Source organism: Larimichthys crocea, unplaced genomic scaffold, assembly GCF_000972845.2.
Source record: "Larimichthys crocea isolate SSNF unplaced genomic scaffold, L_crocea_2.0 scaffold97, whole genome shotgun sequence".
Taxonomy (NCBI): domain Eukaryota; kingdom Metazoa; phylum Chordata; class Actinopteri; family Sciaenidae; genus Larimichthys; species Larimichthys crocea.
The window spans coordinates 372,480-511,966 of record NW_020861315.1 but is presented as its reverse complement, the minus strand read 5'-3'; the positions used below and the strand labels follow the sequence as shown (position 1 = coordinate 511,966).

At 42.0% G+C, this 139,487-nt stretch overlaps 5 protein-coding genes across 9 annotated transcripts; 3 read left to right on the top strand and 2 right to left on the bottom strand.

Moving 5' to 3' along the window:
* Window positions 1-16,425: 16,425 nt before the first annotated feature.
* wnt7ab (wingless-type MMTV integration site family, member 7Ab) lies at window positions 16,426-24,318 on the bottom strand. Its single transcript, XM_010756774.3, has 4 exons — window positions 23,885-24,318; window positions 23,013-23,239; window positions 20,116-20,387; window positions 16,426-18,083 (listed from the first exon to the last, which is right to left on the bottom strand). The coding sequence occupies exons 1-4, from the start codon at window positions 24,076-24,078 to the stop codon at window positions 17,601-17,603; spliced, it is 1,176 nt and encodes a 391-aa protein (XP_010755076.1). The 5' UTR covers window positions 24,079-24,318; the 3' UTR covers window positions 16,426-17,600.
* A 691-nt stretch (window positions 24,319-25,009) lies between these two features.
* On the top strand, window positions 25,010-29,020 carry fbxw12 (F-box and WD repeat domain containing 12). The gene is made up of 10 exons (XM_010756775.3): window positions 25,010-25,187; window positions 25,303-25,340; window positions 25,760-25,926; window positions 26,014-26,138; window positions 26,546-26,752; window positions 26,841-27,005; window positions 27,174-27,384; window positions 27,969-28,150; window positions 28,258-28,388; window positions 28,501-29,020. The coding sequence occupies exons 1-10, from the start codon at window positions 25,089-25,091 to the stop codon at window positions 28,598-28,600; spliced, it is 1,425 nt and encodes a 474-aa protein (XP_010755077.1). The 5' UTR covers window positions 25,010-25,088; the 3' UTR covers window positions 28,601-29,020.
* Window positions 29,021-29,085: 65 nt separating this feature from the next.
* Window positions 29,086-33,609, bottom strand: ptpdc1b (protein tyrosine phosphatase domain containing 1b). The gene is made up of 11 exons (XM_010756804.3): window positions 33,564-33,609; window positions 32,796-32,918; window positions 32,226-32,309; window positions 31,633-31,798; window positions 31,442-31,522; window positions 31,216-31,334; window positions 31,002-31,139; window positions 29,872-30,893; window positions 29,553-29,735; window positions 29,327-29,437; window positions 29,086-29,220 (listed from the first exon to the last, which is right to left on the bottom strand). The coding sequence occupies exons 3-11, from the start codon at window positions 32,299-32,301 to the stop codon at window positions 29,086-29,088; spliced, it is 2,031 nt and encodes a 676-aa protein (XP_010755106.2). The 5' UTR covers window positions 32,302-32,309; window positions 32,796-32,918; window positions 33,564-33,609.
* A 3,042-nt stretch (window positions 33,610-36,651) lies between these two features.
* LOC104940228 (protein bicaudal D homolog 2) lies at window positions 36,652-78,584 on the top strand. Of its 4 annotated transcripts, XM_019271311.2 has the most exons (12): window positions 36,652-37,248; window positions 53,857-54,069; window positions 62,941-63,093; window positions 63,912-64,126; window positions 64,223-64,469; window positions 65,939-66,196; window positions 66,285-66,488; window positions 66,591-67,133; window positions 67,678-67,829; window positions 72,552-72,786; window positions 74,479-74,570; window positions 76,203-78,584. In XM_019271311.2, exons 1-11 carry the CDS (start codon window positions 37,009-37,011, stop codon window positions 74,524-74,526), a joined length of 2,508 nt encoding a protein of 835 aa, XP_019126856.1. In that variant the 5' UTR covers window positions 36,652-37,008; the 3' UTR covers window positions 74,527-74,570; window positions 76,203-78,584. The 4 variants fall into 4 exon arrangements, with proteins under 4 accessions (XP_019126856.1, XP_010755080.2, XP_019126855.1 ...); XM_010756778.3 differs by lacking the exon at window positions 74,479-74,570; XM_019271310.2 differs by having other exon boundaries at window positions 74,479-78,580.
* Window positions 78,585-83,863: 5,279 nt separating this feature from the next.
* fgd (faciogenital dysplasia) lies at window positions 83,864-136,122 on the top strand. 2 transcript variants are annotated; one of them, XM_010756779.3, is made up of 19 exons: window positions 83,864-84,196; window positions 114,707-114,877; window positions 117,663-117,864; window positions 118,153-118,768; window positions 121,847-121,936; window positions 124,047-124,183; window positions 125,721-125,877; window positions 126,049-126,187; window positions 126,889-126,947; window positions 127,469-127,615; window positions 127,706-127,798; window positions 127,914-127,993; window positions 128,873-128,903; window positions 129,667-129,771; window positions 130,258-130,311; window positions 132,030-132,131; window positions 132,321-132,434; window positions 133,369-133,509; window positions 134,496-136,122. In XM_010756779.3, the coding sequence occupies exons 1-19, from the start codon at window positions 84,175-84,177 to the stop codon at window positions 134,739-134,741; spliced, it is 2,706 nt and encodes a 901-aa protein (XP_010755081.1). In that variant the 5' UTR covers window positions 83,864-84,174; the 3' UTR covers window positions 134,742-136,122. The 2 variants fall into 2 exon arrangements, with proteins under 2 accessions (XP_010755081.1, XP_019126893.1); XM_019271348.2 differs by lacking the exon at window positions 83,864-84,196 and adding an exon at window positions 111,992-112,211.
* The last annotated feature ends 3,365 nt before the right edge of the window (window positions 136,123-139,487 follow it).

Below are 139,487 nucleotides of genomic sequence, written 5' to 3'. Positions count from 1 at the left end.
TTTATTAAGTATTAAATCCAGTGGTCATGTGTTATAGTTATTATCTGTATTGCATTCCTCCTCTGCAGCTGACTAGTTGTTTTTAATTTGTTCTTTACCCTGTTTTTGACTTATGTTGAAAAAATAATTAAAAGAACCTACACTTTTCTTGAAAATATTTATCATTTCAAAAGTTTAACTGCTGGACACAAGATGTCTCACTGATTGATCTAATTTTTAATGTATATGCACTGCAGGCCTCACACATCACATTTGTGTAAATCGCATCCTGGACCGTGATTGGCTTTCAAGGTAGTTGTGATGTCACAAGCACAAGCCTAGATAAAGGTTCCCTCTTCATTATATTAATGTAAAAACAAACTCTGCATAGTGTAGAACATCCAAATAGAGAAACAACAAGAATTTGGAGAAGACATTTTGGAGTGGAGGTAAACTTTAACACACAAAAAAGGTAAATCTACTGCACAATTCTCAAATATAACCTGCACCTTATTAGAGAGAATGAGGTCAGGCTTTCTTGAACAAAGCTTTCTAACAAAGACCCACTTTGGATAAGGTGGACACATTACGTTATGAAAAAAGAAAGAAAGAAAGAAAGAAAGAAAGAAAGAAAGAAAGAAAGAAAGAAAGAAAGAAAGAAAGAAAGAAAGAAAGAAAGAAAGAAAGAAAAAAACTCACCAAATTCCTCAGATAAAAGTGGAAGAAAATGACATCTCATGAATGTGATCATTGTTTCCTTTCCTTTGGTGTTTCACATCATAAACCTCCCGGAATGCAGCTGCATCAGCGTTTGAGCTTTGACTAAATCCATTCAGACTCTTTGTTGTGCAGTCACTCAGATCACACAGGCACACACACGCATGCACACACTCTCACACACACACACTTACACAACACCACACCTTGGTTATCAGTCATCTACTATGGCTCTGATAACCACGATCAACACAGAGCCATGCAAACTACACCTCCATTCACTGTCAGTGTCTGTGGTGAATTCTTTCTCTCTTGCTTTTCCCTCTACTTTCTCTGTAATTTCCCACAATGCACTATCAGCCACAATTGATCTACAAGCTATCAGATGCCCACACTGTACCATTTCACACCCTTGCTAGAAGATATAACCGTGACTCTGTGAAACACACTGCGGGCAACATTACTGTACCACATCTAGCTCTGTGAGTTTTGTTGACTCCTTCTGCCTTTTTGAGAGAAAAATGGAGGCCAGTATACAAAGCAAGTGTGCTCAAAGGAATAATTCAGCTGTGTTTATGGAAAGAGCCCGGAGAACATTGGAGACGCGGCGTCTTCTTTGAATCTGATGAGGACTTTAGATCAGACCTCCAGCTATGGTACGGCAAAGAAGCGCTGTTAGTCTGATCAAACAGCTGCCAATATGAAAAGGACTGCCATATCCTCTCAGCACCCGGGGCTGTGTGAAATGAATACAGCTTCTCTGGTTTCCCTCTCACAGGCACCTCTTGGGTTGGAAACATTTTTTCATAATTGCATTTAATTCTATGTTAGGTGTCCCCACAGTGCCACTATTAAGGTTAAGGCTAAGCTGAAGAAGCTTTTCAACCTTTGTCATCGGGGCTTTTGCTCATTTAGAGGCAGTATCATTGATCCGACACTAAGAACTCAAAAAAACACACAACATATTAAGTTGTATCCCTGTTTTTTTTTTCAAAATTCCAATTATTCCCATGAACACAGTGTGTTTTAATTGACTATGTGTGTGATTTTGTGAAATCCCCCTTTGGTTGGGTATATTTTTGGAGCTGATGAATCAGGTGGCTTGGGAAATGGATCTTAGTTAAGTGTCTTTAATGAGAGAGGGTATTCCCAATTTGAAAAACCGTAGTCATTGTTTCATTAAGGTAGTCTTTCATTAGATTTTTTTTCCTTTACTCTGGAAAAGTTTAAAGTGTGAGGGCTCATTAAAGCTGTGACAGTGCTGGGAAGGTTGCGTGCCTCTTCTGTCTCTCTTACAGCTTTTTGCAAGAGCATCTATTGAACTGTGAATCTTTTAGTCTGAGTCTGGGCTACATAAATATTATTGATATAACTTGTGGGCACCTTCTTGATATGTTAGGATATTGTTGTTAATGCAGAAAGTAAATCACATAGAAAGAGCACAGCAGTAGAAAAGTTGGTGAAAGTGTACAGACACACTCATGCCTCCACTTGCATGCATGTGTTTTCTCTCTCTCTCTCTCTCTCTCTCTCTCTCTCACACACACACACACACACACACACACACACACACACACACACACACACACACACACAACAAGGGAATGACAGTACATCTTTTGACTTTAAAATTAAAGGACAGATTCATTATAGGATTATAAAGTCAGCTCTGGGAAAAAAGAATCAGTATTTTGTGAGATTAGTATCAAATCTCCATAGAGAATAACTAATTATGGGGTAATTTATGACAATAGCATTACAGCAATGGCAAAGTAAATTAAAATTCAAGTATCTTGTTCCTCTTAACCTAATTTTTTATACATTTACAGACGTAAGACAAAGTAGTTAAAAAGACAATAAGAACAATCTGATTATGGTGCATCTTGCTCAGTCTACCTTTTTAATAGCACATTTCAAGTGTCACTTTTGTTAACCATTTGTACATTATATGATAAAAATATGCATTCAGATTTATAGGAGAACTTGGAAGTGAGCCCAAATAGCAGTTTAAGATACAGTTGTATGTATGTGGGAGCCCCCAGTGTGTGCTATTAGTCTGTACTCCAAAAAACATGTTTGGTGCAGGCTAAGGCCCCAAGGCGGTGAGAGTAAATGTGCATTCCTTTCTGCCTGATTTAAAAGAGAACTCATCTTTTTTATGCACTTACTCGATCAGAGATGAGCAGGAGGCATTCCTTGATCAAAATCAGAAGTCATGTGACCATTCTGAAATGTACCTTTAATGCTGATTTCTTGAAGTTGTAGATGCTCGAGGAAAAGCATCCTAGTATTAAAGAAAATAGCTGATTTCAGGTGTAGTTTAGGACCCAGCTCAAACTAGGTCATTTTTGTTGTTGTTTTTTTAATCACATATTTGCATAGAAGAAAGAACCTGGCAAAACATCATGTACTTGGCACTGTGTATTAAGTCTTGGTGCAGGTAAGCACACAAAGAACCCAACACACATGCATAGACTCATGCACAAGCACAGGTATGCACACAGAGGGCAGCTCTGAGCCAACAATTCAGTGGTAATGAAGCCCTGCACGCTGGCCAGAGTCTGCAGATGCATATCTGCTCAGAACCCTGAAAACACCTGACTGTACTCATATTCAAATTCTGAACATAGCAATTGACCAAACAACAGATGGGCTGCACAAGCAAAAACACACAGGAATGTTTATACTCAAGCTTTGAGTCAATGTTAAATTTAATAATTTTAAGTTCTTTGAATGTTTTGGTGTGCCTATAAAGTACTTTATGAAGTTTGTTAGGAAAGACCAAAAGCACAATTAGTCAGGAGCCTCAGACTCCTTGGCATTCCCTAAACATATTAGAGTCTTGTGTGTCAAAGTGTGAGTTTGTGCAGTTTGAGCTTACAATAGAGCCCAACAAAAGGAAACAGTCTCACTGATGCAAGACATGCGAAACAAGCCAGGCTCAGCCAGTATCATCCAGATTCAGACCTGCAGTGCCACTCAAACCTGTGTCACCTTAGATAAGCAAAATCAGAGGAGCTGCAGTTCTCTGCCACCTGCAGGTAAAGTATGTTACAGCTGTAGTTTTGCTGTAGTTTTCTTTCTTTACATGTAGTTTACTGGGTGTATATTTACCATTCAGACATTAAAGTCATTTTAAACTTCTTATCTAACTCTTGGCAAGAAAACGAACAAGCATATTTCCCAAAATGTGGAACTCTTCCTTTAATTGTTTGCATTTGGATGGTGACGTCATACATCTAGAGCTCTAAACTGCTGCTGATGTTACTTTCCTTGACTAAAGGTGGTGCTGACTGTCATCTGTACAACTGATCTGATGAAGACTGAATAGTTCCCCCTTGTAGAAAATCAGCGACCCACTTAGTGTGGTTGAGTGACTTTGTGAGTTTGTGAGTGAGTTATAATCCAGTTATGTGGGGTGCTTTGTATCCGAAAAAAACAAACAAAACAATGACGGAGTCTTATTTGCTTTGACTTGGTGCTTATCTAACTTGATGACATATGTTTGAAACACACAGTTGGGTGGCCCCTGAGAGTTAAAACCTGAATATACAACTGTGACTATCTACTGTATGTCTCACTTAGGCATTGAAATTCCAGCTCAGGAAACATTTTATTTATTATCTTATGTTAGTCCTCGCTATTCAAATCAAGTGATCTTGTTATTGTCGTGTGAGGTAAATTCATGATAGGAATCGATATTTCTCTAACAGTGAGATATATCAACCCTGACAAGTTCTGCTTGGTCTGAATGACGAAATATCATTGTGTATCTTTCATCTTAGAAAACTCATGCCTGACCTGATGACTAACTTGTGTTCCAGGTGCGATGACAATGACAATGCAGTAAAATGATGCATATGCATTTTCTATCTGTTCTGTTGACATCTAACAACGTGGCCTTTTCCCTTTTTGCATGGCAGTCTATTCAACCAGTTTTCAAGCTTCCTCTTCACATAAGTATTTTTACCTGCAGGGCTGTGTTTTCTGTGTTTTCGCTCTAGTCTGCCTCATTGACTTTAATATGGGCTTCCTGAATGGGTTATCTTCAGACTTGTTCCCACAGGAGCTGATGACTCAAAATGATTTCAAAGATGCCTGATGAGAATGCAAATCTTTGTGGTCTGAAACAACTGGATTTGTTGTGATTTATTCTACAGACCTTAATCAAAACTTCAAAGACAGCTAAATGTAGCAAACATGGAACCACAGAGGTCTACAGAAAATGGCAGGACAGCTGCCATTTCCTTCTTCTGTACTTTGTGCAGATAAGAAGCCCTGAGGTCCCGAGGCAAGTGCGTTACCCAGTCCACACCCTGTGATGTTCCCACCTCATCAGATCAGTTATGCAAACAATAAAAGCGTCTGAAGATAACTGATTTAGTTTGCAAATTAAAAAGAAAGTTACTCCAGGGCAAAAATAGCTAGTGATATCAGTATAGAGTATATTAATATAGGCTGTGATATAGCAGAGACATGAACTGAGGCTGAAGCTTATGGTCAAGAAAGCCAAGAAAGGGGGTCATAGCTACATAAATGAATGCTGTCTTTAATCATGCTGGCAGCGTGGATGGGATTCCAATGTCATTCTGTTAGTTGGTCCAGCACTTTGGTTTGGATTTCGACAACTATGGGATGAACTGTCACAAAATTTTATCGATAAAAAAATGTTTTCCTCTAGTGCACCATGTTGTTGATATTGTGGTGAAATTTAAACCCCTTAACCAGGACCCTTAGGTGTACTGCATGTCTATGTTCATCCAAATGTGTGCATTATATACACAGCACGCACGATAGACATTTTCCAGGATGGGCGACAATTATTTTAGTGCTTAGCACGTTTCAACACAATGAATACTATGAAGTCATTTTTTTGTTGCAGGATACTTTACAGATCTCCTGGAACCTCCTCTTCTGCATGACAGCTAACTGTTCTGTCAGAAAGAACATTGGCTAGCAGCAGCCTTGATAAAGACACTGTCAAATAAACAAACAGATGAATCAGCATTGAATTGATCTGTTTATGTATTTATATTGCATTAGGTAATAACAAGTGGGACAGAACATGATAAACATCTATGTAAATAATATAAACATGCAGAATATGAAATATATATATTTTAACATGTCGTAAAAACCAGGACATTTAGTAGCTCACCTGGTGGGGCATGTGCTCCATGTACATTGGCTCAGTCCTTACCTCAGCAATTCAGGTTTGAATTCTCTCTCCCTACCCCCTTTCCGGTCTCTCAAGCTGTCTCTATTCAATAAGGTCTAAAAGACTAACAAATAATTGAAGTGTTTTACACCCAGACTGAAACGGGAACAATCCTGGACAAACATGGACATCTGGTCATTGAATCCCAAAAGTATGAACTTTGATCTCAAACCAAGAGTCAAAAATGTAATTTGTGCAATATGTTGACCGACTAAAACTAATGACATTCCTGTAAGCCTCAGTAGTACTTTGTGTTCCACCTTAATTAGCTCATGTTAGAACACTGTAAACATTTTACTCACTTAACATCAGAATGTTAATGTCAGTGATGTCAGCATTTAGCTCACAGTGCACTGCTGTACAGGTGGAGATGTGAGACTTTTAGTGTCACAATATCCATCAAATGAACATGTTATCATTTTGTCTTAAAAATCTACACCAATGAATCATCTGAAATAATCTATCTATGGTCAAAAACACAGGAGGTGTGGCTTCATACCTAACATCGTATCGGCTGGCACATGGCATTCCTCACAAAGTGCTTTTCTCTCACAGCCAACCAGCTATTGTCTGCTGTCTACTCAACGCGGATTTGAGCGAGGGTAATAAATTTTCTGTAGGTGAGCAATGGGCAGAGTTGTATAATGATGAAGAGTTGAGGCTTGCCTTGGAAGAAACAATGTCACCCAAGTAATGAGCTGGCTTCAAGTGTTTGTTATTTCAAAAGGCATTTTTCCTCTTCAAGGTGCAATCGTCATACAGTTGTGGACTGTGCTGTGGCATGTTGTTCTCAAAAGAAAATGTCGAAAGGGATTTGTTACTGGTATTCTCAAAAATACTCTAATGTGATCTGAGAGATTAGCTTCAGACATATGTGAAAATATCTAGGATATTTAACTGATTGCATGAAAAAAAAAAAAAACATACTCTATCGTGTCTTGTTCTGTTTCTTTGCTTGAATCAGATGCATTGTTTTAAATCACTAACCCTTTTAAAATTAAAATGTTCCAGCACACAAGAACGGGCAGGAATCACCACATGCGGTGAAGTTATGACATGCACATGACAACAGGTATGCCTTAAACAAACTTGCAAACTCGGCTGTTTTCATGAGCGAGAAGAGGATAAACAATGATAAATAAACAAAAAGTGTTTACCACATTTTAATTAGCAGCTGTGAATGTAATGAGCAGCTGCCAAATCTGTCTTTTAGTCTCCCACAGTGTGCAGGAGCACTTATCCGTCCCATAAAACGGAGCACAAGTCAACTTACCTAAAGACCCGGGGCTATCGAAAGCACACTGCTGCATTGTGGCACGTTCCCTCCACTATATGCATGTTGACTGCTGCCACTTGATTAGTTGATTATAGCATGAGACTTTATGACTGTTTGTACAATCAGATACGTGTAAAACAACACACGTTTTCTTACCGTAAGACGCTCTGTTTACCTAGGCTAGAAAGTCATCAGACAGTGTGTTGACTGTTTCCTTTGCTTTTACCAGCAGCAAGCATCTAGAGTTTTGATGTTTAATCATTGTGTTCCTGGGTGTTAATGTAGGAGGATTAACCTGCCATCATGGCAACCCTTTTTACTGCCGTTTTCCTACACATGAAAAGAAGCTTCCATGTGCAAATACAGTTATGCAGGTTGGCACAGAACTCTAGAGGAATGTGCTTCTCTTCTTTTTATTGAATGCATAAATTCAGGAAGTCCAAACATTGGTCGACAGTGCTCACTACCCGGGAGAATTCTCAGAATGCATGTTACCAAATATAAATGTGTGCACTCAGTCAATCCCACTCATCCATGCCGGGATGGTACCTCTGTCAGTGTGGCCCTCTCAGATGGAATTACTGTCATAGTTGGCAGGATGACTCTCTTCAGGTGATAAAAGAGGTGTTGATACAGAAGCATCTGGCAGGCCTCTGAGCTCCAGACAGATTCTGCTCTCACCCAAATCTATCAAACCTGAGACAACATCTGTTTGGGCTGTAGATTAGCCTAGTTAGTCGATATTGTGAGTTTCAATTAGCTTGTTTCTTGTGCACAACAAAATATTGATTGTGTTGACATAACTTCATCATAAATTCTCCCTAGAAAGAAGAGTTCGTACTCGTCTAAGTCATCTTCAACATCTCCCCCACAGCCCTGAGACAGCAGGGTTTTTCCTGAATATGTTGCCCAAGGCTTGTTTTCGAAAGGTTTTGATTGATTACCAGGATTTAGGGAGGAATCTCACACAATTAGCAATTTTTCTCGCACAAGGATGCTTGATGCCCGTGGCATTTAGAGTTTTAGTTTGAAACACACTGCAAACAGCACGGCTGGTCTTCTTCTTCATGTTGACAGATCTGTTAATTGAGATTTGACTGATGTCGATTTATAAACTGTACTGACTGCTGCTGTATATCAAAGAAAAGCTGGGAGCCAATTTGATTGCCATGTCAGATTTAACTTATTAATTGCTTTCCAGCGCTGGTATCAAACAGACAGGCAACAAATGAGAGATGACCTATCACAAACCCCTCACTGCCTTGTCTGTGTTTCCCCTTTCTCAAACACACACACACACCTTCACACACACACATAAGCATGCAAAGACACTTCTTCTATCTCTCAGATGTGGCCAAAACCCCGGAGGGACTAAAGCCATTTTTCATGTAATTACAGAAAACCTGCCTGACTGGCTTTGAGGCAGCTTGTGAAAGGAGGGACCAAGTCTTTCTTACTTTGTACAGTACATCTAACCAGTTACTATTAGCGAAAGGTAATTTCACTTGTTTCACTTTCAGCCATTGGTACAATTTTATTAGCACATCGAAGATCTATAGAAGATGTGTCACAGTAAACTGGCATGAAATGTGAACCGCCAATATAAATCACTGATACTGCTATCTTATATGAAGCATAATTCATGCTCTAAAATGAAAAGAGTAAAGAGTTTACCAGGAGCTCTTTATTTGGAGGACAAATATCTCTAATGATCCACCAAGCAGATTTTACCCGAGCTTGTCTGCTCTCCATCTTTATCCTACACGTGTCTCCAAGTTTGAGCTTTCAGCTTTGCTGCTCATGCATGTGTTCACGATAGTGGAATTTTTCCATTGTAGAAACACACAAATATATCATCATATGACCCAACGCTGACAACTACAGTCTGCTGCAGAGAGGGACAGTAGTAGAAAGGAATTTCCCCCAGGACAGATCAGTACAGACTCGGTGAACTGATGCTGTCTTTGGGGTGTGCGGCAAGTCTACAGCAGCACTGGAGGAGGTAGCTCTGAGGTAATGTTTGTCTCTGTCTCTCTTCAAGATAAACCTGTCATTAAAGCACTGACGAACCTGTCACGTTGTGACTCTGTTTTCCTTTTTTATTTCTGCTCGGAGTAATAGTGCATAACTTAGAAGTATATTGTAATCCAACGTGCAGTCATCAGGAGAGGAGAGTCTTTTCTTTACAGGTCTCTCACTGTAGACTGTTTGTGATCTCTTATTATACATACTTCTTCTCTTATATTATCAATGCTGACATCAGTTAAGTGAAAACTAAAATCAGCAATAAATACACTTTTTTTTTTTTTTTAATCTGCCTCATGCATAAACTGTCCATAGTGGCCTATTTAGCATGTCTTTACTTTTTAATGTGCACATGGTTAAAAAGCTTGAGAAACACTGCTATAAGCCATATTTTCCTGTGATGAATTGCTAAATAACTGAGTGATGATTGTTTTAGTATGTTTGTACATCTGCTCCTTAGCATTAAGAGTTATAATACTCATCAGTGTTACAGATTTTGAATGTAAGACGTGATAATGGTGTTCATATGTCTGGACCTTGCTGACACTGTGGGTGCTCATGCTTTTACAATGGCAGCATGCAGCCTCCCTTTATGCTTCAGCACAGTTGTTTGATGTCTTAACATGTCTCCTACTGTTTGCCACCTGCAGCAAGCTTCCACCTGTTATTGGCTGCTCTGGTGTGGACGTCTCCAGCTATCTCCTGCCAAGCTTCATCTTTTAAGAGTTGTAGCTCTCCAATTTTTTTGTCATCAGTCTCAGCATTGGCATTCTTTTGTTAATGTTTTCTTATATTTTTTATATTTCTGTATTTTTATTTATTCTTATTCACAATGGATCACATAACTGCAGAGCTTTTTTGCCTATCCGGCTTGATGTTTTGGTTTTATGGCCCACAAATGTACTGTTTTGGTTCACTCTTGCTGCTCTCAATGCATCATGTCATGCCACAGCAGCTGCCTAGGTACATGCTACCTGGTTAGCGCCAAACAGGAGACAAAGTCAGCGATTGGCTAGCAGCTGGTTGGTGAAGACAATAACAAATTAATACTGGAATTACATTTTAACTCAGAAGAATGGCAGTGTTGCGTCTTATTTGCTGGATGTCAAAGTGAGTGACAGTTTGCGAGCAGCTCACCGCTTCAGCTTAAAGGGCGATAATCAACGATGTCTCAGCCATGTTTCTAATTTTCGGCAATGGCCATTCACGGTATTGCAATGAAATATTCCCCAAAAGGCACTTTTTTTTATTGTGACATTTTAATCTATGGAAATTTTATGCTTGTGAAGTGTGTTTTGGTGTATGGGCCAGGTGAGCAGTTCTCATTGGACTAAATAAGCCTCAGTTTTGGGTCCAGTATCTGTTCTGTCCAGTTCTAATAATAAATCGCTGGTAATATGTCCTGTCAAGTTTACAGCTTGTCTCCACTGCCCCCAAGTGGCCAAAAACAACGTTATTGGGTTATTGGGATGATTGATGCATTTGGGCATCCTACAAAAATTTGTTTCTAAATTATTACACATTAACAATAAACCATATTGCTGGTCAGCAGCATAATACAAAGAGGAGAGACTTATCCTAAAATTTCTAAACAAATCCTATCAGCATTCACTATTGTTTACATTTCCTTTTCAGCCTCTGATAATATCAGGCTGCCTTGTGATGAAGAAAACTCGCTTGACACAGTTTTTCTAAAAAGGCCTTTATTGGAATGCTTTTTCATTCACGCCGTGTCCCCTCAGTAGAAACTATTAGCTCAGGTGCTATGAGGAACTGCTTCCGCTTCATGTGAGTTTCTGTCACAGCCGACAACGCTTTGTTCATCCTACTCGTCCTGTCACCAGACACCGATCCTTTTGAAGAGTGGTGATTTATGATGGAAGTGATCACTGTGGTATCTGTGCCAACTGACAATGCTCCAACTGCTTTTGTTCCCTCTTCATGAGTCGCAGGTGACATCAGATCATAGTCCGGCTCATGTTTATACACTTAGCCTTATGGCGACTGTAGGCGCTACACATCTATGATCCTCATAATGCAGTTTTTCTCTCCACATGTCCCACTAATAACACTGTCAGTGCATGGCAAGTTCATTTATTTGGCTGCAAAAGAGCAAAGAATCTAAAGACTTCTTGCCAGGAACCCTTTAAGGTGTTTGTCACTGTCTGGCACAGTATCAGGAGTCACTGCCCATCAGGCTTTCATTCTGGATTTAACTAGGCCAAGAGGAGACACTCACTAATGAATGGCCAGCCCAAAAAAAAAAAAAAAAAAGAAGCCATTTGTATTGCCTGCGCTCAGTGTTGTAAAGACAACAACAGCAATATAACATTACAAAAACCATAAATCAACAGACTGTAGGTATAAAGCCTCTGTAAAATCATTAAAGGCAAGTGAAAGTGACATTCTCTCCCCTTCATCACTCTCTTTATCCTGTTTCTCTTTTGTCCTATTCTTTATCTCATTACCATCACTGAAGCTGACCTCAGAGCAGAGCATCCAGCTGTGTTCCCCTGCCCTACAGACAAACCTCTGACCCTGTGCTGAACTGTAGGATCATCTACCACTGTCACAGCCTCATCTAGCACTGTCACCGAATGACCTACACAACTCTGAGGTCATTCGGTGCACCGTGCATGCTTGTTTCAATTCAGTTTTTTTTTTTTAAAGTGAAGCGGGATCTTGATAATTATTGTGCCTCTATTGTGGGGGAATAAGACACGAATGGAAAAAATGAAATATGCTTAGAGGAATGAGGAGAATGACCGGAGATACCACTCGTCAGACATCGCCGCAGAGGCCTTTACCTTGTTTACAGCCAACACTAGCTATTATTTACAGGGAGCGAGAGACGTAAAACTTCTTCCAAGTGGTTATTAGAGTTCATGACATCAGTGACATGAAAAGTGTACACACTGCACAACCACATGCAAAGGCCACTTTGTGACCCACACACACAACTTTTAATTGGGCAGAAATGTTTTTGGATGTCTGTTCTGGGATATGCATTTCAGTCCAGCAGCAGGGAAATGAAATGAAGATAACATGATTGAAAAGGTCTGTGGCACTGACTTCAAAACACTTTTGTCACCAGCATTGTGGGATACATATCAAAAGAAGTACTTTCAGGTATCTCTTTACCTCTTTTGGGTTGAAGGTGAGGGTGTTTCCGTATCTTGGCAAAGCATGAGTGGAGAGAGGGAGAAGATTAATGATATAATAGCTCTGACCACACGGTTTAGTTATTTAAACTGGCAGCATCAGCTCAAATTGTTTCATAGCTTTCTGCAATGATACATTTAGGAGCGTGTCTGGACAGGTTACAAGATGCTAGAGGAGCGAATTCATTGCAACTCCCTCTGAACTGTTCAGCCAAGAGACAGGAGCTTGGAAGCTATGACACCATCAGTAAAGTACACAGAGAATGTTTACGTCTTAGCAACTTGTTTGCGCACTTTCCATTGTTGACAGTCGAGGAAATTAAAAATTGAGACACAAGCAACCTTGACTGCTTAATTGATTGCCTAATACACAGATGGAAAAGATCACACCTTGCTGTTTCCACTTTTATTTCAGTAGTGTTTCGATTCTTGTTTAAAAGTTATGTCTTGGTGAGGTGAGCACATGTAAAGAAGAAAAAGTTTCATAATCAGTGGGCGACTGAGGATTGAAGCCTCATCAGTGAGTCACTGTGATTTATAATGAACCTGCTGTCTTTTCAAACCAACAAAAAGCAATCAAATCGAGGAGAGAAGATGCCAGTTAAGTAAGGGCAGGGAAGGGCTGTCATGCTAAGAATCTGGCTGGCAGGATGACTGACATGACACTGGATGAAGATCAGTGATATTTTCTAAGCGCCTCCGAGTCTTACGGGGTTGTAGTGAGTTTTGTGTTTTTGTTCAAAACATCCCGTGTCAGGACGCCCGAGACGTCGGAGGATTACTGTAAGCTTAGCTCAGGTGACGTCTTCTGGAAGGTGGGGGTGTGGGAGGGAGGGGAGGGGGGGTTGTGCACGTATGAGGGCCCTCCATAACCCTGTTCCAAACCACTCCAAAAGCCAGGAAAAGTATCATATGGGGTGCTCAGATCATTGGAAGATACAACACTACACACCATCAAAGGCAGCTTTTAACATACTCACTCAAAGTTCTCATTACCCCATTTCTCAGATGCATTACTGTTCCATGATTACATATTTCAAAAGCTTTCAAAGGCAGGTTAAGCGGGCTGGTATGTTCACTCAAATCATTGTAAATGGCTCCTTCAAAATCCCCCCAAAGAGCCTGTGTTCTTACCTTAATGCCGCTGACAATAGCTTGGAGCTATTTGACCACTGTGTTTACCTGTAAAATCAGATAGACCATGGGAAGTCAGATAGACTCTGTGAGGGCCAAACAGTTGTGGATCTCTCTTGTGGGGAGTGGATATTGTCGGCTATCTCTGGCTTCCATCACAGAGTCTCAAACAGCTTGCTGTTAAGAGAGTGCATGAATGAGCTCTGCGCTCATACAGTATCTCTGGAATCACATAAAGACAACCTTGTGCTCTGCAATTTACTGTGCAGCGCTCAGGTGCTTGTGCATGTCTCAACCAGAGGAAAAACAAAAGTATGACTGACATAATCATGTGTCAGAAGATTTATGGTCAGAGAGAGCGAAGGGGAGAGAAAAACTGGAGAGCACATTTTCTCGCTCCTCCTCCTCCTTCAAATTATTGTCTTTAGTGCTGTCCACTTGTTTGAGTGAAACGTTGGGAGCTGTTGAAACGGAATAGTTCACACAGACGCACACACACGCACACAGAGCCTTCTGTTAATGAAGGCCCTGTAAAATGTATGATTTAACAACTCTTTTACTGTGAAATTGTACTGAGTCATTTCCTTCGTCATTGGTGGCACATTTGCAGTCATCACAGGATTCTTTTGGAAAAGTAACGCAACTTTATTTCTGGGAAGAGCTCTCATTTAGACAAAAACTTAATATGGTTTTAATATGAATCGGAAAGGAATCCTGAATTCTATCACCGCTTTCAACAACGATCTGTATCATCGGCTAAGTTTAATTTCAGCCATAAATCTGATTGCTGCTGCAGTCAAAGCCGATCTAATGATAAAACAGAAAGCAGGATGGATCTTGCTTCAGTATGTTTTAAAAGACTCATTGTTGGCTGTGACGGCTTTAATTGCTGGCTGGAGGACACCGCTGGGCCGCCCTGATGTAACAGGTCATGGGAGCAGATAGGGAAGCTGTGGCAGGTCTCCAGCAATAACACAGGGAGTGAGCCAGACTACCAACCATAAATCTGCAGCCACCACCAATTTCCAACTACTGCAGGTGACGGGTGAGTGCGTGTGTTTGTGTGGCAGTGTGTGTGTGTGTGTGTGTATGTGTGTTTTTATAAACAAAACTCCAAAGGGTAAGGCAACCCCACTTCAGAGCAACATGGATATTACACCCCAGAACATCTTGGCATGGACCCGGTCCTGTTTATGGAGAAACACAGCTAAGAGTATAATTAGCATTTCAGTGATCCTGCAGGGTGTCTGACTTAGGCTGTGATATCAAAGAAGGTGGTGTTTTGTGCTTGTGACTCAATAGGGATGAAGTGACTGTGGCCTCTGTGCGGTGGTTTTTTACACCTGACTGTAAAACACTGCAGGTGGATTATCTGGAACAGTAGCTGAACGACAATGTTTTCTTGTTTTGTTTTGTTTAAAAAGAAAAAGTCACGTCATGCCGTAAATTACAGCATCAAATGTTTGATGGTGTAAATCATCAGGATTAATCTGCATTAGTGGAACCAAAAGGCACCTTGGAACCTTAGTGCACCATATTCAAAGGGTCCACACAAACCTGGGATTTTGCCCTCGTTGATTACTGCAACGAAAGTAAATAAATGACACATATAAAGGACCCTGAGATGTTTTGTTCATGAGATAATGTGATGTGTGTCTTCCACACAAAAAAAACCCTAGTTTAAGTTTAACCAGAGCTTTTTCAGCAGCTACCTTTTCTTATGCGTGAGCCTTTTGTATCAATATTATGAAAGCTCCCTGAAGCTTTTGTCAGACAGAGACAAGCCTCTGTTATTATCCCCTTCACGCCCTTTTCTCTTTATTCTGGGCAGATTATCACTGCCAATGACACATGATACGGCTAATCTACTGTAAATTAAACCTGAATTCTCATGTGTCTAGGCTTTTTAAATAGGGATGGGAAAAAAAGAGGGGGGATTTTACAATGAAAATGCCCACGTGGAAATGTTCTAAAATACAGCGCAGGTGAAAACTTTATAGGCTACATTTGTCAATCCCAGGAGATTATTGGGAGCAGGTTTTCCGTCAGCACCTTGGGCCTGTCTCCCCACTCCACTTCCAGGCCGATGAGAGTGGAATCTGTAACGACTGTGGGCTTTAGCATCGTTAACATTTCCCTGACACGTCGGCCGGCCTCTCTTGGAGACTGCCCTGCATTTTCTCTGCTGCGCTGAAGTTGTTGTAGCAACTAGTGGCCCAGTAGTGAATGAAGCAGATGTGCGAGTCATCTATCACCTGACAGCTCCCACTCCCCCGACTGAGCAAGTCATCTCCGTGACAGTCTGCCCAACCAGTCTCATCAATTACACTGGTACCCTACCATTAGAGCACAAACACTTTTCTCCTCTGACACATTCAACTGCTTCCCAGTCTGCAAGATGGGCCCTCAATTAAGCCTGAATAACTTTCCCCTCTCAAAGGACGTCTCTCTTTCTGCGGCTGAGTATTTCACACATTGGGCTTGTAGGATAAGCTCTTTGAAAACTGATTTACCTCCATGGTGGCCATATATGTGAGAATTTGTGTTCCTATTTTATGACTTTATGATTGCCTGATGAAGATGCAAACCACAATAAAGGAACCATTATTTAAGATTTACTTCTTTATGTTCCCTTGAAAGTATAAGTAATGAATCTAATGGTGAACTGATGATGAGTAAGTAAGGTAATTTATGTCATTAAAAAGCTTAACACCTCCACTGCTCTGTTGGTTTAGGGCATGTCATTTTCTTTAATTTGCATTGATTGTATGTTATGATATCTAGAGATTTATAGCACATTTGAACTGCCTAGTATATTTTATCACTGCAAAAACATTTTCCCGTTTGTTCTTCTGTCACGATCAGAGTAAGATTAAATGAACGAGGAAGCAATAATACAAATCATGTCTTGTTAGTGTTATTCTGTTCCTGTATTTCAGTAGTAGTCACGAAACGCTGCAAACACAGACGTTTGAACAGAGACACAAATGAACAGTTTCTATCACTTACAATATACAACTATGGCAGTGACAGCAGTGGCCAACTTACATATATCAGCTTTTTTTTCACAAGGATTTAAAAACAGGTGCCAGGGTCAGAAGTTGACATTGAATATGCAAAAGATATAAATAAGACATTCATATAAAAATAGGCTTTTACAAAATATACTCTATTAACCAATATTTACCAAAAGTGGAAAATGTGCCTGTGTTTTTGATCAGTGAATAAGTCCTTTATAAGCTAAATCGGCTTGAAGTAAGCAATGCCACTGAAGACAGTCAGTAGAGCGTACGGCCTTCTACCTCAACAAGTAGGGTTCTCTAGACTAGCAGCAAACAGAGGGAAGACAAACTCATGAGAGGGTCAGAAGGTCAATGTGAGTAGCCTACAGCAGTTTCATCTGCAACAACATTATTCTAAAACACAACACATTATTCCAGGCAGATTCAAATCCAGTGTGTTAACTGTGGACAAGTTTTTGATTGCTTTTAATACACTAAAACCTCCCAACATTTAGTTATTTTTGGTCCACAATGGACAAAATCAGTAGTTTGTTTATAGAATAAATTAATATTAATTATTTTCATTCTCTAAATACAGTATGTTAAATATTCCAAATGGCTGTGTCATTTTGTCTGTGCACAGAGTGAGAACTGCAGCAGTGTCCTGCCCAGCAATCACATCCACCATAATTCATTTGCAGTGGCAAAGTCCATTTTCTAAATGTCAGAACATGTCCATATAGTCTTGACATATTGCTTCACTGACTCATACTGTGGTCACCCAGTCCCACATGCCAGGGTATCCAGGGTTTCCCTTAACGGTATTAAGTCACACTGTTTCGACATTGCATCCGAACAAACACAACAGTCCAAGAAGAGGGTTGAAGAGCTTTGTGTGCAAAAGAATCATGACACCCCATCTTCAGTTCACTGTATACACAGTACAGTAGTTCCTCGTGATGTGTTAAAAGACTGTAATATCAGCCTTCTTGTAGAGTTTCGTCCATGAAAACACAAAGACATGAACCCACACGTTCACATACATCATCACACACACCATACACACATACAACGTCCAATAAATATTCTCATTTGCATGTGTACACCTCTGTCCTCTCACTGCAGGTGTTGCATTTAACGTAGCAGCACCACAGGAACTTGCAGTTACACTGCCAGACGCGGGAGTACTGGTGTGTGTTGTATCCCCGGCCGCAGCACATCAAATCACAGCCGCTGATGTGCTGCATCATAGTCTTGTTACACACCCTGCCCTGTGTTCCCAAGCTCCCTGTCACAGGGTCCGCCTCACAATAGTTAGGCGACCTGTCTATGTAGACCAGATCTGTATCCATGGGCTTTCGGTAAGAGTAAGGCTTCTTGATCTTGAGGAATTTAGGACGCTTGTTGCGGCTGGCTTTGACTGGTTCCACGTGCACCGCATGGGCATACTTCTCCTTGAGAATGTAGCCGAGCTCGCGGAACTTGGGAAGTGTAGTCCAGCAGGTTTTGGTAGTGCAGGAGCCAGAGACACCATGACACTTGCATTCCAGTCGCATGTTCTTCTCCAGGATCTAGACACACAAAAACAACTTAGTAACGTAGTAACAACTGTAAAAACACTCGAGTGATGAGTGATAGTTACGCTGTCATGATAGGTTAATAACAGCCATACTAGATTATTAAAAACCAATTATCATGCAGTTTACAAGAATAATGATTTCACAGTTTAATCTGCTAAATAAATATGGTTGTGTTATAGTTATATTTTTCACGTGCCATGTCTACATATTATAAAACTCTGGTGTATTTCAGACTGTCTCAATTCACATTCCAACTCTTGCACTTCAAGGCAAGTGGCAAACGTGCAACTTAATAACAATGTGACTGAAAAAATACACTACAGTTGAGGATTAAATACAGGCCTACCACATAGCTGTGTGATACCATATACACAGAAGCCAAAATAATGTATCAGATTTCAGGTTCTGTGTGTGTAGTTACCACACACAACACACAAATGTCAAGAGTGACTGTACAAGGCGCCGAGTGACTAGGATTACCGCTAAACCCTGAACCGATGACAATGAGAAGTGCCATTGACTGAAACTGGAATTTTCTTAAGCAGCAAGGTCAATTACAATTTCCTTTTGCTCAAATGCTAGGAGGTTGGTATGCGATATGGTCTTCTAAAGCCATTGACAAAATATTTATGTCTCTGTGTTTTTGGCAAGTAGACTGTAACTATAAAACCTAAATCCAGACATGTGAACAAGAACTAAAAAAAAACAACTTTTCCCTCAGCAAACCACTTCATAAAACCCTTGGCTTCAACTCCCTAATCCATCAGTTGTTCTGTGACCAACACTTGTGACAGCCTTTGTCTACATGTCTTCGACCCAGGAGCTGTGAACGGCGCTCCTGCTCAGTGTCACTGCTTTTGATTAGCATAAATAAAGGAGGAGGTGGGGGTAACAATCAAAACAGAGAGGCCATTTATTAGCAGAAAGAAGAGGAACGAAGGAAAACCGTGCAAAGTTTGAATCCACAAGTGCAGTCTTTTCCCTGGGAGGCAATTTAGCTGTCCAGATAAGCCAATTTAAATTCATGGTCCTGAAACGCACGTAGAAAATGATCTACTAGGTACAATTGTGTGTGAGGAGGCTTTTCAGCCAGTGTGAGGATGGACGTGTTGGTTGTGTGAATCAGGCTATTTTGGCACAGTAAGACAGAGGGAAAGGATATGAGTTAACTTAGGCAAAGCTGCTTCTTTATTCTCCACTAACTCCTACCTCACTTTAGCTATTTGGCACATCATTCCACCCAATCTCTATCCTCTAGACTTACTGGAGTCTCTTTGTCACTCTGCAGTATGCTGCAGTCACGCATGCACAAAAGCCATCAACTGAAAATCATGGAAACCATCCTTTCCTGCTAAATATATCTTATTGTACCACGTGGTGTGATTGTTGTCTCTAGTTCTAGTTCTTTTGTGACTTTTTCTTAAACTAAAAATAGGAATGGCTTGGTGAAGATCCAATCTGGATCCCGTTGAATTAAAACTGTTGATGAGAGTTGGTATGCAGGTGGAGTGCATTTAAGTACACTCTATACAGCAACAGAGACACATGTTCAAATCTAGTAACCAAACAGCAAACACCCCTGTGGTGCAGGTACAAGCACATTGCACCTGATGTGGGTTTATGATGTTGGAGAAATTGCGGGTGGGGATTGTCATAAAGGTAACTGTATACTGTCCCAATGGTGCAAAGCATGGGGGAGACTGGGCTAATGCCTTTTTGTACAGTGTCAATCTGATTTCAGTGCAAAGATCTGGGTTGTAATCAAACACTGCCACTTAGACAGCCCTTCCCCTAAAAGCAGCCTTTTATTCTGTTGCTTGTTCAATCTTGGCCCTACTGCCCAGATCTTTGGCAAGGTTCACCCACACCACATTGTGGCAGACTGTTCACAGTTACTCAGGCCAGCCTTAGATGGGTTCACCATCACCTACATTTCCTGTGCTTTGAAAGAATGTAAATGTGGAGATGTGAACATTATAGTTTGGAATAAAAAAAGACATAAATCCTATTGCTAATCACTTACCTTGCGTCCCACCTCATTATTATGGAGGTTCATGAGTGTCCTCGCGTTCTGTTTGACCTCCCGAGCGTCGATAAATACTTTGGAGAAGCCCAAGCCATAGCTGATGTCTGCCGAGCAGCCTCCCCATTTCCAGCCTTGGTTTTTACTGTAGAAACCTTGCTTCTCCTTGTCACAGCTACAGTCACTCAGGTTACCCTGCGTACAGGCGGCTGTAATGGCGTGAGCCACCCCTGCTGCAATGATGGCATAGGTGAAGGCAGCTTCTTTACTACCTAGCAGAGCAGGGAGAAAAAAAAAGATTATGAATAAAATGTTGCATGTATGTATTATTTTATTTATTTAAGTAAGAATGTGACGTTTCTCCTTCAGTTTAAGGGAAATACAATAAGTATGTAACAGGATTTTAAAAACTAGATGAATTATTAACAGTAGGTGTGATTACATCACAGTCTTGCTGACATATCACTCAAGAGGTGCACTGTTTTGAAACTTGACCTGAAAACTGTCCTGCCCGTGAACCAAAATGGCTGCTGGCGGTATAGTCAACAAAGCAGTATGAATAAGAGGGCTGTCGGTAAGGAAGGGCTATTGATCCATTCAGAAACTGTCACATTCTGTGTAAACTCATAAGGCACTGACATCAGAATCTTCATCCTGCCGTTATCTCGCCCAAGTCCAGCTAACAAATCATTTACACGCACACGGAAATATCGACAAATAACTAAAGGTTAATCAGACAGGACTTATAGAGAGAGATCCTGACGCTAAGTTCTCGAGTCACGAAAAGGAGACTCCAAAGAGAAAGTCAAACACAGCTTATTCAAAAGCCTTATGCAAAGAAAGCGATGTGTTTACCTCTTATACAATGTAAAACAGTCCATAAGATACCGCAATGAACATACAGACTAATAAATATCATCAACAAGTGGTATGTTTTAATTTTCAGATCTGTGATTCACTATCATACAAGCAGGAAACGTGGTTCTAACAGTCATATCTGTGTGTAAATAAACTCCGCTTGTCTCTGTTTGTTCAAAACAAACATACTTCTCTTGGCGCTTCCTTCTGCCACCAGGTTCAACTCAGCAAAGCTGGCATGTTTCTGATAAACATCTTAGTTGTGTGCCCTTGCCATTGAAAAAAAAGAAAAGAAAAGAAAAACTCATATTGAGGCATCAATTATGTGGACGTTTTTATAGACTTGATGGGCTCTGAGCCAAAAAAGAAGGTGTGTCAGTGCAGTCAGCCAGTTCTGACTGCACCGTTGTTAATTTTTCCCCTGCAGTTCTGAGTGCATGGGTTCACCACAAGAGATGGTATGAATTCTTCATAACCTTGTAATGAGCGGTGGAAGATATTAAAAAAGGAGCGGGATTAAAAAAAAAAAAAAAACCTGTATAAGTTGAACTTGAAGTGCCAGTTCACTGTTCTTCTGCCATATTTGTTTCTCTTTCATCTCCGCAGAGTCATGCACCTTTCGATATCCAGCCTCTTTATGTGCACCTCATCTCGCACAGCTTAGCGCAACTTAAAAAGATCAAGTGCAAACAGAGCTGACGCCTTAAATAGCTCGAAGCTGATGCACCTTGCGTTACCCTATGAGCATTATGTCAGTTCACTGGTCATTCTTCCTTTGCTTTCAGAACAATTGCGAGCTGCACAGCTCCCACTCAGTCTGGGCATCAACAATGGCATTCATTTACAGCCATTGCCCTTGTACGCTAATCTGATCAGTGAAACCAATCTATTTGGTATGGCTGTCCAAGCCATAGACTTAAACTCCTGTCTTGGAAACACAGACCTAAGACTCACGATGAGCTAAAACCACTCATTCATAAAGGAACAGATTGTCAAACAGCACTGTTTTCATTTCAACAGCATGAAGAGATAATCCTTTCCAACAAGCAGCAGGCAAAGATGGCCTCAAACAGCTGGTCCAAGCCTCTGACCATTGTGTTTATTTCAATAGTTTTGGTCAGGGCCAGAACTAAAATGAATTAAATATTATATCAAAATAGTTTTACAAAGCCACCTCTGTTCCTCACTGATTGTATCGCCATAAAGGCATCATTAGACAAAATATTATTAGGCTTCATTAAACCTTGTTAGGTCTTCCTGGTATTGATATCCTCAATATGAAACCACTTTTAATCCACCTTATCAGTTCAACAGACAAGACATAAACCAGTAGGAACATTAATTTGAACTAATTTGTTTTTCTAATTTAGTACTTTTAGGTTTTTCTTTCCTCTTGGCTTTGCCCCACTGTAACTTATACCCGTGGTAAGAGCTACGTCCTCACAGTGAGAGCCACAGCACCCATCACCAGACAGGATAAAGACCAGTGAGAATGTGTCTCCAGAGACTCTGCCCGGGATGAAAAGAAAGGCTGCAAACATTCACAAGAGCTTTGTTACAGTGCTGGCTTCAGATACCTTTTATACATGCTCAGAAAAGCCCCACTTAATGACAAGTCTAGAGCAAAACTAGGCCTGATGTAGGCCTAAATGACACTGGCTCCTTACGGGATGCTGAAGTGCAGATGATCATCTATGTGCAGAGGAAACTATAGTTTGTAAGTTTGTGGAAAAAGGATGCTTGACTTAACAAACTCAACAAGAAGGTGCATCTTCCTTTTTTTGATCTCCTTCTTGCTAAGCCTAAATCTTGCAGTTTACTTTATGAGTGTTTATCACTGTGACACGGACCACTTTTTGAGGGAAATAACAAATAAAAAAATTAAAAAAAAAAAAAGCAAAAAAGTGCCACATAAAGACTGTGCGCACATCTATACAACAAATACACAGATGCGATGAGACTGGTAAATTGTGTTTACTGCTGGGAAAAGAAAAAGACGTTTTTAAGTTGTAACCAAACGTTAACAGACAGCAACATACCCACTTTCAACTCTTTTCCGAAGACTGTCCTCTCTCCAAGCGCAGAGCAGTTCCAGCGCCCGTTTTTGAACTGAAACTGACACTCGTTGATGCCCATTTGGGCTCCCTCTCCGATGACGATAATGGCATCGGGGCGACTCTGGCAGATAATCCGTTGTCTGGGGGCCAAACCGGGGATCTTGTTACAGATTATGCTCGCACCTAGGGCCACCACCGACGAGAAGCCACTGTGAATGCAAGATGGACATGACTGAGAAAAAGTAGCCATCAGCCATTTAATTATTTATTTTTGTTCATTCAAGATTTTGGGTTGTTAAGTTTATTCTGAGCATTTTTTTTATAACTTAAAAAAAAAATCTAACGTATTGCATTCTCTGGTTTCTTAAATAGCATTTGATGGTCATAATGTAAATATTTAAGAAATCCATGTGGAAAAATACAAACTTTTACTGGGATAATTAACAGCAGAAATTATCACCCAATTTATTTCGTACACTTTAGAGGAGATTATATGACATATCTAGGCTAATGTATACTAGTTTTGTAAGTTAAAGTCCCCATTAGACACTTTAAATGATCACACCGGACTTTTACCAACCTTTAAAGGTATAATGAAATGTCATTAAGTGATAAGGACGCAGTTGCCACGAATCTAACTGAGACAAGTTTACGCTCTTTCCTTTCATGTTTCATTTCTCGTTTATAAAAAATCAACTACCTGCTTTTGAGCAATTATTGGATATATCCTAGAGTGTGCGCTTTTGTAGTACTAAGAAAATACGCGTCTCACTGTCATTCCTCAGTTATTCAAGTCTTCTGTGTTTGAGAATAACCCACAGACTGTAATGAGGAGTCAAATAAGCGCAGCTCACCCAATTTTCAAATAAACAATTCCTAAACAAAGTAAAACTCTTAAAATCCAGCGTCGTGTTCTCCGACTCATTGCGGCCCCGCTCTCAGTTTCATGCAACGATTTGTAGCTGATGAATAACTCGGTTCGCTTATTCTCCGATCGATCACAGCACAGGTAACTCCAGGGGAACTCCAAACTGAGCGAGAAAAGCATAAAAAACAACAAAAGTACACGCTCGGGAACTTTTACAGATTGCCGGCTAGGGTATCATCCAAACTCCTTTTACGTGGCCCCCTTTCGCTGGGCCCTCTTGTCATTGCGAGGGTGTCACAGGTAACCCTTGGGGTGAGCAAGTGCGATTATCTGTTTCTCACAGTTCCTCTGCTACCCGCAGGTCTTGGCTTATATATCTGGTTCATCTATCTGGGGCGTGTTCACATGGGGCTCTGCTGAAGAATCCCGCCAGGGCTGAATCTCAACACACTAATACACACACACACTCTCTCTCTCACACACACACACTCTCTCTCTCTCTCTCTCACACACACACACACACACACACACACACACACAGACACACACTCACACACAGAGACGCACACACTCCTCTGCTGTGAATTCACCTTGACTGATTGAAATGGCTTTTTATTTGGTTATTAAGTGAGTTAGAGTTCACGCACATGTTACAAGTTTTCTTTCACTGAAATTAACATTTAAAAAAAAAAAAAAAAATATATAATATATATATATATATATATATATATATATATATTCGCACCCTTTCTAAAAAAGAAGCAACACAACAAGCTTGATAAACAATATTAAAACAAAGACAAGTAGGATGCATTGATTTACTCATTCCGATTGAATGACAACCTCTTTATTCTAAGGCATCAGGTGATAAAATCACACATTCATGAGTTTCAGTACATGCATTCGTGTCCTTTGCTTTTCTATTGGTTTGTTTGAATCCACTTCTTGCTTTTTATAATTCATCCTGCGCACTGCGCCTCCATCCTGGACGTTTACCTGCATCACCAACCTTTTATAATGGCGACATCTGGTGGCCAAGTGAAGACATTGCAGGCTAAAGATCTAAACAAACCAACAGGCTTATTGTCCCTGTATCCTTTCCGTAGTTTGCCCAAACTTGGAGCTGCCGTTGTTTTGACATATAGGAAGGATATATCTGGTGAGGGGCTGCGAGATTATCCCATGTCAGCATGGACGTTCATCACCCGCACTTGATCAGTGACTGCCTCATTCATATTTTCACATTCCTGACCGAGGAAGATTTAATCAGTGCCTGCAGTGTGAGTAAGGTAAGGAGCGTCCAACTTGCGGAAGTAGCTCTTGTGCAATAAAAGCAAGCATATTAGAAATCCTATAAGAGCGTCCGATCTGTGTCTTGTTTCTTTTACCTAAATATTTTTTTAGGATTGGCGTGAAGCTGCGGAGACTCCTTGGTTATGGAGGTGAGCTTTGTCTGTACTTTCCAACATTGCACTTCATGTTTTTTTGATTTGGTAAAGGGAAAGGCAAGATGACATAATGCACACACCCATTCGATATGTTTATATAGAACCCTTTAACATGTTCAAAACCTGAATATATGCACATGTGCATTAAGGCGTTAAAGGCAATAATTCTTGTGGGTTCATAACTGAGTCCCCAAGAAACATCCGTCTTCACTCCATGTATATCCTTCCACATATATAGTTTGAACACATCTGCAGACATCTAAACTCCCCCACACACCCATGTGTTTTCAACCTACTTATCTAAGTGTACTTACTGTAAATGTGCCTGCAGTTTTCATCTTCATCTTTTTAACATAATGTCCATCTTACATTCTTTACACATTAAAAAGTAACTGTTCTGTGTCGCTCCTCAGGAGGATGTGTCTGCAGCGCTGGAGTTTCTGTAACTTTGCTGTCTTGGGGAGTGAACATGTGAATCACTCATGGAAGAGATACTTCCTACGACGTTGCCACTTAGAGATGAAGATGACCAAAGGCCAATCAGGAGGTTACACCTGTAAAAGCCTCAGAGGACACACAGGTATTCTGTCTCTCTCTGGCACGTCCTTTGCATGCCTTCATCATGTCTGTCATCTTGTTTTTTTTAATATGGATGTTGTCCATGCAGGCAGGGTGGTGGGGCTTGTGTACCTGCAGGGGAATTCAGCTGAGCTTCCTCACCTCTGGAACAGCAGTGCCACAGTCTGCAGTGCCTCTGCTGATGGTACAGTCCGAGCATGGAATATCCAAAACGTCAGTGCAACCCCTTCAGCCTATCATCTTGTGTTCTCAGTATAATCATGTTAACGTATTTGTAGCAATGCAAAAATGTTGTCTTGGTTATAGTTTGATTAAGTATTCACCTATTTAATCCAGACTATTGTGTCTGAAACCAATTCTGTGACTTTTATACAGTATTTACAGACAATTTCTCAAAAAACTCAACATCAAGTGTCATATGCTGTGAGTCCTTGTCAGCCCATATCTAAGACTTAATGTACATCTCCAAGTGATCCAACCAGTGATCTGTACTACATGTGGAAGCCAAGTGTATGCTGGCTTCATTCCAGCCATGACTGAAACAGATTTTCCTCCATGGTTGAGAGCTGAAAAGCCACTCACAGAGGCATTTATCTGATGTTGTACCCTTTTCCTCTCAGGGTGAACTCCTGTGGTGCAGTCCCGTGCAGAGTCCTTTAACAGGGATTGTAAGTGATGAACAGCGTGAAGTTGTGATCACAGCAGACTCCACAGGCCTCATCAAAACCTGGCAGGGTCAGACTGGCCAGGAGGTGGCCTCCTTTTCTACTGGATCTCCACACTCTACATTACTGCAGTACAATGTCGACAATAATTGGTTTCTGACTGTAAGTGACATCAGACTTCCTGGCTTTATACATTTGAAAATAGTTTTGTTTTCTACTAAAATAAGATTATCATTATATTATCTTTCAGATTGGAACCAGTCAGGGATCTGTGTGTACACTCGCTGATTCAGCTTTGACTAAAAAGTCCAGTATAATGGTGTGCGACAGCTTTAGTGTTAACATACTCCTAGTTTCACCTGACAAGAAATGGATTATGGCTGGAACCAAGGACAATGATGACTTAAGTCCAAAGGTATTTCTTGTTGTCTTTGCAGCCTGTCTTTATGTTTGGATTTCCTGTTCTGGTCTGTTCTCTGTGCAAATGACACCGTGGGAAAAGTAGTTGTTCATAAATGAGAACAATCAATCAGTAATATGCAATAATATAAATACAGGTTTCTGTTGTTTGGTTCATTGGCAGGTGATTTACACTGAGAGTTTGACCTCTCCCGCTGAGGACGAAGATCCTCTGTGCCAGTCTGTGCCAGTCATTGGGTGCCAGGCTGCCGTCTTCATACCCACCCAGCCTGCCAGACTGGCCATCATCCACCACAATGAGCACCCAAACAACAAAGTCCTCTCTGTCTTCGATGTCAGCATTAAAAAGACTAAGTACAAGTTGGAGATCCAGGGTGAGGACTGAGATATCTGCATGATTGGCTTTAATATGCTTTAAATGCAACATTGGCTTTTGTGCTGCACTAGCGATGAGAAAATTGCAGTCATTTGGGGAATCATTCTAGCAGATATTCTGCAGTTCTTTTTAAACCGCGGGTACAGATTCTGATAAATTTGATCCATTTGTCATTGTTTTTAATGCTTATTCCTGTGGATGTCAGACATGCCAAGACATATCTAATAGGGCTGCAGTGGAATTTAATATTAGAAAAATGTTCACCTATCTTAGATATCAGTTTTAGTGCCAGCTCCTCAAAATTAGAGAGGAATGGCTTGCTTCAGTGGTATTCAAAACAGGAAAGAAATACCAATTTTCCCACTGACAGCAGCCTCAGTAGACTCAATATGCAGTGCACCCACAAGATGTGTTTGTAACAAGAGTTTTTCAACTGAAAAACTTACGTTACACTTACTTGCAAAGTGGGTCTTGCCAAAAATGCATGACAGCTCACCATCTCCAGAATAAATGCTGAAATCTACAACAGTTTAAAAGTTTTTTTTTTTTACTGGTATAATTTTGAATCTTTTCTTCTCTTAGTCCAGCAGGTGGAGTCCTTCGTTTTGAAACTGCACACCAGGTTCTCACACATCCATCTCCAGGCCAAAGACAGCAACTGCTTAGTGTTGGCATCTGACCAGACGCTATGGGTCTACTCTCTGAAAGGGGCCCTGCTTGCCAGCTTTGAACAACATACTATGCCCATTTCTTCTATATGTGTGGTAGGCTAATTCAAATAAATATCCCCCTGACCTGTTTAAATTCTTAGTTTTATTCAGTACGGTATACCCTCTGTATGAAAAGAGCCATGTTGTGTTCACATTTACAGGATAGCTTTCGCGTGGTGACAGCATCTCGGGACCTCTCCTTACGAGTGTTCACATGGAGAAATGACAGAGACCACGGCTTGACCCTAGTTAGTCGATACCACTTACTGGGAGGCTCTCACACAATGTCCAGGTACAGTATGCTGTATGCTTTAGTATGGGTTTGCTGTATCAAACAGCCAAGTTGCCTGCCTGAAAGTCATCACCTAATCTTGTTACTTTATTATTTGTGCCCTGTGTTCTAGAGGGTTCACTCACGTCGCTTGTGACTACTCCAGCATTGTTGCCTCAACAGAAGGGAACGATGGGAAAGACGTCTTAAAAGCGTATTCTTTCACTTCCTGAGCATCACTGCTCCACTAAAAGGTGCACAACCCACTGGAAGGAGGAATGTTTGCTTTTATTATGAACTGTTAAACATATGCGCTTAAATTAGGATGTTCTTTTGTAAGTCTATGTTTACAGAAAGTAAAACGTAACACTTAATACAGATGAGAAATGCTATGTTATAGGAAAGGAATTGGAACAACACACTGCTAACAAAAAATAAGTATGTACAAGTATAAAGATGTTCTGTAACGATGCTTTTGGAGGCATGTCAGTGTTGTATGTGACCAGTGTTAAGGCATAATGTATTGCAAAATATATTTTGGTCACCTGTTCTTCAATAAATTACCTCCCCTCACTACTGAGGTAAGAAAATACTGAGGTGTGTTAGTTATGCATTAGTGAATATAATCTACATACCATAAATGTTTATATTAAGCCAACATTGACAAGAATTTTGTTACAAGGCACAATAGCATTCTCACCGTACACATGACTGGTATCTATTTTATATAGCAGGGAGAGATGGGTGTCTCATCAGTCTCTATGACCATTGACCTCATCTCATCAAGGACACACTGTAGGACTGCAGTCATGGACTTGTACACTATGAGTCCATCGTCTGATTTGTTATCCACCTGTTCAAAGGCAAACAAGACTGAAGTTGTTGAAACAAAACCAATGATGAGGAGGAATTAAATTCTTGAACTTAATCTCAAACAATTGGTGTGTTGGTTTTCTTACCCAGGTGAAAGCTTTGATGGTACGTTTCAGGAATGCATTTTCAACCTCTTCTGGTATCCACAGCATATGAGCCATACAATCTAGTATGCATGTTAATGTTTTTTTAGTGGCCTGGGAAGAGATGGGAAAAAAAAAAGGTTGAACAAACAAAAATACATACGTTTACTTTAGAGTTTCATTGTCCAGGCAATTTATTGTAGTGCACTGAGACTGAGTATGCTCTGACCTGGTCAAGCGCGTTAAGTACAGTTTGAGGATCAGCGTTGTTAGGGTTCAGGGCTTTGGCTTCCTGGACGGAGATGACTGGCTCTTTAAGCTGCTCTAACCATGCCCACATGAGCCCAGTGAGGATGAAGGGATCTCGCTCCATACACAGCCTTTCCCAGCCACCGCCTAGGTTTAGTTCTGCCTGCACACATTTGGGCAGACTTGTTAAAACCATTGACTGTAATCAAATTAAAGTGTTACTACATGGATTTTTATGCATTTTTAGATGCATGCCCTTCCGGTACAAGTACCACCGCATCATGTTATGGGTCATTTACCTGCCAGGCCAAGACTCTGCTCTTGTGCTCTTTTTCCCCATCAAGAAAAAGGTCCACTGCCAGGGCCTGTGCCACGAGCAACCTCCTGGCGTCCAGGGACAACTCTGACTGCAAGGTGATGAAGGGCACGTTTGACTTCTCTGATTGGTCCTCTTTGCAATCTTGAGACTGTATCCCATTCATTGCCAAATTATCCCTCTGCTCTGCCTTCCATCTGTACAACATGCTACCCTTTTTGGTAGGTTCAGTATTTCCCACAGACTCACTGCGTTGGATCTTTTTTTGTGTCACCTTCCTCAGCAGGATAGATCCATCTTTTCGATTTTCTATGTTCTTGATTTGCCAGAGTGAGTTTGTTGAGCCGTGTAACACCTCAGACATGCTGTTATTGCAATTCTCATGCTGGTTTGCAGCGAGAGCAGGCTTGGATAAAGAAATGTCAACATTACTCTGAGACAAGGAGCCAAGAGGTTCAGTGAGGAGGTTGAGCTGTGAGCCCAGTCGTCTCAAGTCAGACTCACTGTAGCACAAACTTTTGCGATGGTAGAAGATGGGCGGCTCGTTGAAATGTCTGGGTAGGGTTGGCATACCTGGTAAACGAGGCTCCTTTGCAAAGAGCTCAGGGCCCATCTCCTCAATGAGACTGAGAGTCGTCTCTATGTCATCAATATCAGGGGCCACCAGAATATCTTCCTCAATCACCTCCCGATTCTCTGCAATGTCCAACAGCAGCCGAGACACAACCTGAAAAATCTTTGGTAGGTGTTTCAGCTCCTTCCTTTCATTGCCATGCAGAATGTGTGTCTGGCGCTTTAGATACTGGGACAGGGTGACAGGGTTGAATCGTGGTTCAGCACAAGAAAACACACTCCTTAAAGGGGCGAGGAACTGGACAAACTGTCTGACACAACGCAACTGACCTCGCGTCTGGATGGAATTGGGGCGTTTAGCACGTACATATAAAATAGCCTGGTTAGCAGTCATTCTGGTAGCATAGGCCAAGAAACATGCTATCAGCACACCTGCAGGGAAGAAGGAGAACTCTTTCATTGTGTGTCAGATTGCACGGATGAAAGATCAGACTGTTCTGAAAAGTCAAAACATTTTTTCAGCATTCCTTACGAATCTACCTGTTCTTCCGAGACCAGCATGACAGTGGACTGCTATCTTTCCCTCCTGCAGTGCAAAGGCCATGACCTTCATCATGTCCAGAACAGTGGTGAGGCTGGCCACCCCATAGTCACTCCAGCCAAAATTGTAAAAATAAACTGAAATGATAGGATGTTTTCAGTTAAACCTGAGCAAATTGCAGGTGTGTCAAGAACTGTTGTGTAAAACACTTACTGTTATTTTCCATGAAGACCTCTGGGCGGTATGAGAAGCCACTCTCTGGCTCCAGAGGATTTCCACAGCTGGCATGTTCACCAGGTATCTGTAGGTTGATCACTGTTTTAATACCATTCCTTGACACAAACACACATGCACAAACAGAGACATGAACACTTCATTATTATCATCTCCTCGTGTGTCAGGAAGCTGCTGAAAGACCTTGAAACAAAGGTTTGTATACCTTATGAATTGATCAATGATGTTATACTTCTCAATGATTTCTGTTGAGGGTCTGGACATTGCAAGAAGATGATCAGTAACCCTAAAATAACAGATAGAAAATATATCATGCAGTCATCCATATCCTTTTAAGTCCAACAACTGTGGCTTAAGATCAAATATAAAGGCACAACATAACAAAAGTATGTGTACCAGGATGAGAAGAGGCCTTGTATGGCTTGTTGGTCATCACTCCAGTAGCTTGGGTTGTCATACTTGCAGGCTTGACCTCCACAACCCATTGAGCATTGCATATGTCCAGGGATTACATAACGTATAGCCTCTCCTACTATTGTGTACTTCGCCCTAGGGGCTCTGACTGGATTATTATAAGCGGGAAGGAAAGAAGCAAAATAAGATGTTAGACAAAAGGTTTCTCATCCAACATTGTAAGTAATCAACCTGCTTCTATTGTATTTTTACTTAACTATTGTTCGCCAGAGTAGACAGATAAAATAGTTTTCATATCCTTAAAAGCTACTGTGCACAGAGTCCACCATAAGTAGGTTGCTCTGTAAGACCTACATAATGAAGATCATCAGTGGTGAGTGCTCCCTTAGATGTCTAATCCTTGTCTGGCATTGGAAGTCACTCATCAGCTCATTATAGTAAAAATAGCCACTCTTTTGGAACATTTGAAAAGTGTTTAAATGTTGCATTATGCTTGTAGCTGACCACCTAACTGACCCTTATCATGAGTTCAACTGAACTCTTTTTATTGCTAACCAACTACAGTCGTTACTTACTGTATTCCATCAGAGCTCCACCTGTTGTCTTCACATGTAGTGCCATAGGAACAGTCAGGCGGTCATCCACAGTCATAGCAACACCTGCACACACACGTGTATCTACTTTGTTACACTATATTATACACTTAATTATGTTCATCCTGTAAACATTTGGTGCTGTATAACCTTACCATTAGCCTGTTATACAATACTATAACCAATCTGGAAGAGGCATCTCATAATTGGCCATGTTTGTTACTTTTGTGACAACAAAAGTCAACATCTCAGTTTGACACTGATCAATACGTTTTCATACATAAGACAAGTTAGAGAGAACCACTTATAAGTACACATTTTGCTCAAATATCATGAATCATATTGAGTCAATTGTGAAACAGACATAATCTGCTTCAAAGTATTGGCAAGCTGCTAGTTTTAGCTGGTAGTTCTGCCACAGTGGCTCATCACAGTCCAAAAAAATTTATCAGCTGTCAAGGAAACAAATGCAACTACCCTAATGATTAACACACACACACACACACACACACACACACAAAAGATAAATTCAATTAAAATAAATGGATTTACCTGTAATAAGAGAGACGAGATGTTTGTATCCACCATCTCAGAACACAAATGGTTTACAGCGGCAGTTGCCAACATTTCTGACATCAGCCTCCACGACTCTGACGTTGTTGTTCCTCTCCAGCTCTGTGGAAAGTCAATCCTGTGGCTTCACTTGATTTGATTCATCTCAGATTATCTCTGCGTTGCGGGGAGGGGCAACACAAGTACCCACAGGATCCTGTGGGCTCCTTAGTGGAAAGCTATGTATATCACCAGGGTGACAGATCAAGCATGGAGATAAATTAACCTCAAGAATGTGTTGAGAAGGAGAAGATATTGGGTCCCTTGTAATATCCTACATGCACAGATTCCTCCTGTCTGTGGCTCTGGGGGGAGTGTAGGGCTATTCCTGACTCCTCTTGGATTAGACTACTAATCTTATTACTGAAGAGGTATAAAAGAGAGCACCCACTCCTCAACGAAAACTCATACTATAGCCACATCATTATTGCCTTCTGCTGGACTGTTAAAGCATAGAATGATCTACAATATATTCTTTCTGTAATGGACATATAATTATTAGTAAGTACCCACCTGTCCAACTGTTCACCTGGCCAGACTCTCAACAGGTCTACTATGATTAATTATGTGCTATCGCTGTGAAAGTACAAGTTGTGCGGTGAAAGCACAAGCAGATTTTTGCTAGCCGATTTCTAAAAACAACACACTAAAACTCCTCTGCCCCGCTGCGACAAAATATAGCAAGTAGATAAAATCTGATTGGCTTACCTTGCACGTTGCCAAAGCTGGTTATGTTTAGGCTCCTGACCTCAGTCTATGATGTAGAGTATTTAGAGAGACTTTAAACACAGTCATCCTAATGCATAAAATGAAATCATAAAAAATCATAAAATGTTTGTCCATGTTACAGAAATAATTTCTGGATTTATTTATATCTATACCATAGTTCAGCATATGCTGATTGCGTGAGCAGAACAATATTCCTGAACACTAAATTGTGGTTATCTAACTAATTATTTTGATTAAATGATTATTTTTTTATTAAATTAAGAAACATTTTAAAGGTCATTTTAAAAAAAAATGGTAATTGTTTAATGTGTTTGTTAATTAAGGAGGAGGACTGAGCAGTAAACAGAAAGAAACATTTTATAGTATAGAATTGGTGATCAGTGGACAATAATTGTTACATTGCATTGCAGATTAAATGGCAATTTGTAACTACATGAGTGAACTGTGATTACAGGCAGAAAAAAACAGTCACAAGGCACAAAACATGTGGCTTTGCACAAAACATGCCTTGTGATCCCTTCAAACAGACATGTGGTGCTTTAGATTTTATCTGTAAGGTGAATACATGCTTATCTGTAACCGTAACCATAACAGTTACAGTATCTTTCAGCTGTGAGACTTATTCCTGAAGCTCACTAAGCAGCGGTGTAAAAAATAGTAAAATCCCCAATTTAAGTAAGGCAATACATCTTCGTATGCAGTAAAACCAGTAAAACCACTTAAACGTCTTGCATCCAAAATATTACTTATAAGCAAAATGTACTTATTGCATCAAAAGTAGAAGTACTTGTTGTCCAGAAAAATGGCTCCTGACAGCATAATATTACATTTATTACTGGACTGTTAATACATGTAGAGAATTTGAATGATTTTGCTGGTCGTGGTGGTGCTTATTTACTTTATATACTGTCAGGTATAACGTTAACAATACATTGTATAATTAAATTTTAGGTTTTGTATATGCAATTTGAATATGCAAAGTAACTATGCCTGTGGCCATGAAATAAAAAAAGTAAAATACAATAAAAAGTACAATATACAATTTGAAGTATAAAGTAACATAAAATGTAAATACTGAAGAATTTCCATTTTAAAGTACAATTAAAGTAAGTAGAGGTTGGAAGTCAGCAGCAGCAGATATTTTCATCTGTCTACTGTCATAGTAGTGTGAAAGTATCTGTCATAAAGATATGTCAAATAGACCTTTTCCACAGTGGCCATGAAATAGTAGGTATACACGGGTGTTACCGATCATGCTAATTGGGGTTGTGTTCCATTCAGGTCAAACAGAGCCAGTGTGCTGCTGTGGTGCATGTTGTTTCTTTGGAAAGGTTCTGCTGCGATAAATGGCACAGAACCTTAATTAGTATCATTAGAAACACCTCTGTTGACTCTACTATTTCATGTCAAAATGGCTGCTGTGAAAAAAAAGGTCTATTGCCTTGTCCTATGTAATGTCTTATAAACTGAAGTATAACTATAACAACTATAATTATTAATATTGACTATCATCAGTAATAGAGGTTGTGGAAATAGGGAAATAGTAGAGTAGTAGGGAAAAAGTAGATATAATAGTATATATAGGCTATATAAAATAAATTCACAATATTTTGCAGAGCAGCTCATTCAAAAACAAAGAAATGAATGGGACTTCATTATGCTGAGATGTGCAAAGTTCTGACAGTATAAAAGTATCAAAATACTACAATAGCGTCATGAAAACATAATCAAGGAAGGCTTAAACACTATTTCTGTTTGTTAAAAGTTACATTTTTCATTTTTTCTGGAGAAGGTAAAGTTGGAATACCTTCCGCCCACAAATGTAAATTTCGTTTTGCAGGCTCCCATTGAGGCGACGCCTAGAAGAGAGACTGGTGATTGTTGATTGTGGTTGCGCCTCCTGCTGGGGTGCTACTTGACGCTCAAGCTCAGTACTATTGATACTGTTATTAACGTGTTAACGCCCGGCGACATTTTAGCATTTTAAAGAGAAACAGAGACAGACAGACAGACACACACACACACCAGGTAATGCAAGAGTTTAATATCGTCATTAACGACGGTGAGCACAGGTACATGTGAATATTATTATTTATATTTATATCATGGTCACTTACTTTTGTAATATTATTTATATGATGGTCACTTTACATTACTATACTCTTTTTATATATAATGCCACTTTTTATCCTCAGTACTTGTTTTGAAGGTTGGTTGTTTTTCATGTTTATTGTGTAGGTTATAGATATTTATGTCTGTTTATTGTGTAGGTTATAGATATTTATGTCTGTTTATTATGTTTGTTTTTTTCCTTTTCTACTTTTTTCTAGTTCTGTAGTGTATGCTACACTTTCCTCTGTTGCTGTAACAAGTACACACACACACACACACACACGGACCAGGTAATGCGAGTTTAATATCACACACACACACACACACGGACCAGGTAATGCGAGTTTAATATCGTCTTTAACGACGGTGAGCACCGGTACATGTGAATATACAGCGGTTTAACATGTGAATACATTTAAAATATATAAAAAATAATGTACAAATTCATGAACTTTCCCGACAGATGGCAGCAGATATACACGTAGCAACCGTTGCTGAGCAGTCGTCCCAATATATTCCTACGACGACAAACTGCTCGAGCACAGATTTCCGTGCTCCACATAAGCAACTGAACAAAGCATGATGGGAAACAGAGTCCAGTTCGTGGCGTCGGTATACCTCTTTCGCCCGCGTCACGTACTTCCGCGTACTACATTCCCCAACAAGCCTAGCATTTGAGCAAACGGACCATTCAGCTGCTTCAAACAAGCCGGTGTTGATAACGTGAGCATACCGGAAATAGGTTGATTTAGTTATCAAAATAAAATAAGAGACCGCTGGCGTTTTAGACGATTCGTAATATTTTTCCACACATTACTTGCTTTTTATCAAAGGTATTGTATTACGATTTCAGAGCGTAAATAAAACAAAAAATAAACTTACAGCGACACGTGATTTGAAGTCTTTATTATCAGACAGTTGTTTTATTTTTGAAAGTACAAACCATGTTGTATATCCGCTTTGTCTGTCTTCTTGGCAGTGGTACTCCTGCTCCGGCGCTATAGCTCCGACAAGCCGGGGGGAGAGGAGACCGAAACGCAGGACCTCAACGATGGAGCATTTTTAAGAAGAGAACGGCGAGCTCCCCCGTCGGAGAAAATTGAATAGAGTCATCTACATGACCAAAGAAACGAGACCAGCAACGAGGAAACGCAAACGTAACAATCATGCAATTTAAATACAGACGAATTTGAGCAACCGCTTCTTCTTCAAGGTTACACCTCTTGAAGACGCCCCAGCATCCCTCCCCCTCCCCATCTCCTTGTCGCAGATCAGCTGGCGTACGTTGGTTGATCCGTCACCGGTACCGACCATGTCCGTGGAAGAGCAGGGGTACTCCGATGCTATGCTGTTGTTAGAGGCCGGGCCGGAGTGGATGCGGGCCGAGATCGAGCGTCTTTCCCGGGAGCTGAGTGAGACCACGAACGAGAAGATCCAGGCGGCGGAGTATGGACTGGCGGTGCTGGAGGAGAAGCAGCAGCTCAAACAGCAGTACGATGACCTGGAGATCGAGTACGAGACCGTCAGGCAGGAGCTCGACCAGCTGAAAGAGGTAGGCTTTAAAAATCACAGAATATTTTTTAATTATTATAACAATATCATCTAATGTAGAGCATACGCAGCAAGCCTGAAACCCTTTATTCCGGGGCGTACACCTATCTAATACACTGATAAAAAAATGGGTTTCCATTGAGCATGTAATGTTTTATTATCATCATTATAATATTATATATGTGGACTTGCTGTGGCTGCTTTTCATCCTACAAGGTCAAAACTGGAAGATGATGAGGAGGGGATGCCTCCCTCTGTGGGGTGATCCACTCCCCCACCCCCCTCTTCATCCAATGTGTCCACTGCATTGCCATATTTATTTATTTATGCACTTTTATGGCCCTTATCTTGAAGACATTCCAGTCTTGAGTCACATCTACTTGAGGCCTGTGTGATTGCCACTACCGTTCCTGTAATGTCTTAATCTTGAGTAGATCTGCAGACTGTGCAGATATGATCATTATTATAGGTAGTGTTCTGCTGTATTTATCTACACATGTTTGATAGGGTGCATAAAAAGCATTATTTGTGTTCTATGTTTTAAATTTGGTTTAATTATGTTCTTCAGGCACATTTTAATTTTTGATTTGAGTTGAGATGACAGCCAATCCAACACCTTTTTTACATGTTTGATGGGCGGTAGATCTCATGTCAAAGTGTCTCTCAGTTCCAATGTGCCCTCCTCTGTGAACAAGAATTACTAGTTCATCTGTAAGGGGCGGGAGTAGGTTTGAATTTTGAACCTTCCCGCTCAGAAGAGAGAGAGGGATGAATAAGCTGCAGAAGAAACCAAACAAGTTACGACCTTTTGGGAATGGAAAGAATGTTGAGAGTGACGGTTCAGATAAAGGATGTGTCTGTTTTTTCTGAACAGAGCCCGGACTTATTCCCTCCCTACTGTTCTTCACTGGAGCAGCAGTTTGTCACTGTCTTGTGATTTAGAAGGAGAGAAGTATGGCTTTAAAGTGACGTTAGGCAGACAGTCCCGCCAACGGCTGCAGCCTCTCTTTCTAGGCCCACATGTAGTCATGGAAAAAAAGAAGCAGATTCCCGCTTTGAACAGGCTTGTTCATGGTTGCTCACATCCTCCTTTGAGATATGAGTTCCTCCTGTGTCCTCCCAGTACCCCAATGAGCCAATAGCTGAGAATTCTGGCTTTTGGGTAAACCCCGTATTGGCTTGCCAGAAACTTTCTCATTCCTCTTTTAGGTTTTTGTCAGACATACAGAAAGGTTTTCTCAGCTCTCTGCTTCTCCCTCTACTCTGTCCGTCTTCCAGTGGCCCCCTCTTTATAGTTGTTGTTATTGCTGAAAGGCGGAGGTCTCGGGCTGTCTCAGCAACTCCTGCTCAGTTTCCCATGCATGTCTTTGGCACGAAGGCCAAGCTCTGCCACAGAGGAATGACAGAAAAACGCTCTGAATAGAAGAGACAATCTGAAAACTGTCTCAAAGAGTAACCATGGCTGCAAACTAAAGCGATTAGAAAAGGAGTGGGGATGTTTGTGGGGATTTTTCTTGGTTTTTCCAGAATATGTGAGTTTTGGTCTTCTTTATTTAAAAAAAGAACCTCTCATTGTGAGTCTGGAGTGACTCCTGGACGTGTCTGATCTTTCTTTCTGTCTCATAATGGAACACAAACATCCATCTGTGCGGGCAATAAACCTAATTGTCTGCTCAAAGCTGCTGCAGGGGTTCTTTCTTTTGCTTCAGGGTCGGGTTATTCTGGTTATACTGATTGTAGATCACTGGTCCTCTATCCAACCCCCTCACACATGCTCCGCATGAGGGACAGAAGTGATGCTATCACAGGAGAAATACAAACACATTCTTCTGACATCCCTCTGCATGTCCTTGTTATTGTCTATGGAAGAACAGAAGGTAGTAGGAAGCAAACACAAGATAAGCTACTGTCACAACAGGAGCTGGAATTAAAGCTTATCTCAGTGGCTGGTTTCCACTCAAAATCCAAAAATAGGAGTCAAGATATCATTGTGAAAAGACAAATGTCATGTTAATCGGCCTCATAGTCTATTGTTGCTCTGATTTGTGGGACGTTTTGAAGTAGGGAGCTCAAACTGACCAGAGTGGCTTTGTCTGCAGCTGTTGCGAAAGCACATAAGACAGTTGTTTCTTCGGCGAGGTATAAATTCCACGTTCTCTTTGGTACATGACTACTATTTACACTGATGGCGACAGTATTTGGATGTCCATTCTCTTTTCGAGGAACACTCCAGCTACCCTAAACCTCTCCTCGAACTTAGCTGGTATGCACAAACACAACGCAAAAGAAAATAGCTCTGATTTATGTGTGTTCATAGTGATTTAGATGCCCAGATACCACTCCTTTGTCTCACGCTGGACGTAAACAGCCAATCAGAAATCATCTTGACAGCGAGCAAACTTCTCCTGCCATTTAGCCAATCCTCAATTTCTCACCTACTGCTGGATGAGGCGCTCATATTTACACGCACACACACGCTACTCTTGAGGGAGGAAGATGGAGGAATTCTGTTGCTTAGTAACGGCACGGCTCTGTGCCTTAATTCGAGCAGCGGCGCTGCTTCCTCAGCAGGTGCTGCTTTCGGGGTGAGTTTGTAGGTGACTGCCGAGGGAACACCTCACAGCAAGCTATAATTGTAGATATACACATGATAATTGACTGAATGTTACCATACATTGGTTAATGATATTCATAAGATGTTCTGATGTAGCTATCAAATTGATGTGTATATCATATCTTTTCTATCATTGGCATACTCCTGCACCTGAGACAGTGTCAGCCCCTCCTATGTCATACACTTCAAAGCCCTCCAACCACAAAATGATTCCCCACCCATTATTTTTTTCACTGGCTTTTGTCACTAGGGATATACTGCTGTGTATGTTAATGTCCCCTTATTCTTTCCCATCTTCTCCCTTTTTCACTCAACTGTAAAGGAGGTAAAGAAACAAAGTTGACTGCATTTGAGGACAGGATTTTCTGCCCATTTGCCAGAATTTTGAGTGCATTAGCCTCACAGAGCGATCCATCTTGTACATTATAGGGAATGTTAGTCGCTTAGCAGCCATTTCCCCCCTCGAGACATAGACGGCAACACTGCAAGACTTGATGTGATCATGCATTGCTGTGTGCCAAGGAAATTTTGACACACTCTGTATCTTAAGTTAACAGCTAATTTGGACACAATAAGCTGCTCAGTCTTCAAACACCGCTCTGATGAAGGCACCCTCGCAAACTAGGCCGTTAATGAAGATATGATAAAGCTATGTGGACTTCTACCCATTTCTCATGCAGATTGCAGGTCTCAGTCACAAGGTAAAGCAGGTAATGGTCTTATGCTATGCTCTGCACAGCAGTGTAAGAGCGTGAGGTGGTGTTCCCTCAGCTGTTGTTGATATTCTTAAGGTAAGCCACTCACAGGTGACATCACACACCACACCTCCAACCGTTAATGCAGTTTGGAGGGACGTGCCGGCTTCTGTGTGTAGTCTGTGCCTGTGTGGAAAGATGAGAGGCTCTGGTATCTGCAGTGGGCAACAATTGTTAACCCTCTTCTGCCTTTCTCAGGTCTGTGTGAATGAAACAAGACAGCCCCACAGAGCATCGCACAGTCCTCCCATTTTAATTTCTTTTTTTTCTGATACTGGTACTTTCCTTTTCAGATGGCAGACACTCAGACAATAGCACTTTAACAAAGGCCGAGAGCTCCTCTGGTCCTTGTTGCATTGCGGTGAGTGTGTGAGACCACACTGAAGTTCATCCAGCCACACACACAGACCCTGTTCCTCTCCTGCAACTCTGCCATCGGTGTTGCGGCAGCTGTGTACTGCGTTGTGGAATTCAACCAGACAATCAGAGCCCTAAATATTGTTAAGCTCAGTAAAACCTGGGTTCTCTGTGCTTGGCTCGCTGGCTCTTTGTGCGTATGAGCCAACTGGGGTTAACGGGTCTTGGGTGTCACAAGCAAAGAGAGGGTTAAATGCCAGCAGAACACAGTGTATGACAAAGGACAGATTGAGAGAGGCGGCCCATTGTGGTTACATTTGAAAGGATCGGTCACTTTTGTCCCCTTTGAAATGGCAGATCACTAAAGGATATATCCCAATGTCCTTAAACAAAGATATCTGGTGTGACTCTAAGCCCTTTCTGTGGTGTTAAATGGGTTGGATGCTGATTGGACGTCAGTAGAAAATACGACGATGACACAAAACCCATCTGGTCCCTTATATGAAGAGTCATAAATAAAGTGTGTTTCCTATTATTGGATTGCCACACCAAGTTATGTTTCATTAACAGCTGCTCGTCTCTTACTCTTACAATCTTTTCTCTCTTAGTTCAGCCATTCTCGTGGCTCCCAATCCTTCCTCATAGCTCATTCAAGACACCAAACTCTTATTTCACTGTAATTTCAGTAATATTTTTGCCTCTATCTAAGCATATGCTAACCCTTTCAGCTTTGTTTGGTGTATTCTAATCAGCCCTTTTATCTACAATGTCTTTTGCTGGATGGAAAGTCTGCAATTAAGGGGTAATCTTTTCTAAATGGCACTAAATAAAGTCCCAAATCCCCTAGCCACTGGGTGTAAGAGGATGAATCCCAACCTCTATGCACAGGGCTCACGGAGGTTTGGGAGTCTGCCAGTGCGCCGGTCACACTCTGCAGCCACCATAGCCAGGTGCATTTTGGGGTAAGGCTGCACAAACGCTATCGGGTGCCTTTGAGAACTCTGTTCTTCTTGTCTTGGCCTAGTGGCCTACAATGGTTGCCAAGCCCAGTAGTCTATTCTGCTGTCCGACTTGGCACTCTGCTATATGAATCTCAGTCTTAATAAGGATGTGAAAATTATTGTAAAGGGCACCCATACAATCATTATGTGAAGGAAATTCCACTGTAAAGTTTGATGTGTCCAGACAGGCTGTTCTACCCACAAGATCCACTCGCTTAGAATAATGTTGACAACCATTATGGTGCTGCAATTTAAAGAAATAATAATTGGGCTTGGTTTTCAGGTAAAATGTCCCGCTGCTAATCTGCAGTGATTTTAAGGGCTTTTGCCCTCAACTCTGACAAACTAAATACCATCAGCAACCATGTGCAGTTCAAATAAAGGCCACATTTACTCTTAAACATTAGTGAAAAGCTGTTGGAGTGTTCTAGGTTTCAGTGGGTAAATTGTGTGAGCAGTTTGGAATGCTTTTAGTTCAAGAAACAAATCAAGTTTCACTCAAGCTTCACAGAAGTTCTTTTGGCCTATTAATAGAGCTGATGGAGCATAGCATTGTGACTGCTCAAAGGAATGTTGTGTAATTTTGTGTGCGTCATCAGGTCACACTTAGACCCATGCTGTCTGACTGTGAATAAATAAATATGGATGATGTTATTCAGAGTATTTACTATACCTTATGCCACATATTGTGAAGCCTACAGTTACTCTCTTTCTTTTAAAGAAAGTCATTTCTTGAAAACATCTACTGAAGTCAAAGAGAAGTAGAGAAGCTGCTATAGAAGGCCAGCAGGTTCATGATTCTACTTGTGTAATCCAGTTACCGAAGACTAGGGCCAGATCAGTCAAGAGTCCAGGCTAAAAGCAGAGGATGAGGTCATAGCAATGGCCGTATGCCTCAGACAATACAACATGGTTCTCTCAGGCAATAGACTCTGGTTTCCCTTCTCCTACACCACACAACACCTATAAACTTATAAATCTGACAACAAAGAAGCCAGTGTGCATGCACGTGACCACACTAGATGTGTGTTTGTGTGTGTAAGAAACTCAATGGCTACTTATCCGTTCTCTCCTACATGCCCAGTTGTCTTTGTGTAGTTTTATTGCATCCCATTTTGTACTTTCACCATTCTTAAACCCAAAGCAACCTTTACTTCACGAGGGCCAATTTCTGGTATTTAGTGTGTTATTTTTGTATTAAATATGTTCCTATTATTTGTATTTTTTTTTATGGCTATGGTCTGTATTGAAAAAAAGAACAGAAGTCTGTATGTTAGGTGACTTTGCTCCACACTAATACCACAGTTGCTCTATACGGTTTTGTTAACTGAGATGTCATGTTACATAACATTTGAGATAGATACACATGGGTCAGTTAGCTCTAGGTTCTGATCTGCTATTCACTTATAGTCAACATTCAACCAGTTCAAGGCAGGGCAATATAAATATTGCAACACAGTCAGCTTATGTAAGTAGATAAATCAGCAAGGTGTGTAGGTAGTATAAGTTTTGAACTCTGTCTCCATTATTTCTTTAATAGAGTCTCTGGATTAAGTCTTTCCTGTAGGCTGAATCAGATTGGCAGGAAACCTTGCTTATCTTTTCTGCCACAAAATCCAGGCAACATGATTGAGACAGAGTGACACCCTCATAGAAAATGTGTCAGTAAGGCCACTCTAGAATGCTTGTTTATGGCTTTATATTTGAATAGTAGTAGTAGTCGATCTTGGCTATGGTTTTCCCATAACCATAAAGACTCTTCTAAGCAAAGCTCTGCTCCATCAAATCTTCCTCCTTCCTTCTATTGAAATGAAATCAGTACTCACATCCCCCGCTGCCCCCCTCTCCACTCTGCATCCTGTTTACTTGTGAGGAGCCTGGCTTTTCATAGTGGATAGGAAGCATATGAATAACTCTGCATCAGTCCGGATATCTTGGAACTGGAGGAAATGACCACATGAGGTTCATCGGTCAAGTGACATCTGTCACCCGTGTTCAACAACACATTTTATTTTTTTATTTTTTTATTTTTTTCAATTTTAAAGGAGAAATACATTTGCGTCCCCTAGTGTGTTAACATCAACACTCATTATTTCGGATTTCCTTATATTGTTTATATTATTACCATGGCAAAAGAGACAGGAAATGACATTCAATACCTGAGTCACCTAGCTTTGGCGACACTTAAAATAAAAAACCTCAAAAACTGCCCATTGGTAGATTGTTACATGTCTGTGGGTGCTCAAAATATGTTCAAATTAAAAGATTAATTCAAGCCATCAACACCCCAAATGCAATGGGAACTTTTTAAACTGGTTGGAGGTGGTTTTGTAAGTTTCAACTAGCAATCAGATCTTATTTAATCAACAAACAAATGTTTTTCACATTTCTCCATATGATGCTTTACTATCCTGGACCTCCCCGAGGGGTATTTTTATCCCCTTGAGTTGAAGGAAATATCCCTAGAGAAACAAAAGATATGAGACGGGGGTGCAACACACGCCTATTAGCATATAAGAAGACCAGGAATAAATTTGTGGTAGCTATAAGAGGACAGATGGTGGGTGCCCAAGCCCCACCCTTAGATATACACACACATGGACACGTATCTGAAGCGTATGACTTGCCTCCACCCAAATCCAACAACTAAACAGGAATTTTGTTCTCTGCATGGCTTCCTGTGGTTTGGTGCAGTAGATGAAGAGATCATGGATGAAATGTAGACAGATAGTGTTGTCTGTTTACAGGAGTACATTGTGGCATACCCCTCTCTAGTTCCTCTGAAATTCTACATAGTCCACTCATCTCAATTATCTCCTGACTGACAGAATAGTGCCTCCCATGTCAGCTAAATGAATTAAACTGGAGGGCAGACGAAGAGAAGTATCTCCTCGTTTTAATAGGCCATCTATTCAAACATTAGCAAACCCAATTTCAAAGGGTTGTCCCCTCGCCTTGGGGGGGGTTTAACTTCAACACCACAGTACACATTCTCCCCATACTCCATACCCACCACCCTCCCTTCCTCTTCTTTCCGCAGGCTCCTATTGTAAATAGGCTAGTGGGTCTGGGTCCCCCGATCCCAGTGTGGTGTACCCGAATCTCACGGAGCCCACACTTTGAGACCCTCAGGCATGATTGGACAGGGGGAGAGAGACAGAGGGAGGAATTGAGGAAAAGAAAAGGGGTAAAAAAGGAAGGGTAAGATAAGAAGACAGAGTTGTATAGTCTGGCAGGGGGCTGCCTGTACAGCAATAACAATATTAGAGTTTGGGCTCAGAGAGAGCAAGGAGAAGGAGGGGTTTTAATTGGATATGTGCCAGTCTCTCATGGGGTCCTTGAGAAATGGGGATAGCAGACAGTGAAAGGGAGAGAGAGGTTTGGGTGGGAGGGGCATCGGGGTAATGCCTGGGCTTCCTGTGGGAACCAGCTCACTCTCTTTTAAAAGGGGTTCCTCCATCAGCTGTCTTAATGAGTTTAAAGTGCTGGGTCTTTAAATGGAGAATAACCAGCCTTTTTTTGTACAAACATAGCTTAATAAATATGTATCTGATGAAAGAGCAGTTGGCTGTTTTCCAGCGCTGACTGGAGGGCATTGTGTTTCGACGTATCTTTCATCTTTTTTTCATTATTCCACTTGAATGGTCTGTTGTCAGAGAGCCGTATAGGTATTGTGGAGTTGACCACATATTTTCGAACGTGGAATGAAAGAAGTTATTGTTTAATGCAAATCAAAGACAATTGTTTGTCTTCTGTATTCAGATTTAACCTTCAGTGCTGTATTTGTACAGATATGATCTATTATGTGTACGGCACGGTGGTGAGGCTACTGAGCCCCCACATTGTTCTTTACTGACATTGCCTCATACAGAAGGCTTCCTAACCTGACCCAAGATTTAACCTCACGAGCAGAAGGACTACGCGCACGAGTCATATATGGGATTTAATTACTGCAAACAGGGAAAGAAGGTCATTAGTCTCTGCCTGGCCCAGAGGAAGGGCAGGACCTGCCCAAGAGACTATCTTCTGCATTTGGGAGGGTTAATGCGAACATCAGAAGGAGCAGTTAAGGACCGCACATCGAAGAGTTTGGGAGATAATTTTAGCCTTGTTTGTTAGTGGAGTAGTTGTAAAATTCGATAGAGTAGATCACAAGTAAATAATTGTATTCAGTGAAGCAATTTAGACGGAAAACCCCAGGTAGAAGGCAAATCGAATTTCTGCAGTCCCTCCCCCCTGTCCTGTCAATGCTTCAGCCTGATTGATTGGAAACGTCTCGGCACTAATGGGGTCTAGTATGATGAGGGGAAATGTATTATGGGTCCCACAAACAACATTAATCAACTGTAAGGCAAAGGGTTCGTTAAAAAACTGTCTACACTGACTGTGAACAAATAAACAAATACACTCAGTGTCCACTTCACCTCCCCCCTTCTTCCTGTAAACCTGACCATGGACTTTGGAAGAAAATGTAATTATGTGTGTGTGTGTGTGTGTGTGTGTTTTGTATGTGTCCCAGCTGCGCCCCCAGCTGCTCCCCTCCTCTGTCATTTATGTCAGTAACAACAAGAGGCTGTTTTGTGGAAGTCGTATGTAAAGATTCTACAGGGAATAGTGTCTTTTGGGATATACAGTGATATACGCACTCAACAGGGACTGATTCACTGCTTGTTTACTATGATATATGTGTGGCCAGAAAGCAAAGAGCAAAACCAAAAATACTTGAAAGGAACCTCAGACCTCAGCGTGCTCTTTGTGCAAACAAATCTCAAACTGGAGAGGCATGGGACACGGGTTGCCAAAGAGAGGGAGGAGAGCAAGCTGTGCAAGGCTGAGCTCCGAAACAGCCATCTGTGTCGATGGCACCCTCCTGCCTGCCCTGCCTCTACTGACCGCCACTCGCTCTGTCACTGTAATTGGCATGGTAACCATAACGACGACCGTTCCCCCTGGGGTGGTGGCGCGTGGACCTGGGAGATCTCATTCACAAACACACGTTGAGCGTCAGGCAAGAAAGGGGAACCGACAGGCTGGCTACGGGCAGGCACAGATAAGGCTGTTTTTGCATTGCAAATGATTGAGATTGTGAATGCCCAGAGCTTGAGCTGGTATGGAACACGTCGTGATATGAACGCTGATAAAGTAGCCAGACGCCAACACAGACGCCGATACGATGGTGCAAATACATCAGCCCTATTGAATCTCTGCTCTCCCTTGAGAGGCCGGCTTTTTTTCTCCGTTCTGCAGCAGATTTAGTAGCCAAACAAAAGACCCAATAAACAACCAGGGGTAAACAGATGCTTCTGTGTCCTTAATTGACTGCTAAGGTTAAATACTGAAGACAAAAACAGAGTTTAAAACCTCATCTTTCCTGTTGCACAAGACAGAACAGGCAATATTTCATGATGTCGTAAAAGAGAGAAACAAAAACAGTAACTCAAGTCAAGACAAACCTTTTCAGGAAATACTTAACCCCACTGAAATCTGTTTCTTCTGTAAATGTTGGTAGTGGAACATGGTTTGTTTTTAGGCTCAGCTTGTATTTTACTTTATAAGCCATGTGAAAATATTTCCCTGTTACACAACGTATTCTGTAACACATAAAACCTGTATTCATCTTATATATCATATACAGTGAAGAGTAAATAAACTGTGCTCAGACCCAGGTTTTTAAGCTCACCGCCGGGGGCATAATGCCTGTTTTGACCCTGTAATAACACAGAAGCCACTCCGTGAACACTCACAGTATAAACCCTTCAGACGGACACAGACAGGATAATAGTAGCGTGGCGCTCGGGTTGTCCTTTTGCAGGTGTTTCACCTTTTTATTAAGGTAATGTATATTCTCTGAGCTCCTGTCTTTGTACAAGTACGATGAATATAGAGTAGCAGCATGTCTGAACGTGAGGCCCCATCTGACCAAAGACTTGACTTCAAACAGAATCTCTAATGCTTTCTTCAGATTAGTCGCCCGTGTGAAGTCAGAATCAAAATACAAGCGTAGTTGTTCCCCAGCCAGATCTGATGAAAGCTCTAACCAGCGCTTAATCATTGCACCCTGATGTAAGCAGGGAGAATTCATGTCAAGATTTTGTATCTTTGAGCATCTGCACCCCAATTAAAGCTGTATTTTTTTATGGTTGGGGACGACTTCTTCAGCGAGGCGTGTAAAGGGCCTCATGAGTCTGATTAGTACATCGCTTGTATTTAGAGACCTGTGTATGTGCATATACACGTGTGTGTGTGTGTGTGCTTTTAGTGCATGCGTCTACCTTCTCTTTCTCTGTCCTGCCCTGCAACTCTCGAGATCCACACTCTCCCGCGGCTTTGTGGTTGTTTTTAGGAGGTTCACGCCCTTCAAGTCTCATGATGACGGTATTATGTTCAGCCTAGTATACTTGAGGCTAAAAAACTTATTTTCAAGCAAATATACGTCCCGTGAACTCACATGTCGGTGTGTTTCTCTAACCTCTGCTTTCTCATATCCTCTGTGGTGTATTCCTTGCCTTTGGCATGCAGCAGTGCATCCCCTATTTGTACATGTTGATAGCGTAGCGAGTTGCATGCAGTGTTTCGGGAACCCCTATGAGGCTCTGAGCACTCGCCTCTTCCTCCTTTTTTATCTCAGGAGGGAGAGCAGGCCTCAACACGGCTGGAGTACCAGGTGCTGCAGTATCCCTAACTGCAGGGCATACTGGGAAAATAAGAAATGGTGTATATAATGTGTTGAGTGTGTGAAATTGTCCAGGCCTGTGTGTGAATAATAAGCCCAACAGCTCTGTGCTATGCAGTGAATCAATGTGGCTCTGTGCCCAGACACAACAGCTAATATCTCTGCCGTCCTTATCCACATTGCTCTTATTTTTTCCCCTCCTCTCTCCTTCTGTTCGGCACACTTAACCGTTAAATATGTTGGTTCCTTCGACATGTTCTAGAGTTACACCTCTTATAAGTCTGCCTGCTTTAACAGTCCGGATTTAGAGTGGCTGATGTGGTGAGAAACTGTAGCAAGATGGGGATAATTGTTACCAGTAGAGTTAATCATAACCTCCACGGATTTGTTGAAGGGATGAAAGCGAATCTGTCTTTCCCATTTCTATCCCACCCCCACTGAAGAGTAAAGTCTGAGGTGAATAATTAGTTTCTCTGTTACTCATTACAATGAGTGTCATTGGCTTTGGCATAGCATACTCTAATAGGAAACAGTGCTCTCAGTAAATTGTGTTAACTAAAACAAGCATAGGCCGCCATGTGACGTGATGTGCATTCCTAACAGAAGCTTATTATACAGCTTGTTGACACAGAAATGCCACAGTGAGATATTGTGTCCCAAAGAAGTAAATGAAGTGAAGTATACTGAGGATTTTTTAGTGTGGAATAGTGGGTCAACACTCAGATGCTCTTTAACCTCATGCCTCAAGAGATCTGTGTTATGAGCAGTTGATAATGGGCAGCTAAATATAGAGCCAACACACACTGAAGGAAATTGTCCCTTCAAAAAGTCGCCGTCTGCGCAGTGGCCTGTGAACAGAGATGGAAACGACGGAAGAGAACACGTCTCTGTTTATTATCACGAACTGCGACTCCACGTGAGCTGCGATTCACGAGGCAGGCAAATTCATTCAGTGTTTTTTTTTTTTTTTCTTCCTGCTCCGCCTCTCTTCCCCCGCAATCGCCTACGACGAACACTGACCAGCTTTCAGCGTTGAGTGTTTGCTGCTGCAATACTGCTCCGGAATCCAGGGTCAACCCCACCATCTGTATGAGTAACCAAGCTGATGTAGATTACATAGCGTTATATTGTTCAGCATTTGTCACAGCAGCGTCTTTGTCATAGCACAAGAATGCTGCTGAAGAGACTGGAAAAAAAAATAATAATCTGCCCACTCTTGTCCACAGGTCTCGCCAAATACACTCTCATATCACTTTTCTGCATGTTCAGGTTGTGTTGTCTGGTATTGCACAGTAGGCATGTCCTGCTGTGCCCTGTCTGGCATCATTATGCGAGATTAACATGTCAGCATTATGTTTGGATAAGAGGAGCCACCCTAATGTCTTTTTTTATTTTGTTCTGTCTGGTTTAAATGTGCCCCCCCCTCCTCCTCCGCATGCAGATGTGACCTTATTTTCCATGCCAAAAAATATGAGTCATCTTCTTTCTATTCTTATTTCCTTTTGTTTTCACTCCCACCGAGATGTTTATTGCCAGTTTCTGTGGGTTCTTAGTCCTTGTCTCCACTCTTATTTCATTTCTATCTATCTTGAGGACATATCAACCTTCCTTATAGCTAAGCAAAGACTTGTAGATGTAGCTCCTTTCAGTCTTGTGTAGCAACAAAGAAACTGCCTGACGCCTCGCTCTGTCTTATCCTGTTTCCATTTCTCCATTTCTGTCTGCCTCTGCTCCTCATATTTGTACAACAAGCTTTACTTTTCCAATTAGATCCAGACTGTGAGACCGCAGGGGGCTAAATGGAAACTCTCACAAGGAGATTATTATAGCTGGACCCAGCGATACGAGAATCTGATTCGAGTTTTTTAATTGGGTTTTAGTGCTGCAGCAGGACTCTGTTGTATTGATTGAAATATTCCAGGCGTCTTACTTAAATCCAAACCTATGTACAGATCCTGTCTGTGTGTGTACATTAACTTGAATGTATACATTGGCTGTATTCTCCACTGTAGAGTGTCTGCAGTAACCAATTCTCTGGACACATTTTTACCTGCTCACTCGTCTCACTTCATGTCACAAAACTACTGTTTTCTGCTGGTGGGACAAAAAACGAAAATAGAATTTCAGGTTCGGTTTGCTTCAGCTCCAGGGGGCCTCTGAGACCGGGAGTATTGATTTGTTTATTACCTGTCAGAGACCCAAAGCCCATCTCCCTTGTGACCTTGACTCACAGGAGGGTTGTGAGCCAATGAACTCTGTGACCTGTGTTCTCCCGGCTTTAACTTCCTATACGATGTAAGGTTGTTGAAAGTATCAATACTTAGATACTTTTTTGATACTGTGTGTTTATGATACAATACTATATTTATTTATAGTTATATCACTGAACATGGATCACATAGCAAAAGGTGTTCTTGACCACTGGGTGCTGATTTGTCTCACCTTCTAATCAGTGGACTTCGCCTCTGAAAGCTGCGTGTGTGGTCAGATTAGAGGACAATACAACAATTACTCCATGTCCCAACATGCTTTGAACACAAGCGACCTGTAATAAATCCAAGACTTTACTGTCAGGGAAATGCTGTCTTAGCAACATTTGTTTTGCTGGAAGATAAACTGATTGAGCTTAAGAATCTGGGTGTAAAATAAACCTTATTACCAGAGAAACCAGTGTTTGGATAGCAACGGGGTCCTTTCTTAAATTACTCTGCATTCATGCACCCAAGTCTTTATTTATACCTTTTAAAGGTTATCATGTGCCAAACTTGTGACTAGTAGTCAGATCCTCTGTTTTGGTGTGAGCAACGTATGGGGAAGTAATGAGAATAAGTATGACAGCCGAGAAAAGAGAACTAATCATAGGTCAGTCGTCCTTTTTTATAACTCCTCAATCACATGGTGCTCTTGATCACAGTGATTATGTACTTTGATCTCCAGCATAAAGACCAATCCAGCAGGGTGTCTAACGTCTGCCCGTAATGTGTTCACTGAACTGGAATCAGACATTGTGTTCTACAAAGGGATAAATCTCTTAAATTATTGACCTTTCCTTACATGGTGTCTAAATGTTAGCCATAGCCTTCAGCGAGGAAGTCCAGTCCAGATACAGCATGCTAATGACTAAAGACCTGCCTTTTATTAGCTTTACAAGAGATTAATAATCCATGCTCACATACCAAATGTAAAAAAAAAACTGCAACATATGGCAAACTAAAGCTGAATTATGAATTGGGCGGGAGGCTCATTGTGGGATTATGAGCTTGGTCGCGTGCCTCCCCAATTTTCCCTCCCCTAAAAGGAGCCTAAACCCACACTTGGGGAGTTGAGATTAAAAGCCTTGGGTCAGTGGGCTTTGGCTCTGTGTTTGACTGATAGTCCTCTCTGATTGGATTGATTGGAAGTCCCCTCCATATCAACAATACACCAAGATTATAATGACGGGATTCCCCTGGTTTTTGATTGGGTTAATCCTTGCCTCTTGTAATTACTTCCTAATCAAATACAGCCTCCGACTGATTGATGGGGTGATTTCTGAAGAGAAGGGAAGTGGTGGGGAAGTATGAGGAGAATCATTTATCAGATTTACTTAAACTCACTTACTTGTTCATTGACCGATACATTGGATTTCGATAAACAGCCACGTGAACTTTGGTTTTAAGATTATTGAAGCACCTTCCAGTGGTTAAGGTCGCTCTTTTTTTCCTCTATTGAAGATGATGTATGTATATGCATCCCGTAGAGGTTGAGTAGCAGTTGCAGGCGGTCCAGTCAATGAGCGTTGTAAGGTAGCAACTATCAATCAACGAAGTAGCTTCTTGACTAATCCATTAATCAACTTATTTCAGCTTTGGTGTGTTGGATCAGTTCAGTTGGTATTTGGTTTTCAAAATGTTGGCAGATAGTTCATCTAAAAAAAATGTAAAATACATTACTTGGGTCTTTTAACAGGGGTTCTTGACACCCAGGAGGTCTTCAAAGTACAGCACATTCCTGAATGTGCTAATGGACTAAATATCCATTTGTGATAAAGGGGTTTACCGAAGAAAGTCTACAGATGAGGTTCCTCATGCCACTGACAAATTTAGCACCATTCCAAACTGCCTCTAAAAAAACCATATTGTGCCTCCGTGTGAGACTATCAGTCATCTTTACTGGAATGTGACACATTCTAGCGACCCTGCACGAGATACAATGTCACGCACTCTCGTAACCCATTAAACCAGTTTTGTACGTTCACATATTCGTCACGTTAAGTCCTGCAAGTAGGCCGGTCCGACTGCTACGAATTTCCAGATTTTCCTTTTCTCTAAAGGGATTACTGGGATTAACATGATAGGCATTCAAACGGAGAAAATCCTGCATCAACCAGTCACGTGCAGATGTAAGGGGGTAGAAGGTCAGAGAGAAGAGAGAGTGCGCTGCAGCTGCAAACAGGGTCAGAGTCAATGCCTCAGGTGATTTCAGATTACCGCCTGCACTCGAGCTGTGAGGCGAGATGAGAATCAGAATTTCCATTGGATCACTGGTGGTTACAGGATTGGAAATGAAATCTGTAATCACGGGGGTGAGAGAGAGAGAGAGAGAGAGAGAGAGTGAGTAATGGTTAAAATCTCTCTCTCTCTGTTCATAAGGTGTAATCCTTAGCCGATATCCGACATGTCTTCCATATTTATTTAATCTTCATAAACTTCTTCCCCCTCAAGCAATCTGCAAAGATCAAATAATATCTGCTGACCTTCCCGTACTGCGCTATTATCTCCTGAGGTATTAAGAGAATTAGAATAGAAGCTTGTCATGATCACCCAGACACTAGTCCATTTGCTCTACTTTTCCTGTTTGCTTTTTTCCATCTGTGGAGTCACTGCAGAGCATGTGCAGGGGAGGCCAACATCCTGCGGGTAGGGGAGGGAGAGGTGGGGGAACAAGGGGGAAGACGGGAGGATGCAGCCCAGATGGAGCCTAACTGATTATCGCTACAGGCCAACGGGACTATTTTGGGAGCTTTTTGAGTCCTAGTCCCCAGCTGAACCGCAGTAGCAGAGATTAATGTCAGTTACAATCCTGATATCCAAATTTTAATAGTCAGCTAATGGTTCATCCCCTAATTTATAGTTTGGCAATTTAATACTATTGACAATGAATTAACAACAAATCCTCCCTTGTTTTTTAACATTATTGCCTCTAACCTACTCATTCATTGTGTCTCCAGGCCTTCGGCCAAGCCTACTCCAACCACAGGAAGGTGGCAGCAGATGGAGAGAGCCGTGAGGAGTCTCTTATCCAGGAGTCGGCCTGTAAGGAGGCCTACTACGAGCAGAGGGTCCTGGAGCTGCAGACCGAACTCCGCCAGACACGCAACATTCTCACCAATACCCAGTCTGAGAACGAACGCCTGAATACCATCAACCAAGAGATGAGAGAGGTAAGAGACGAGGCTAAACAACCAGAACCAGAGCAGAATTATGCCTGGTTTTGAAAAAGGGGTTTAGAAATAGGTCAGCTAAATGTGTTTCATAGGATGCTACGCACACTGCAGACATGATGGATCAAGGTAAAGTCACTTCAAAGAAGATTGCTGTATTCGAGCTTCAGTACTGAAAATGAACTCACTGTTGAGTTAAAGCAGAGGGTTGTGTCGGCTCTTGTTCGCCCGCAGCCATTGAGAACAACGGGTGTGTTTGTTGATGCTATCGTCTGATGCTATTTATCTGTCTGACGCTGCAGAAAAACATAACAGATATTCATCACTGATCAGTCTCAAGCTCTGTGTAGTTGAACCCAGGAGGAAACTGGAACATACAGCTTTTCACTATATGGGTTAAAAAAATAACGTTTGAAATGAAGAAGTGGATCTTCTCAGAGGCTGTAGGGTTAGATGGAGTGCTGCATAATTACTAGAGTCATTCACCTCTGACACTTTGAACATCTCTGTCCATGCCTGTACCTTTTTAGGGTGTGATTGTTGGAGGACTGGTGTGTTTTTGACATGTTAGAACAAGGAAACCAGGCTGATTTATGCAAACACCTTACCTTGAAGCCTAATGTGATGTCCTCCACCCGTAATGTGATGCAGGGTGGAGTTATAATTGCAGTTAGAAGAAGAACACAGAGGCCATGGGAAACTGCAGAAGATGTCTCAATCCTGCATGAATGATTAATCGATTAATATATTAAATTTGAGTCAACTGTTACATATTAGTGACACACCTCACTTAGACAAAAACTCACTTCAGACAAGCCTTTTACCAGCCGCTTAACTGAAATTGGTGCTGCTGAAGCTTGACCAACCCATTTACCTAAATGGGAGCACACCCTTTACACATTCCAGCAAACATTTTCATACTCTACTCTCTTAAGCTTCCCCCGACTGTCATAATGCAAAACCTTTATTGTCTGCGTCCCACTTTGGACAATGTCTGACCTCTTCAGTGTCTCCATTTACATTGTAGTCACAGCTAATTGACCTCATTAGAAGAGACAAGAGTGCACTGCAGAGCGTGGGCTGTGGGTCTTTGCCAAAAGCCGTGCATGTGTGATGGAGCTGGTGATGAGGAGATTGAATTAACAGGACAGCAATAAGCATAGGGATGCAGCGGTTAACCGATTTCACCATCAGTCGTGATTTTAAAATGTCATGGTAACCGAGTGTTTCTGTCACTTAACAATCAATGTAGCTGTGAGTTGAGAGTTGGCCGCTAAATGCAACGTAAATCAAGAAAAACAAACCAGGAAAAGGGAATTTCTTTCTTTCATTTTTAACCAAAACTGCAACAAGCAAACAAAAATCCTCATGTCATTTTTATACATCTCTGTTCGTGGAACCTGTCATTTTCCTTAGACTCTAGTCGTACCTTCAAAAGCTGCATCCCCCGAGCAGTACAGGTCGACTGGGAGATGTTGGGAGCTTTTAGGAAGCCTGTTTGACACAAAGACAGAGAGACATAAAGGGATGAAAAGAGATGAACAGAGACTGACAGCAGGGAAGAGGGGACCCTCTCACTAGAATGATAAAGAGGGGGGGTTGAAGAAGCAATTTCCTTGAGGAGGTTTGGCTACATGAGGAGGGAAGGAACAGACTACTCATGCTAGATGTAATTTGATTTATTTTACACTCCCAGCTCTATATAGGTGCATCATATATCACTTACAGTACCGTCATGTATTGTATTCTGTGCAGTGATTCTTCCAGCACCACACTTGCATTTCGGTTTTAAACAATCGGTGTTGTTATTTGTTCCATGCATACCCACACCCCAATACAATATGACATTCAGCACATCTTTCTCCATTCACTCCTCTCTTTATGACGCTGTCACTATGTGGCAGTTAAAGCCATCGGTGTTCCAGGTCTTTCTGTGTCCACGCGCAGCAGATTTCACCGATCCGCTGTTTTGCAGGTCAACTTGGTAATTCCAATGTAATTGGGAGAGGGGGCGAGTTTAAAAAAAAAAGGGGCTCCCTTCCTGAGTGAGTCTAAAGTCTTTCAAGGACAGCTGCAGGAATAACTGCTGCTTTCTGTGAGTCACTGCTTGAGAGAGATGTCAGCAGCGTTTCTTACTGAGATTAGTGAAAATGACATGTCGCTCACAAGTTTAGGAAAGCTCCAAATTCCACTTTAATTAGGTCATTTGCTGCTCAGCTCCGCATGTTAGTTGGTATAAGTTTGGCGTTACGGAAACCAGATGTGCCTCAGCAGACATGTTTTTTAAAACAGAACATAAGCTCCCCTGCATAAAACTTTACTGCCTGCAGGCATTCAAGAGTCAACTTGAACATGATTACCTTCTACAAAGACCATTAGACCTCTTAAATCTTAAATGGAGAAAGATGTGCTGAATATCATATTGTATTGGGGTGTAGGTATTAAATCTCCCAGCTAAGCTTATTTACTCCTTATATTTATCATAAAATGTGCAGTGTTCATTGCAGGTCTGATTTACAACTTTCGACCGGTGTTGCACTGGTGGCCTGCATGTTGGCCTTTCTGCAGGTGCCATTCCCATTATAAACAGCACCATGGGCCCTGGCGAGCTCTAATTGGCCAGATAAAGGGGGCTGGAGTGTAAATTTCCCCATGTATGGGAGATAATGACACCCTTCTAATGGTACTTATGCGGGTGCTGGGAGGAGTGTGTGTGGCAGGCAAATGGAGGGAGCATGGGCACTGAGGCTGGCATTGTGACCAGACTGGTGGGACTGAAAGGGGCCTTTGTCCCTTGGGTTTCAGATTAGCTCAGGCAGGGGAGAAAAGGCGGCTGCATTTGGAAAAACGAGAATGCTACGAAAGAAAGAGAAGGAGGCCTAAAATCCGTTGGAGAAGGAGAAAGGCTTAATTAGAGTAAATTCAGCATGGTGGTGGACGGTGCTGCTTTTCTGGGACAACATGGCTAATCATAATTGAGTCAGGGGGATGACTCAATTTCATCCTGGAATGTAACTGACAGTTGGGCTGTAACTGTTGCCTTTTGTGTTGAGTTGAAAAGTGAATTTTGTCTTTGTCCGTAGAATTTTCCTTCTATAAAGTTATCACGTATTTAGGGTGAGAGACATCCTGGCATCAGTCCAGCTGAAAGAAAGCCTGCAAAAGGCTTGCAAAATGTAATTTGACTATGTGTTGTTCACATATGAATCACTAGATAATGTCATTATTCAGCCACTCCACAGATCTGGAAGCTTCACTCAGTGTAAAATGGCTTTTGTCTCTGCACAGGCCAGTTCATTCACAACCATTTAGTTACAGCGTTTTATCTGGATACTTCTGTCACATTTAAACCTCCCAGGCAGTCTCTTATGCCAAAGACTCAAATGTTAGCCCCAAGCACCGATAAGGACACATTTCTCTGCTACGGTGCAGTCTACAGGATTAAATCCTCCACAAAGGGCTTCTAACATTGTAAGGAGGCGCTCTCTAATAGGCGTGACTTCATTAAATTCAATCTCACGTCACAAGAGCCTACAGTGATGGCTGCCATTGTCCTCACAGAATGGGGATACCCATTGCCTGCCTCTTAGGAAATTATCAAGCAAAGCCAAAGGTAAAAAATGCTGAGAAATCTTATCGGTCTATCTTTAGTTTTTATTCCAACGACCACCGAAAATGTAATGCTTTTCCACCACAGCATCACCACATGATCGCGTACTGTACATTTAGATCACATAAGATGATGTGCTGACACAGTTCCTAAATGGAGGGAGGGTAACAGTTACAGCCATTCTGAAATAATTCACTTACTCGGACCATTTTCCCCCTTCACAGACACATAAATTATGGCGGTGTGCTTCGGCATAATGTAGAACCCATTCAGATGTTAAACATGACTGGTTTTTCCACCTCATTGACACAGTTGATGGAGCTGTCAGTCATTAATTTAAGCGCTGTTTCGACTGGGCTGAATGAAACACCTGACATACGCGGGGGATCGAGAGAGGGAGGTGTGCATTGATGGGATGAGTTTAAAAGGTCAGAAAAGGGCAGAAGTTTAAGCTCATCGAGAGGAAGTGCATTGTCGTTATTGCAATCAGAAGAAATTGGAGTGCAAGTGTGCCGATTTTCAGTGGCAGATGGACTTAGGGAATAGCATTTTAATTTTTACAGCAGTGCTGAAGTTTTACGTTGATTATTAAAAGGTCAGAGCTGGGTGGCAAAGAGATCCAAGGTGGTTTGCTCTGTGTTCCCTGTTATTATCCTCTGACATCAGGCTAATAAGAAACCTTTCGGGGCTCTGAGGTGTTGATGTCAACGGACTTGTTATTTCTTCTGACATTAATGCCAAGACTGATCCTCTCTTGTCCTGTGTTAGTTGGGGGAGGACAAGTATAGAAAATCAAACAGAGAGAAGGTTGAACAATTGGTACCTAAAGGAAAAGACTCACTGGGACTACAGAGGAATATAATGAGTAGAGGGAGAGAAGAGGTGTGCACCAACCATTGCTTCTACTGCTGTCACAAGTGACCTACAGCCTCCTCTAATGCCTCCACATGTTATCTGGGTTATCTGGCCACAGCACCCAACATCACCTTAATCTTCCTCCCATTTCAGCTTACTGTCTCGTGAGCTAAATGCCTCACAGATTGATGGTTATTTTTAGTCCTTAATAGCGGTGTTTGCCATTGATCTCTAATAATGTTTGTCTCCTTTACTGAAACTCTGAAAGTGTGTCGCTCTTGATTGAAGCCCACGTCTCGCCGCACCAAAGAGCTTTTCCATGCCCGATCAATGGATCCTAATGAACCAACAGCACACATACAAACAGGGCTTCACATTCACTTAGACGAATGGCTGTAAACATGCTCACATGCACATTTCTCCACCCTCCATCCAAATGACCTCGAATCACTAATTCACTGTTAAGTGTATGTGGGCACACTTTCACCCTGTGGGCTTTTTAACAGTGACACACTGGCCAAAGTACCATCAGCCGCGCACTCACAGGGTTCCTTTCGCTTTTTAGTTTTTAATTGTCTCATTGAAAAGTGCGACCTTGGCTCTGTTTGTTCTTCTCTAATGGAGTCTAAGTAGACCGAACAGAATGACAGTTGCTCGCAGCGAAGTGTAGGACAAAAGTAGATCTGCTTTCACCCACATTCACTGGTCTGACAGTAGCAGTAGGCCCCTGAGCTTCATTATTCCTTTGCTCTGTCTAAAGCTCTAAAGGGGGGCGGGGGGGGGCTGGCCTTGACATCCTGCAGCGCCTACAGGACACATAAAGGTTTTTTCTCATCAGCTCACTGAAGTCCAAAAGGGCTCTCTGGAGAACAGTATAACTAGAGATCTACAAGCCGAACGGAAACATGGCTCTCCCTGTCTGCTTTTTATCTGATAGATAGATAGATGTAATTCGACTATGAGGAAGGAATTCAACTGTGACTGATACATGACCTCTAAAAGCATGTCGGGGGAGATGGGGGTTGGAAAAATGAGAGAAATCATATTGCCGAGATGGCAAAATGGAGGTGGTATTAGAAAGAGAAGCCGAGAAAGGAGGGCTAAAAAAAAAAAACACACAAAAACATCCGGGAACCCCTCTGCACTTTGTAGTAATTTTTGGGAAGGAAAATCCAGTGCATGTGCATTTTAGTGAAGTGCAAAGTGAGCAGGATGGAGAGCGAAATGGAGGTCAGCGGAGTGAGAATGCAAGAAAGGCAGTAAGGTGATAAAAAATATCATTTTTTTTTTAGCCCGTCTGGGCTTTTATATCAATAATACGGTCCTGTGCCGTCTGAGAGGCTGGTTGGCACTTTCAAGCCAACTAAGGAGGAAGAAGCCAGTAAATATGGATTTTGCAGAAATGCAAGCTGGCTTCTCTGGAGAGAAGAGCCAGAGCGGAGCCTTTAAGAAAGCATTGAAACATTCCTAATACACTTGTCTTAATCCTGAAACTTTGCCACTGTAGCTTACGGAGTGCCGGAGCTATAGAAGTAGAGCTTACAGTAGCTCAAACACATTGAGAAATTACCCAGAGCTTTAATAAGATTTATGCAGGCTCAGCGCCACGATGCTGTCAAAAGCAGTTTAATGGTGAAAAGAAGGCTTTACAGTCGAATGTGAGAGAGCTGGAAGAAGCGGTGACCCACAGAAACGTGTGGACATTTTGCAGCACAACACTTTATCATGCATATACACAAGCACACACACACAAACACACACACTAGTGCTCACTGCGCTTTTAAGGATCTAATAAATTGCTCCTGTCCTGTGGGTTTATGGGAAGGCTGTGCAACTCAACTATGTTTTTACTGCCACCCACTTTGCGTGGAAGTGACATTTGTCTGTATGTGTGTGGTGTGGGTGGATTCAGACAGCTGTCCAGACATCACCTGTGGTGACAAGATGCGGGGGGGGGGCTCATAACTAACCACATATAGGCTTATGGTGGCAGCTCAGATGGCCTTCAGCCACACACACACATAAAATTTTTGTCACAAGCATTCCCAGGAGAGACGCGTTCCCCTCGTATGATTAAATGTTATTCACACATGGCCACCATGAACCCAGATGAGTTCACTTAAATTAACTTCTGTCAGGCACAGCAGGGCGCCCTCTCCAGCCTCTGAGGGGTTGAGTGTCACAGAGGATGTGGAAGCAAGGTGAAAGGTCAAAGTCCCCATATGCATTGTAATCAGATTGGAGTGGAACCTTTAATCAGGTTCACCCTCCAGCTGAGGCACAGGAAAAGACCAGAACAACCAGCTGGCACAGCTTTGTCAAGCTAAAAACAAGAGATCATTCCAGCAATGTGACGATTAATGCTGAATGTTGAAATAATTGTCTATATGTTGTTTGATACTCTCTAAACTAGTATGGTTTGAGCACCGTTCACCCTCTCACACGTCAGGACCACTGCATAGAGGTATAGTGGCAGGACTGATCTGTGTTGTAAAGCTCATGCATTATGCAGTAATGCAACATCAGGGCTTTCACACAGCAAACGCCCACGCTCATTAGCAATGCGCAAAAACCCAGATGAATATTAATGCACCTTCAAACGTCAGCCTCAGCTCAGCTCTGCACATACTGATTAATTATTACATCGAGCAAACGAGTGGCATGTATGCCTCATCACTGGGGATTTAGCAACATCGTTTTTGTCAGCAAATTTGAATTACAGAGGGAGGAACACAAACAGATTGTTTTTTGGTGCATAATAGTCTCCTGAGTCACATTAGTTAGACGTTTAGAGCAAGAATTATTGTTGTTGTAGCTGTTTTACTGTATTTAGTGTAAGTAGGAAATTGAAAGAGTCTGAGCACATCACCAGTGAGGAATAAAAGCATTAATTTTCTAGTTATTAAAAGGTGTTTCTAACTAGTTAAGATACCCATCACCACCAGCTCATTACACGCTTTGTTACAGTAATATTACTGGTGTGTATTCAGTCTCAAGGCTGTGCGGATGAGATAGAGTCTGCAAGGTGAAAGCCTCTCAGGTTTGACTTCCTGTGGTTGTTGAAATGATCCGAGAGCAGGGATTGTGACGCGGCCACATGGTGACGCCGTGAGACGGTGGGGGCCACCTGGCAAGGGATTGGGAGGCTAATTGTCCCTCTGGTATTTGGTTATCGCTGCCAACTCTCCTGAGGAAAAGACACGCATCACACACACACACACACACACACACACATGCAAATCCTGACCATATTGTAGATAAAGAGACTTCTCTTACCGTCTCAGACGTGAATATATACACACACACTCTGCACCTGTTCAGGATTGAAAGCGTTGCCATTGAATTCACCTGTTTCACACTCGCTTGCACACAAGAACATTCAAGGTCAGTTCAGACGGCGCTGAATACAGAGATCTATTTCAAGGGCTCCCCCCCCCACCTTCTTCCTCACATTACATTACATTACACACACATGTGCATGTTCAGTTGAAAAAGAGTGAGGCCCACCCTCCTTCAGCGAGTATCCCCTTACTTCAGAGCTTTTATCTAATTCTCTAAGAGCTGCCGGCTAAAATATCCTCTCCAACCAAATGTCTTGTGGGGCTCTTGTGTTTTTGGGATGAGCTGGACAGCAAGGGGTGGGGAGGGCAGCGACAAACCTTGAAAGAAGAAGATGGAGTGTTAAACAAGGTGATAGACGAGGTTGTAAGGGACAGGTGGTTCAGTAGGCCTGATCCTTCTGGCTTTCAATTTGTGTCTACAAGTAGGGGGAAGGGCATGTCTCTTGCCTCTCTAACCTTTTATATAATTAATGATGCCTTCTCGTGAGCAGCAACGGAGAGCCAGCAGCACTGGCAGTATGTCTTTAAACATCGGTGCTAGCTTGTAAAAACTGCTCAAAAAACGAAGATGTTGATATTTTCTTTTTTGTGAATTACCTACTACCTACCTGCTTCACTGGGATATCAAAATACTAGGACATTTCTACAACTTCTGATTTCCTCAATTGGGCTGATTAGTCATTGCATCCTCTTATTCAGAGACCCCAGTCTAATCTGATGCTTCTTTAGAAAATTAGACCATTACAGCACTTCCCAGCCATTGAATGGCAGTCACCATGAGAGAGATAAGTAGGCTTCAGTCTCTTTGGTGCCATCAACGCTGGCAGGCGGGCAGGCACACTTGTGGCCCACTGCCCAGAGAGACACCTGGCACCTTCCTCTCGAACACGAACAGGCTTGCACACACACACCGGTTAGGCCAGATGGGAGCCCTTTCTTAATTAGCAAGATTTAGAACGTTTAAGGACACTAAAGCGACAATATCCAATCAATCGCCTCTCCCCACACTCAGTCAAACGAGATTGAAATACTGTTCACTGACAGCTCTTCCACTTCTCCCTACAGAACAGCCAGATGGTGGAGCTTCAGAGGAATCAGCTGCGTGACGACATCAAGGAGTACAAGTTCCTGGAGGCTCGTCTGCTGCAGGACTACACCGAGCTGGAGGAGGAGAACATCTCGCTGCAGAAGCAGGTCTCCGTGCTCAAACAGAGCCAGGTGAGGACGGAGCTTGTTTGAATCACGTGAACCCTCTTGGCACATTTGCCGGTTATAATCATACAGGCTGGTTATAATCATACAGGCTTAATTAAACTGTTAGATATATCTTGTCCAATTTCTTTTATCTTACAGCATCTCAGTAGCCCTACAGGCACTCCACCTCCCACACACCAGCTCTCAGTCTTTCTCCTTCTCATGCTGCCAAAAACAACACGAGCGCTTTAATATTCAGATGTAACTACGATAATAAAAATATTCTCTGATACAGTAAAGAGATGAGCGGCTGCTATAGTTTTTTTTCAAATGCCTGGAGCTGCTGCGTGGTTGTAGAAATGAGATTCTTTAACAGCTATCATTCTCGTGACTAGAGATTGTCACATTTCATGGGAGAAAACACACTTCCTGGTTTTTAGTCAAATGAGTGGTGAGGGGGGAAAAAAATCCTATTTGCACATCTCCAAATATAAAAACAAGATATTTCCATTTGATGCTGGCTTTTATGCTCGAGCTGTTCATTCTCACCATAGGTGCTGTGCTTGTTATCCTAAATGATCTTTTCTATATTCATTATGGAGGGCATGAAACAAACAAACAAAAGCGGCTCCTGTTTTTCAGACATCCGCTATAAAAAGGATTCCCAAATCCAATTAACTTAAAACTAATTAGAAAGGGAAATTAAATGGATATGTTCTTGATTAACATTATCCTGAATAATGTCAGCTTTTTGATCCAGCTGGCGTGCCACACATAAACCAGTCTTCAGTTAGAGCTGCAAATCCACTCAATAAACGTGTTCCCTCTCCTGCCTCGCCCAGGTGGAGTTTGAGGGTTTGAAGCATGAGATCCGTCGTCTTGAGGAGGACACTCAGTTCCTCAACAGCCAGCTGGAGGATGCCATCCGACTGAAAGAGATCGCCGAGCGTCAGCTCGGAGAGGCCCTGGAGACCATCAAGACCGAGCGTGAGCTGAAAGCTTCCCTGAGGAAAGAGCTCTCCCACTACATGAGCATTGGAGACACTCTGTATCACAGGTAAATAAAAAAAGAACACAAACAAGGTGCTCCGAGGCCTCTGTGTACACTGTAAAGAACACTAAATGACACAATGTTCCCACCTTTTCCCCTCAGCCCTCTTAGCATTTCTCTGGATGGTCTCAAGTTCAGCGACGATGCGGGCACTGAGCCTAACAACGACGAGGCTCTCCACGGTTACGAGAACGGCTTCACCAAGCTCGCCAATGCCATCACCTACGACAACTGCATCTCCACGGCCAAGAAGGAAGAGCTGTTCCATCCTGCGCCCAGCCTCGTGGACGACCTCCTGAGCGAGCTTAACATCTCGGAGATCCAGAAGCTCAAACAGCAGCTGATGCAGGTTTGTTTTTCGTCACCATGGAAAACTGTTAACAGTAAAATATATCGCTGACTTCTGCAATCCAGTTTTAGTAAATAATAATTATCATCCATTCTGCAAACAAGTAACAGTCGATAAATTGATTGCAACTGCAAATTGATCACATCGTGGTGTGAATAAATAGTCTCAGTAGTGTTTGTGTGCAGTGAAGAGAGAATCAGTAGCAGGCTAATTAGTCAGACATAAAGCACCTTGACTTTTCCTCTAGAGTTTAAATTGGTGACGTCTTTGCTTATTTTCTCACATCAATATGATTCACTATACCTAAAAAATACTATGTTATCCTCAAAACAAACTAGATTAGAGTGTTTGGGCTAGATCCTGACCCAGGCTGCTGCTGCAGTGATCTAAATCCTCTTCTAGCAAAGTTAATCCAGGGAGACACACACACACACACACACACACACCCTTAAGGCTCCACTGGGCAACGAGGCAGTGGGTGGTGGCACCAGAGGACCTGCCATCTGCTTGCACATCGCCCCATGAGTCCCAACACCACGCCTGATTGGGTGCCATGGTTACCAGAAAGTACTGGGAACCTGTGGATAACCATTGTTTTTTTAAGGTTCGAGGGATTAAGGACACAGGCACAGTTGCCGGATTTAATGTGTGAACGAGAAGGTTTCTTAATGCCTCCCTGCTATGGGCACCGTTCTGGTTCCTAACCTGGCCATTGTGGTGAATCTGGCGGACTGAGACCAAGCGGCATGTTTGATATGACCCAGCAACATGTCGTGCTGCCTGCTGACGCCTCCTTCCAGGTCATTCCACAGATTCCACAGAGGAATTAGAGCAGAGCAAACAAAAGGCTTCCTTTACCCGTTTAGCTGCACTCTGCTGCTCTTCTACCTTATCTCATTCTATTGATTAGGTATGATCGACCCTAGACATCCGCTTCTCAGATATCAACCTATTAGTCTCTATAATAATCTATAACAACATCCAACAAACCAAAGCAAGAGATGGTTCGGATAACCATCATTTTTACTACCTTATTTTTTGTTATAAAAGATGTATGCAGATGAGCGCGACCTTGATGCTTTTACATTATTTACAGATCAGCTTCTGAAATAGCTCTGTGCTCATATCAGCACAACTATGTACATCTGTGTAAGACGACCCGACCAGGGTCTCTGCCAGCGCCGAGCTGAACCCAGTCCAGCACATTGTCAAGGTCGTCCTGACTCTGATGCTCGTCATCTGGGCAATGAGCCTCACATACCTTGGCAACACATGCCCGATAGTAGCTACAGTTACCACATGACAGATAATCCACTGATTTAATATGATCTGCTTTCAAAGTCGGAATCACTCACATCCTCAAGTTACCAAGAAATCCGAATGTGAAATTACACGTGTGCAATAAGGAGAGAGTACAGTATGATGACCTCGCGTCTTATTGCTCTTTGTGTCTCTGCCTCTCCCCTCAGATGGAGCGTGAGAAGGTCAACCTGCTGTCCACCCTGCAGGACTCCCAGAAACAGCTGGAGCAGGCTAACGGTGCTCTGTCTGACCATCAGGAGAAGGTCAACCGCCTCACCGAGAATCTCAACGCCATCCGAAAGCTCCAGGCCAGCAAGGAGCGCCAGTCCGCCTTAGACAACGAGAAAGAACGTGACAGCCATGAAGACGGCGACTACTATGAGGTGGACATCAATGGACCTGAGATTCTGGAGTGCAAGTACAAGGTACCCGTCTTCTTCTCATGTCAGATTAAACATTTCACGGTACATGCCAGCTTTTATACATTCTCAACTGTTGATCATGCTTTGCTAGGTTGCTGTGTCTGAAGCCGGAGAGCTGAAGGAGGAACTGAAGACTCTGAAGACAGAATACCAGGCCTGTCAGTCACGTTACGAAGACGAGCGCACCCGTCTGGAGAGAGATGTCACGACGCTGGGAGAGAAGCTAGCAACTCTGGAGAAGACATGTCTGACGGAGAAAGAACAGAAGACCAAGTTAGAGAAGGAGCTGCGCAAGGTGAGATGTTGCTCTTTATATTCTCATTATGATAAAGGTTTGATTCTGTGTTTTTATAAACTTTTAAAATCCTAATTGATGTGTTTCGATCTGTGTTCTCAGTTGAGCGACGTGGCAGGCGAGTCCCAGGGTAGTCTGAGTGTTGCACAGGACGAGCTGGTCACCTTCAGTGAAGAACTGGCCACCCTCTACAACCACGTCTGCATGTGCAACAACGAGACGCCCAACCGCGTCATGCTCGACTTCTACAAGGAGGGTAAGGGCGGTCGGAGCAGCCCAGAAGGACGCGGACGCCGCTCTCCCATTCTGCTCACAAAGGGCCTCTTCCCTGAGCCTAGTAAGACCGACCTGAGCGACGGATCACCAGTCTCCTCTCTGCCTTCTCCCGTGTCTGACCACCGCCGCGAGCCCATGAACATCTACAATCTGGTGGCCATCATCAGAGACCAGATCAAGCACCTGCAGCTGGCTGTGGACCGCACAACCGAGCTGTCGCGCCAGAGGGTGGCCTCTCTGGAGCTCGGCACCGTGGCCGACAAAGACAAGGAAGCCTGCATGGAGGAGATCCTCAAACTGAAGTCCCTGCTCAGCACCAAGAGGGAACAGATCGCAACCCTGAGAACTGTCCTCAAGGCCAACAAGCAGGTCGGTTGATCAGTTTTGTATTTTATTTATTTTACACTCAGAATGTCTGTTTAATTAACCGGGTATCACGTCCACACATTTGTCGGTTTTCCCTTGAAAGACAGAAACAGAAGACGCTATTTCAGGTCTATTCAGCTGTTGCAGCAAATGTCTTGCAGACAAACACTGGTGGAGACAGCAGCCTTATGATGCCAGCTGTCCAGCGTATCTGTGGTGGTGGTCGGGATGGGAGAACAGCCTTTTAAACCACAAAGAACCATAACCCAGATATACAGTGTGTATGCAGTTGCTCTGGTAGCCCTTTAAAGCATGTGTGTGCTTCCTCAGTGACCATTACCCAGACATGAAAGCCCCTCATAAACCACACACACCTATGTAGCTAACAATAGCACCTACAGGCTACCTGACTACCCTAATGACTTGGAAAAAACATTAAAAAATAGGTCATATGGTTTGTATTAACAGACATCTTGCGACAGGAAATACAGGCCCCCCGACGGCTTCCAGCTGCTCTGACCCTTTTGTTCTTCTCGTCCACCCACAGACAGCTGAAGTTGCTCTGGCCAATCTGAAGAGCAAGTATGAAAATGAAAAGGCAATGGTGACCGAGACCATGATGAAACTGAGGAATGAGCTCAAAGCCCTGAAAGAGGACGCTGCCACCTTTTCCTCTCTCCGAGCCATGTTCGCCACACGGTAAGAAATACGCCACCCTGTGCTCGGTGGAGGAGGATCACTGAAAAATAATCATCCAAGACAAAATCTGACATACATGTACAAGCCCACTTTATAATCCCAGAGGAAGTTGTTAATTAAGCAGTCTTTGTTGTTTAGCCACGTGGTTTGGCATTAAGCCCAAACTCATACGCTCGTTATACTGTAGATTAGCTTAAAGAGGCAGCAGTAACACAGCAGACTTTGTGCTATTCTTAACACTGCTGCTCATACACCACACAAAGGTCATCCACAATATAGCCAGGTAGGCTAAAGATAAGATCATCATAATATAATTCATGTTTACCACATGTTAGCCGTATCTCTGTTCTCTATCACTGTAACGTGACATGTTCAATGACATGTTTGTTTCCGAGAATCACGGTCAGGAGGGGATACTAGCATTGATACCAGCTATAGAGCACAGAAGGTATCTAATCTGGGTATCATTTAAATATGGAACTTAAGTATTGTTTTTGACCAGTGATTTAGAGTGTGTGTGTGTGTGTGTGTGTGTGTGCCTGTGTGTGTGTCAGATGGGCGGACACACTCACTAATCTTTCCTGATTCCAAAGAGAAGCCGGTCAAAGGTTCTGCGCATAATCCCACCTCATTTTGGGCTGGATTACACATTCACCCCTAACACATTGTAAACTAAGCGCTCACACACTGCTTGTTTGTTTATGTGCGTGTGTGTGTGCACAGAAGAAAATGAGTGCACCTGTACGGGCATTTACTGTATGTATTTTTAGATGTGATTATAGTGATCGCATGGCGGATGCTCAACTCACTTTTCGAGTTGCTTTCCGTCTCCATGAGTCTTTTTTAAAGATGTTGATACCCACTTGCCCCATAACTATCAGCTCTGGTCCAGATGGCTGTGCTGAGATGCTGAGACAGTCTTTCCTTCTGCATTTAAGACTCCCCCTGCAATCCATAGCAAAGCTCAAGCTGTCTGCGGAGGGAGGAGAGGTAGACGAGGAGGGTGGGTATAAACAGCATTATAGAATGAAGGTTACAGCCGCTGCAGGAAATGTGTGGGCAGCTCAGCGCCCCCTCATCTTACCCATACAGTAATTCAATACCTATCTGTGAAGTGCTTGCTGAAGTAACTCCATATACTGCAGAGTCTAATCAATTAGTAACAGGAGGAAAACTCCTGTCTGCAAATGTGGGTGTGTGTTGTCATGGGTTTTTGGCGCACTGCAGAGCCAGATGGTTTAGAGGAAGTAGGTGTAATGCTCAACTATTTGGACCAAAGCAACCGGGGCAAAGAGAGAACCGGATCTTGCTCCTTGAAGTAATATGTTACTCGATGGGGGTCCAAGACTTGTGACAGTCATCGTCAAGGTGTGAGATTGTTTGCTATGTGAAATGTCTGCGTCTTTAAGTAGCTTTCGCTGGAGAGGCTTATGACACTGACGACACATTACAGCCTGCTGTTTACCGCCTGCATCAGCACATGTGTTTTCCTCCCTGTCCACAAAGAACCACCCCTATGATGATGATGATGGGGCTTCAACTCCAGTGTTCTGTCCCTCTTCTGGTTCCTATGCATGAATTACATTCTGTCTGTTTATGGGTTTCATGTATTGGTATGTAAATTCCATCCTATACAGCACAGAGTTGGGTCAGAGGAACTCTTTGAGAGGCTGGGGGACTCGCCAGAGCGAGGTTTCCCACACTCCCCACCACTCCTTTTGTATCCCCCACCCCCTTTCGTCCTTCCTCAACGCCAAACACCCGGTTCTCTAGTCATCTGGAAAAGAAAGAGAGGAAGGGGCCAGGCTTTCAGCTAAAGCCCACTACAGGAGCCTAATTTGACAGTCTTTTTCTTTTCCTTTTTTTTAATGGTAATTCACGTCAAAGACTACAAAGTCTATAAAGGTGGATTTCTAAGATGAGGAAAACTCTCGGATACACATGTGAGGTCTCCGACAAAGGGGAAGAAGGATGGAGTGGAAATGAAAGAATTGTTTAGGCTTTTCGTTCCTTTGTGTGATCTCATGCTGCAGTCTGTGCCTGCCATTGATTGAAGTTACTTCAGATCTGTAAAGTGCATTTCGCTCTGTGAGAAGCACAGGCTTGAATAGTTTTGGAGTGTCTGTACGTGCTTCTGTTTTTTCGTTCCTCTGTGCCTCCAGCTGCAGTCTCTGGTGTCATGTTAACAGTAAGCTCCTGCCTCTAACATTCCAGAGACATGCCTCAACATGCTCTCAGCTCCTTCTGATTAACAGTCAAATACCCCAAGTCACATTTTCTCCCCAAACTTACACCCTCAATAATCCTGATGTTCTGTTTGTTGGTTGCATTCCCTTTCCATCATTCTGTCTTTCACTCCTCTGCCGTGCTCTCTCCCTGTGGTTTCCATCCCCACCATGACCAATCAAGCTCCAGACAGCTGAGGAGGTCGTGTGTGTTTCTGTGCAGTTTAAAGTTGACATCTCCACATGAGTGGTTTGCAAAAGTTGCTAATTGCAACCATAAAAATGGGTTAGTTAGTGTTAATAATCACAGCAAAATGCAGATATACTTGTTTGTTATTGATGTGAATATGATGACTATTCATCCTCAAAAGGCCAGCAGCCCCCCGCCCCGTCCCCCCTCAGCTATTGTGCCACCACACCCCATCAGTGGGCCAAAAAGGCTTCTATTGTATCCATCTAGTCACTAGAATAGACCACTCCACTGTTTTTTTTTTTTTTCCCGGGAAAAGAACGCACGTACTCTCACCCCCCCATGCACAAGTGTCTGAATCGTCTGAAGGCGCACCAGCCCCCCCATCAGTCGCCCCCCACCATCTCATACTGGCTTTAATGAAGCAGCACTGATCCCTATTGTGTGGGTGTGTGTCCCACTGGGAATCAAACTGCATACACAAGAGGGGAGGGTATAGTTTATGTTTGTATGGTGGTCTGGCAAGGCCAGAGTTCACATGGCACACAACCACGTGCAGCACCACATGCAGCAAAAACATCTGCGGCCACTGGCCACGGATATTGACCTCAAGAATTAGTTTTCTTCATATGAGGAAAGAATTTATAGAGGACCTTAGACAATTTTAACTTGTTCTTTGTGCAGCTTCTAAAAATAAGTGTCTTTATCTTGACTGCCTGGATAGTTATCTCAAAATCACATCAATCTAAATAATATTCAACACAAGTTTGTTTTGGTTGGAAACAAGTCAAGACTCTCAGGCTACTGGCAGTTTTAGTTTTCAGAAATGAATTTACAAAACAATATGCAGTCTACGAGGACAATAACATTAGATCTCACATGCCTGCTGGGAAAATGACAGTTATAGATTGCAGATGGATAAACAGTAACGACAAGTGACATTTCTGGATTCTTGTGGTCTAAGAGAGTTTGAAGTGTCACCACGGGTTGGGGCATATCTAAATAAGGTAAACACCTAATTACCACACAGACAAAAGGCAGCAGGGTGAGGCTGCCCAACAGCTGAATTATGTCCGAGCGGACAAGGCGCCGTGTAATAACATAACCAACCGCTCCCTTCATACAGACGTGTCTGTCATTACTGGGGAATGTCACTCAGATTTGCTCTGTCAGCAATAGAGAAAGTAGCGATGACCAAGATGGGGAGAGAAAGTGAGTGATGCAGGCAGACAGACGGAGACAACGCAAGGAAACGACAGAAGGGGGAAAAAGCTTGAGAGGAAAGATAAGAGATGAAGGTAATGAAAAGGAGGAAATAGAAAGGGAGCACGACATCAGCAGATGGAGAGTGGGAAAATGAACCCTGCACGTCAAAATCCCTTTTGAGTGACCCAGTTTTTATACCTACACACACACACAGACAAGGGCACAGGGAGACAGGTGATAATGCCGCAGTGCAGCACCCAGTGATAGGTGAGATGGGAGATGGATGGAAGTGATACACGCTCACTCCAACCGGAAAAGTGGAGATCAGGTGCGAACATCCACATCTTGAAGCAATGAGCCCGTCTATCCCCCCACCCCATCTTCATTTTCTCACCTCCCCTCCTCAGCCTGTTCCTCAGGTTGACGCAGAGAGAGTCTTGTGAGTGACCCTTAATGCTTTCATCCTTTGTGTGTGTGATCTATTCTTAACTTCCGCTGCATATACGCTGCTACACTCTCACCTGTTGGGGGTGTATGGTGTATCATACCCTGTAGCAGTAGACATATAAACCCTAAAAAACAGACGTTGGTTATTATTCAGGGAGAGCAGGATAAAGATTGCTATGCTGCAGTATATTCAGTCAAGTGATGGCAGATAGATGGTTGCTGTGTCTTGTAAAATATCCACTGAGCTGAGAACGTTTTAGTTTGTGAAGTTTGGTAGAGGGGACAGAAATGGCTCATGATTTCATAACATAATAATGTCAGTATTGGCTCTGTGCTGTGTGGAGCGATGGCGCCATCTGGTGGTGGCAAAGAAAACACTGTGCTTCAATTTCACCTCATGACTGTTGGGGTCAGTATCTCCAACATGCAGCTCAAGTTTGCAGTTTTGATAAAATTATTAATGCCAATGTAACAAAAATCCAGCTGTTTTTTCCTCCATTGAGGCACATTTGTATTGTTGGGACTGCCAGTGCCCCCTTGTCATATGATGATGGTGCAAAATATCTTGCTGATGTTCTTCACTTTCTGTTAAAGGTGATAAATATGTACCTGACTTTGCGGCTTTCTCTCTGTGTGTGTCTGCCTCTCTTGCAGTTGTGACGAGTACGTCACTCAGCTGGATGAGATGCAGAGGCAGCTGGCTGCAGCGGAGGATGAGAAGAAGACCTTGAACTCCCTTCTGCGGATGGCCATCCAGCAGAAACTGGCCCTGACTCAGCGTCTGGAAGATCTGGAGTTCGACCACGAGCAGACCCGCCGGGGAGGCAACTCTGGCCGGTCCAAGGCCCGCAGCAAGGCCACCGCCACCAGCACCGCCAACAACCCCCACGTAAGTCAGAGTCTCACCTGCTCTGGCTCCGGCCGACCAGAGCCCAACAACGCCATGCCCAATGGCATTCTGGGAGGCCCCGTGGTGTTTTGCAGCGAGAAGTACAAGATCTACTGCGACTGAGGCGGCCGAGAAGTGCGCAAGGGACTGCTGTGTACAGAGGGGAGGGGGCCTGTCATGCCAAACCCTCCCTGCCTTAGTGTTAAAGAGCCCCACTTGCTCGCTTAGCTCCCTGGCCAGCCTGCGCTCCTCTAGGGACTGCTGTGTGACTAACCAGCTGCTTGTGTGTGCTAGTGTATACGCTTAGGGGAATGCAGATGTATGTACAGTGTGCACTAGACGTTTGGACTGTAGTAGACATATATGGCATGTGGATTATTGGGCCCCGGTTATGTTGGGGGGGGTTTTGTGGATATTATGGAGTGTCTATTCTTTCCGTGTCATGGTGCTGTACGTATGATGTATAAGGTGGCAGCTTTTGTGCTCGTTTGTTCTGAACCCCTGAGTGTATTGCCTGGTAACAGTAACACATTGTGGGGTTGGGGACTTGTTAAGAGGATGTCAATCTGACAGTCTTGTGACTAATTATGACATCCTCTGCTCTTTGGCTCGTCTGTCGGCATTGGTGCTCCTTAAGAATAATAAAAAAAAGCCCTCGTCTCTACCTTTATTGTCCTGGTTCCCCCAGGACAGACCTGTGTCCAGCAGCCCACTGTCTAATCAGGTCACTCTTTATGAAAAAAGGAACTTGAAGACAAAGGAACTTTTGAAGAAAAAGGAACTAAAATATGCAATCTCCCCCTGCTTTCTTGCAAAGGGGGGCACAGTATGATTCCATACAGAAATTCAATAACAAGTGGGTTGTGCTGCTTGGTTTGATGACGGGCAGAAAAAGGAGCACCTGTGACCACAGGTGTTTATTTCAGGATCATTTTTAAAGCTGTGATGCTAGCACACCAATACAATAGGGTCAATAGAATCGCATGGCTTCGCAGCTGAAAACGCTTAAGAGCTTTTTTAACTGTTTTTCTGTTGTCAGGTGTGTGGTACAAGAGGAACTCATGTATTACAGGGCTCTACATTGTAAAAGAAAAAAGGGGGCGGGTTATTTGGTGTCTGGTGAAATACAGGAGGGCTATTCCATGTGACCCGTTATGTTGCGATGGATTCTTTCAGAGCCATATTATAAAGAGAGAGAAAGAAAGTTTGACAAATCGATCTCCACACCCAAATTAAGTGCACTTCAGCATAGGTGCCTCAGGTTCCTACTCCTGTTAAAATGGATATTATGATTACTGTGAACAGAGATACAATATATAGTTTTGATCAAAGATGATTTTTTAAAAATGTGGAGCAAATCCTAGAAGAGCACAAATCAAAACCGACATCCACAAGCGGACCTGCAAACAAAACCAACCGACCACTCGGCAAAAGTGCCTGTCGACCCCAAACACTATATATTTATCTATCCGTTGATGTAAAGCCCTGTCCTCGTGTCTCAACTTGAGCTCTCACTCTCTTTTTCCTTCTCTCTCCCCCTCACATCATCTGTCTCCTCTCTCCATTTTTGAGATCGCTCAGAGCTCTCGAGTCATTTCTGTGTGGTTATGTGGCTGAAAAACCCTTTTCCTCATGTCTCTTATCTCTGTCTCTTGTCGCTCGGTCGCCTAAAAACGACCTTCTCTCTTTTAGATTGTCAGCAGCTTGCTCCCCAAGCATCACCACTCACCCTTTAACTAGAATGAGGAATTGTGGGAAAATTGCCCTCTGAATATTTTTGTCAGGTAACGTCCTCACGTACGTTGTGTTCCTGTGTTGCCTGTGTGTATATGAGCGTTCAAGTGAAGGAGCCCTCATGTTTGTAAGATGTTTTTAACCTTTACAAATGGAGGGTCTCACTTTTATTTTGTTTTATTCTTTTCTCCTTTTTTTGGGTGTGTGAGGACAAAGCAACGTACTGTTTTAGTATCCACAATAGCTTTAACCCCTTGCAAGCTAGCATTACGCAAATAGTAAAAAAAAATATAAGTGGGGCTTGTGTTTATAAATCCATGTACTGCTTGTGGATCATAGACACATTAGCTTTATGATGCTAGAAGCAGGGTTGATGTGAGGGAAATCCTGCAAGATTTATCAAATGATGCGTTTTCTACTACCACTAAGCTATATATTAAACTCTATATTCTTAATATGATCATGTTCAGGTTATAATCTTGCAGGATCCTACTACAGTATTCCTTCCTCTCGAATATGAAGAGAGGGAACTTGATAATTCTTTGTCAGCGGTCAACCCTGCTTAAGTGTGCATCCATAAGCCACAGCACACAGCATGGAGACAAAGCTATCGTACACAAAATGACAACAACAACAAAAAAAGAAAAGAAAGAAACCTCCCGTGAGGTCAATCACTCTTTATTTTAAGATTCACTTAAATTACAAGTGTGATATATTCTTTTTTTTTTTTTATCAGTTTGCGCTGAGAAAAGGGTTGGGGAGTAGAGGAGAACTACTCATGTTGTAAACCAGCTCCTGAGAGAGGAGTTAAGAAAGCCAGACATGCTGGTGAAGAAAGCCAGATGTCTGGCTGAGAGCTGACTCTGATACTGTGGAGAAATGAGTCCAGGGGTTTCCTGAGGGAGAAACTCCTGGTAAATCTTTGGAGGAAAAAAATTAAAAGAAAAAAACTGAAGACTGGTTGCTCGAACAACCACAGGACATTGATTCAAATTAGCTGAGCCCTTATCCTTCCCTCTTGTATAGTCTCTGTGGAATCACCGAGCAGTAGGTAGATAGATACCCAGGATGTGATTGTGACTAGAGCACCCCCTCTTCCTAGATAAATGAAGTCTCATTTGGCTCCATCTAGTTTGAAATCAATGTCTGGCTTATCTGGTGTCATAACAGCATGCCACCTAAAATGCTCCTCCTACCTCTGCTTGCAGGCTCCTCCCACATCACCTTTAAGTTTTACTACACACGTCAACATCCAGTTTCTGATTTTATAGTAAGCCTGCATGTCAAAAACATAACCCATTTTTTTCATTAACTTGCATGGCATATGAGAAACACCCCTCTCCTTTGACCTGGGTGGTGGGATATGGCTTCAGCTCTGTCTTAAGAATGACCAGTCATGGTACTCGTGAGTCATTGGCTTCCTAACTGCACCAGCAGGATATTTTGTGGTGAATGTGCTTTCACATCAGCTCCCCGGAGACATATTGACACTGTCGATATGGCAAAAAATGAAAAGTCCTGACATATCATCAGGGCTCCCTAACATGGCTTCTGTTGCTTTGACTAACTTCAGCCGCCGCCTGCCTCGTCTGTGTGGAGCTGCCGACCATGTTAACAGTCGCTCTAAATAAATTGACAAATTATGCTAACGCTGATCATTTGTTTGTTTCTCCATTTTGCAGTAATTACAGTAGTTCTGCGCGGATGACGAAGTACCAACACAAGGTCCATACTCACTGCTGATTGAGCTCGCCGAAAAAGAGTTAACACGAATAGGCTATTTGGACTTGAAGACAAAAAAAGAAAAACAAATGCTAAACGAAAAAAGCACTGTCAAATCAACTGTCCTACTTCCTTCTCACGTCTTCCTTTTTAAAAAGTGATGTCTATTGGAATGACACTCATTTTCGCGTGCTGCTGCTGCTGCTGGAAGCCAATTTCTCACAGGTCCATTGAACTGATTGCAATTCTGACCGGAGTTTGTGATTGGCTTATCCAACCCTCCAATGATAAGCCAGGGGTCATGGGGTTGTTTCTCAATGTTAATCAACAAGCTGTTTTGTCTGGTTTCACCTTTTTTGTTTTTAGTTTATTGTTTTTGTTAATCTGTGCACTTTCATTATATAGGATTATTACAGACGATTATTAACCTATAGGAAAGCGTGGTAGTATTAAGGTTTGTGAGTAATTCAACATAGGTTATAAGACTTTAGGATTATACGTCCTCCTGAATCTTCTGAGCTTAAATAACAGAAACTATTTACTCAAGTAAAGGCTCCGCAAACCACAAACCTACTATTACGACTTCATCCTCAAGATTTTATCCATCAAATAATCATTTTTAAATTTGTCTTGTTACATCGTATATTATGCTGTTGGTTTTCTTTTATGTTTGTTCTACTGCCATGTTCTATACAAAAAAATCCAGGGTGATCAAATTCTGGGGTTTTTTCATGTATTTATTATTCCTAGGAATAGTTCAAAATAACACAATGAAACTTGACAACGCTCTTGACTCCGATAGGTAAGTTGTGTTTTGGGAAAAATTTGAGTGCTATGATATGCTTTTCCTAGCTTCTTACCGAGGGCGTTCAAACTGAAACAGGATCACTGACTTTCCGAATTCTCTGCAAGTGCGACGATTAAATTCCAAATTGGAATTGTTTCATTCTCTCTTCGTTTATCGTGCCAAATCTTGGTACACCGTTTAGGTTGAAAAGAATCAAGACTCGGAAATAAGACAAGCCGTCACTGAGGAAGATGTAGTTCGGGGCCATGGCGCTCGCTCGCTCGCTCTCTCTCTCGTGTGTGTGTGTGTGTGTGAGCGCCAGGGGTTTTGTTTTTGGTTTGTTTAGTTCTTCGTTTCTGACCAGTAGTGCCTTTCATTGTTTCAAGGGAGAATCTTAAACTAGTATTTTATGTTTTTCTTTATTTTTTTATATCGGTGAGGACTTTGGGTTCAAAATGACTGTGAGCAGCAATAAATGCAAAAGGGAATTTTCCCCTGTCTGCATGAGTGAGATAATAGTTTTGAAATTAGCTCAATAAAACTGAAATTGTATTGAATTCTGCAGGTCAGTGATCCATTCATTAAATTCAGGGGTATTAAGAAAAGGTTGTTTTTTATCAAACTGTGGGAACCAAAAGAAATCCCTTTGGCCTCCTGTTATTGAACAAAATGCTCCAAGCATCTGTAATGTGTTGGGGTAGATCAGTGTACTATTGGAAACATCTACGTATCTCTAGCATTGTTTGGTGAAGGTAATGTGATATCAATAGTATTGTTGACAAAAAAAAAATGTGCAGAGAGCGCATTTTATCTTTCTTTTTGTTCAATTTGAGTTTTTTGTTGTTGTTTTTTTTTTTTTTTTACTCGAATCTTTTTTTTTCTTTTTTTTACATCATCTTTGAGCATTATGTTTTCAGGAAACAGAAAACAAAATAAGCATCAACAAGCTTGAATAGTGCCATTATAGCCATTGCTTGTTTGTTGAGGCGTTAAAGTTACCAATATGGATGAAAAACATAATAAAAGTGCAATTCAGATACTGTTTTACATTTAAAAAAAAGAAAAGGTTTTCTGTTTGCTGGAAGCGATAGCATTGTGATAATAAAAAATTAGCTGTGCAAACTTTATATTGTCATATTGTGTTTCAGTATTGATCCATAATGAGAGTTTGATATCTTTATATGAAATAACGACTTCACCTGTATGTTGGTATTTATTTGAATTGTCATGCAGTACTGTATTCTTATCAATAATGTGCATTATGATTAGTGGCATATTGATTACAGCTAAATGTCATATGCATGTTTCTCAGTCATGGGACCTTTACACAGAATTGAAAACAAACATGTAAACTTTTGTCAGGGTGTTTAAAAAAACAAACAAAAAAAAATATGGAGAAAAAATAATAATAAAAAAGACAAGAGTTGTGTCTGATGTATTACTGCTGAACTAATCCTAAAAGTGTTTTGTTTGTTTTCCGGTAGAGAAGGTGTATGTCTGTGTAAAGGTAGTCATACTGGCTAAAATCAATAAATGTGACTTAAGTTCCAAGGCGTCTGGGTGTTGTTATTTATAGCTCCTCCACATTAGCAGCAGATGAAGGGTTAATCAGTGGAGTATATGGTCTGCAGCCCTGGTGTCTCCTCAGAGTGTTCCCAGCTGGAAGCCAGGGGCAGGGGAACTTCCCAGCTGTCTGTGTGGCTCCAGGACACGATCACATTTCACACAATGCACAAAAACACTTCCACCACCTACTCCCCCACCCCCGTCCAACCCTCCCTCTCTCTCTCTCTCTCTCTCTCTCTCTCTCTCTCTCTCTGTCTTTTCTCTGCTGTCTCACTTAAACCTCACTCTTCTCCTCTCCCTCCTCTGCCTTTTCTCCATTTCCCATTTCTTTTCCTTTCCTCCCCTCTCTCCCTGCCTTCTGGAGATACACCCACGCGCTGATCGAAGCCAGTTTCTTTTGACCTTTGGTGCACCCAGCACTTCCTGTCCAGTCTCTGGAGGCCGGCGCTCTGCCCAATTAATGCTACAGTGAAGTTTTTAAACTGCGGGGGAGGAATGCTGTGGAGCTCCTTTTAAAAAACTTAAGAGTCCAAAAATCCAGAATGAATTATAATGATACACATGAGATCAAATAAATCATTTAAACTTCTTATATGGACTTTTCGTTATTATCATGGGACGTTCAAATACAAATATCCATATCCAATATCCATTAATTTGTGATTTCTCTGAATGAACATAAGGATGAAAACATTAGAATCAACTAAAGATACTGTTGCATGATTTAAATCAATGGTTCTCAACCTTTATTTGTCCAGTTATTTTTTTTCATACATGAAATTTAAATTTGAATCTCTTGCTAACTATAGTTTTCACACACTCTCAATCACAGCATGTGATGTTCAGGTGTTATAACTGACTCTGGTTAGTTAGAGGTGTCTCTCATGCTGCTGGCTTATTGTAGCAGGTAGTTTATTGGTCAAATTATACATATTATATACCCATAAAATGAAATCCTTGTGTGTGTTTTCCTTTTTTTTATATTATTACTTTTTAGTTTTCAGATTAGCTGAGCTCCTCACGTCTCCTGTCAGCTGCAGAGGAATTACTGATTTAAATATTACTTCAACAAAAATGAGCTGACTTGTTCTGGTAACTACAAATGTTGACTTTCATGAAGACTACTCTAACATAGTTTTGTACTATAGAAGGACATGTGCGTCATTCTGATTTAAACCATTTCAACTGTTTGGCCCAAACATACAATTCCTGTTCAGCTCAGAGAGGCTCTATAAAGTTCTTTGATTTATTACAGAAACGGTAAGACACAGACCCACCCCAGTTTGATGTGAGGGCGGAAAGGTTTCGGACAGTTTTGACAGAGTACACCGGGTCCTTGAGAAAGATTTATCAGAGATTTATGTGAGATATGAAGCAAACAAACTCATGAATAACAGCAAACTGACACATGTTGGACCATCAAAGGTACGGTTATGTAGTGATTCAAGCTTTTTAGCATTCCACAAATGTCAGAAAAATCACAATTTAACAAAGAAAGGTCCAAATATGGGGTGCCCCTGTAGCTCACCTGACACAGCATGCACCCCGTGTATGAAAGTTAAAGTCTGACTGTCTTCTACTCTCTCTCCACTTGAATTCCGTGTTTATCAGCTGTCATTATCAAATAAAGCAGAGAATTTATTTATTTAAAAAAGTTATAAATCGAGGCACCAGAGGGCAAAATATCCTATCCTTTAGTCCCTGGTAGTGGACAAAAAGGTACCCATACAGCAACTCCATAGGATTAGATCATCAGGGTTCATTTTTTTAAGTTTGGAAAGTGCCACAGAGGACACAAGCTCCTTACATGACTCTTCATGGCAAGTGAACTTGTGTAAAATCAGGTGAGTGTCCCTTGAAGTGACTTCACGATTACTGATTTTAGGATATGCTCACAAACAAAAATAAAACAGCATTTTACTTCTGACAGAACTCTACAGCTTTTCTACCATTTATCCTGCAATCCTCATACATTATTAACACGCCCAAACCCTCTCAGAAGTACAATAGCCTGGAATCAATTACATTAATTATCGTGACACCCACACACTGCTGTGATTTAGTACAGTGAAACCAGTCGCTGCCATTCACCATATGCCTCGCTGATTGAATTTGAATGGCAGAGTATTAATGAGAGCCAGAGGGAAGAGGTCATTTCACTGACATCACTGTAGCAACAGTGGACCCTTTGTTGGTGCCAGTCTCCTCTTATATCCTCCCCACCCGGGGCTCAACTGGCAAAGGAAATATGGGTCAGTGGGATTCGTTCGATGGCATCAGTCCCTCTCTATTAATACGCAGGTGTTGTGGATGGAGGGGGGTGTTCCTACAGCAGAGCAGCTGTTTCATATCTCAGATGATGCACTATTAAATTTCACCACTTGGTGTCCCTGTAATACAGTTGTTGACATCGTCATGAAACCTTAAAAGTTACTTTAAGGACTTCTAGGACTGGCCTTAGAAGAGAGGCTGTGTGTGTGTTTGCACTTACAAAGAGTCCTTTTTATGTGTATCAGCCAACTCTGTCATGTGGTGAATCCATGTGGAGCCTGAAGGGACAGAGAGCCGTGATCAGCTGATGTGGAGCAGCAGCAACAATCAACAACATCACCACATGCCTCACATGGATTTGCTTCAAACACAGACACACATACATTTCTCTACTGAAGCAGAAATAATACCTTTGAGGATGTTAACAAATTTATGACCTGTGGAGCATGAGCTCAGCCTCATGATGCATTAAAACATTCCTTAGTCCTGACATTGGACGTAGGGTGTGAGTGTCCTCCCATCTGTGACTCATGCATTATCTCCACAAAACCGTTGGTGTGGTCTGCAAACGCAAAGCTACCGCAGCATCGTCTGTGACACACAACGGATGACGTGTTGATTCAATCAGTGTGTGGCTTTAATTTGCACCTGAAAAGGAGGGAACGAATAAAGACTGGCACCCGAGTCTGGAGTGTGATTAGTCATATGATTGGGGCATTTACACCGGGAGGATTTCAGATAAGTGTAAAAAACACTATGTAGCTCATCTCACACTTTTCCCTGCAGACGTTCGCACCTATCCCTCAGCTCTGCTGCTCATCTGCCACTCTCCTAATTGTCTTTTTTCATATATCTCACAACGTCCTCACCTTCCCCCCTCTTCTCCCTTGAATTCCCTCCCCCTCTCTCTTCCTCCAGCCTCCCCCTCTTTCTGTGAATGCTGTTGTTTCACTCTGTTCTGTAGTTATGAGTGGAGGAGCCCCAGGGAAGCGGAGGAGAGGATGTATCCCAGGGGGCTGTTTGGTGTTCTGCTTTCTGTGGACCAGCATGCCCCAGACTGGCTGACAGGCAGCTCCATGCACTTGGAGACACTAGCAGGGGCACCGGGCCCCTGGTCTATTTAAAACACAAGTTCAGTCATCCACAAAACACTTGGCCTTTCAGACTCTGTACTGACATGTTCAGAATGAAGCAAAGATGAAAAATGTTTAAGCAAAATGGGGGGATGTGTCTTCTATTCTTGTATTTGCTTGCGCCTGCAAAAATCAAAGTCATGTTTGGCAAATTCTGTGATTAAGTGAGCAGCCAGTGAGCTGCTATAAATGTGGGACGAGGTGATATATAGATATAGCTTATTAGAGAGGAGTACAGGTCAATGAAGTGGCCTATTGCCTTGGCAAGCAGCCAGACAGGGAGCCATTATCATTAGAGACCCTGCTGTTGTCTGTGTTGGCAGATGAAACGCGTGGAGCCAGCAACAGCAACAGCCACAAAAGGGGTTAATGACGCGTAGCTGAGTCGACACGGGTTTTATAAAAGATGGGGGTCTGCACAGATAGGCAAGCACAGAGAGGGGTAAGGAGGAGGGTTGGCTGGTACACAGTCATGCTCCTGAAGATTGGCTGGAAACAGGAAATGTGCTGAGATACAGCGATACAAGCAGCAGTGGTAGAAATACTCAGATCCTGTGACTGATTCTCACTGACGCATCAATGTGTAAGCAGGATTTTACTGTTGTAGCTGAATGAAGTAGAGCCAGTCAGGTAGTTAAATCAAATCTGAAGTGTCACAAGATAAATGTGAGGCGTCACAAGATGATTAATGAGACAAAGATTCACAGCTATGCACATTTTTGATTCATGATGTGGATTTTTTTTTCCTTTTTCTTTCACTGATTGCAACTCCCTCGGTTCCCCGTGTCCTTTGTAGCATAAAGGAGAAACTACAGTGGCTGTGAAATGTCCAAAAAATGTGAGGCTCTATCTTGAGCCACTGTTTAGTTTGTCTGTTCTGGGCTACAGTAGAAACATGGCAGACCCCGTGGAAGAGGACCCACAGCGTCTGTAGATGGAAAAGTCTTATTCTTAGGAAACGAAAACATAGAAATTCACTGAGTTATGAAATCCTACACACCGGACCTTTAAATGAAACCACCAAAGAAAAGCAAACAACTCATAGACTGATGAAAGATGACAAGGGGACCCAACTAGACAATCTGTAAGGATAACAAGCCCAAAAATAAAAAAGTACAAAAGTAACTATAGCTGTCACGTAGATTAGAAGCATAAAGTAACATAAAAGTGAGTAAATATAGTCATTTCCTTGCCACCAATGCAGACAATAAAGTTGTAATGCCACCCAGCTGACTGGAGGCACCACAGCTGACCTTTAATGACTCTCAGACATTGAACGTTGAATAAACAGGACATACCCACGCAAAAGAAACAACATTTTATGACCGCAATGATGCCTAAATTCAAGATTTGTTTTCTCCCTTCTGTCAGTTCCTCATTACTGTGTACAATGATTCACAGAGGCAGCTGACAGCATCCAAACTCAAGATAATCAATTAAGAAGAGATGAGGAGAAAAGCCTGAGCAGTGACATGGAAATACAGTGCCAGTTAGTATGCTTGTTCCAGGCCCACTTTTTTCCACACTAATGGGCAGCTGTGGATTTTTTTTTCAAAGCAGATCTATCTCATGAAATAGACCTCATCCTTTTCATGACTTCACGTGACAACCCATGTCATGCCTCTTTGCCTATGGGCATGTCATGGCTGAAAATGCAACATCAGTAAAAGGATAGGAAGAAGAAGAAGAAAGTAGAGTGAGCTACTTTGGGGTTGAAGCTGCGTTAAAGTCGAGTTTAGTCGAGGTAAAAATATGAATTTTTCCAAAACTAATCTTTCATTCTAACGTTCACTCTCAATGAATGGGGTTGTCGTGTGCGCGCTCCTGGTGCGAGGCGCGCGCATGCTCTTTTTTTCCAGCGGCACAGAGGAAAGAGTTCTGTTTCTGGAGAGGGAGGAGAAAGGGACTACATGAAGGACTACAGTGCGCTTATTCTGCATAGAAAATGACCCGGGTAAAAATCACTCGCGTCCGTTAGGAAACCATGAAGTGTCCTTAAGTGTGTGAGTGTGTGTGTGTGTTTTTATTTCGGCGAACAGAAAAAAAGGGGGAGCTCAGCCTGAAGTGGACGCGCTCCTCCGAGTTTGAGTACGCTGGAGCCGCTGCTGTTAAACCAGTTTCTCCGAGAAAAGGACGGATTCAGCAGAGAAAGACCGGAGAAGAAGTTTGTGCAGGATGCAGGGGGTTTCGGCTACTGGTAAGTGACTCTCTCTGATAAATAAAGGCGGATCTTTTCTTTCTCTCTGTCTTCTTTTTTGAGATCTCTCTGCGGTTTTCTTAAGTTGTTTCCAAATGGCTACGGCTTGTATTGCGCACAGGGTTTGAATTCCAAAATGCTTTTGCCAGCTGTCAACGGGGCAGCTGCAGGCAGGCCTGCATCAACTCCAAAACAACGCAAAGAGTCGATTTTCTTTTTTTTCTTTCTTTTTTTTTGTTGTTGCTCTGACTCTGAGAGGGGTGTATTGGGGGGGAGCTTGAGCTGACATGGCAAGAATAGGAGCCAAGCCGTGCCAAACCCTGAGCTCTGACCTCACAATTGCCCCAATCTGACGCAGGGCCCCTTCACACACACAGTTATCTGTATAGTATGACCGGAAACAGTAACCACATTAATGTTAGTTGTGATGATGATGAAGAGGAGTCATTCATCCTGTAGTGTGTATGTGTCCATAACAGCTACACTGTCTGTGCGGAGAGGGTGTGTGTGTGTGTGTGATCCAGAGCTCTAAGATTAGAGATGTGTTGAAAGTGTCTGCGAGTGTGTTTGTCTCTCCATCTGTCTGGGAGGATGGTTGGTGGGAGGATTGCTCTGTGTTTGTGAAAGAGTGTGTGTCGTGTGTGTGGTTTTTCTGTCTAGTATTACCTGCAGGAAGGTTTTTAATTATGAGATGCATCCCTCTCTCTTGATTACAGTTCTGCTCCAACACAAAGATTCTTCTTTCTTTCTAAATCTGAATTTTGTTATTCGCCGTGTCTAGATTATTCTTCTGGTGTTATGTGTAGTAATTTTGCACGGTCTTAAGATGACAGATCTGGGGCGTTTGGCCTAATATTCCTATCCACTAACCACAATGAGTTACTGTGAGAACCAAGCTCCGTAGAAAATTCGGCAAGATCTTTCACAAGAGGCCTCCAGAATAAAGTGCTAAGCATGCAGACAAAGAAGACAGAGGGGGGGTATAATAGAGAGAGTGTGATAGAGATGAAGTGCTGATGGGACGATATCAGGCTGCAGCAGAGGTGAGCTATGCAGAGGGAAAAAGAGAGTGTGTTTGTTGTGGGACTCGGGGGAGGAATCGATCTGCCGTCCTCCTGGCTGACTTTCCTTTTCCGGCAGTCCAGCAGTGTATCGTTTCTCTCTCCCTCTCCCACACACACTCTCATTCCCAAGGCCTTGCAACTTTTTTTTTCTTTGCTGTTCCCTCTTTCTCTCCCACACTGTCCCAGATCAATCTCTGCCCCCTCATCCCTCTGCCTGCCTCTTAAACCCCCTCCCCAACGCAGACACACATTCACACACAGCTCTGGTGCACACTGCAGCCACCATCAGATGAAATATATCAAACTTTTTTCCTCTTTTCTGAAGTCCCCCCCTTGTCCCCCCTTCAACTCTATTCCTTCCACATGGGAACCCAAGCACAGCCCGTGCACTCTCTTATGCTTATTTTTGTGTTTATGATGGGAGGGTCGAAAGGGGTTGCCGCTGCTCGTATCAAATCATCGGAGAATCTATTAAAATAAACCACATCACAAACAAACTGCGGTGGGATAGATAGCATAGCCTCTCAGTATGAATTCCACCTCAACCCTCAGACTTGTTTCCAGCTCTATAAACCTCTCTGACAGACTTTGCTCTCTTTCTCACACTGCATGCTATCTGTCTCACCCATATGTAGGTAAACGTCTCCTCCACAGATGCAGGACAATGGTGGTCCACGTGTGCCAGCTAGATGCTCCAGCATGGATGCCCCGGCTGGCTGTTTAGGTTATTTATTATTAACAAAAGCTATTGGGCCTGTCTGTGTTTAACCAAGCCAATGTAAACATCTCCCCTCTGTGTTAGATAAACACAGCACGGGAGTTAGGGAGGAGGATGGTGAAAATATTATCTGCCCAGCTCCCCTTGTTCCCACTTATTTTTTTATTTTTTATTTCAGCTCTGTTGCTCTACCTCGCTTTTATGAACTTCAGTGACTGCCATAAGTCTTTTTCACAAGATTGGCTCATTCCTCAGTTTACCTGTTAAGTTATGAGGATAGGAACACAGAAACGAGCTGTTGGCATTGGTGAGTAATAGTAGATTAGCAACATGTCTCTGGAGGTTGATCTCATCCAGGTGCTGCGATCTTTGGAGAAAGTTGAATCCAAATCGCTGGACAGGAGTTTTGATCAAAATCGTTACCATTATCTAACTCCAGCTTGTAGCAATTAATGTGTTTTATAACACAAAATAAGCAGCAGTAGTTAAAAGAAAGTAATGATGAACTGTTTTTAACTACGAGGAAGTAGTTTCCCTCTCTATATAAGAAGTAAATGTGGTTGTGATGGAAGACACACATTTTCCACTTGCTGTATGTTCCCTCTAATACTACCAGTGCTGTTTTGGGCTGTATGTAGCTTACCGGTTATTTTCAGACATTAGCTCAGGGGCTCAGTAATTCAGCAAAGGTGCTGTGTCACTGCAGTCCGCTTCAAACTTTTGGAATAATTTCTTTGGTGAATGAGAGTCAGGCACAGTGACTTTCTTTTACTTTTTGCACAGATGCTTTCAATGGTTTGGTACCATTGTTTAAATGTGGCCCCCCCTCTTTGTCTATCTCATTGAGCCTGCACTGTCCGAGGTTCAGGTCCTGGTCGAAAGAAGTTTATATTTTATTTGAAATCAAGACAAAAGAGAAGCTGAATCTGTGTTCTGTTAGTCAGTGATGGTTGCAGTGTTGAATGTTTGTGTGAAGGCAAAGCAAAGAGGAAAACTAGACCAAAGTGGTACATGATGATAGAGAGAGAGAGACAGAATGAGGAAGCAGCCTGAATAACCAAAGCCCAGCCTTCCTGTTCAGAAACCAAAACCTGTGCTCACAGAGTGCATCTGACAGCCTGCATAGAAACACTGAACACAAACAGTTGTTTGCCTAGAAATAAAATCCACCACCAAAATCATAAATAGTACTTTTTTATATCTGGTTGTGTGCAGACTAAACACGAGATACAGAGCATGAATTAGTCAGATTCAGAGGTGTTGGTAGGTGTGTGTGCCCGACTAACAGTTTTGTCCCTCTTCCAGTCTTTAGGCTAAGACAGGCTAAACATGTCCTGAGCTCCACACATATAACCCACGCACATATGAGTGATACAACTTTGTTGTCTTTTTCTGTCCCAAACAGCAGAGTCAGACTGACAGTTGTCACTTTACAACACAAGTGTTTCTACCTGACCTTAAAGGCGCTTTAGGCTTTTGTGAACTGCAATTTGATCTCACCTATTGGCTGACAAATAACAATGTGCATGTGTGATATCAAATATTATCACTGGAAGAGATGCCTTACTACTTAGGTAGAGTGTCAGTCGGCTCCTATCACTAAACATAGCGCTGAAACAAACGTCCTGCTGTTGTGCAAATAGATGATTTTGGTGTTTATGTTCTAAAAGGTGAGCAACAGACCAGTCAGCCAATATCTGGTGTATTCCTGTAAGCACAAATCTGTAACATCCCTGACGTGTCTCCACTCCTCCATCTCCCTGTCTCGTTCTGTTTGTATGTGAGTGTGTGAGACAGCATGACTCAGTTCCAGCGCCATTCAGAAGCTTCAGGCTCGTTCCCTGGCCTGCCTGACTGTCACATTGATTTTACTAATGATGGTCATGTGTGGGTTTTGCTGTTGCAAAGGATTCAGCTATAAAGATGGCACTGCAGTTTGACTGTGTGTGTGTGTGTGTGCGTGTGTGCGTGTGCGCGTGTGCGCGTGTGCGTGTGTGCGCATGTGTAGAAAACGGGCCTCTAATGTGATTGACCCCTTTTCTCACAGGACATTTTTAGAAGTTTTTTTTCCCTGCACTGCATGTCCTGAAGGAGTCCCATCTGAAAGAGTTTGTGTGAACTGTAAATGTCAGTTTTTGTGTCAAGTTGTTGCAGTTTGTGTGACTAGAGGTACTATCCAGCCAATGAAGTACTATCTACTGCAAAAGAATGCAGTAGATAGTACTTCATTGGCTGGTTTAACATTAGACTGGTGTGGTCCAGCAAGCACACACAAGGCTATAACCTGTATCCAGTGGGGTAATGACTTTACACAGGATTCAAAGCATTAAAACTTTATTTTGCGGGATTAGACACGAAATGTTTTGATGTCGTTACAACAGCATAGCTACAGTTGCTTGTGGTGTTATTCTGACACTCCTGCTTAACAGGTTTTTGAGTCATTTGCAGACACGCTGTTCTGTGAGGTGTGTTTTGAACTGCTCTTGCGTCGATATACTATAATGCAACTGTTATTGTCCACTATTAGGAATTTTAAAAGAGTACCGCAGCTTATGAAGTGAGAACGAGTTCAACCAAACAGTGAGATTTATTTTAGGACCCCCCTAGAGTTTTTTGACCTCAGGCTTGGAACTGATTCACTACTTGATTCACTATGAGATTTTTTCGATTATTTTCTCTAGACACAAGACTAAAAATAACACTGAATGACTACAGTTAGTATAAAAAAGTATTTGTATTCTTTTGGCATTCTTGTAATAGCAGTGATGCAACAAACAAGTTGGCGTTATAAACAACCGACTCATCTTTCAACAGAGGATTACTTGGCGCCTGTAATGAAATACTCACATTTTCAGGACTGAGCTGAAGTATGCAGTGCTCGGAAATTGTACTCGGGAATGACCTCATAGCCACACAAGATGATCACACGGACACCAACATTTATCAGATTAATAAGAGCTGCAGTGTGACAGCAAAGATAGCACTAGTTATGAGTCAAATACTGTAATACTGGTATTAGGATGTTTCTGCTCAGAGTAGCAGTACTTCCTGCACAATATGTTTATACTAGAGGTCTTGGCTTATAGTGGGGTCTGGCTGACACACGCACACATACACACACACACACATGCATGCACGTAGCACACAGAAGGCGGAAGTGACCTAGTTTCCTAAATGGTACCAACTGTTGAAGCCTTCTAGAAGTGGACAGAATTACTTGGTGTCACCCAATAAAGCACTGACATGTCCGATGTCGGCTGCAACTCCAGAGAGACTAAATTAATATCATCCGAGTCGTCGAGATAGAGCAAGTTGTATGTAAACCAGATGCTAGTCTGCAGAAGTTTTATGCTTGTGTGGGTGGGAGTGTTCATTGAGGATCATTGACTGACTCTCTGTGGTCTGAAAATTTAGCTGTGAAATAGGATAAACGGAACAGAGAAAGGCTTCAGCTCAGCAGCCTTTCACACCCTAAAAGTCTTTGTTTGTGTCTCAGTGACAGGACTGGAAGGTCAATTTCTCCACAGGCCTCTATGTCTGTCTGTATCTGTGTCTCTTCTCCAGTCTGCTGTCTGTCTGGATTGGACCTACCCTGATGAGGGGGATTTTCCTGGGAAAGTCATATGGAAAGAAAAAAAAAACACAGAGCCTTAATAGTAAAAGCATGTTCCATTCTATTTCTCTCCCTTTGTGTGTGTGTGTCTGTGTGTGTGTGCGTGTCTCTCTGTGTGTCTCTGTCTCTCTCTCTCTGTGTGTGTGTGTGTGTGTGTGTGTGTGTGTGCATTTTATGAGTTGAGCTCCTTTCTAGCACACTGAAGGCATTGTGTTTTTCCTCTCTGATCATCAGAAGAGCAGGCTCTCTGGAATCAGGGCTTCCTGTACACACTGGGGTGAGGCAGGGGGATCTGGAAAGGAGGCAGGCAGGGAGGAAGAGGAGGAGGGGGAGAAAGAGGGAGATAGAGCCAGGTGGGGGTCACCTCTAGGTTAGACGGTGGTTCTGGTTCACAGCTTTTATGGCGACAAAGAATCTTGAATTTGAAGCTTGAACGTGGAAAGAAATAATTTTGCATTTGCGTCAAGTAGAGCCTGAGCCTACTTTGACATGGTTGAAAGGAAACTAGAATTTGAGATATGAATCTGCATCTTTAATACAAATCTATAATAACTCAATATAAAGCATAAGTCTGATGACATTCTATAAGTTCTAAGTTCCTCTGTGCCATAGACTCCCATTGATGTCCGAAAACTATTAAAATCATCAATGCCACACTGTTTTACTCGGTGACATGTTCCTTCATCGCGATGATCATGGGCACTGTAGTGTATTATGGGTCAGATACGCATACACTGTCCTGCTGCTGTAAGTACTCTCTTGTTTGTGCAGCTCAACAAATACACTGTTTTCTCCTGTCGACATAATGTCAGCTAAAATATACAGTGCCCAGCTGATAGTATAGATTCATGACCCATTTGTATAATTTAAGATGGACTGTTTTATCGATTGTTCAGAGATTCTAATCCCTGAACAATAAGTTTGTTCATGTTATGCACTTTTTGAAAAGTGTCTCGAAACCCCAGTGTATACCAAGTATATAGTATTTTTTTAATGTATTATTTATTGTCTTCCAGGCAGATGTTTTTTACCGTACATTTCTCTGTGGTATAAAAACCTTCCAGCCATGCATCTTATTTTTTGTCAAGGTTACGTTGTTGTATGTGTATATTCTGTTTATGAGCAGAAACCGTTGCCCTGTTTGCTTTCAAGGACACTCATTTGAGATTTAAGAGTCTGCTGCTGAGATGTTCAGCATTAACAAGCCAAATAAACCAAACACTGACATTGTTAAAAGGACATTGTGAGTTTCATAGCATGCTTCAACACACCAACAGTGATAGATTTTTATAGCAGTCCCTGCTTGCTGCTGCATTTCTTTCAGGCTGACGATGTTACTTCGACAGTGAAATCAATTCCCCATCTCAAATCTCCGGAAGCTGATTTTTATACCGCCGTGAAATGAATCCAGTCACTGCCTGGAAGGAGCGAAATCAATCTAATAACTGATATGTTGTGCTGTGGAAGATGGTCAGCAAGAAATGAGAACTATATTTGCAGAAAACTGGCTCGGTTCCTTTTAGACTTTTCATCCTGGATGTCTTTCAGCTAAGTTTAGTCCACATCCCTTGCCCCACGCTCCTAATCACTGCACACACACGCCACCATTCACATCCACTCACCTGATGGAGCCATAAACCATGTTGTAAATGTCTTCCTAATCTGGCTGATTGCAGCCAACAAAGACAGCCTGTGTTGAATTCTCCATGTTCTCTCGCCTGGGTGCCCTCCGACCCCTCCACCCCCCTCTGCTCTGCCCTTCTGTTGTCATTAACTATTGTCTCTCGCTCTCTCCCCCTTTCCTCTTCCTTCCCTTTTAGACCTGTACACTATTGTTGGAGAGTAATTTGCACAGAGTGCTACAGATCTTACTACTGAAACCCAACACTTATACTCCCCGATTAACATTTCTAACAATCTTTTTTCATGTTACACTTCATGGTGGGTTACACACACACAGACTCAGGGTGTGTTGGTCAGCAGGAAACTCTTCCTTGCTCTGTTCTCCTCGGCTCTTTTCTCCACCACCAGTAGCCTGACACAGATTAGCTGCTTTTTAAAAGGACACGGCTGTTTGAACACTCATTTATATAACACGCCGCCAGAGAGTGAAAGTTTGCAGGCTTTCAGCTTTCAGTACTGGATGCATTGCTTGCCACATTTCAACAGCTCTCAGCGTTATGTGTGTTTGCCTGAGTTAGCATATGTTATTACTACTGTAATTTGGTGTTTTGATGAGGAGAGATGCTGCTGTCAGTGGAAAAGCTTTGTGTAATGATTCATATTAACTGCAGATTTATCTGCTCTGACCAAACCCCGAGTGATTTGCGAGTCATACTAAGTCATCTGAAATCTTCCCCACTTTTTACGCCCACTCATAAAATTCTGACTTGTGAAATAAGACACAAGAAACAGCTTTTCCAACACTGTCTATGACCCACACACACACACACACACACACACACACACAAAAACTCAAAAAATCTCTGTACTGCTCTGCTACTGCTGTGCCGAGTGTGCAGAAGTTATTCTACCACTAGATGGCACTGTTATGTTATTTAGTTCTTTATTTTCACCCAGCAGTTGAAGTCAGAAACAGTAAGACCTTCTATTTAGTGTGGGTTGAAATGAATCACTAAAGACTTCTTTGGTATGAGCGTAGTTTGAAGCAAAGGTTCCCAATCTGTGGAGATCCCACAAGGAGTTTCAAAGATAGAAAGCAGGAAAGATGTAATCCTAAAACTTTTCCTCTTTATTCAGGGCTGTAAAACGATTCAAACAAACAAGGAAATAGAATTGCTCTTTGGTAGGTAGAGATATGCAAGCAGTGATAAGCGGTCGCAATAAACTGGTTCTCCTCTCATATCTGTATTCTTAAAGGTCGATGAAAGCAGCTGCTGAAGAGTAATGCTTGCTTTTCTTTCTTTCTTTTTTTTGCTGTGTGTGCTCAGGTCATCATTACTGCCCTCTGTGCTGACTTACTGCCTCATCCTCCGTGCTCCACACAGATCCACAGCTCAGCAGCTGAGCTGCTTTCATTTTGGGTGACATGGAGGTGCTTCACACTGAAGGTCACCCTGGAAACAGCAGGCCGACTCTCCATGGTCTCCTCTCCTTTCTCCTATTATAGTCTGCACTGCCCGTCAGCCATTTATTATGCTACCGCTCTGCCTCTGTAATGACTTTGTGAAACAAGATAGCACCGTTTTATGGGGGTGAGAACTGGACTCTGACTTATTGCCTTAATGGCTGTCAGAAAAACAACACAGTGAGATGACTTGCGTTTTCGAACCTGATGTTAAGATGCGTTGCGCAGATCCTCCATTTGTTTTAATCCATCACTCAGGGATTTGAACTCATGTACTAACTGTACGGCCACTGCACTGCGCCGCCCTCTCCCAACATGCCTTGCCTTGCAGACACAGCTCTCATCACAGGACTGTCATAACACCCTGCGCCTAATGAGGAGTTGAGAGCTACATCCACACAGATGGATCCTGTTCCTGTGGCCCATTGTGGATTATCCTCCTCAAACAATTATTGCAGGCTTTCAACATTTTTCTTCTCTCGTCGAGGCCCTAATTCACTAACGAGCACTTCATTAGATTTACATCGATCCTGAAAGGTCAAAATGTAATAAAACAACAAACTGCCTCAGGCTGCTTGGCATCTGTGTTTTAGTGCATGCACGTGTGTGTGTGTGTGTGTGTGTGTGTGTGTGTGTGTGTGTGTGTGTATGTGTGTGTGTGTGTGTGTGTGTGTGTCAGCTGATTCCCTGAAAAGCTTGCTCTCCGTCTACTGCCTGGAGCCAAATTGTTCCTTCCAAAAACATCCCTAAAATATGGGACGTGTATACGGTAGGTTGTTAAACTGCCATCCATCAGTATGCTAGCTCTTCAAAGTTGAATGATGAGTGTCATTAAGCGTGGACACACACACACACACACACACACACACACACACACACACATATGCTAGCCTTCTGCAGGATGACTGCTGCTGCTACTTCTGTTTGTATTCAGTAAGTGATAAACCAAAACAGCTAGACACGCGTCATCCTCCTCTAATCTATTTGACAGCTGCGAGAGTTTGCCAGCAATACACTTAGTGTATAGGTAAAGCACTCGTAGCCACAACACGCTTCAAGCCCTATTAGAAGAAGTAGCTTGTGGGTCTGTTTCTCTGAATGACACTCAGTGAAAGATTGCATCATTGTTGAAGCTTATCCAGTGAAAGAAATATGACCGGAGTGCTGCTCTCAGTTTCAGTGTTTGAGATAGCCGAGCTGTCTGAGGTATGCATGCATTGGCTCATTCACAACTGGAAGCTTTGGATGTTTTGCATTCTGTCTTTCGCTCTCTCAGTTTTTCTAGTTTTTGTGGAAGTCACAAGCATGCCGCTTCCCTTTTTTAAAAGTGTAGCATAAGAGTTGATGAGGGCGACAATAAATTCTGAGGTTCAAATAACTGTACGAGCTCTTGATTGATAACTTACAAACAGTTATCGCTGTTGATTTTCCCTCCAGAAGACGGCCTCCTGGTAAACACATCAAGAGTTAAACGACGCTGGCTCAGTGAAGCGTTGATCATTTTTCACACTGCTCTTTTGGGTGTGCTCAACTTGCGAGTGTGTGATCCATCATGCCACATCGCTGGTGGTGACAAATGCCCTTGCGTACATCCCTCGCTAGAGACATTACCACCAGACACACGTACTCAAACACTCACCTACGCAGACCTTCGCCATCCTTCACCTGCTAACACATGCCTTCTCCTCTTAATTATGACGCAACACTTTGAACCTGAGTTTCTAATTTTGGCTGCAGGTGTTCTGCTTGAAATGATCTGCAGCAGAAAGGTTGTATGTTTCTGTGCAGAGGGAGGTGAAGCTAGCCATGCTGCATCATCACTTTCGCTCTATTTCTTTGACCCCACATATACCTTATGTTTTCATCTCATTTTGTGCCAACTTCATCTGCATTCAAACTATTTATTTTTACTCTGTGTTTTTTTCTTTCTATCTCTGCTGCGCAGTAATCTCTACTGAGCCGTGTATAATCACAGGCCATCTGGGCACTGTAGGGAGAGATGAGCCTGCAGCTCATCAGATGACCAAAACCCACCGTGAGTGTGTGCCACTCACGTGCACAAGCTCACACACACACACATATATATACACAGTCACACCTTTAATAGTTACAAACCATCACAGGGATGTTCACTTCCATCACACCTTTCGTGACTATGCTCAAGGACATAAACACCATCCAGGCAAAGAAGCACATCGTAACGCAGCGGAAATAAAACAAATCACACCTTGTTCAACACCACACGATGACGCTTCACAAACAGAATGTTTGCACTTTGAAAGCTGGTTAAACACAAAAGAGCAAGAAAGAAATGTTAATGCGGAACAAAATTGAAATGTAAGTTTTTTTCTTTGTCCAGTCAGTCAAAATACAATACTCTGACCACCAGACAGGGATCCAATTCAAATAACATGTCCACTGTGTTATTTTCTGCTGCTTCTAATATTGCTTCACTGTCTCCTGCATTCTCATCTCAGCACAGACATCATTACTGAAATGCTGACTAGGGGTTCCTAAAATATTCCCCTCTGGTCTGAAAAACAGATTATACAATAAAGATTTTTGAGACCAAATATAATTGAAATTATAATGATGTGCTTTATGTTTTGAATCACGAGGATGTATTGAATAAAACCCAAGAGGAAGAGGAAGGAAATGTATACCACAACACAGCAATACCAGCAGCACATACAGTATGAAAGACGTTTGTTAATAAATAGCTGTATTCTGTAGTTATCTGTTGTATATAAAATATTCATGTCTTGTTTGGAGGATTGGACAGATAGAGGAAGGACAAATTAAGAATATATTACTCTGATGGTCTTTAACTTCAGTCAGCGTCTGTTATTTTTTAGGAATTAGTACTAGTTCCTATTAGTAAGATTTGTTTCATAGTTTTCTATAAGAGGACACGCCAGACTGAATAAGTCAAATACTGTCAAAGCATCATTTTGGTTTGGTTGGGTGATACAGACAAACATCCTATATCTGAATAGCAATATTATAATTATGATGTACAAAAATTTCTGACATTTAAATTTAGATAATATACGTTTTGTTTTTATATATTTTCTTGTTATGCAAATCCTGTACCAGTAATGCTGCTATGACTGGTCCTGCTTTTGATATGTTCCAAAAATCCTCTCTGCGCTCTTAGAAAATCAAGAAAAAGTTGTCTTTCGCAACGTTTTGTATTAAAATTAACGTCGATTTTTCTTCCTTCCTTTCCTTAGCTCCTTGACTTTCTTTTGCTTTTTGGAGACAAAGTATCTCCTTTTCTCCTCCCCAGCTTTATTTTTCTTCCTTTAGCTTTCTGCTCCGCACCCACCATCTACATCATACCCCTAGGCCAGGCACCCTCAACCAGCATGGGACCAGTGTAGAAATACAATTTCCAGATCTCACCACCACCAGCCAGCACTGCTCTAACACAGCGCGACAGCAGATCTAGTGCATAATTTTTCTGTCGTGGGGTAACATAGATTCATGGATTATGCCAGACTGCTGCCTCTTTGTAATTCAGATAAGACCTCTCTACTCCAGCAGGTTTAAATATTAATAATGAATTAAAAGATTCTCCTCTGGGTGAAATATTAATGACTTCTTCTTTAAAGGGAGGCATTGACTCTTGAGAGAGGGAGGGTGGCAGCGTGCTTGTTAGAGTAATTTAAAACATCTCTTTGATTTTTCGCTGTTTGAGGAGTTAAGTGTAGGTGGCTGTGTGGGTTAATATTTGAGTAGGCTGCTGTTTGGGAATGACCATTAAAGATAATTTTATTAAAGGACAAAAGAGGCAAACCATTAAAATCTGACACATAACATCTGTCTACATTCATAAGCATAATCTAACCATATTTTTGTCTGAAAGCCTTAATTGATCTCTCTATTGAATCTTTGTGAGGGCAATTCCCCTCGGAGAAAGCTGATCCACGGTCTTAGTGAGTCAACATGAATGTGTGTCAGCACGGGTGGAAAACTCCAGCTGCATCGACTGTGTCCTTCCTCAACCTCTGCCTTCTGCTGAGGTTTGTCTGGATGTTGTGTCTTGCTGGCACTCCGGGACCTTCAGAAGACGTGTGAATGTAAAAGTTATTCCTTTTCCCAGCTTAAGCTTGTGTCTCGTGCATGTGTGTGTGTGTGTCAGCCTGAGCTTTAGTGTGTAGATTTATTCATATGCATGCATGCCTGTGTTGTCTTTCTGTGTGTGAGGGCTTTTTGGAAAAATCCTGGAGTTGGGTCAACATGCTGTGGAATGTGAATTGTCTCCATGACAACAGCCCAGTGTCCTCCTTCCGGCTTTCATCCTCAGGGTGCATGCCGAGGCAGCCAAACCAAGTGTGCCATGGCATCAGCCCACTGACTGATCTGAGTTATTTAAAAAACTATCAATGCACATTTCTGAACCAAGTCCCCTCTGGATCTAAATGGGCTAAGTCCTCAGTGCCCCTTGCAGTAAGGCTAGGACTAGATGAACACACATGTTTCTGTGTGCAGATCAAATTCAGAACAGTCTTTTGAAAGCCCGTTGACAGGATTTTGGCAGGCGTTCAAATGGCGTCGATGCTGTGTTTTGCATATTGTTGACAGCATTGCTGTGTGTATGTCTCTGCATTTGTTGCAGTGCAAAGGAGTCTCAGTGGTTGATGAACTGTGGTATCATATGCTTCAATTTATGGGCAGTATAATCCATAGACAGAACAGGTAAATATAGACACCAGATTTGTTGGTCCTCCCTCAAGGGTCTGACCTTATTTTCTGCATTAAACAGGGATAAAAACACATCTTTCTCTGGTTAAAAGTGAGGCAGTGAGTCGTATTTTCCATCTCTTTGTAACCGTTACACATGGATGTGTGTGGTTGCTGATTCCACTGGGCAGATGTGTGACAGATGCCCTCTTAAGGTCAGTAGAGCGAGGACGATTTAGACTAGTGTTAGTTGTCAAGATTGCAGTGGGTTTGTCTGTGACGGAGACTGAGGATAATCACACTGTTTCTTTTTTGTAGACAGATGGAAAGAGATCATTGTTGTAATTAGTGAGAGTGGTGAAGGGTGACAGAAGGGCAGAAGAACTGTGCCAGCATGGTACATTTCCACTATGCTCTAGTCCCTGTCAGTGAATACGTCTTTATCTCTATGGGGTTATTCCAGGCTATAATAGTCAAAGTTAAAGTCTTCCGCCTCTTTTCAAATCCGGCTACTCTGAGCGGTGATCTCCACCTTTCATAAGCTAAAAAGAGGTAACAAGATGGCGAGAGGTTCAACATTCCTCCCTAACCCACAGCTCACATTCCTCTCTTTGGTGTAAAGAGGGGGCACGAGCACCATGCCTCATTAGATAACCCACAAAGGCGAGGCTCTATTCTTATTTGGAATTGGTTTTTCCCCATATTTGGATTGCCCAGGGCTGCTGCAGCACAGATTCTCCATCTCGTCATTCCCTCATGTGAGAATATTTCACCTCGGCAGGTCCGCTGGGTTGAGCAGCCAGCTTTATTGCCATGGCGAGCAGCACCTGTTCCCCCCCGTCCAGTGCGATGCATAATTCACTGCGTTGAGAATTTCAATCAGTTTTTGCAAGAGGTGGCCTTCAATAAGCTGCCAGAGGTGGATTTTTTTGTTATTGTCGATGCTTCAACACGAGGACAAGCGGATCAATCAGTGGCCTGTTTTTAACCTACTCTCAACTCGACTGCAATTTTAAAGCTCCTGCATTTCCTGAATGTAAATCGAACACAGCCACCCATCCCCCCCCCTTTACATTCTCCCTCTTTTCCGCTGCTCTCCTCACACCCAGCTTTAAAGCCCGTTTCCTTTTAGAACTGGGGATATTCCAACAGTGTTTCCATGGTTATCGGTGGCATTCGTCTGTGGGTTCAGAGCCGGTGTCGGGCAATGTCACCCAGTCTTTCAGGCTGATGTCACTCCAACTATTGAGTGGGAAGAAGGGGGGACACCGAGAGATATGAAGGGTTGGGTGGACGGGGGGGGGGGGGGGGGGGGGGGGGGGGGGGGGGGGGTTGTAATTATATGTGCATATGAAGAGGGATGGAGCAGCTTGGGCGCGTCATCCTGGCAGCTTTTGTGATCCACATGTCTGTGGGGGGAAGTCGCACAGAGACATGGATGTACTCCTCAGGGACTTGGCTCCCTGAGGGATACAACAACATTCATTATTTACACTTTCAGAAACACAAATTATTTTTTAGAAAGAGTTATGAACTGATCAGTCAATTGACACAAATATATTACAACAGCAGTTTTGTTGCTTAGTTAATTGCAAACATGCCAAACATTTGCTAGTTTGGATTTGCTGCTTTTCTCTGTTTGATATCATCATTTACATGCCAGAAATCCAAATTAACTACAGCAACAGGCTTATTGATTCACTTGTTGGTCAATCAACAGAAAGAAAATCACCAACTATAATATATTTAAAGAAAAAAGCTAAAGATTTGCAAGTTTCAATCCCTTAAATGTGAGTATTCGGTGTTTTATAGACTGAACAATGAATAGATAATGAGAATAATTAGTTGCAGGCTTAAAAAGACCCCTCCACCTCTGTAGTATTCCATGTTAACAAATACCTGAAGAATTTCCTCCAAAACCGTCCCCTCCCCTCCAGTACACTCATATCCTCACACACACACGTACACACACACACACACACACACTCATGCAACAACTACGCAGACACACTCACTGATACTTGCACACACTTCCCCCATCTTTCATTCAGCCACTTCTTTCCCTCTCTTCTCCCTCCTCCACTCTTCTCTCTCTCTCACTTAACTCTCCCCTCCCTCTCCATCCCCCCCTTTTTTTTACCCGCTCCCTCCCTCCAACGGGCCGTCATTAGTTTCCATGGTGACAGTTGGGCAGCATTATTGCCGGCTGAGAACTGCTCCTGGGTTCCTTTCAGAGCGGCGGCGGCGGAGGCATTGTTTAGTCCGCTGCCCTGAATGGTGCAGGGATCAGGACGGGGAGAGCTCAGGACAGGAGGAGCCCTTTTTTTTCCTTTTTTTTTTTTTTTTGGGGCAGGGACAGTGCGTTTTTTAGAGGGTAGAGGAAGAGGAGGAGGGAAGAGGAGAAGGAGGGGAGGAGGAAAGAGAAGAAGAAGGAGGAGGAGAGAGAGAGAGAGAGAAGCAGCGTGGTAAGTCGATGAGAGAACAGGAGTAGTAGCAGTAGCAGACTCATGCTGCCTCCCTGAGAGCACTACTAAAACACCCAGGCTCCCCACACAGCCTGCTTGCAGCTCAGTGTTGGACTAGATCGGACTCTGCGTTTTTTGTGTGTGTGTGTTTATATTTGTGTCGCACAGCAAGAGACGAAAGGATCTACTAAGATTTCAGGCAGAGAGTGAAAAGAGAGGAAACATCGGAGGCAGATGGCCAACTGAGTTTAGCTGGTGAGTTACTAATGCTGCTTCATCGTCCTTAAATCGTATACACACACAGTTTCTCCACCTTTTTGCTTTATGTGTGTTTTAATCAGTGTAGCAGGTGCTGCTGCTGCTGCTCTCCAAAAAATGCTTGTGTTTTCGTCCAAACCAAACCCCTGTCTGGGTTATGTTTGGGTGTGTGGGCTTGCAGCTGTCTGCTGAATGTGGACTAATTCTCGCTGCCCTCTGAAATATACATGCCACTGAGATGTTTTATTGAGGATGTACATCGGGGGCAAATTTTCTGCTGCCTTGCATCTTGGACTCCCTGCAGTGTTTTTATTTTTGCTTTTTTTTTGTGAGCGGGCATACGTGTGTTTTGGTTCTAGTTTGTTTCCTCTTTCATCTATACCACGGTACGTAATTAGGAGTGAGAGCAGAGCCCTCTGGCTCCTTGAACAAGTGATGTGTGGTGAGTAATGTGGTGAGCAGCTAACGGTGCCAATGTTTTTTCGGTTCATTGCCTCCCCCTGCCCTGTCTCTCTGATAAAACAGCACTGTTTTTCCAGACGGTTTTACAACTTTGAATCGATACAGGCTCACTAAAGGAGCGGCTGAGGTTGTATGGAGTATAAGTGACCCAGTCTTTACCGCTTCTAGCTCAATGATGTCATTACATGAATGCATGACCTCAACGGACGATTTAAAAACATTAACCACTCAAACAATTCACAGCTGCTGCTGCTGTATTTAGTCAGTTTTGTCGGCACTGGTATGTTAGTGTTTGTATTGAGTCTCTTAGGGATTTTTTTTGGCATACTATAATTTAGCTGACTAGGGAGTTGTCTTAAGGAGCAGGGAGTCTGAGTGTTTCCATGGCGACCGGCAGCAGCTGTGTGAGCTGAGCTGAGGCTGAGTGTGTGGCAGACACTGTGGCATTGCCTAGAGACTGCGAGACTCGGGTCTAATCAACGACCTTTTGACCCAGATCAATGGGAGGCTGCTGAGCCAAGCGGCCACTGAGTCTGTCTGACATATATACTGTAGTATAATGCCGGTGTTGTGCAGCTGTACAGCTGCTTACATTTCCTGGATCATCGCAGGCTTCACTGGCGTCAGAGCGGTCTGATCCTCTTAGACTGGTGGGAGTATTACGGTAAAAACAGGCTTCTCATATATCAACATAATCATGTCCATTAGATGGATTTATTTTAAGTGTAATTAAGGTCTGACCTTTAAATATCCAAGCCTCTGCTGGTACTGGAGTCCTAATCTTGCTGTCCTTGAAGTGGGGTAATTTTACATATACATAGGACGGACGAAATCATAAAAACACCACATGAAAGATGAGTGAACCACAGTGTTCAGGAAAGAAGGCTACACAGTCAATTATAAAACGTTGTTAACAGTACACACTGGGCTTACCAGTGCCTTACAATCATTAGCTTTTATTTGACTTTTCAAAGCACGGCTAATTCTCACTGCTCAAATTGCTGATGCTTTGCTACGACAAGTGCAAATTTAATTTTCTAAAGCCCAACAGCTTAAACAAAAAGCTACATCAGCAAAGAAAAATGGTGGTCCAAAGTCGAAAGTGAAAAGTGGACTGAATTAGCACTTTGTAAGACAATCTCAGCAAAAAAAAAAAAAAACAGTCCATCATGAGCTGTCAGTCAAACCATAAACACCATAAGCTGGTATTTATGGTAAGGCTGCCATGTAGAAACTGCCTGTACTCAAGGCCAACACACAAAGACTCACACAGTAACCTCGTGTGAAAGGCAAAATCCAGCAGAACCCCTGGGCAGTGGAAAAAGTAGTGAGTCATGTTTCACCCTTTTTCCTTCATTTGGACAGGTTTACTTTTAGAGAAAGCCAAAGGAAAGGATGTCTTTAACCCACAGTGTCCACAAGTATTTAATACAGGGGTGGGTCTGTAACTGTGAGGGTAGCAAGCAGTCATGAGTTACATACTCCCTTTTAAAAACGTTTCTCAAATGGATGAAGCCATTGTGAAGGTATATCTATTATTTTGTCCGCCCCCTGCACATACAAACTCAACAAAGTCATACTAGTGGTTTTATCTTCATTCTCTGGTTGAATCAAGAGGAAGGAAGTTCCCTATATTGGTCAGGGATGCTGGAGAACTTGTGGTGATGTTGACCGAGCCGCACAAATAGAAACACATACACCCATGCAGATACCACATTTATTAGTCACCCTGATTAGTGTACTCCATCACCCTGGTAATTATACCCATAATTTCCTCCTTACCCAGGGCACCTGGGGTCTTCCTCCACTTAGAGCCTTTCCTGTAGTGTTGGCATGATAATTGTAGGAATCAGCACAAAAAAAAAAAGTCAAGTGATTAGATAATGCTGGATCAGCAGACACTGCAGCTACCGTTTCGACCGGAAAAGACAACATGTGTTTTATGGGTCTTAACTTGCAGCCGCCTAAACACAGTACAGTTCCTGTCTGATGTTCCACTTTCAGTTTGAACTTTCGCTTAAATGCTCCAGGTTCAATAATAGGAAGCCACAAGTTGTTCTGTTTTCTAGCATCATGTGTGTCCTCACATCTTTGCGTGCATTCGTGTGCGTGTGTCCTTCACTTATACATTCGGTCTGGGCAGGCAGTCGGAAAGTGTTAAGAGCTCTCTTGTCTCCAGTGAAGCATGTGCGTTGCCTTTTGTCAGAGACTTTGGCACCAGACAGAAGGAATTAAAAAAATCTCACGCAAAATATGTGTTCACAAACAACCCTACCCCTTCCAGCAAATTCAATCCGGAATAATATCTAACATCTTTTATTTTGACCTCCTCCAGAAGGGGAGAGAGCATTTGCCTCTAATTGCCGTCTCCCCCTGTTTTAAAACCACCCCTCACTTCAAAAGCTTGCATGGTTTCACTGTTAATGCTGGAACTGTCTTTGTAGTTGTGTCCTACTGCTCTAGAGAGGATGAGGGATGGTTTCCAGAGGCCAGTAACAAGATAGTTAATGAATTTCTGCTGCAGGGCATATTCCAAGTACATGTACATAAGTGCATGTGTTTTTATGTCTGTGTGCTTGTTTTTATGCATGTGTATACAGGGACTGTAAGTTTTAAAAAATATATTGTCCTTTAGGGACGACTGGATAATCCTTTCCTGCCATATTCACCTCAGGGGAGAACTTTAATGTGTCCTCGTAAAGTGGAAAGACAGTACCTGTGCACACATGGAGCTGCTTGCAGTAACTGGGGAGCTACCATAAATGGTAAATTTCAGGATAGTAAGCTGTTCTTAGTGATCTCTCAGTTTTTGTAGTTCACAAAGCTTGACTGATGTTGCTCAGCAGCAAGAATGTGGAGATGGGAGGGAAAGGAATGATTATTTGGTAGCATTTATATGTTCTTCTTGTCATTTTTACTGAGATCCAACCAACTGAGGCTTAGCACTCTGGAAAAGGTATGAGTTATGTTTTAAAATCCATGCAGCATTATTGTATGACACCCACAGTTGCCCAGGGCTCTTTTATATACATCCCTGATGGATCCTTGACCAATAGGCAGCAAGTAGTAGCAGCAACAGCAGTCATGTAACTGGGCCCTCTTCGGTAATAATTCCTTGCCTCACCCTTCAGAGTCCACCCTTGAGAGACAAGCTGTTGCAGGTGACGCAGGTGATTGATGACAGGTGGGCAGAGCTGCCTGCTGCAGGCGATTGTGGTTCTCCACAGCTCATAGAAATTCAACAAGGGCTATGATTTAGCCAGTGGTCATATGAAAGACGATATGACAGCCAGTTATGAACAAGTTAGAGTTAGTGCAAGTAAATTATCCCCACTTGTGACAAATACTGTATGCATGAAGTACGAGCTCTTGAAGCAATATTGCAGAGAAATCTCCATTTTTGCAGTTTAGCGTCCCCAGTTTCAGAGTGTGATACCACTGTCGGAAATATGGACAGCTGTATATGTGTATTTATTATGATTACATTACTTATGATGACAAACTAGTGAGTGGACTTTGCTTACAACCAAACATCAAGACATAGCAGCCAGCTATTACTTACTAGTCCAACAGCAAGAAGCCCAGCTCAGTGTCTTTTAACCATTTATTTTACAAAGTCAATCTTAGATTTACTCTTGTCTGGCGGCCTCTTTTCTATGTGTTAAGTTGGCTAACTTTGGGTTGCTATTAGCCATCTCACTCACTAAGATGACTAGCTAGTTACCTAAGTTAAGTCAGGCTTGTTGGTCTGTCAGAGTTGTCCTTTATTTTCCTGTGTTTGCATGGACAAACTGCATTAGATCATCATTCTTTGCTTTATTCTGCTGAGATGCTACAACAAGGTTACTCATCAAATCATGCTACAGCAAAGGTTGTACGCTTGCCCTGAGATTTAGACGACCTGTGTTAAGGTCAGTCAAGTCACATTTATCATGAGACTCAAGAAAGATGACGTTCATGTTAAAAGCTAAATCATACACACATTTTTTTCTTGGATTTACTGAGCTATAAAACTGTATGCAGTATCTTTTACTGTGTGCGAAACCTGAATGAGAAGTCAATTAATAGATTTGTTTAAACAGAAAATGAATTGGCAAACATTTTGATAATCAATCCATTTTCATCTGGTACTCAAATATGAGGATTTGCTGCTTTTCTTTGATTTCTGTGTGGGAAAAGGAAAATCTTTGGTTTTGGTAACTTAAAGACTGCAAAAGGATTCTTTTGATGTGTGCATGACTTTCATGTTATGAAGTACGTAATGGATTATAATAATTTCAGGTTTTATTCCCAAAGGAGACGATCTGTTATCTGTAAATTGATGTAGGCTCAGATGGATTAGAGCACAATCACGTTAAGCTGTTTGATTGAATCCCTTTAGTTCATATAGTGTAGCTCTGAAGACCGTGTGCATGCAGCATTGGGTCAACATCTCTATTTCAGGCTTGAGTGATGAGACCAGCTTCCTATATTTGACTGTGTATATGATGCTGGGTCTGGCACTCTACTGTCTCCCGTGTGGGTACAGTAACATGGCTTAAAGCACTGCAGCATGGTGTTGTTAGGGGAAATACTGGAGCCATTAGAGAGGAAATAGGAGCCTTTATTAGTCTGCCTAGTGTACACCTGGCTTCTATAACAGACCTATCCTTGTACAGTGATTTGTGTGCGTGAGTTCATGGTCCTTGGTATGTCTTGGCTTCATGCTCTCTTCATGTCTTAGCTAATTCTGCCCTTCACAAACCTCAGCTTGAAAAAGGTTTCAGAGATTTAGATTTCCATTCAAGGCTCTTCCTACAGAGAATGTTAATTTAGGCTTCTCCCTCATTGGCATTGAAAAGTCTTCTCAGTTTTCAAAGTTGAATGACTCATCAAAGAAATTTCATCCCGGCGAACGAGTGTCAAGCACTTTGTGCACGAGTTTAGACAGACTGACAGGAGCTGCTTGCCTTGGATGCCACTCGCCGGAGAGCTGACGCTGCCATTCAGGAGCCAAGTGACATTTTGAAACTGATTCTGACGTCAAATAAGACGCGTCGGTGTTGAGTGCACAGTGACCTTTTTGTCTCTGCATGTGTATGTTGGTCTGAATCCAGTGTGTATCAGCACAGAAGAGCAGTGACAGGGGAGGAGACTCCCCTGATTCCTCACCCTCAACCTTTCTGTTTCACCAACCACGCCTTTTACATCCACACACCCTTTCTGGATTAGACCAACCAGACTGGACTGAACTGGACTGGAATGAGCAACACATTGACCTGTACTGGGCAGGGCTGTCCCGCTTTGGGACAGTTTGACTGTCAGCAGCCTCATAGACACTCCCCTCCACATGCTGACATCCATCCTGCCTGCAACAGATGCAGGGTGGTGTGGTGGGCACCCTTCCACCTCACCTAGTGCTATCACAGAGAGAACGGAGGCAGAGTTGGGGGCCACAGGACAGAATAAAATATAGTTTTGTACTTTGGAGTGAGTGTATGTGGTGGCAATATGAGGAAGGAAGTAGTTAAAATAAAATAGTTTATTGAGCTGATTCATTAAAGGGCCAGTGTGTAAGATTTAAGAGGTACTATAAACACAATATGGAAGATATAGAATTAGAAACAGATTATCCATACATTATTCAATAACTGAAATAGCCATCAGTTGTAGTCCTAGACTCATCAGGCATAGAAAAATATACACATTACCACAGTGAACCTGCCCTCCCTCCAGTTTTCCTATTTTCCTCCTGTAGCAAAAACAACAGGCGTGCATACATAGACTGGAAAAGCTGAATTCAGTGGACATGCTCTGCATACACCACTTCCTCCTGTTATTCTGTTGGAGGGACGCTGGCTTTTCCAGAGGTGTAATTCTGTGGCCCGTGCTAGGTGTGATTTAGTCGCCTGTGAAATGTTGTCTCGCTATGGGTTGCTTTTTATTTGGGAAAGGGATGGCGGTGTTTTTCTGGTAGCTGCAGAATGTTTCCCTGCAGTCGCAGTGGAACACTTTGCAGCGTGCTGTAAAACTTTAGCAGATCACAGTGTAATGTCAACAGTGTCGACATGAGTTGAGTGTCAAAGTAATTTTGTGGTCTGTACTGCAGATGGGTTGCTATAAAAATGTAAGAGACCAGACTTAGCGACAGAACAATGTATGCATGTGCATGTTTATATGCATATGCATGCACATGTGTGAAGACTGGTGTGTGGTTAGCTGCTATTCAACAGTCTTTAATGTCTAAGTCATCAATCAGTCAGCAAAAGAATCAATCATTCAGTCAACCAGATGACTGGTTTTTAACCGGTCCTGTCCACCATATTGATTTGTTAACCCCATCAATCAATATATGGTAAATAATCAATGCATTCACACATCAGAGACCCTTAGTCAGTATGACTAGTGATCCAGAAGATTAAACTAGATAATCCTCATTACAATATGGCCTTCTTAGGACAGGGAGTGATTGAAAATGCTATTTCAGGCTTTGGGTCCTGATGAATCATGGAGCAGACCTGTGTTTGTTAAAACCTCCCCCATCCACAGTGGGGGATGGAAATAGCTGGAGTATTTTTTCCCCCAGTACCAGCAGTAAGAAAATCACCATTGCTAGTGAAGGTGTGTTAGTGTTAGGTTAAATAGACTGAAAGAGAGAGAAAAAAAAGATGGGCTTTCCTGCTCAGCGTTGCCCTGATTGTTGTGCAGAACAGCCAGTTGGGTTTTGACATTACAGTGAAAGCCGCCATTGAGAGCTGCTACAGTAGGCTTCAGTAGTTTCTGGGACAGTTGGACAGTCATCTCCACAGGCAGGTTTGTAAACCCTCTTGTTCTCCTGTGTGTGTGTGTGTGTGTGTGTGTGTGTGTGTGTGTGTGTTTTGCCCTAATTGGCAATCTGTGGCTGCTTCCTTTACAGTAATGCTCTGGGCTGCTCTACTGCACTGCATCCAGACAAACAGAGGCTTCACTTCTCTGCACTGTGCCTCATAAAAGTCCTCTTGAAACGTTTGTGGTAATGGGCGGGATGGGATTGTGAATTAGAGAGGCCAGTGTGTGGGCAGCCGTGCTATTAAGTCACATGTCTGATGATGAATATGAAATTTTAATCATTCCTTTGTCATGTCCTCACATCATTGTGTTACTTACTGTAAATGCTACGTGTTGTTCCATGGCAGCTGAATTAAATGGTCTTGAGTCACACTGCAGGAACAAGGTCTCAGGTCAGCGTCTTACCTCACCCCCTGCTTGTCTTTTGTCTGTGTACACAGTATATTCACGCATCCTGTTTAAGTATGACATTTATGGCTAAGTGCTGGTTGGTGTTTCTTCGTCCATCTATTTCGTAAAGACATTTATAAGTGAGCTCTTGTCAGAGCTGTGCGCCTACTGAAAGCAAAAGTAGTTCTTTATAGCTCACCATGACCTACCTACTATATTAGCAATATAGATCAGCGTTGTTGCCATGGCAATAGCCTCTTCTTGGGTTTTTCTCAGGGCACGATGAAGGAGAACGCTTTCTATAGCGACTTGATTCGGTTTGGGAGTCCACATGGACGTTGCCACTCTGATATTAACTCGTCAGTCTTTGTTTATGTTTAGCTTTCTCCACTTGTTGACAGATATAGGCTATCATTTCAGGAACCCAAACCAGATGGTCCTATTTTTCCCTCACTGTATTTACAGCTTTGACTGCTGTACGTTTGCTAACACAACTCTATTCTTGCTTCTGTCCTGCCTTAGACTTTCTAGCAAAACCACTCAACTGTAACTTTCTATTTCGCTCATTCATTTGCATCTTCTATTCGTATTTGCATTTCCGTGACTCTCTTCAACACTTTTTCAGCCATCTGCTGCATCCACTCTGTCGCTACCACCATGGAATCGCATGGTCCTAATCTTTGGGAGCTGCTGAAATCCTCCCACTTAGTTCTGGAGGCATGTCACTGTGCATGCTGTGACCACTGACCTGATTTAGGGGAAGATGACAGACCTAACAAGATGACTTACCTCCCCCTCCTTTGCTCCTAGCCGCTAGGAAGCCATGATATCAGTGGAACTTCAGGCATCACTAATTCTTATACAACAAATAGTCTCCATAGAAGTGTTAATGGAGGGTTTGACAAAGAGGTTGTGGCTGGTTATGATAACAGAGAATGATATAAATAGAGGAATACATATTTGAAATCTTGATAAAGCCTGTGCTGAAGGAGGTGTTGTGGCCTTATTACTCTACAAATAAAATTTGGTGATTGTCAGAAACTGAGGATCTGTTTCTACCTTAGATCCCGGAGCAGCTATTGTTATACTGACACCAATATTTTCTGTATCAGCTCTATTTTCTTTCTCCGTGTGTGTGTTTGGATAGATCGTCTTAAAGTGATGCTCCACCCAAACTCTGTTTTTTTTTTTTTTTGTAGAGTATCAAACACTCAGCCCTGGAGGCTTGAAAGGCGTTGTTAAAGGTTATGTGGATTTGTCTCTTGCCGAGCATGTCAGCCGCAGTCAGCTTGTGATCTTGCCGGTTGTAATAGATTCTAATGTTGGTGCATTTTCATGGTTGGAAAAAATGTATTATTACAGGAACTTCCTGAGCCACTCCAGGAAAACAATCAACTTTAAAACCACGATATATCTAAATATAACAATGGGATGCTTGTTCATCTGTGTTTGGCTTTTGATCGCATTACTGTATCATGCTTATATATACATATACATATATTTTTTTTAACTGTATCACTTCCTGTTCTTATGTCTGACCCCTCTGTGTACTTCCTTTTAAAATATGTCACTGAGTAGATTTCTGGGTAAAGGTTACAACCATGGGGGTGATAACTTAAAAGTAGATCAAGGTCGGAGCACTCATTACAGTCTCCTGCTGCACAGGGAGAGAGAGACGAGAAAGGGTGAGGCGAGAGGATAGGAGAAGTGGATAAGGAGAGGTAGAAGACACAGTCGACCCTTTCGTCTCCTCTATCTTTGCTCTCTCCTAGCTGTTATTTTGTTATTGCTTTCTCTACTCTTTGCTCTGCTAAACCAGTATTGAGCCACATGTATTCACGCCTCTTGTTCATACATTAGATGTAACTGAAGAAATTAACGGTCTGTGAACAGAAGGAATGATTACAGCAAGCAAAACCTGTTTCAGTCTTCATTTGGGCACCTGACTATTACTTAGACAGACGGGAAAATATGTGTCTATGCTTTTGTGCTCTGTGGCTTGATGGTCATTATAAATCTAAGAGCCATTAGACGAGAGACCGTCCGTCTTTGACTCAGTCTTTCAGGGTAAGAGACTGGAGAAACAGATCAATATGTTTCTGAGTGGAGAGAGAGCACAACATGGAAACAGAGAATGATCGGAGCAGGTATAATACAGGCAGAGATGCTGGGAAACTTGATGGTGATATGAGAATAATGAGGTGCCATACTCAGAGAGATTGGCATTGGGATTCAGTAACTGTAGGTATTGGTGGGGAATGTGGGGAGAGTTGAAGTGATGGGAGCATGGTTGTCAGCTCAGCCTCACCAGGGGTTGGTTTGTGGGTAGGAGACCTGATTGACTGGCTGCCTGACTGGGGAGACCCTGCTGAATATGAGTGATCAGTCTCCCAGACAGCACTGTGGCGAGAGGACTGTACTCAAGGGAAGATGGGTAATAAATGACTCTGAGGGGGTTGCTTCAGGGCAGGCGGTGACTGACAGACAGCTAGGTTTGTGCAATTTTTTAGTTTCAGTCAGTGTCACTGTGCGTCTCCTGGGTTTTGAGGAAAAGTGTTTTTCTTCCAAAATTAGGTATTCACCTGTTTTTTTAAAAACACACCAGCTTATTGGAAAGATAAGCTACTTGCAAATTATGAAAATAATCTTAATATTGCCTTTCTGTAGCACTTTCCCCTATGAATTATTTTGAAATTGTAAAAAGCTATATGTTCTACTATAAATCTACTATATCATGAAGAACCCACCTAAAACTTATTTTAAGTATGGCTGGGGATAAAAAATTATTACTGTTTTGGTTGGACAGAAATGTGTCTATAACATTGAGTATCATAAGCTGTCAAGTACTGAAAACTAGCATTATTCGTATCTTGTTTAATAATGATTCTATTCGATAGTTCCTGATTTAATCACAACTTTATTTAGGCAAACTTCTTGAGCTGCTGTCAGGCTGTGTTTGATGTCACCATGTTGGCTCACAATGCTAACATGATGAGGCATGGCATAAAGCTGGGCACTCATGAATATTTGTTTGTACATGTTGGTGCGTTTCACTAAAAAACCCCACAAATGTCAACCTGTTGGTGGTGCTAGAGAGATCGCCACAGTCATCAGGATTCGTCATCAAGGAAACATGAATGTCTGTACACATTTTGAGCTTATCCCTCCTGTAGATACTTACTTATGTCTGGACCAAAGGGGTGGACTGACTTTAAATTTCTTCTAAATGTAGAAAAAAGAACTGTTTTGGTATTTCTACCCAAACTCAGGTGTGGTATACGCATTAGTATCAAAAAGTTTGAAATGATATCCAGACATTTCAACAAAAAATGCCTCTGATTAGCTAAAGGTGTAGAGAATTTTTGAAATAGGGTACAACATTGAGTAATTTTTTAAGGGGAAGCTGATGCTCATAGCTGTTATGTAAGAACATAAACATAAGAGGGACATTCCTCGGGTTTTTGTCCTGTGAGAGCATCGCAGTGTCACCAGACATTTTCACTCAGGCAAAGAAAAGAGTGTCCCTGTCAAATACCTAAAAGTATCTTAATATTTACATGAGTAAGGGACACGGCATGTACCCCTTCACTATGTTATGTTAAATACGCTGTAATGCAGTCTTACAGGTTGCGACCCAAAATATCCGCTGTGCTGTCTGTGAGCTGTTTGTTCTGTTCTCCTCTGAGAGTTACATCACAGTCATGATCGAACAGGTGAGGTACATAGGCGTTTTGTTACCTGCTCTGCCTATTTAAAGTGATGTATGCTGACTAATACCGGCTCAGATTGTTTCTGCGGGGAAAAGGTTGTCATGGTAACCCACAGCCGACAAGGGTGCGGTGGTGATAATGTCCTTGCATGTGTAATTCTCGTCTAATTGTCCTATTCATTCATCTCTGAGTAACTGGAACTGAGCTGGGAAAATTAATGAGCTCAGATCAGCACTCTCCTGTGTGTTTTTCACAAAAGCCTTCTTAAAATTACACAATTTCAATATTAATCTCATCTGTTGGATCCCACAGAGTCCAAAATCAATTAGGTGACTGTTTCAGCTTCAGTTTTGAAAGAACACTTTACTCTAGTTATGTGTTATAAGCATATCTACATGCAGTGGCCCACTTGTAAGAGTATGCCGGGATCGCTGGGCTCCACAGTGCACGTCACTTTGGCCCCAGGAGGAGGTACTTGGATCAGGTTTGGCAGGTGAAAAGACAGGTGCAGCTCCTCAAACACACCTGGGAAAGGATATGTGAACGTCTATGCGCAATGCAGGACTGAGCTTTGAAGGACTTTTTAGGGTGTGTGTGTGTGTTTGCAACAAAGACCGGTCTCAGTTGCACACGCGGACTTTGGCAAACTGGGAGGGCAGGATTTGTTTTGATTTTGACCGGGTTGTGTGGGAGAGTTTTCCATTGACTTGTTCTTTGGACTTTGGATATGTGAAACTGAACAGTTGGAGGGAAGGTAATGTTCTTTATTAGCTCTATTCTGAGACTACACTGTATGCCTGAATAACTTTTCTTTTCTGAATTGTATATTTTACGCCTTGATACGTTTGATAGAAACCATTTTAGAGATCAATCTGATCTGAACAATAAGTTACAGATTTATTTCACTTTTTCATTTAGTTACTTTCACCGTGTATTTCTTTGATGCTAGTAAAGAAAGACGTGTCGTGTAGTTTTATCCTCGATTTGTGAGATTTTAATTACAAAAAAAAAACAGTGAGTGTCAGCTCCTCTATCTGCTGTGTCGTCAAGTTCCTGTTTGGTGTTAAGCAGTTTCATATGAGGGCCACATTTTGCTCTCAGGTAACCATGGCTACACCCGAGTTTCCATAGGTACCACCCCCTATGCCTGGATCTTCTGTCGCTGTTTGTTTTTCCCAGGAGCGACCCCAGCCAGCTTTGGGTCATTGAGTTCTTCACTAGGCAGTCGTTTGGTAAAAAGGACATGCCCGTTCACTTGTTCATACGTCAAGCTTTTCCTCTGACTGAACTCGTGAGTCATCTCAGATTTAGCGATGGTATTAACAGAAACCCTGTCAAGAGGCTCACAATATCTCTGTTGCCAGGGACCAGATTTGAGGATGGTCAGAGTGAATAAAAAACCTAGTGTAGTTTGTGATCCTCTGCGGGGGGGGGGACACAATTTCCCATTTTTTTCTGTGCTCAATAGAGCTGCTCACAACCGACATATTTTCCCCCTGCCTGCTCTTATTCCGCTGTGGTGCAGAGATGGTTGGAAAGCCTACAGTGTGCCACATGGGGCGGACAGCGTAACAGGACTCATTACTGACTGATTCCTCTCCTTCCACTGCCTGCAGCACGACTGAAAAGCACCAAATTAGATGTGCCAGGGCTCTAGTGGGGGCTCTGCGCAATTTCGGGATGTAATGCAGTTGAGAAAGAGTTGTGGGGTGACCGGATCGAATCCATGAGCCTGAAGGAACAGAGATGTGTGACTGCCGCTTAGAGAGTTATTAACGTAATCTACTGATGGACATCACTTTGTTGTAATGGACATCAGGTAACAACTAAAACTGAAAAAAAACCTCACAGTATCCACAGTGAGTGGATGTAGACCACATAGGGTAGACAAAAATGGACACACACACACAGACAAAGCGCTGATATTGTTACAAAAGCTGGCTTTCTTTTCATTTTACTGAACTTCAAAGATCTGGTGCAGCTGACTGTAATTCATATTCAGTTTCTATCCTGCATTTTGTCTCTCTGCTTCTGATTTTATGTTGTATCACGTCAGTTGGATTGTGTATTTTATCTGCCATTTCAGTTTTTATTTTCCCCGAGATTCATTTTAACAGTGTTGAAATTTATTTTTTTTGTTCTTTTTTTTTTGCATATACCTCCATCGTTGTCCAGAAACGGTTCAAACACTGTTGCACCGGGTAACTATCATAAACATGGGCACTGACGTTTATTTAGAGTTTGTTCCACATGCACTGCCCTGCTGTTGGAAAAAAAAAAAACCTCTTGTGAACCAACTCTGCATCTTAAAATAGCCCTTTAGGAATCACACTTTTTACTTCAGTAGTTCAGTACACAGACATTTTAGGATTCTATTTAGCCTTTTTTGATAATTTAACTATATTTGTGGCATGTTTTTTAACTCGCCAGCATCAGTATTTTTACTTGACTCACCAACACACTGAGACAGTGTGATAATATTAAAGCGGTTGCTTGTAGTGATGATGATTGTTGTGTTTACAACTTGTTTCTACTGCTCCAAAGTGGCCAAAAAAAAATCAGTTATTGCTGATTTAAGGTTACTTCTTTAACTGAAACAAACAAGCTTAGTGTCTGGGGTTGGTTTTTGGTCTTTTTGTGGGATTATAATATCAAAATATAGATTATACTTCAAAGCAATCATCTTCAATGCTTCTTCAAATTCTGTAGTTATAAATCAGTAAAAATTAATTCCTCCAAAGGCAGTAAAGGTCAGAGTGATCAAACCAAAATCAGGCATTTCCAAAGGTCACAGTCAGAGTCTTTATTGTCCAAATCCAACGGAAATTTGTTTTCGTTGTGGCTCACACAGAGTTCTACATTATTGAGTTACATTTTCTCGCTCACAGGCAATGTATTTACAGACAGTGTCCAGAGAAGATTAGATGTAGTCAGTCAGATACAGGCCCATCACGGGGTGTGAGAGAAACTAATATGCAGCCTGTGCAGCTCTCTGTCCGCTGCCTCAGGCCCGGAGTCAGGATCGATGCTGCAGAGGTTCTCTTCTCCTCTCTGGTCCCCCTGCTCTCTGTCCAAAGGCGACATTCTGAAACGCACACTGAGCTCAAGGTCATTCACCAACAGTACTATCACTGCACAGCACTGCATCACTTACGCAGGATTACGTTGTGTTTTGGATGTGCATTTAGATGAATCTCATTATATTGATCGATACCTAATATTGTCTTTCTTCATTTCTCTTCTCTCCAGACCTCCCGGCCTCCTCTCTGCAGTACCAGTGTGGATCAGTGGACTACCTGTGTTCTCCACGGCTGGTTAAGAAAGGTCCGACCCCCAGACCATGTCACGACAGGCCTGCCATCAAACCCCGGCCCCAGCCTTCCACCTCACCCAGACCGCCAACCGCACAGAAACCTCAAGGTAAAATACTGTGACACAGTATGGCCCCCTTCAAGGCCAGTTTTGGCATCAGGTCTGTCATTATAATTGAGCTATCACTCATTTTTCTCTGACAAACACTACTTCTATAACACGGTACGTGTCAGCTGTCCGGCCTCACTCTGTCACTCACACAGCTCAGTAGGTCACATCTGCGGGACCGGCTGTTTTCAAGCAGGCCAGTAGCTCCCATGTGTTTATGTTTGAGCATCATTTGAAGAATGCTAAATATGAACATGTGTTCTGATTTGGGAGTTACTGAGAAACATTGTAGGACATTACACCGCAGACTTGGCCCTAATCTAAAGTGGTTCACAAGTTTGCTAGAGGGACTATTGCAAGAATGATCATCCTTATTATTTTACTATATATGGTCTGGGTTTTTAATCATGATTATTTTATTATTTTTTAATATTCTGTTAAATTGGGAAAAAGGTGACACATTAGTTCATGGTCTGTGTTTATACAATTTTATCTGCTCTCTTAGGATCTAGTAGTATAAAAGTGCTTGAAAAAAGCTCTATGAAATTTTCATTACACAATGAAATGAAAGCGTTCTGTGACCAGGCAATATCTTTATGATAATGAACTACCAGTAATAATACTTGCTTGAAGACATGGAAACTAATCATGTCTAATGTTTACACACAAATCTAATAGCGGTCATGCATTTTAATACATACAGTGTTTCCCACCTGACAGGATGAACTTCCTTTCCAAAGCCCTTTTATTCCACTTGTAGCTCATCCTGAGAGAGTCGTCAAATCTGGAGCAGGGATTTTTTTTTAGCTTGGCAGGAACTAAAATTGGGCTGGTCGAAATGCAGGTATTAGTTCCCTTTTTTAAAAAATCCTGGAAAAGTTTCTGTGGTCATAAAATGCTAAAGTATGTAACTGGCAAATTATGTGACAAAAGGATTTTGTGATGCCATGCCTGTTTCTTTCTTAAGCATGATCACGTCACAGTTTATATTCGTAATAATACTAAAAAATCAAGACGATCCACTGAATTGTCAATCTGTGATTGACAATTCAGTGAAATTAACGAATATAATTTTAAAAAATGTATTTTCTGCTTTACAATATAAGATTTTTAAATTTTAAGAACTTTTTTTTTAGTTTTCCATAATTTCTTAATTTCACATTTTATTGACTAAAAGGTTGATAGATCAATCATTGTCTGTGTGATACATGTCCTTACTGTACTGAACTTCTGAAATGGGAATTAACAATGGTCTTTAATTATACAGAGACACATTATATGTTGGTCACTTTTCTTAATTAGTTATTTTCTCAATGTATCTACATAGAGTCGTCACGATACTAAAATGAGTAACCACGATACTATACCAGACAAAGTATCGCGGTTCCGGGTATTATCGCGATACTGCGGCCTTTTTTTATTATTATTATTTTTATAAACTGCAATGTATTTGTACAAGTTAGTTTCAAACAACGACGTTTGTTTTTTAAGCAAAATTAGTGTTGCCACTGACGAAGACGCCACGGCAGACTCGCTGCTCGGGCCCGGTGCTTCTGCCATGGTGAGTGTGTTGTCTCGTGTCTGGGCGAGACAGAACTTTAGCTTGTTGTTTGTTTTGAAGCGAGTTTCTATCGAAGCGGAGCTGTCTTCGCGGAGTTTGTTCTTGCCGGCAGAAACACACGAACAGCCAATCAGCTAACAGACGGGCGAACCCAGCGTGCGGAAACAGCCTATCATATCCCTGGACGTCACCAGTAACAGGCAAACAGTCAATCATTCAGCAGCTGTGTAGTTCGGTTGCGGTTCCATGTTGGTTTGTTTACAAAGGAGTAGCATGCAGTGAGAAGCCGGGAGGAGAGCAGAGGCGGCCGCTATGTAGCGGAGACTGGCACCGGTAGTATAGTAATCCACGGTAGTACCGTCGTGTAAAATTTCTAGTATAGTAGCGACGGTTATGATTTGGCACCGCGGGGTACCGTGTATACCGTGGGTATCGTGCAACTCTATATCTACATATATATGTTTATTAATATTTTAAAAATCCAATTTTTGTGCAGTAAAAATGTGGAATAACATCAAAAATAAACTCAATTCTGACTCTAGCCTTGATCAAACTCTAACTCTAAAATATATATTAGAAAAATGACATGCTGTGTGTATATATAAACATCTTCATCGTCATCTGCACATAGATTATCAATACATCTTTAATCTACTCAACCTCAACCTTCATCAGTGACGCACAGACACAGAGGAAGTGTTCACATTTAACATAACTGTAACATGTATAATCACATTTCCTGTTTGTAGACATTTAGGTTTTTTGAAAATATAATAGATGCAAAGACACAGACCTGACTGTGGCATCGTAAGCCCCTAGTGTGCAGACATGCTCGAGTGCAGTGTACATTTTAAAGACAGCTCTGTCACACTTTTTCTTTTTTTAAATATAACTAGAACTGCTGTAGCTTACGCACACACACTCATCTCAGCATCCTGTTCTGAAATAAGGAAGTTGGCAGATAGCCGAAGCTCAGTCTTGCTCTGCACCACTACAGTGTGTTTGTATTTTCTTCCCATTGGAGTTTAGTCTTGAGGTTTTTTTGTGGGGGGGGTGTTTTTTTTTTTTACAAGGAAACAAGCAGGCTTCACACATGGCCTCAGCCATGGAGGTTTTCTCTCTCGGATTTATACGTGTTACCTGATTGTTTTTGCTAATGCCTGCCGCCTCATGCTACTCTCTTGCCCTGCTGTTCCTGCCTCGTCTGGCTTTCACCATCTGTAGTGCCCCCTAAACCTGCGCACCTGCTCGCCCTTGGGCAAGACAAGAAGCCTAAGAGGATCCCTCCAGCACCCTCCAGGCCTCTGCCAGCACCCCCTCCTCCACCTAAACCAAAGCCCAGTCTAACCCCTCCTGGCTTGGGTGCACAGCCACAGAGAGAGGCCCAGAAGGTGGGGCTGCTCATCGAGAGGTTTGAGAATTCAAAGTAAGACCTTGAGGAATTTTCAACAGAAATCTTGTTTGTCTTGCTCGTCATATTCATATTCTGCTCTGTAATGGTGTAATGTGTCGGCATGTGTATGGACATACAAAGTTTCATTATGTTAATTTATACGTGTATCTCATTTTGTCACTTGATGAAAACCTAGAACACTCTCACAGTTTCACAGTTTTCCAGTAAAAAATTGGATTCTTCATATGGCTATGATTGATAATGCATTTCTTTCATTAAGGCAGGTGTGACAGTGTGTTTTTTTCTCTTTTAATTTCCCAGGGTCCCCATCCTGGGGGTGCTCCCACGGTCCCAGCTGCATCTCTGTCTGAGAATGGACAGTGCGTCTGACATCACCTCCTCCTGCGGCCAGGACACCACCACGGCGAAGGTTGCGGGAGACTCCTCCCCTGTGGACAAACTTGCACTTGTCACCTCCGAACGGACCGACGAGGTGTCTGAACTTTCCTGTCTGGCGTCTGTGCACATCGACGGCTCGGATGATGCCCCACTGGACGACTGTGCCGAGGATGACATCACGCACAGCGTTAGTTGCCTTGATGATGTGGAGCGGGAGGAAGGGTCCTCCCACGAGCTCCTGGACAATCAGGACTCCTCGGAGCAGAACGGAAAGATTCCCAACCGGGACAGTGGCATCGACAGCCCGTCCTGTGCTGTGGAAGGGGAGGTTTTCCCCAATGAGGACGCCATTGACGAGGAGGATCATTATGATAGTGTCACTGAAACGGAGAGTGTGTCCTGCGTTACCCTTGGCAACAAGCGAGACTCAACACAAGATGAGGATAGTGACTTGGATGAGGGGAGCAGTGGAGAAATACACTCTCTGACAGATACACAGACTGGGTATCTGACAGATGCACACTCAGAGGCGCACAAAGTGAGTACCATGCATGCTTGAGCCTCATTAAATCATAACCATGAACCTGAACGACCATTATATAAAGCTGAGGTTGTCATTAATGTCTCCCGGTTCCTTTCATCCCCAACCACAGTGCGCAACTTCACTATTTAATTTATTTTGTGTTACATCATACTTTTCAGGAATCTACACGATGTGCTTAAATCAAGCACCTCCTGTAAGTTTAAAACCTTCGTCTGAGACAGTCTGTCTGCCTTTCATGTAGTGGAAAAAGTAGCTTATGTCTATTATTATCTCAGCCTGAGTGAACAGTTTCAAAGAAGAACTTCTGCATGAAACGTTAGACACTGTTACAGCCTCAGTTTGCCAGTCACAAGCGACTGACTTATATCTGAGAGCAGCTCTGCTATTACATAAAAGGATGAATACCTGCCCAAAAGCTGTAACGGGAGCTTGTGATGGCTCCGAGATAAAAGAGTCCAGAGACTGATATCTCCCCACAGCTGAGCTAAAGTTTCAGTTTTCTCTTGTCCTTCAGTTTGACTATTGATTGTAAACAACACTGATGCTTCTGAACTGTGTACGCACTCTTCCTGATGGCCTATATGTGCTGTCAATGTTTCCTGTCTATGAGACTGACAGCATCAGAGTAAAGTCTTAAAATATACTGGTGAACTCAAGTTAAAGAGACGATAGAAAGATTAATCCATGTCAGCAAACAGAGAAAACATAGACAGCAGGAACTCAGGCAAGAGTCTGAGTCATCATGCAGTCGTGCAGTTTTACAGAGCGTTGCTATGATAGTTGTTAGCAGAAGATGACTGTGAAAGCGATAAAAACACACCCATAGCTCACACGAATGCCACATGAATGCACAAACACGCGGCCTCTGATGGCCGCCCACACCCACAGTGTGGGGGGGGAGAAAGGTATCTCCGCTCTCCAGTGCTTCCTGATCCCAGCACGCTGTGGAGAGGAAGGGTGTGCTGTTATATGAGTGTTTTGGTGTGTCCACATAAATGTTTGTGACACTTGAGCTGACATGTTAATGGCTGTATAATGACAACCTTGTCACAGAGGATGTGGGTTTTCGGTGATGTGCGTTGCAAGAGGATAAGAGAACTTTTTTTGCGTAGCATCACCACCACTTTGCACACAATGAAAATGTTCAGCTTGCCTGTTGTTAGCGTGGTAATAACTGGTAATGGTGGATATTTCTGGGGTGAAAGTTTCCACACTTCCATCTCTGCTGTAGGTTTAGGTATGCATTTTGTGTGTGTGTGTGTTTATGTAGCTGACAGCTGCTGTGAAACCCACATTGTCGTAATAGCCAAAATGTTTCATGATAGCATTTCATGATAGTTTCATAGGTCACGACCACTGAACTAAACCAGTGACTAAAATAGAGCTTTGTGAACGTCGGCTTACAGCTATCTGCTCCGGATACTGCTGACTGTTGCCTCAGCTATAAGCATTAACCTCTTCCACCTCACCACACCTCCCTGTAATACACATATTATCTTTAGGGGGAGTTAGCAGCATAGTGTGTGTCTCTTAAGTTGTTGCAGCAGGTTTTGGGTTGATACCATTTGTTACACCAAATGTAACCATTTTTTTCCACTCAAATTTATAAAAATTAAGACAGCAAGACATTGAAGAGCACCAAAGAAATTTGGAGGTCTCTAAAAGTGTGACTTATTTTGGCAATTGTGCAATATGGCAAGCACTTCTCTTCTTGAAATTTCTTAGATACCTCCTTGTTGTCAATATACGTAGGAAAGCCATACGTGGTTTCCCAGTGTTGTGAGGCTGGGGTTATCCTAAAGGTCACGGAAGGTCATTTTATACAGTGAGGTCATTATAGGTCATAGGTCACTATGGGGACTAACATCATGACACATGAATACAATTGGGCTCATTGAATCTGAATCAAATTTTTCCAGTCATATAAAACTTAATGCAATGCCAGTACTGTTTAGGAGCTCCAGTATTCAAATACAATAGGCGAAAATAGCACATTTATACTGCATGTTTTTTGCCAAGCATAGCATAAAGTGAGCATGTTCACAAAGGAGAGACTCACAGGTTATTATAGAATCCATTTTCATTCAGATATCTTGAGGTGAGAGGTCAAGAGACCCTTTCCCTTACATCACTTCTCGACAAGCTAACATGACGTGGATAGTACCAATGGATATGTCAGAGTTTGCAGTCAGAAAAACTGAGCTCTCTACAACTACTAATGTCGGGCCGGGGAGTGGAAGAGGTTAAAGAAGAAGTCTACTGATATTTTGTGTTTTTCTTTATCATCAGCAAATCCCATGAAAAACATGAATTGATCAAACTGACAAATAACTAACAAGGCTCAGGTTTCTGTAATGTTTCCTGAAGACTACAGTGCCCAGCTGTTTTAGGAAATGATTTAGCCTTTTAAAGAATGAATGTGCTTCTGGCCGAGAACCAAAAACAAGCTAGGAAAGGTGGAAAGTACTTGGAGAGAGGCTTTACACACTGCTGGTACAGTTTTTTTTCATCAGATTTGTTGACAAAAACATTGGCTGTAATGGCTATCAACATGAAACACTGTTTAATTCAGTTTTTAGTATTTATCTATACTGATTTTTTTTACTGGCATTACTCATAGAAATGCACTTCATTACATGAGCTCGTGTTTCCTACACTGACCTTCCACCTAATGAGGATTAACCGTTGAACAGTGAAGCAGATGTTGTAATATTCGACTGATATGAAGAGATGTTTTGCCCAAATATTGCCATACATGGAAAATACAAATACATTTTGTTTTAAAGAGACTACAAGAAGTAGTGTAAAGGTCAACGAGGGACAATAGTTTTCCACTGCATTTTGTTTTGGTTGGCTGTGTTGAATGATGTTGTGGTCAGTGTTGAGCTTGTTAGAAATTGCATGACTGTGGACTTACAGTTAATCACGTAAACCTGTTCTATTATTGCCTCGTAATGTGCATATGATTGTTTTGTCGAAGAATAATGATGTCTCTTCGCCTGTTTTTATCTTCTTTGTTTTCATGCCTCAGATTTAACCCTTGGTGTCTGTCTGCTTGTTTCTTTCCCTCAGTGCTCAGAGGCTCAGAAGCTCCTGAACATCGCCAAAGAGCTTCTCCACACTGAAGAGGCCTACGTGAAAAGACTCAACCTCCTCGACCAGGTAACGACGCGCCTCTGTGCACATCTCTTTTTCCTTTGCATGTGTTTGCGAGTGTGTCAGTTATTCGGATGCCTGCGGTCCAAATTTCAATCTCCTAAATGTGCCAGTGGTCTTAGTGATTGAGATCAGGGCTGAGCTTGGATTAAATCTGCCACTGGACAACAACCCTTCCTCTGTTGACTGGATTACTCAGAGCAGTGTAAGCATGATTATGTGAGAAACTGGTTGCGTGTGTGTGTGGTTTATATTTATACATGTGCAGCATAAATACAGCTTTGTCACCACAAACTTGAGTATTAAGACAACACGTATTAGTGGGTATGTCTTGTCCTCCCAGTGCTCATGCTCTTTAGCCACTTGTATCTAAATCCTGTGAATTAAGGATGTGTGTTTTCTGACTCTTAGCTGGGTTTGTTATTAGAAAGCTCCTAAAAAAAAGTATTTATTCTGCACAATACATAAATAATAACACTATAAACAGGACACACATTCTATAGTAAAGTTTTAAGCAGCACTTCATCTGGTTCTCTCATATTTCTATCCATATTTATGAAGCATATTAGATAAAGTTGTAGCCTTCAAGGCAATTTTCTCTCATTGGTTGAGAGTCAAGGTGTTTGGAGCCGTTTAGCTCAAGCCTCTGATTTACATTTTTATTTTCTCGATTAATCTATTAGTCATTTGGTCAATAACATAAAAAAAAATACTTGATTGATAAAAATTGCTACCTGTTACTTTTCTGTCGATTTACTAATTGACTAATCGTTTCAGCTCTAAGTCCAATATTCTTGTGTAAAAGCTCATCATGCTTTAGACCCTGATCATCATCAACATCTTCTTTACAGTCACAAGTCATTGCCTGCTCTCTGTTGTTCCATCATTTTTGTAAATAGGTTATTGTATTTTTTCTGCCTCTGTGTGTGTTCACTCATGTCTGTGATGAGAACTGGCTCCCGGTGGTTCAGTCTTCTTCCTCTTTGTCAAGCTCGTGTGGTAGAGGAGATGCACGGCTGCCCTATCACAGAAAAGCTATGGTTTGTTTGCTACTAAAGGCAGCAAACTCTCACAGTTAACTTCCTGTTTTTGTTTCACCACTTTCACACGAAACCGGCTTCCATGGAAACAGTAGTACCAGTCTGTTACGGTGAACAGCAGCACCTGGTACTGGTGAAAAGTGATGAAACTGATGGATAAAGCAATTTTATCACAGAAATGATGGAGCATGGTTATGTTTGATTTCAAAGATAAACCTTTATTCCACGTTAAAACTTGTGATTGTCCTGAAATGATTAGTCATTAAATCAATAATCCATGGACAGAAAATGTAATAACTAAAAACTTGATCATCAGTAAATCATTTTGTGATATTGTATTGCATTTCCATAAAGCTGCGAGAAGAAAAAAAATGAATCAGCAGAGGCTGAGGTGTCCTGACCTTTTAGTTCCTGCTATCCGTCAAGCTCAGAAACCACTTTCAATAGAGCCTCCCTGCCCTGCCATGTCTTCTAGACTCCATGCCTCCAGTTTATAACACAGGCTTTGAGTTATAGATTTGTCTCTGAGCTGAGATAACCCCAATGACATCACTATGACATCATCAGGGTTATTTTCTCAGAATCGCAAAACTTATCCACATCTACAAAGGGCATAGTACAACTGTTTTCACATGCTGAGACGAGCTAACCATGACTGTTACTGTCATTTATCTGGTTTTAGCTGGTTTCAGCTTTTAAATGGTTGGTCAAACAAAACAAGCTATTGGAAAATGTCACAATGGCCTTCGTAACGTGTCAGTTACAAATGTCAACGTTTTTCCATCTAAACTCTCAACTTAAACTCAAACCAAAGTGAGGTATGCATAAAGTTTAGATTTTGTAGTTTATTCACTTAATGGCACATGATCAGTTAAGTTTTAGTTGAGTCATATCTAGCTGTTGGTCACACTTAGGAAGCCAAAGCAGGAGAAAATGAATATGTTTGCGTGGATAAACAACAACATTTTTGTTTACATTCCTGCTCCATGAATAGGAGCCAGATTTGGTGGTGTTTGGGATAAAGTTGGATGAGTTTTTGTATACATATGTTGTGTTTTTTTTTTTAATCCCTGTAGGTATTTTGCACTAAGCTCACAGAGGCTGGAATCCCTCAGGACGTCATTACAGGGATCTTCTCCAACATCTCCTCTATCTACTGCTTCCACGACAAGTTCCTGCTCCCTGAGCTCAAGACACGCATTACTGGAGAATGGTAAGGAATAAACACTGAACACTCGGCTTTCCAAAAGCATCAGCATGATGTCATTGTAGAGGAGGTTTGGCTCTGTAGTGGTCAGTTAATCCGTTGGTCTTGGCTGTAAAACTCAGACAGCTGGGAGGTATTGGAGGGCATTATCGGCAGGTTTTCAGAGAGTTTAGGTTGCTAGGTTATGTGGTTTTTGTTTGTCAAAGTTGCAGAATGAAGGCAGTTTCTGTCCTTTTTTCACAGTCAGCAGTAAATTTACCTCCAGCTTGTGTTATTGTGCCAACCTCAGCCACCCTTGGTAGATAATGACTCCTCTAGAGGGCTGTGTTTGGGGAAATCATCTGTCACATAATGGCTCCCGACACATTATTTTCTCTAACTCATTAAAATGTCTTAGGTCAGATTGAAAGACTTAAAAACCTGGCACACACACACACACACACACACACACACACACACACACACACAAGACATCCACACAAGTTCATAAGAAAGATATAATCTGTGCAGTCGCTCAATTTTTTTTTTTTTGAGATTAGTGTCAGTTATGATGAGCTTTCATTTGTGTCTTACTTCTGAAGAATTGTCTCATATCTCATATAATAATATAACCTTTGTTGATCTCGAAATGTTAATCTGTGTGTGTGAAATGTCAGGAGAATAGATGTAATTGAATCAGCTCAATCAAACCTTTAATTACCAACCTCACTTCACTAAGTCGGAAACTGTGCGGAGATCTATTCTCCCCGCAGGTTTTGAGGACGGTGTACCGTGTAATATTTGCATCTATGCAAATTGCCTAACACAACTTATTGTTCCGGTTGATTCAGCTATCAGGAAAAGCTTGGAAGATGTAATTAACCTTTCTGTAATGCAAAATAAAAACACTGACCAGCGGAACTTCTGTTTAAAGTGTTTAAATGGAAGATACAGTAAATGTCAATACTTTTAAAATACAATTACATTTGGGACTAGATAAGTGAATCAGTGTGAAAGCTACTTGAAAACAAGAAGATCCTACAATAAAAAGACAAAATTGTACTGAGTATTTGTCAGCTCCAAAACAAAATACTTTATAAGACATAAGAAAGGATTGTAAAAGAGCTGACTGTCTCATCCATACAGCATACAGCTATCATGTTTTCCCCCACTCAAGATAATCCTGTATTGACCCAACAGAGAGGAAATACAGGTGTTACAGCAACCAAAAGAGAGATAAATACAGTTAAGTAAAACAAATACTGAAGTATATTCAATAATAAGAAGAATAGATTAAATAGAAATAGAAATACATAAAAAACAATTAATGTCAAATTACAGGCAATCACAGTATACATAGAGTATCCACAACTAGTGTTGAACTCTCAGCCATAAATCCGCAATGTTCAGCCAAGATTTTGCTGTCCTGCATCAAATAGACCCATCGTAGTATATAAAAACTGAAGTCCTTGAAAAAGTAGCGCTTACTCTTAGATGTTTTGTCCTTAGAATGTTTTGTGAGTTCACCGTTGCATAAATAATTCGTTTGTTGTGTTCCCTGTAGGGACATCAACCCTCGTATCGGAGACATCCTCCAGAAACTTGCTCCGTTCATGAAGATGTATGGGGAATATGTGAAGAACTTTGACCGAGCCATGGACTTGGTCAACACCTGGACACAGCGGTCTTCTCAGTTCAAGAGTGTCGTCCAGAATATACAAGTAGGTGTCTCGTGCTTGTACGTGTTGCCTAAGACCTCCACTGTTTGTCTGTTAGGTAGTGCTATATTTAAGTTTTGGAAGCAGATTCTTTTTTTAACACATTAAGAGGATTGCAGTGGACGCCTGTCCTCGCTGAACTTTACATTTCAAAAGCTGTGTTTGTGTCATCAGAAACAGGATGTATGTGGAAACCTGACGTTGCAGCACCACATGCTAGAGCCGGTTCAAAGGATTCCTCGCTACGAGCTGTTGCTCAAAGACTACCTGAAAAAGCTGCCTGACGACGCTCTGGACCGAAAAGATGCCGAGAGTGAGACATTAAAACCACACTGTTGTTTGTTTTAAGCAATAAGAGTGACGCATGTTAGATGACTTAATTTCACCCTGATGTTTCAAATAGGTCTCTATGTAGTTCATCCATTGCCTGGCAGAGACAGATGACACACTTAACATCAGTGCGTCACACCTTTATGCACAAATAACACATTTTACTTGATCTGATGTCCTCCCCGCCTCCCCTATTTCCATTTACCTAAGCATTAACTTCACTTCACTGTGTTGTTTGGAGTCTCCACTCCATTTGAGAAGCAGTTCATCACAGTTGTTTTGGCCTCATTTCCTCCGGCTGCGTGTCTTTTCTGTTTATGTAGGCCATGATTAAGATGGCTGACACAGGTGCTCCCTGACATTAGTGCAAGGCTCTTTACGGGCTAAAAGCCAGCCTAATGCATACAGTGTGTTTGATGTTAGGACAGTTTTTTTATATGTATAATGTAGCTAGTGTCACATCCTTGACACTTCTTATTTTCCAGTGAGCCACATACTTGATTTAAAGCAGTTGAACTCTGATAATCTCAAGGCCTGTTTTATTCAAACATGATCTTATCATTGTGAATTTTATGCTTAACATGCTTATATTTGTGTGTGTGTGTGGGTGTGTGTGTGTGTGTGTGTGTGTGTGTGTGTGTGTGTGTGTGTGTGTGTGTGTGTGTGTGTGAACGCTTGTTACAGAGGCACTGGAGCTAATTTCAACTGCAGCTAACCATTCCAATGCAGCAATCAGGAAAATGGTAAGACCTTACTTCACTCTTTTGTTTTGTTTTGTTGTCATCTCCAAGCTCCTTTCAACACCCTTCCGCCATCTCATTGAGCTTTATAAAAAACAGATAATCTATTACACAAGATTTGCTGATGCTGTGCTGTCAGTCAGCAACATTGCTGCAAGTGTTTGTCTGAGGGAGTGAACATGTTGAATAAGTACAGACAGGAAGTTGCTGTTTCCTGCCTCGAGTTTCACAGCTAGAGGAAGCCTGACTTTTTAACACTCATCCTCTTCATCTCTTTCCTCTGTCTGGCCATGTTACACGTATATCCCACAACCTTCAAACAAATTAAGCAGACAAATGTATTTAGGAATCAATAATGAAATATAATACCTGCTCTCTGTCTTACTGGAAAACCTATGAATGAATGAGAGGCTTCGCTGATAACAAAATAACCCCCTCTGGTGGAGTTTGGCTTAAAGCTCCATCTGTCTTCTCACTCTCAAATGTCCTCTTGTCCTCATCCTCCTGTCGCCTTGTGTTTCCAGGAGAAGATGCACAAGCTGCTGGAGGTTTACGAGAGGCTTGGAGGAGAAGAGGACATAGTTAACCCAGCCAATGAACTCATCAAAGAAGGACATATCAAGAAGATGTCAGCCAAAAATGGAACAGCACAAGACCGATACCTCTACTTGGTGAGAGGGCTGAAGTGTTAAATAATAAAAATATCATGTTATATATTTGCTTATGTGATCATGTGATGTTTTTTTCTGTCTCTGGTCTAGTTCAACAATATGGTGCTATACTGCGTGCCTAAACTCAGACTGATGGGACAGAAGTTCAGTGTCAGAGAGAGGATTGACATCGCTGGCATGGAGGTGCAGTCCTGTTTCTCATTTTGTTAGATATCCAGTGTTTTCTCCTCTAGCCTTTTATTTGTTTATTTATTATTTATTCTTGTGTGTGCAAATGTGCTCTATTTTCTGACCTCAGGTGCAGGAGAATGTGAAGCAGAACCTTCCTCACACGTTTGCCATCATCGGCAAGCAGCGTTCACTGGAGCTGCAAGCCAGGTAGAGACATGAATCAACCTCCAAAAAAAAAAAAAAAGGAAAAACTACCCTGAAATGAAATATGAAAATGTGCTGCAGTGTTTAAAATACCCATGCAACCTACACCCAAGTGTTGAATATTAGAATAATATAATAATATAAATTGTGACACGTTTAGAGGAGGATTTCATTATAAAAATGTAATTTCAAAATCCTCTTTTTCGAAAGTCTGTTTTTCAAGATGTTTTTCCCACTGACTCCTTTAACTCACGTAACATTTTATTTTATGATGTGACTCTTATTTCATAATGTCACGTTTCATAACCACTGACACTATGAAGAACATAACATGTCACCTTCAGCCCCCTGCTGCCTAGCAACGAGCTAGCCAGCTAGCTCCTGTTAGCTACAGAAGCTAATGTGTTTTTGTTGTTGTTGTCTTTGTCTCTGAGAAGCAGATTCAAAATGTAAAGCACTGCGGAAAAGACAATGAATTAACCAGTAAACTGCTGCTTTTAATGCTGGTCCTTTTTTTAATTTTTAGTAATAACCTAAGCTTGATAACCACCTTAGCTAGTTAGCTCCTGTTAGCTCCAACTTACTTTTACAAAGATACACATAATAGCTACTGAACTAAGCTTGTTTGTGAACTTCAGCTATGATTTTATCTCATAAAATTAGTATTTATTTGTTTGTTTGTCATTAGCTACTGTTTAATAACAGTAGATACTCTTCCTGGGGTCTCCATTTGTATTTTTAATCATACTTGTACAACAGAAAATACATAAAAACACATCCACACATTCATACAATATGACTCAATACGTACACAATACATACAATGTGGATTGATTATCTAATAGCACTTGATTCAATATATTTCTTTTATTTGCTTTACAGGACAGCCGAGGAGAAAGAAGACTGGATTCAGGCAAGGATCACACACATGCTCACATACAGTAGTATTGCACCCACGCACATATGTGCACACAGTCTGTGTCTCTCATGCAGCATTCAGGGTCTGCGCCTTCGGTAGTTTTGCTTTATTGCACAAAGGAATTATTAAAGATTTCCTCCCCACACTCATTCATTGTGTTTGGGAATTATATTCTCTAATGAAGCCCCTCATTATTGCTCATTTAGCCCATTACAGCAGAGTAAAGCTGATTAAAACATTTTGCAGGCTGGAAAAGGGGGTGGGCAGAGGAGGGTTTCAGAGGTTTTATGTGTGTTTTTTAGTCTGCATGAGAGAGTGCAGTGGAGCTTCTTCGCATTACTGACACTTGAGTCTGTCGCAGTAAGACAATGAAGCTTTGGAGCTGTGATATCATAGATTTTGTCATTTATTTTGTGCGTGGTCAAGCCGGACAGCACGCCACAGATAATGTCTTTGTTTCCTTCAGGCAGGGAAAGGAAAAGTAGCCTTCTACCTCCCTTCATCTTCTTTTATTCTAGTTGCTTTAATCATTTTAAGCTAAGCCCCTGTATGATACATAATATAAGACTAGGTCCTTCTACATCATGCTGTGATTCTGCAATTTCATCTCCTGACAAGTACAAAAAGAATAAGTGCATTAAAATGTCAACGTGTCTGGTCAATAATCCATCTCTTCTTTTTGTTTTTCCACCACTTTCCACTCTGATCTTTCCATTCCTCCTCCTCTTCCATGCTCCAAATGTTTTCTAACTCTCAGGTGATCCTGTCCACAATCGAACGACACAAACAAAACAGTGAAACGTTCAACAAAGCTTTCAACAGCTCCTTCTCCCGGGAAGATGACCACGTCCCAGAGTCACCGGTCAGTCTCACTCTCCCTCAATCAGTCATCAGTTCATCAGTCAATCAGTCAGTCAATCAATCAGCGCTGTCACCCTGTGCGATGAATCACGGCGGCCTAGTGGGACACCAAACGAGTTCGTCATAGTCTGGTCTTTGTCAGCTCAAACAGCACGCCATCTATGGATGTGCTTAGTATCATACACACAAAACACACACATAAAGAAGCTCTTTCTTTTCTTTCCTTGACGGTTGCACACGTAGCGTCTGTGAGTCTCTTCTCCCAGAACGCTCTCATGACCTAATAGGGAAAGCCCAAGTCAAAGTGTATACAAAACTCTTATGGATCTGTTTTTGACCCACTTTGGGCCGGTTGGAGCTGGACACTGGCCAAATGTAACTTGACACAGAGACTGGCTCACAAGGCCCAGACTGACACCTAGTGGTAGAGATATCTGGTTGCAGGCAGAAGATGTTGGTGCTCACTATGTGTTTTACTTCTTCTTAGGGTCCCTGGTGCAACACATCCATTGACTCAGATGGTGAACGATTGCATGAAAGGGTAAGATACAATTTTTTTATAAATATATATACACACACATAGAAATGGCTGTTTTTGTCACCTGGCATGCGGATGATAAGCAGAAAGATTACTGAATTACATGGTTTGTTATTAGATTATAAATTAGGGCAGAAATTAGCTGTGGGCTCCTCTTGGTTTTCTAAAGCAGGTGTCACCTTAAACCTCTATGATTTAGCTTTATAGTGTACTTCAATTGTGCACCCAGTCACACATTATCAAACGGATTTGCAATTAATCATATTTACCATTAACAAATTGCCACATGTTGAACCTAAAGCCTTCAGGTTCCCTGAGGGACTGAAACTCAGGGCTTTTGGTACTCCAAATTTGCCCTTGAGGCTTGTATGGTTTATTTAATGAATATCTGTGAATATATCTGTTGAAAATCTGATTTGAAAATACAATTTGCAATGCATGTACTCTTTTTGTAACTTACATCTAGTGCATAATCAACAGCTCATTTGCATTTTTTTTTTTCCATTTTCTACTTATTTTCCTGAAAGCTGCGAAAAGACTGCATTAAATGTGATTACGGAGTGTGTGCATGCAGAGGATGTATATAAGAGTTGAGTTACTCCAAAAAAAAAAGACAATGGTGCAGTGTCGAGCTTTGGTTTTACTTTAAAAAACATCATCTGGAGCAGGCAAAAGGTGCCATACTTGCTAGCTGATTGTTCATTTGCATAAGCCTGATGATAATAAACCTTGAAACCTTCGAACAGGTCCAAAAGAGATTAATGTTTGAATGTAAAGTTAGACAGGGCTTTTTCTGGCAGTTAAGTCCATAAACAAATAAGGTTGATAAGGTCTAAGTTGTGCTGCCTTAATAGGTGCAAGAAAATTAACAAGGGCAGTGAAGGCGATGTCGGTCAATCATAGTCTGTAGACGTCTACACAGTCCTAATGGCTAAAATTTGTCATTCATTTATTTGTGGAACCAAGCAAGATACATTTGTTTCCGGTCAGCCCAGAAGTTAATAACAGTTAAATGTTTGTTAAAATAAATAATTCACAACTTTGTGGACTGCTCTTGTTAGCCTGCTGGCCATGCTAGTGCCTGTAGTTCATGTTTATGACCCAGCTCACAGTATTTCCTGTCCCCCGTACTTTCGGCCACACTGTGAAAGTAAATTTCACCACAAGAATTTCGATCAAACTGTACCATGAGAAGAGGCCTAATCTAACTAATCATTTAAAACATTGTGAGTCTATATGGGTTTTAATTTAAAAGTGGAAGCTTGAAATTGCAAGAATGCAGAAAATTAGACTGATAAATGAGCTTGAATGATTTGGCAGCTTATCCTGTAAAGGTCAGGCTGTGTCCATGATTGTTTAGTCGACAATGCACAGTACAAATGGATCAATCTGTTTCTCTCGTATAAGAAAGGAAAAACGTTTTTGTTTTGTCCTTGTTGACCAAGCTGCTGCTGCTCTCGTGTAATCTGTGTAAAAAGAATTTCACTCTACGTCTCACAATACATTTCTAATCACAATCTGACAGCCTGCACTGCTGTGGACTTCTTTTCGAGAGAAGGATAGTGTGTCTGTCTGTCTTTGTTAATAGAAGGAAGAAATGGAAGACTGCATGAAGCAAGACAAGCCGTCAGACATTCCTTTTGGTTCAATTGTGCTGAAACTGAACAGTCTGAAGACCTTGACACATAACTCCTGTGTTTTTGTTTTTTTATATTTTCCAGAAGAGTTCCAGGAAAAAGGAGAAAGAGAAGCAAACGTGTAAAGGCTGCAACGAGAGCTTTAACTTCACCAAGCGCAAACACCACTGCAAGACCTGCGGAGCGGTAAGCACAGATGGAACGAGAGAAATCTGGGCACTGTTTGATAGGATTTAGAAATGAGGGGATGGAGACAGAAGTCAAGGGAACAAGTGGAAAATTTCTTTCGGACAATTAACTGTTAAGAACGGAGCAGCCTCTCACACACAGTCTCCCTCTTTCTCCTTCTCTCTCTCTCTATCTGTCCTTCTGCAGGCCATCTGTGCAAAGTGTTCAAAGACCTTGGACAACAAAACAAGCCGAGTGTGCCCGGAGTGTTTCCTAGACAATCTGGGCGTTAGTGAACAGAAAAGAAAAGCTGTGCCTGAGGTGAGACACACACTTGGACAGACAAACAAAAACAAGAACACACACACACACACACACACACACACAGAGAAAAAATTAGCAGAATGTGCATAATAGCTTATTTTTCTGCCTTGATTCATGCCAGTCCAAAGAGATCCAAGTCTCCCAGTATACCAACAGTCAATGTCAACCTGGGGTTTAGCAGCCAGACTGCACTGCTGGCAAGAAGAAGGAAGACTACAGTCACTGTGTTGTCTGAAATCACTGCAGACACACAATATACACGTGTGTATTCATGTACTTACACAGATTCACATTGAAAGATCAACTAATCCATCTTCGATGACTCATATTATAATCAGATCTTAGCTTAAGGAGTAGCAGCCATCTCAGCTGACTCAACAGTCTGCCTGCTTCAGGTGTTTGTGCTCGTCTGGGACTTTCACGTGGATGAATGAACGGTCTACTCTGGTTATGCTAAAAGAAAGCAGACAAGCATTATTCATATCTGTTGTCGTTGAAATCCTCCTGAGATTCTCACAGTTCATTCAGACTGCAGCTCCTCTGCAGTGAAATAATAGTCACCACATGGGGGAGCTGTAGGCCATACAAGGGTTAGAAAAGGGGCAGCAGGAGCTTGAACACCTGTCCACGTGCAAATCTCACTGTGTCCTACATTGTTGTTACATAAGGGTGAACAGTGTAAGATCTGCTCTGTAAGTTGTTCATCAAATCCCCCAAATGTGATGCATATGGAATTAAAAGCTAATACAAATCAATTAATCAATAATAATATTGATTTTTACAGGGTTACAAAGTGATTTACATGGGAAAAATGAAAATGAAGTCCAATATTCAGACCATTGGTCTGCCAGATAGCCCTACAGTGAAGGTTTTCACATATTACCGTGATTGACCTCTTTATATAATTTTCTATATTATCGTGTCTTTTCAGAGACAGACATCTCTGTCCGGAGAGAACTGTCTGCTATGTGGTCACCTTCAAGTGCAGGATAAAGGGAAGAGCTGGACCAAGATGTGGGTGGCTGTGACCAAGACTGAGCCATTTGTGCTATACTTGCAGAGCAGTGGACAGGTAAGAATTTTACACACACACACACACACACACACACACACACACACACACTGGAGATGCTGTCAGTTACACAATACACTCATCAGGGATTATAAATGTTAAGTGCTCCATCCTTTATTTCTTTTACACTTCTCACAGTTATCATCACTTGCAGTGCATAGATTCTCTCACGCGTGGTTTCCCTGTTAACTTGGGAATTGTAATAAATAAAGGGCAGTAGACATTGCACAGGCAGACATTGTGCCTCTGGCCTTAATATACAGAACGTCCTGCCTGAAGCAGGATATTGGTACAGCAGAGCGCCTGTGCCCCGCAGTGAGTATGTGTAAATCAGATCTATCCAATCCTGCCTGTGCCAGCCCGTCTGTACACTGTCTGTGCTCTGTAGATTTGGGCCAGGAGGATTTGGTTGTCCTGAATCTGAGCTCAGGTATAGCTGCTGTTGCTGCTGCTGTCATTGACGCCGCTCCACTGTGTGACTAGGTTTTAGTTTGCACTGACCAGACGAAGCAAGTCTTTGGATTTACAACAGATCCTTGAAATCTCGGCTCAGTGTGTAGCAACAAATCTGCTCCGAACATCCCAATGAGACACATATAACATGTAGTTGTAGTACATGATAAAAATTAAAAGATTCCCAAAGCAATCATGTTTGGAAAGCTTTTTTGCTAGAGATTGTGATCATTCAAAGCGGATGCCCAGAAGGGATGTCAGCCTGTTAAAGCCACTGGTTTCATTTCCAAGACTAATATCCCAATCCCACTGCAGAAAGCTGCCATTCCAAAGATTAGGATTAATGGGAGTTGGATGAGCATTTCCTGATTATACAGAAAGAAAGAGGGGGAAGGGAGAGGGTTTACTATACATGTGGTGGAATATATTCTCCTGCAACTGGAGAGACAAGCTGTCACTTACTGTACTGACAGTTCAAAAGAGATTCTACCACATTTCTTCTACTCACGGCTCATTTTTGCTAATTTCTGCAGGACTCCAAGGGGGCACGGGTGGTGCCGCTCCCTGGGTTCGAGGTGAGTGTGGTATCGCCACCGGCGGGCGAGAAGTCGGAGGTCAAACAGGCGCTGCGGCTCAGTCACACCCAGCAAACTTTGCTCTTAAGTGCCCAAGATGCTGAACTTCAGGCCAAGTGGGTGGAAGTCCTCTCCAAAGCTGCGCGCGGAGAAACGCCCATGGACGCATCAACGAGCGTGACTGAACACAGGAAGAGCCAGTAGTGGGCACGTTGGAGCCACACAGGACTCGCCCCCCCCTCCACCTTCCCTTCCTCTCCTGTGTATAGAGCACACATTACTTGAATTCACTTTACCTTGGCACTTTTTGTTTTGTTTCTTTCCCTTTTGAAAGGACCACTCAATCCTTCCTATGCCACTTCAATCTTATCCTCATGACCACATGGCTTCTTCTTCTCCTTCTTCTCTCCATCTTTCTGTCTCTCTCGGACACACACACAAAAATAAGAAGGACTATGCTATCAAGCCACCAACGCCACTGTATGTATGTGTGGTTAGGATATTTTATTTCTCTCAGTGTTCTTAACAGCCAGAGAGGATTAAATGTTTTATTTGTAATATAGCTGAAGAAGGTTTCTGTATGATTTGTTGTTTTGTTTTTTTTTAAAAAGATGAACTTTCTTGTACATTATGAGACTGTGTTGTGAAGCATTAAATCTTATGTGTCTCTCCATTTGTGCGAAAGTATGTATGTGTGTGTTTTGAGTGTGAGTCCCCCCCCCCTTCCTGTGTTTATTAAGTATTGAATGTTAGTGTAAGAAACCTGCGCCACCTCTCTGTTCTCTTCACTCCTGCTGGGGAAACAGTGGCAGTTCAGTGGGTATTGTACAGTATGTATACTATAGTGCGATGTAAGGAAACAAAGAAAAAAAAGACATTTTAACTTAAAAAGACACAGATATGTGTGTACGCTTGTGGCTGGCCACCTGATGCTCCCACTGTTAGACCCTCTCCTCATATTTCTCTCTGCTATATTGGTAATAACTCCCTACGATCATTGTCCGTGGACTCTGAGACCTCTCATCCGAGTCTCATCCACCACATTTCCTTTCTCGTCCAGATGAGAGCACCCAGCCAGAATGGGATCACGTGGCCTGAACTCTGACCCTTTGCTGCAGGTTCAGTCCCTCAATATCTCCACTTGTATACATACTTAATAGATCCTCTCCATATAGTTCTCTCTCCTGGCATACAGACCTGCTTTTCTCCCTTTGGTAATGTGATGGAAACCAAGTACTGTACTGTAAAACTGTTTATTCTGCCTTGCCCCCTCCTCCCCCTCATGTCCTGCTCCTTTCAGCACCAGCCTTTAAGCAAATGTAGCAAAAAAAAAAACGACAAAAAAAAACAACTCATTGGATCTGTTTGTGCATGTAAACTCACTCATATTTATGTACCGTGCTATGAAATCTTAGGCCCTGTCCCTCTTTTTATGCTCCAGAATTCATTCTTGTCGTACTGTAAGTGAAGCAGAGTCAGCATTGAGTGTTTTTAAACATGGACTGTGCACAGTGGAAAAGCAGTCAAGCATATCATCAATAAACGAGACGTTGTGATTCATTCAGTACCACGCTGTCCAACAAGAGCTACACGTGTCATGAGTTTCTGTCTGCAAATGTGTCTCTCTTTTTCTTGTCCTTTATTGAACACACACACATATTATACTTCAATTATACTCCACGGACCTGCATATCCAATAATGCCAGCAGATATTTGATTTAACATGCTTACAGGATGTAAGAGGATTAATGATCATCTAGCATATTCTGTATGGGTTTGGTTTCTGTGCGCATGTGTACGTGTCATCTGCTATATTGTGGTTTTAGTTGCATTTCTTTTTATTTCATATTCACTTCTAGCTTTCACTTCATTGTATTTTATTCATGACTGGAAATGATGTGAGCAGGGGTTTCATATTCACTAAATTCCATCTGCTTTGCACCAAAATAGCAGGAGGCAAAACAAGAAATGTTCATTTCTAAAACAACACAGCTATTGCCTTGTTAGCAGCTCAGTATAGCCAAACACAACAGCATGTTAACATTACCCTGGTGAAAATATTAAAGTTTTGCATGCATGCTGACATTTGATAATTGAGGCCGAACACAACAGCACAAACAAGGCTGATTGAATATCATTTATTCTAATAAAACCAAAGATTTGGCCTGATGATTGTGCTAGGTGAAAAGTTAAAGGATCACCAAAGTGAGAATTCATCCATAGGGTGAGGAGTTTTATGGTAAATTAATCTTGTAGATGTATATAGAATAATAATTACAGAATAATTATAAAGTTTGATCTGCTGGCAGTGCTTAGGGAAAAGTCCAGGGATTACTAAAGTTAGTAGGAGTCATCCTCTGGGGATCATGAATATTTATAATCATCTAATTGAGACAGGCCAATATTCCAATCGCTTTAGGCATGCTGTTAGCATGGCTAATGAAAATAAATCATATTTTCAGTCTAGATTTCAGCTGTGTCTGAGTTGCTTCAGTTCAGTGCATTTCCATGGCATGTGAGTGTTTTGATGAAGATTCAAACTGCTGAACAATATAAAAATCTATAGGAACTGCGAGTTTAAGCAGTTAGCCTTCACTGACAAGAAGTCGAGTACACTGTCTCTTTTAAAAAAAACAAAAACACGTTGCCTGCTGTGTGCGGCAGTATAGCCAGCTGTCACCATGAGAACAGAAAGTCACTGTACTGTGGTGACTTATGAGAAGCATTTCATCATTTCAAAGGAATACAGGCAGAGCACTTAATGGTCATATTATGGCATGATCAATCAGAAAATATTGATTCCAGAGAACCACAGCTGTGCAGTATAACTCAGATCAGTTTCATAGCAGGAAATATGCTGTTCAAGTAGTTTCAAACACTTTTTGGTCTATTCTGGTGATGGGTGTGGGTGTTTGCATATAGAGTGTGTAGTGGTTGGTGCTTCTTCACACTTCAACCTCAGCAGAACGTCAAAAGACAGAACAAAATGAAACGATAAATTATAGGAAAAAATGATTCACATAAATGATTGGGTATCTGAATAATGGCTCATTTCAACTCTCAGATTTGTTGATATGATGTGAAGAGGGTGTATTTTTCTACAATTTTTAAATTTAATTCACTCTCGCCCCTCCCTTCCAATGTTTTGTCTCTACTTTGGGCACATCACATTTGTTTTTGTAGCTATTGATGTACATTTAGTTTACCAAAAAAGAAAGGACAGAGGACAACTATTGATAGGCGGTATGAACCATGACTTCTTTATTTAGCAAGTCAACGCTAGGTGTCAAAATGATGAATTGGAAGGCGTGTGTCTGTAGAGCTGTGAGCTATGGTGCAGAGATAGTGAGCAAACTGCTGACTGCTTCCTTCTGTCATAGTTTTACATGCTGTACATCTAGAACAGAGTAGAGCAGGGTGGGTACTGTGTCTATACTGCAGGAGGGAGACCATGCTGAGCTGAGATAAGCCTCTCATCATCTCTCCAGAGTCCTCCCATAGAAAACTCAGTTTTCTGTCGTGGATTTCTGTCCGACTAATCTTTGACTTAGTTTTCTTTGAAAATATACCCGAGCAGCTGTTTTCTCATCAGTAGAGTTACTTGTTCGGTCGAGTGACCTAGGTTTATCTCAGGAAGTTTGTCTTCTTGTTTTCTGAGTAGGTGTTTTCCCACCGTATGCTTTTACACACATCTGTCTCACACCTTTCTTTCTTGCCTTTAGTTGCCTTTATATAAGGCAAGGCTGAGGCAGTAACAACTGACCAAGGTTGTCAGGTCGATCCAAGGTCGCAGTGGAAATGTAACATGTCAAACTGACCTCTATCAGAGGCCTCAAGGCTTCCCTTAATGGCTCAATTTATCAAGGGCACAGAACTCGTTGAATGAGCACAAAAAGGTGGGCTGGTTGACTGAGCCATTGCTGATGTCAGAAATGTGCTAGTGAACAGATGTACGTGAAAGCAAAGGAAAGTGTAAGCTTTTAAATGACGATGTTCAGGGTTTCAGGTTGTGGTCAAGCTCGCGTGAGAGTTGGGTTGTTTTAAGTATAGTTGAGGTTGTTAGAGTAACAGTATATTTTTTCGGACTAAAAAAGGCTCATAGAATTTACTTAACCATGCAAAAGTTGGAATGACTTACTTAAAAACTACATACAAATTATTTTTTTATGTCGATCCAGTGTATTTTTGCAGTGTTTGATGTATTAGATAAAGGGTCACATATATAGTTATGGTTCGTTGCATCATGTAGAATTTAGCCGTCATATCTGCAGCAAGAGCCACATGCAAATGTACTGAAACTCTTTTTCTGAGTGAAGCAAGCAGACAGTTCTCCATTCCTGTAAGGGAAGTGGTTGCAACTGTTTCCTGCCTTTGTGTGCTGTACTCTGCCCACGAAATTAAGCATTTTGCCATGGCCCAGCTATACTGTCTGTTTACAGCTGATGCAAATCAGACCCTTTTTTTTCCCTCTCACAGCTCACCAAACAAACTGTCTGGAAGTAAAATAAAATAAAATGTCATAACTATTTGTTCTTGGTAGGATGTTGCACCCTGGTCACCACTTGTAAATATCCTATATTTAATCACAGAATCTGAGGGTAGATTAGATGAATTGCTGTATTAGTAATGCATCACTAGAGACAACATCATTCAAATCTTTTGTCTCATTCACAGACTGAGTGGAGGTGTGGAAAAAGAAATCTAATTTAGATTCACAGCCACTGAAGAGGGTTTGTCATCCTATCATTATGTGCTAATTAGAAACCTTTAAGCTGGATTTGATGATGACCATTTAAGGTCTATTTAAGTGAATGAGCAGACTGCCCTCAGAGGAGTTGTATTATCTACGGTTCCATTAGCTAGACCTTGACATTGCCTCTCCCCAAATCTTTTTGGTTGCACCCTCCCACAAGACAAACAACATTATTTCATGACGCATTTCTCAATTTA

Coding starts and splice junctions, on each gene's coding strand:
- ptpdc1b (XM_010756804.3), bottom strand. CDS start 32,301: ATGACTGTGGATGACCGCCTGACTGTTCCTATGGCACTACATGTGAAG. Junction 31,523..31,632: donor CAAGGCCTCTTCTCATCCTG/GTACACATACTT, acceptor CTGTTATTTTAG/GGTTACTGATCATCTTCTTG. Junction 29,221..29,326: donor CCATCAAAGCTTTCACCTGG/GTAAGAAAACCA, acceptor GCCTTTGAACAG/GTGGATAACAAATCAGACGA.
- wnt7ab (XM_010756774.3), bottom strand. CDS start 24,078: ATGCTTTTCTCGCTCAGTTTGGAGTTCCCCTGGAGTTACCTGTGCTGT. Junction 23,240..23,884: donor ATTGTTTATTTGAAAATTGG/GTGAGCTGCGCT, acceptor TTGCATTCACAG/TGGCTTCTCGTCGGTGGTGG. Junction 20,388..23,012: donor CGGAAAAGAGTTGAAAGTGG/GTATGTTGCTGT, acceptor CTGCTCTGCTAG/GTAGTAAAGAAGCTGCCTTC.
- fbxw12 (XM_010756775.3), top strand. CDS start 25,089: ATGGACGTTCATCACCCGCACTTGATCAGTGACTGCCTCATTCATATT. Junction 25,927..26,013: donor AAGCCTCAGAGGACACACAG/GTATTCTGTCTC, acceptor TTGTCCATGCAG/GCAGGGTGGTGGGGCTTGTG. Junction 26,753..26,840: donor ACAATAATTGGTTTCTGACT/GTAAGTGACATC, acceptor ATTATCTTTCAG/ATTGGAACCAGTCAGGGATC.
- fgd (XM_019271348.2), top strand. CDS start 112,007: ATGCGCAATGCAGGACTGAGCTTTGAAGGACTTTTTAGGGTGTGTGTG. Junction 126,188..126,888: donor GGACCGAAAAGATGCCGAGA/GTGAGACATTAA, acceptor CGCTTGTTACAG/AGGCACTGGAGCTAATTTCA. Junction 127,799..127,913: donor TTGACATCGCTGGCATGGAG/GTGCAGTCCTGT, acceptor TTCTGACCTCAG/GTGCAGGAGAATGTGAAGCA.
- LOC104940228 (XM_010756777.3), top strand. CDS start 37,009: ATGTCCGTGGAAGAGCAGGGGTACTCCGATGCTATGCTGTTGTTAGAG. Junction 37,249..53,856: donor AGCTCGACCAGCTGAAAGAG/GTAGGCTTTAAA, acceptor TTGTGTCTCCAG/GCCTTCGGCCAAGCCTACTC. Junction 67,830..72,551: donor CGAGCCATGTTCGCCACACG/GTAAGAAATACG, acceptor CCTCTCTTGCAG/TTGTGACGAGTACGTCACTC.